The sequence below is a fragment of the Prionailurus viverrinus genome, chromosome A1 (genome assembly GCF_022837055.1).
Source record: "Prionailurus viverrinus isolate Anna chromosome A1, UM_Priviv_1.0, whole genome shotgun sequence".
In the NCBI taxonomy this organism is placed as follows: Eukaryota; Metazoa; Chordata; class Mammalia; order Carnivora; family Felidae; genus Prionailurus; species Prionailurus viverrinus.
This window is the reverse complement of record NC_062561.1, coordinates 94879579-95023757: the sequence shown is the minus strand read 5'-3', so window position 1 is coordinate 95023757 and position 144179 is coordinate 94879579. Positions and strand designations below refer to the sequence as shown.

The 144179-nt window shown below is 40.1% G+C and overlaps 3 protein-coding genes across 6 annotated transcripts in view; 2 read left to right on the top strand and 1 right to left on the bottom strand.

Annotated features, from left to right (window-relative positions):
- Positions 1 to 49179: 49179 nt before the first annotated feature.
- Positions 49180 to 121543, bottom strand: AP3S1 (adaptor related protein complex 3 subunit sigma 1). Its single transcript, XM_047858132.1, has 6 exons — positions 121327 to 121543; positions 96287 to 96378; positions 94300 to 94411; positions 72920 to 72991; positions 58668 to 58775; positions 49180 to 49807 (listed from the first exon to the last, which is right to left on the bottom strand). Exons 1-6 carry the CDS (start codon positions 121393 to 121395, stop codon positions 49679 to 49681), a joined length of 582 nt encoding a protein of 193 aa, XP_047714088.1. The 5' UTR covers positions 121396 to 121543; the 3' UTR covers positions 49180 to 49678.
- A 142-nt stretch (positions 121544 to 121685) lies between these two features.
- On the top strand, positions 121686 to 136108 carry ATG12 (autophagy related 12). Of its 2 annotated transcripts, XM_047858146.1 has the most exons (4): positions 121702 to 122044; positions 125748 to 125884; positions 131634 to 131696; positions 133020 to 136108. In XM_047858146.1, the coding sequence occupies exons 1-4, from the start codon at positions 121882 to 121884 to the stop codon at positions 133077 to 133079; spliced, it is 423 nt and encodes a 140-aa protein (XP_047714102.1). In that variant the 5' UTR covers positions 121702 to 121881; the 3' UTR covers positions 133080 to 136108. The 2 variants fall into 2 exon arrangements, with proteins under 2 accessions (XP_047714111.1, XP_047714102.1); XM_047858155.1 differs by lacking the exons at positions 125748 to 125884; positions 133020 to 136108 and having other exon boundaries at positions 121686 to 122044; positions 131634 to 131695.
- Positions 136109 to 141804: 5696 nt separating this feature from the next.
- The window catches only part of CDO1 (cysteine dioxygenase type 1), a 14031-nt gene continuing 11656 nt past the window's right edge, over positions 141805 to 144179 (top strand). The window contains exon 1 of one of the 3 annotated variants that reach the window (XM_047850674.1): positions 141805 to 142317. In XM_047850674.1, the coding sequence (XP_047706630.1) occupies positions 142148 to 142317 (170 nt within the window). In that variant the 5' untranslated portion in view covers positions 141805 to 142147. Of the gene's footprint in view, positions 142318 to 143168; positions 143358 to 144179 lie in introns of those variants that run through there. The other 2 variants (XM_047850744.1, XM_047850808.1) reach the window with 2 other exon arrangements.

The following is a 144179-nucleotide window of genomic DNA, read 5'->3' as shown; positions in this document are numbered from 1 at the left end:
TGGAGGGAAAGCATTACAGGCAGAAGGAAGAGTGAGGACCCTGGGGTGAGAGTGTGCTTACTAAATTTAGGAAACAGCAAGGAGGCGGATGGAGCAGAGCACTGCCAGAGCCTGGGCACCCAGTGCAAGGTAAGGATTTCCAAGTCTCTTCTCCTTGTGCTGGGAAGCCATTGAAAAGTTGTGAGCAGGGGAGGGATATAGTCAGGTTGTATTTCAAAAGGATCACTCCAGTTAAGAGACCGTCTCAAGGCAACATACAATGGTGTCTTGGACAAGTGTGGTATCAGTTGAAGGTATTGAGAAGGAGTTGGACTGAGGATACGTTTTGAAAGTAGAGGTAAGAACCAAAAGTCTGCTAGAACTGATACATGAATTCGGCAAAGTCGCAGGATACAAAATCAATGTACAGAAATCAGTTGCATTCTTATACACTAATAATGAAGCAACAGAAAGACAAATAAAGAAACTGATCCCATTCACAATTGCACCAAGAAGCATGAAATACCTGGGAATAAATCTAACCAAAGATGTACAAGATCTGTATGCTGAAAACTATAGAAATCTTATGAAGGAAATTGAAGAAGATATAAAGAAATGGAAAAACATTCTGTGCTCATGGGTTGGAAGAATAAATATTGTCAAAATGTCAATACTACTCAAAGCTATCTACACATTCAATGCAATCCCAATCAAAATTGCACCAGAATTCTTCTCAAAGCTAGAATAAGCAATCCTAAAATTCATATGGAACCAAAAAAGGCCCTAAATAGCCAAAGTAATTTTGAAGAAGAAGACCAAAGCAGGAGGCATCACAACCCTAGACTTTAGCCTCTACTACAAAGCTGTAATCATCAAGACAGCATGGTATTGGCACAAAAACAGACACAAAGACCAATGGGATAGAATATAAACCCCAGAACTAGACCCACAAAAGTATGGCCAACTAATCTTTGACAAAGCAGGAAAGAATATCCAATGGAAAAAAGACAGTCTCTTTAACAAATGGTGTTGGGAGAACTGGTCAGCAACATGCAGAAGATTGAAATTAGACCACTTTCTCACACCATTCACAAAAATAAACTCAAAATGGATAAAGGACCTGAATGTGAGACAGGAAACCATCAAAACCCTAGAGGAGAAAACAGGAAAAGACCTCTCTGTCCTCAGCCGTAGCAATTTCTTACTTGGCATATCCCCAGAGGCAAGGGAATTAAAAGCAAAAATGAACTATTGGGACCTCATGAAGATAAAAAGCTTCTGCACAGCAAAGGAAACAACCAACAAAACTAAAAGGCAACCAACAGAATGGGAAAAGATATTTGCAAATGACATATCGGACAAAGGGCTAGTATCCAAAATCTATAAAGAGCTCACCAAACTCCACACCCAAAAAACAAATAACCCAGTGAAGAAATGGGCAGAAAACATGAATAGACGCTTCTCTAAAGAAGACATCCGGATGGCCAACAGGCACATGAAAAGATGCTCAACGTCGCTCCTCATCAGGGAAATAAAATCAAAACCACACTCAGATATCACCTCACGCCAGTCAGAGTGGCCAAAATGAACAAATCAGGAGACTATAGATGCTGGCGAGGATGTGGAGAAACGGGAACCCTCTTGCACTGTTGGTGGGAATGCAAACTGGTGCAGCCACTCTGGAAAACAGTGTGGAGGTTCCTCAAAAAATTAAAAATAGACCTACCCTATGACCCAGCAATAGCACTGCTAGGAATGTACCCAAGGGATACAGGAGTACTGATGCATAGGGGCACTTGTACCCCAATGTTTATAGCAGCACTCTCAGCAATAGCCAAATTATGGAAAGAGCCTAAATGTCCATCAACTGATGAATGGATAAAGAAATTGTGGTTTATATACACAATGGAGTACTATGTGGCAATGAGAAAGAATGAAATACGGCCCTTTATAGCAACGTGGACAGAACTGGAGAGTGTTATACTGAGTGAAATAAGCCATACAGAGAAAGACAGATACCATATGTTTTCACTCTTATGTGGATCCTGAGAAACTTAACAGGAACCCATGGGGGAGGGGAAGGGGAAAAAAAAAAAAAAAGAGAGGTTAGAATGGGAGAGAGCCAAAGCATAAGAGACTGTTAAAAACTGAGAACAAACTGAGGGCTGATGGGGGGTGGGAGGGAGGGGAGGGTGGGTGATGGGTATTGAAGAGGGCATCTTTTGGGATGACCACTGGGTGTTGTATGGAAACCAATTTGACAATAAATTTATATATTTAAAAAAAAAAAGAAAGTGGAGGTAAGAGGATCTGCTAATACAAGACATATGGCATTTGAGTGAAAGGGAAGAGCCACGGGGCGCCTGGGTGGCTCAGTCAGTTGAGCATCTGACTCTTGATTTTAGCTCAGGTCATGATCCCATGTCATGGGATTGAGCCCTGCACCAGGCTCTGCACTGAGCATGAAGTGTGCTTAAGATTGTCTCTCTGTCTCTTTTTCTCAGGGTGTTTTGGTGCCTCAATCAGTTAAGGGCTCTGGTCATGATCTCACAGTTCATGGGTTCAAGCCCCCAGTCAGGGGTGGAAAGCCAGGGTGCTAATTTTATAGTACGGCTCCTTGTCACTTGGGTGGATCTGAGCACAGAATGACATTTCCTTTCAGCCAGTAAAATTGTATATAAAAAACGTTGGCTGGGGGCACCTGGGTGGCTCGGTTGAGCGTCTAACTTTTGCTCAGGTCATGATCTCATGGCTTATGAGTTCAAGCCTCGCATCAGGCTCTGTGCTGACAACTCAGAGCCTAGAGCCTGCTTCATTTTCTGTGTCTCCCTCTCTCTCTCTGCCCCTAACCCACTCACGCTCTGTCTCTCTCTCTCTCTCAGAAATAAATAAACATTACAAAAAAAAAATTTTTTTAAGATTCTTTCTTTCCCTCTGCCCCTCTACCCCATTCTTGCTCACTCTCTCTCTCTAAATAAGAATAAAAGTTAATTAATTAATTAATAATTAAAAAATAATAAAGAGAAGAGAAGAAGGGAAAAGAAAAGAGAAAAGAAAAGCAAAGAAAAGAGCCAAGACTGACTCCAAAGCTTTGACCTGCCAAACAGGGTACATGGAAGTGCCATTTACTGACATCTGGAATTCTTGGCAAGGATTAGGCACATGGAGGGAAATTAGGAGCTCTGTGTTAGATCACCGATTTTGATACACCTAGTAGGTACTCAAATGGAGACACTGAGTAGGTTTTCTGGAATTCGGGGGAGACATTGGGACTATACATATAAACCTGGGAGTTACTGTCAATAGTTGGGATATTTTATGGCTTTAGCCATAGAACTGGGTGAAATAATTTAGGAAAGATGCATGCATGGACAGGGGATGTTGCATTCCAACATTTAGACTTTAGGAAGATGAGGAGCATTCAACAATGAACACAGAAGAGGGGAGGCAAGTGAAGTAAGTGGAAAACAGATGAGTAGAGTCCTGGAACCCAAGGGGAGGTGCTGTTTTCAGGGGAGGGGATGATCAGTTGTGTTAAGTACTGCTCAGGGGTTAAGTAAGATAAAGACATGGCTTAGCTACAGCATATGGCTTCAGAGCATAATCCCGTAACTGATCTCGGAAGTAAAGAACTTCAATTCTTGAAGACACTTACAAATCAATCCCTAATTTTTTTAAATCTATTTTTAAAATTTTCTTTGAGAGAAAGAGCACGAGTGGGGGAGAAAGGCAGAGGGAGAGAGAGAATCTTAAGCAGGATCCACGCTCAGTGTGGAGCCCGACGTGGGGCTCAATCACACGACCGTGAGATCATGACCTGAGCTGAAATCAAGAGTTGGACACTTAACCAACTGAGCCACCCAGGCATCCCAACCCCTAATTTTAAATATGAGAACATCGAGATTCCAGATGAAGTGATTTGTCTAAGCCTTCATAGCTAATTAATTATAACTAGATCTCCTGATCCTATGCTTTTCCTGATGTATCACTGCTCTGTCTTCTAAATACGCAAAATCAAGACCATCTATCCTTATCTTCCAAGTCAAAGTCGACAAAGTTTGGTCATATGCTGTCCATTCTGCCTAAGGAGGCTGAAAATGTAACCAACATCCTCACAGAAATAGCTAAGTTTAAAAAAAAAAACTGTTTTGAGGCGCCTAGGTGGATCAGTCAGTTAAGCATCCAACTTCGGTTCAGGTTATGATCTTGCAGTTCGTGAGTTCGAGCCCCATGTCAGGCTCTGTGCTGACAGTTCAGAGCCTGGAGCCTGCTTCGGATTCTGTGTCTCCCTTTCTCTGCCCCTCCCCTGCTCCTTCTCTGTTGCTGTCTCTCAAAAATAAATAAACATTAAAAAAAATTTTTTTTTAACTGTTTTGGTTCTTGCATACAAAGTTTGTTTAGGCAGAGAGGCTCGTTGTCTGGAACTATGTGATAAATTACAAGTTAGTGTTTAAAGACAGTTGCAAATTTGATGAACAATCTTTAAAGTTCTGCTTTTTCCTCTCTGCTCCAACTCCATTTTCATGGAAGCTACGTCCACTAGCATAGTCAGCTTCCAAAAATGTTATTGCTAAGGCCAGGAGTCATTTCCTAAAACTAGGGGGCTGGGGAAGATGTAATTATTGCATATAATTTAAATGTTCAAATCCAAATAAAATCTGTCTTTCCAGATAAAAATCAAAGGTCTATGATTCTTGTGGGTTTTTTTTTTTTTTTTGGTTATGGGTATGTAACCAATTTTCCAGCTTTTATTCAGCAGCTTTATAACTCATTATAAGGCTGATCGTTGATTTCTATTGCGGGTTATTAAAGCTCTGTGGTGTAGATAGTGAGGTTCATTCTACCCTGACACTTTATTTCAGCACAATATAAATTCACCATTGCTTCAAACATTCTTTTTTCTTTCTGGGATTCAAGTTGGCTTTCCTGAGTGCTCAGATGGGCTTGAGTTAGCAAGCATTAACATTGTTAGAACTGTATTGAGGTCATAACGTACTTACAAACTGGGCAGCCTCCATTCGCCTTGAGGTACTTAACTTAGTCTGCAGCTCTATTTGAAGGTTGCAGCTACCTCCAATCTTACAAAAGAGACGCTCAGGTACTTTTGCAGTGCCGGGAACACTGTACATGAGAGAACTATACCATCTTAAAAGAAAAATGTTCTTTGTTGTAGAAGCCTTTCTACTGATTCTTTCAACTTCTTTCACTCTCTTTGTGAATGGGACAGAGTAACTCCATCACGTTCGTTTCAGCTATCGTGATGAAGAGGCTGGCGATTCGGCAGCACACTGGAGGTAGGAGGCCACATCTATTGCTAGCATATGTTGAGCGACTCCTATGAGCCACTCATGGGAGCAAGTACTTTATACACACACATCTCACCTACTCCTTAAGGCCCTGCAAGCAGTTGTTTTTATCTCCATTGTACAAACATGGAAACCCAGGCTCGGCGAGCTTCAGCCATTTGCTCAAGAACACAGAGCCGAGAAATGGAAGAGCCCAGGTTTAAATCTAGGTTCTGTGGGCCCGTGATATTTCCATCATACGGCATGGCTGTTTTAAGAGCCATTCTGCTTATTTATTAATGTTGGGGAGGAACATTTAAATGAAATATAAATAATGTATAGAATAAAATTAAATATAAGTAGTGTATAGAATATATTCACTTTTTGAAATGAGGCAAACTCCCTGCTAATCCTCAGTTCTTTCCTTCTCCATACTGATCTTCTGTAACTGTCCTCATATCTGCAGAATTTCACAAGGTTTTCTATCACATCGTTAATCGGACAGGGGCAGCTTAAAGCATGCTATGTTACTAAAGGGCACATGGAACATACAAATGTTTCAGAATACAAATTCTGAACCAGCACAACCTGCAGAGTAAATTGTAGTGGCTGGGGATATTTAAAAGGGAAATTTAGATTTTGCATCTTTTCTGTGAAAGTTTCAAAAACTTGCCTCGATTGGGCAACTCATATAGTCTGTGGGAACATGACAATGTTATTACTGACGTCATTTGTGCTGGCCTGTGCCACCCTGCTTAATTCTACTCGGGACCAGCTAGCCATTCTGGCATCAGTCCACCCCATCATGGCTGCTCCCCTCCCTCTGTCCTCACCCTTACCGATAGCCACTACTTGGGAAACTTTCTTCTCAAATTCCTTCCCAGATGTAATGTCAAGATTACAAGGAGACAGGCAACTGGTTCAGCTGTGCCATAATGAAAGTCTTAGAGAAGCAAGATGAAAAGAAAAAAAAAAAAAGTTAAAAGAACACAAAGGAGAAAATATATCAGCAAAGAGACCCTGGCAAAAGGCAGTTTGCTCCACTGGCCAATGATATAACTTGGGAGAAATTTTTCCACCAAGTATTGGCTAACTACTGAATTTAATTAAAGTAGCCTTGGTGACCGAAACCACAATCCACTATTAAAGGTTTGCGTGTAAAGCACTGGAAAGGAGATCAGTAGTTTGTAATAACATGACAGGCTTTGTAAAGAAGAAATTATAAATGTGTTCATGGGAAAAGGGTAGCTGCTGCCATCTTGCCAGGGTGAGGTCCCTCTATTGGCCTGATAGAATGGATCATTTCTTCAATTATGATTGAGAATTTTGGGGTGCCTGGGTGGCTAAGTCAGTTAAGTGTCCAACTCTCGATTCTGACTCAGGTCATGATCTCACGGTTGTGAGATCAAGCCCCGATTTGGACTCCATGCTGATCGTGGAGCCTGCTTGGGATGCTTTCTCTCTGTCTCTCATTCTTTCAAAATAAATAAACAAACATTAAAACAATATTTAGAAGAATTAAAAATTTCATTTGGTCTTCTTTAGAAGCAACTGTACATTTCCTTACCTACACATAAATATTTATTGGTTACTTTTTATATATACTAGATTCTGGGCTATGGAGGTTTAAGCATGTACACAAAGAGTTATAAGACAAGCAGAATGTGATTAAGTGCCATGAGAGAAACGTGACCTATCCTCAATACCAAAGAGTGTACAAGGCATCCAGGGGAGAAGAGCCCTCACTGGCTGCCAGACAGATGCCAGGGAGGCCTAGCTGCATATTAGCTAAGGGCACATACTCAGGAACCTAGCATCAACCTTGTGCCTCCATTAATCAGCTGTGTCACCCGGGACAGATTCTTGCCTCCTCAGAGATACAGTTTCCTCATGCATAAAGGAAAAAGAAAATGCTACTTACTTCACAGGGTGACCACAAAGATGAATTGAAATAATCTAGGTGGAAAGTTTTGCACAGTGCCTGAATCATTCATAATAGTATCGTCGTGCTGTTAGGATGATCAAGGTTAATCAGTAAAGGCTGACTTTCGCTAATACAGGCACATAAACAAATACAAAAGAATGTATTGGTAATTTAAGGGAACAGCTTACAGATTCAAGAAAAGAGTTAAAGAATCAGGTCATGGAAGAAACAGGAGTTCAAGGTCAAATCAGGGATCAGAATAATAGGAAAAAATGAAGAGTCTTTGGAGGAAACCACTGTCACTGCTTTTCAATCCTAATATCACTTGGCCCAGATTTGCATTCCAGGCAGAAAGTACAAGATTGGCAGACATCTTGGACACATGACTGGCCACACCCACTTTGTGGACAGAGGAAGGAAGGGATAAAGAGTCTGAGAAGTCTTCTTGGAAGCTCTGGTGTTTGTTGGTCCAGGGAAAGAGAAGAAGGGCCATTCACAGTAAGAGTCTGAAGACAATGGGCCACAACCAAGCAGCAGCAGCAGTTCTGATGGCAGGGTCAGGGCTGCCTGAATATCTGGTCAGGGAGGAGAAGGATTGTGGTGAGGCAGACGGGAAGAGGCTGGATTTTCCAGGGCTCCTAGTGTAATAGAAACAGAGAAGCCAACGGGGTGCCTGGGTGGCTCAGTCGGTTAAGCGTCCGACTTCGGCTTAGGTCATGATCTCGTGGTTCGTGAGTTCGAGCCCAGCGTCAGGCTCTGTGCTGATGCCTCGGAGCCTGGAGCCTGCTTCAGATTCTGTGTCTCCCTCTCTCTCTGCCCCTCCCCTGCTCATCATGCTCTCTCTGTCTCTAAAAAATAAATAAATGTTAAAAAAAAAAAAGAAAAAGAAACAGAGAAGCCACTGATGGGATCTGAGGAAGATGAAGCAGAGAAGAATGCACATTTCCTGTTTCATAGTTTTGCACACCTCATAAAGTTTGGCAGCAGTGGGCAGTGTGATTTGGAAAGGGGAGAAATTAAAAAAAAAAAAAAAGGCCTAGACTCCAGAACTCTGTATGGGGTGATGAAGTGCTAAAACAGGGTGGCAGCGCTGGGAAAAGACAAAAAGTTCTAGGTAAGGGAGATGTTGCTTTTTTTTTTTTTTTCAGAGATAAAGGATTTTTCTCAAGTCGACAAGATAGCTAGAATCAAAATGGGAGGCAATAACAACTGTGGGAGAGAATGTGGAGAAGTTGAAACCCTGTATGCTGCTGGTAGGAATGGCAAATGGTGCAGCCACTTTGGAAACCAGTCTGGCAGTTCCTCCAAAGGATTAAGCTTAGAGTTACCACGACCCAGAAATCCTACTCCCAGGTATATGCCTAAGGGAAAGAAAAATGTATGTTCACACAAAAAACTTGGACACAAAGGTAGCAGCATTATCTATGACAGCCAAAAAGTGGAAATGCACCAGAGGTCCATGAATGGAGAAACAAAATGTGATATGTCAGTATAATTAAATATTTGGCCATCGAGAGGAGTGATATACCGATGTAGGCAACAGCATGGATGAATCTTGAAAACATTAGGCTACGTGAAAGAAGCCAGTCACCAAAAAAAAAAATCTTGCAAGATTTTTATTCACGTGGAATTCCAGAACAGGCAAATCTATGGAGCCACAAGTAAAGCAGAGGTTGCTGAGGGCTGGCGTCAGGGGTGGACAATGGGAGGGCACAGGGGTGACAGCCAAAGGGGACAAAATTTGTTTTGGAGGTGATGAAAATGTTCTAAAATTGACTCTGATGATAGCTGCACATATCTGTGACTATCCTAGAAACCAGTGAATTGTACCCCTGGAATGGACAAAGTGTACAATGTGAATTATATGTCAATTAAAGTGTGTTTTTAATAAATTTTTTTAATGTTTATTTATTTTTGAGACAGAGACAGAGCATGAACGGGGGAGGGTCAGAGAGAGGGAGACACAGAATCTGAAACAGGCTCCAGGCTCTGAACTGTCAGCACAGAGCCCGACGCGGGGCTCGAACTCACGGACCGCAAGATCATGACCTGAGCCGAAGTCGGCCACCTAACCGACTGAGCCACCCAGGCACCCCAAAAGTGTGTTTTTAAAAAGCCGACAGGATGTGGTGATTTAGTAGAATGGGAGATGAAGTAGAAGACTGGGTCCAAGATAGTTCCAAGGCAACCTACTTGGTTCAACGGGAGAGGGTAGCATAACAACCAAGAGAAGGAAGACAGTAGAAGGAAGCTGGTTGGGAAGCCTAAAGAAGTGCATTGCCTGTTACACATGTCAAGTCTGCAGTGGCTGTTGAAAGAGCCACGTAGGTTATTAATGTAACCAAGAAAAAAAAAGGATGTGAGAATGCTCTTGCTCCAGCTATGTACGGTCCCTCTTCCCAGGGACCTGGGCTTCTTTAAGAATGACTCAGGAATACAGCGGGACCCGATTCCAAAAAGGCTGCCAACCCCACACAGGTTTAGAAGTAGAAGACGGATTTGCATTCGCAGGGTATCCATAATATAAGGTTGCTTGCTATTACAGTACTTTCTTGAATTCTGTCTGTCGATTACAGGCCTTGGCTAACTTATCCCCAAATCTGTATTCCCCACCCTAGCTAGCTCACTGTTCTGCACAATTATTGAAAGCTATTCAATAATTCTTATAGTAATTTCAAATTTCAAATTAGATTTTCATTTTCGCTAATATACCAAACATACGAAATACAAAGACAGTTCAGAGATGAATGTTTAATCAGATCTCTGACCAATCTCTACACATTGGGCAAAACTTGGAAACACATACCTGGGTCAGATTGGGTCTGATACAAGGCTGTAATCATTCTTCCTGCTGCAGTGACAAAAACGCATTCTTCTCCATCCTGAGAAGTCAAATAAATCTGCATAGTAATGAATCTTTTAGGGTCTGAACCTGGCATTTTATGTTCATTGTCTTATTTAATGCTCATACGGATGAGGACATAGACCCAGAAAAGCACAGGGATTTGCCCAAGGTCACTTACCTAGGATCTGAAACCAGACCGTTCTGTTTACAAAGACTGGACTCATAACTAATATATTGCAATGGCTTCAAGTGTATAAAACCCCCATTAGTGCTATGTCTTGCATTTATGAGCCATTTATTTATGAGTGTTAGTTAAATGCATTTGAGCAGTGAACCATCACTAAGTAATGTTTTTGGACAGTAGTGGTCTCTCAACCCAGGCCAGTGGTTGTGTTGCACCACAGGCCTCACAGCTGGGGAGTGGCCTCAACGGAACCGAGAATAGCAGCTCCCTGCCACTCAACGATGGGAAATCCTGGAAACAGGCCTCGTGCTCTGACTTACCTTTCACATACTTTAATATTGACCACCTCTAAACCGGATGTTGCCAAATAATTCATTGACTCTCTTCATTTTGAAGACCATGTTCATTTAAAAGGAAATGTAATCCATATGTTTCTGGTTCCTTTACACTTAAATCACCAACAATATGTTCTTCTGCAATAGCTACTAGATGTCAAATGTTTTTGGAGACAATTTTTTTTTCATGAGGGCAGGAAGCTGATTTGGACAAGAGTAATCACCAAAAGGTTTAAGTTCAAAACTTGAAAATGCAAACTCATAAGGTTTAAATTGTAAACTTGACCACTCCTTATTCTGTAAGGGCCCCAAAGAGCAGTAATAGCAAGGATCTGGTAAGAATTAATACATGAACATCTGGGAAAGGGGGACAGGGAGTGGATGAGAAAACAGGACAATAATTGGTAGGGATGCCATCAGGATGGCAGGCAGGGCAGAGTCTCCTGACAGGTCCAGAAGACACAGTGTCCTTGGAATCCTGATGTCCTGTTTGTGAAGTCAGCAATGGCAGTAACAGCCAGAAGAACACATAAGGAGCCATGAAGGAATTCACTGCTGAAAACAGAGCACAGACTTAGATCCATTTTTTATTTAAAACAAAATCTGTGGCTGGCCCACAGGCTTTTATTTGTTCAAATGTCTAGGAAAAGGTCTCTACTTCTGCCACGTTGTGGCAAAATCTCAATCTGGGATACAAGTAAAAGAGTAGGGAAAGTTAATTTTTCAGAGTCAGTGGATTAAGCAAAAACTTTCTTGACAAGGCCTATATATTTTTTTTTTCAACGTTTTTTATTTATTTTTGGGACAGAGAGAGACAGAGCATGAACGGGGAAGGGGCAGAGAGAGAGGGAGACACAGAATCGGAAACAGGCTCCAGGCTCCGAGCCATCAGCCCAGAGCCCGACGCGGGGCTCGAACTCACGGACCGCGAGATCGTGACCTGGCTGAAGTCGGACGCTTAACCGACTGCGCCACCCAGGCGCCCCTTGACAAGGCCTATATAATACAGTGCTTTATTATATGTTTACTTTGATCTTGATTTAGAAGGACTGAGTATTTTCTCAGTTGTAATAAATATTACAAAATGGAAATAAAATTTGGTTAGCTTAAAAAAAAGAGTAAATAAACGGTCCTGAAAATCGTTGAAATGTGAATATTTTCTATCATTAATTAGAGATAACAGAGAACCAATACTGAGTATGGTACAAAATCCAACCACATGGGCATTTTCCTGGAGAAAAATTAAAGTTACATGATTCCTAGTTCAAGGACTAGTTGTAGAATTAGCAATAAGAAAAGCATGATGGGTTTCCTCTTGTGCATCACGGGCCCCACAGAGACACACGCGACACTGGAGAACAGGAAATTATTGTCTCATAGACAAATTCCACAGCATGACCCTGAGCTTCATATTACTCACACGCATGTCTCTGTCAAGTGCTACTCCTAGCCTCCTTACCAGGGAAAGATGTAATTTGAGGAATGGGGGCAGGAGGGCAGGGAGAAGAGAAAGCCTGGGGAGGCTCTAGGAACCAAAGATTACAGGGAGAGAAAAGAGGCCTATTGTGGCTTATGTGGTCTTTATCCATTTCATTGCTTCACTGCTTGCAAGCTATGTTCTCCAAGTTCACTGGAGTAGGAGAAAGAGATTACAGTGGAGGCACACCAGCTGTTAAACGCCTCAGCATAGAAATGCCATGCATGACTTCTGCTGGGCTGTTGGCCAGGCCTAGACACATGCCTCAACTGCAAGGGACACCAGGAAATCTAGGAAGTCATGGATAGTTGGTGACCTTCAGCTGTTTCTGCCACAAGCACCTACCTGACCTGTACCTGTCCTTTGACTTCCTCTGGATCTCTTTAACCTAGTTTTTTGTTAATTCACTGAGTTAAGTTGGCAATCTCCCAATAATTCCCAGCTCCACAAAATGAATCAGTGGTTAGGACAGGACATGGAAAGAATTTCCAATACTGAGAGTAGACATACTACATCAGTCCTGAACTATAGCATGGAGCAAACGGAGCTTCCTATCAGTAACCATGCATCATTACGCTATGTCTGGACCAAATAACATGGAATTTGAGAGAAGATGGTTCCAACAGATGTTCAGTTCTCAATTACCTTTTCCATTTCTCTCTAAAGAAGTATATTTTGGGGCACCTGGGTGGCTCAGTCAGTTAAGCTCCAACTTTGGCTCAAGGCATGATCTCGCTGTCCATGAGTTCGAGCTCCACATCAGGCTCTCTGCTGTCAGGTTCAGAGCCTTAAGCCTGCTTCAGATTCTGTGTCTCCTTATATCTCTCTGCCCCTCCCCGCTCACACTCTGTCTCTCTTTTAAAAATAAATAAACATTAAAAAAGAACTGAAAAAAAAAAGAAGTATACATTATTTTCACTGGGAGAGAAGACTGCCAAAGAGATTCCAGGTACAACTTGATGGAAAGAGAGATGAGCCTTGTCTCGAGGGTGTGCTGGAGCGCATAGGTGTGAGACCACATAAGTACACACTACATGTTCTGTGAGTCTCATTCATGGAATAATGGAGGCTGTAATGCTGCACAAGGCATGCCCCCTATGATGTCACCCCATAGTTTATGACATGAGCAAACAGAATGCTATCGTGATGCTAGATGGGACCACCCTAGAAGACCGGTGGTGGGGGAGAAGCAGAAAAGAAGGATACAGGGCTCTCTGCTTCCCCCATGGACTAATAAATATGGAAACCAGGACAGTGGTAAGTAATCTAGAGAGCAAACACAAGGGTTCAGGTCGTCTATAGCCACCAAATATTGAACATAAATGTACCTATATGTCCTAGCCTTTGGATATATCATGAGGTCACATGTATGGTAATGTTCCCAATGCACTGCTTTGGGCACTTAGTAGCAGGAATTCCAAAGCTTTCTGTCCCTGGATTCTCTGGCCCGTAGGTCCCTTGAGGCTGGTGGGGGCCAGAGGTGGGAGGTAGAAGACAAACTGTACATTCTTGAATGACTTAACTTTTCCAATTCATTAAACATACTTGACACATGGTGGGCATGTGATAGTGTTGATATTGTCAGCTGGTTGTGGCAACGTGGGTTCTCCAGGGGCAGAAGCTGAGATGGCGTTTTGGGTATTAGGTAGATTTCTATTAGGTATCAACTCCTGTGACAGGATGGAAGGACTGACAGAGGGAGAAGTCAAACCGTGACATAGACCAACCCAGGGGGGACCTCTGGAGCTGACCCAAGACAAATGTGTAGGACTTTATCTCCTTGAAATAAATGGCCAGCCCATGTTCAGTCACCAAATGCAGACTGCCCCAGGCTGGGAGTGACCTCAGGCAAAGAAACTCTGCAACAGAGGCAGAGCCTAAACAAGAAGCTGGAGGCTGTCTGCTGATTGCACTTCCCAAGGCTGGTAAGCAAATCCTGCCTTGAAGAAGGATCTCTCCATCATGCACATCGGTGTCTACCATGCTGATGCATTAGTCCAAACCAAGGAGGAGGGTAAAGAGATGAGAAGATGCAAACATGTGAATGGGACACAGAGCCACCTGTTGTGTAAGGTCAAATCCCACTCTTGCTCTTGAGCCTAGAAGACACTGGAGCCAGAGGTCACTTGTTCCCATCCAACCTCCTCTGCAACAACCAGCTCCATGGAGCCTCCAACAGCCTGACAGTCCTCACCTCTTGCAACATGATCCCCTTGACCTGGGCCTCAACTTCCTCAAGGTTGGTGAGGCATGGGACCACTCAGTGCCCACAACTTGTACAATCCAGAATGGGGACAGAGGTGGGCAAGATCTTATTTGACAGCCCAAATATAAATTCTTCTACTCTTCTCTCAAAAGACACGTTGGCTCTCCCAACTCCCCATCTCCGCTCTTTCCCTGACTCCTTTGATTGCACTCTCTAATAAAGCCATAGCACATAACCTCCTGCCTCTTAAAGAACCCACGTAAGAAGCTTTATTTCTTAGTTTAGGACAAAATGTGTCAGGACCAAATTTTCCCATGCAGTAAAACAGCCAGGCATGTGCAAGAATAGCTATGGATAGTCCAAGACCTCAAGACTGTTGCTGTATAGAAAGCAAGTCCCATATGGGGAACATTTAGATTCTGATCTTGCCCCTTCCCTACTCCCCCTTGTAGTCAGGGTTTAATGAATGCAAATTTGCCTTAAAACCTTGCCTTTCACTATGACCAAACAATTAAAAATTCAAGAAAGTACTTATATCATTTTCTTCCCAAGTCAGAAGGCTGGAACTACTAAGCATGCCTGTGTTTCTTCTTTGAAGGTGAGGAACTCAAGAAGATAGAGATCAAAAACGTTTCTATGTCCCCAACTTTTTTCTGGTATCTGGTGTCCAATAGAGAGGTATTGCTCCCATTGGATTGCTCCCATGTCAGTCAGACATCCAACCTCCAACACACCTACAAGAGCACTTCCAGATGTGCCTTCCTGAGGAATTCTTTGCGGCTATGGTGGACTGGGCCAAATGAAAACTGAAGTCTATTATACCAAGCAGTACAGTTTACAATTCCAAATATTACCAGACCAATGCGATGTGCCCAATGGAGCTTCTTGGCAATGGGCTTATTGTCAAGCATCACTCATAGTTCAGGAGTTGATTTGCACCTACATACACAATAATGTAGCTGAATCACCAGCTAGAGATTAAGTGTGTCTGCTTCTCCCTCTTTAAGTCACGGAGAGCCTTTCCACCTAAAGGCAGAAGTGCTGGAGTAGCTGATGTTGGAATAGTGCTAGGGTTCTGTCAACCAAAAATTGTCAGGAGGCAAAGATTAGGCAAAAGCGTTTATTTGTGATCAGAGAATTGCAATTCAGTGTCCACAGATTTGGGCAGCAACCCAGACAATATCCCACTAGGGAGCAAAAATCAGGGGCTCTTAAAGACAAAAAAATTTTAAGTTGTTTACAAAACATTTTGATGGGTGTTGGCAGAAGAAAACAAATCAGAGCTAAACAGAACTGGTTGCTAAGGCTCTCTCTACGCAAAGGCCTGTTACTGTAGCAACTTGCAAGTCTTCAGAGTTCTTGGAGTATTTGTGGTTTGGCCTAGTTCAAAAATTCATGGTTCCACCTGGCGAGGACATATGGAAGGCCCAACTCCTTAGTAGCCTCCTGGCTCCATTTTAAACCCCCACCCCACCCCAGCATGAGCGACTCCATTTTATATCACCTTTCACAGTCTCACTGTTGGAAAAAAGAGCAGGATCATCAGCCTTTCGGTGTCCAAGATTGTTACACTACCAAATACCTCCAGGCTGCCCCCAGATACTATGGGGTGTTGATGCACCGGGACAATGGGGGTTGGTTAGAACCTGCAGCTACCCTCAGCCAGAAGGTGAGGAACCCATACTCTAGTGATGAGCTGGGACCCAAGAGAAGGATGGCACCATTCATTAGAATGGCCTAAAGCTACACCAGCCATAAGCTCTGTGATCTCTTTGTCTCCTTCTGCTCTCCCCTCCAAGCCTCCAACATGACAGAAACAGAAGCCTCACCACAGAATTCAGCATGAGGCTCAGAGGGCGTAATAAGAGATCAAGAGGGCTTGTCAAAACGTCAGGCTGCCATTGCACAGAGCCCGAGACAGCTGTCCAGATGTTTACACTCAGATGTCTCCTGACTTGGGACTCCCCGTGCTCTCTCCTCCTGTGGCCGTAGCTCCTTTCAGGATTCTGTGGTCAGAGACATTATTTTGAAAGGACATTTTGTCCCCCAATGGGCAGGAGAGAGAAAACAAGAGGAGGGCCAGCTTCATTTGAAGGTGGTGGGTGGGTGGGGGGGGGCAGGAGCAAGAGCCTGGGGCTGAGAAAGAGGCTGTCCTTGCCATGGGGAGACAACTGTGGGTGTCCAAGTAAGGCCCAAACTCCTTGGAACTGCAGAGTTCTCGGCTCTGAGAAGGAGAGTGTTTTCCTGTATCAGAAATTTTTAAAGTTGTTTATTTTATGGCATAGCACTCTTTATTCAAAATGGATTTTGAAAAAAAGAAGGAAGCTGCTATTGTTGAACTTGGAAAGGAGACCATTGAAAACTAATGGCTTAAAGAATTGCTCAAGTCCCTGACTGAAATGCCCAAGGGCGCCTCCGTCTTCTGCCCTGCACTCCCCACCCCAAAGGGTAGATGGTGTTCTATCCGCCATGTGGCCTAGATCCAACCTTATTCTGAAAGGAAATTTTCCCCCCAACAGGCAGGAGGGGGTGGCGGTGGTGAGTGTTAAAGTTGTGAAGTGATATTCAAACACTGGAACTGTTATTCTGTCCTGGAGGGAGAGAAGAAAGCTGAAACACGATCCGAGCCATGCTTTGTGACAATTAGTTGAAATGTGGCCATGGCTGGAAATCCCTTGACAAACAGGAGAAGAAAAAGTTCATGGGAGGAAATGAGAACCCTATGCATGGCTCTGTAGTTGAGATCCTCAGTTTGCTCGAGGTTATCAAGGACTCCTCTGTTCTGCAAGAAAGTTCTTCAGTCCCTTGAAGGTCTTCCTCCTATCATTGAAAGACACTTCATTCCACCTTGGCTCATCCCAACAGATCACGAATTCAGAGACCTTCATGGCTGGATGTCAAAGGCCTCCAGCCTCTAAGAACCTCCTTCAGCATTCTGCCAATAGCTTCTGAGGGTCTGGTTTTCCTTAGACACCAGGGGAGGGGAGCTAGGTAGATCCATTTGGTGCCTCCTGATTCACCAGCTTGTAAAACATAAAGGTGGAATTCTAAGCATGCAGCTGGCTCAGAATCACTAATATACAAATCTTTATATATACCTTGGGAAGTCAGTCAACCAATTAGCACTGAATGAACTTTATGGGAGTAACGTAATATTTAAAGTATTTCCCAAGTGCTACATCACATGAATGGACAAATCAGAACCGATGAGGGGCTGGAGTGAATCCTGGAGACCTCCTGTTTGCCCAAGTTGGTAGATGATGTTATGGGTAAAATTGTATGTTATGGGTAGAATTTCAACACATCAATTTGGGGAGGATGGGTCATATGTTGAAATCCTAACTCAGAACCTCAGAATGTGACCTTATTTGGAATAGGATCACTGTGGATGTATTAAGAGGACATCGTACTGGAGTAGGTGGACCCCTAATCCAAATGACTATTGTGCTTATAAAAAGGGGGAATTTGGACCCAGAGACTCACACGGGAAGAACACCATGTGAACATGGAGGTGGAGACCAAGGTGATTATCTCTGATCAGGTTACAAGCCCAACAAACACCAAAGACTGTCAGGAAACTACCAGAAGCTAGAGGAGAGGTCTGGAATAGATCCTTCCCTAAAAACAGCTTCAGAGGGAACACCTGCATTTCAGATGTCTACCCTCAGAATTGTAAGACCTCACATTTCTGTTGTATAAGCCTCCCAGTGTGTGGACTTGAGTTACAGCCATCCTAGCAAACTGGTACAGTTGGTGAGGAGGTCTGGGAGTCCCAGGGGTGGAGCACGGATGGCAGAGGGAGAACATTTGGTGGCTCAGAGCAGTGTCTGTTGACCAACAGGGATGAAAGCAGTTCAGTATTTTCCAATCAGTTTGACCATACCTTTGCACACAAGCTGATTGTCTGGACTGACTGGAAGATCACAGGGGTGGGGACGAGGTGCTCACAGTGTCTCACTTCCAGAGATGTGTAAGAAGGTGAGAGAGAAGTAGTTTTCTGGAGAGTTAAGGAGACAGAGCATGAGCAGCGGAGGTGGGCAGAGAGAGAGAGGGAGACACAGAATCTGAAGCAGGCTCTAGGCTCCCAGATGTCACCGCAAACCCCAGTGCGGGGCTCAAACCCACGAGCTGTGAGATCATGACCTGAGCTGAAGTCGGATGCTTAACCGACTGAGCCACCCAGGTGCCCCCCGGAATGCACCTGCTTTAACAGGGGGATTGCAGATTTTTACTGAGGGCGATGTTAGTTTTGTGAGGAACTCAAATTCCATTTCATATTGTGCACCTACTATTAGCTGCTTAGGTGCACTAGGCACTGACAGAAGAAGCAGAAGCCTGAGACTCAGCCTCTTGCAATTTCTTGCACGTTACTTGAAAAGACAAGATTATGTCATTTGAAAGAGAACTTTGCATTAAACAGTCAAAACTTAAAAATTTAAGTACAATATGATGCATATAAGTTGTTATTTTAAGAGCCAGCTCAGGTGACTAAACTTGGATTAAAGATTCTGATCAGTGGCACAAAAACAGACACTCAGATCAATGGAACAGAATAGAGAACCCAGAAATGAACCCACAAACATATGGCCAACTAATCTTTGACAAAGCAGGAAAGAATATCCAATGGAATCAAGACAGTCTCTTCAGCAAATGATGCTGGGAAAACTGGACAGCAACATGCAGAAGAATGAACCTGGACCACTTTCTTACACCATACACGAAAATAAACTCAAAATGGATGAAAGACCTAAACATAAGACAGGAAACCATCAAAAATCCTCAAGGAAAAAGCAGGCAAAAACCTCTTTGATCTTGGCTGCAGCAACTTCTTACTCAACACATCTCCAGAGGCAAGGGAAACCATAGCAAAAATGAACTATTGGGACCTCATCAAAATAAAAAGCTTCTGCACAGCAAAGGAAACAATCAGCAAAACTAAAAGACCACTGACAGGATGGGAGAGGATATTTGCAAACGACATATCAGATAAAGGGTTAGTATCCAAGATCTATAAAGAACTTATCAAACTCAACACACACAAAAAAACAAATAATCCAGTGAAGAAATGGGCAAAAGACATGAATAGACACTTCTCCAAAGAAGACATCTGGAGGGCCAACCAACACATGAAAAATGCTCAACATCACTCATCATCAGAGAAACACAAATCAAAGCCACATGGAGATACCACCTCACACCTGTCAGGATGGCTCACATTAACAACTCAGGCAACAGATGTTGGTGAGGATGTGGAGAAAGAGGATCTCTTTTGCATTGTTGGTGGAAATGCAAGCTGGTGCAGCCACTCTGGAAAACAGTATGAAGGTTCCTCAAAAAACTAAAATAGAACTACACTACAATCCAGCAATTGTACTACTAGGTATTTACCCAAGGGATACAGGTGTGCTGTGTCAAAGGGGCACATGCACCCCAATGTTTATAGCAGCACTATCCACAATAGCCAAAGTATGGAAAGAGCCCAAATGTCCATCAATGGATGAATGGATATAGAAGATGTGGTATATATATACAATGGAGTATTACTCAGCAATCAAAAAGAAGGAAATCTTGACATTTGCAACTACGTGGATAAAACTGGAGGGTATTATGCTAAGTGAAATTAGTCAGAGAAAGACAAAAATCATATGACTTCACTCATATGAGGACTTTAAGAGACAAAACAGATGAACATTAAGGGAAGGGAAGCAAAAACAATATAAAAACAGGGAAGGGGACAAAAACATAAGAGACTCTTAAATATAGAGAACAAACAGAGAGTTGCTGGAGGGGTTTTGGGAGGGGGGATGGGCTAAATGGGTAAGGGGCACTAAGGAATCTACTCCTGAAATCATTGTTGCACTATATGCTAACTAACTTGGATGTAAATTTAAAAAGTAAAGAAAAAAAAAAGAAAGGAGAGATTACCAAGGACTAAAGTCAGGGGTGGGGAAGGTGGAGTTATTCCTTCAAGAGTGCAGCGGACATTTTCAACCTGGATGTAACTCATACTCTTCATGAGTACAGAGGTTATTTTCAATTTGGGGTAACTCATAGTAATGGGTACAAAGAATTTTGAATGTAATTAATGCCACTGAGTATATGCTTACAAATATTACAAGGATAAATATTATGTATATTTCTTCACAATAAAATTGTAAAAAAAAAAAGAAAAAAGAAAAAAGATTCCTATCAGTCTTGGAAGCTCATTTGTGAGATGGACAGCCGTGAAATACTCAGGCTGATAGTTCACATCTTTTTCTGCCCCTCCTTCCCCGGCTCTAGTTTGCAAGTTGCTCAGAATATTTGGCTATGAGGGACACCTGGGTGGCTCAGTCGGTTGAGCATCCAACTCTTGATTTCAGCTCAAGTCATGATCCCACAGTTGGTGAGATCGAGCCCCGCGTTGGGTTCTGCGCTGACAGTGCAGAGACTGCTTGGGATTCTCTCTCTCTGCCTCTTGCCCACTCATGCTCATGCCCTCTCTCTCTCAAAACAAATAAGCATTAAAAAAAAAAAAAGAATATTTGGATGTGAGCATCCCTCTCAGATTGCGGGCTCTTTCTAAAAGAACCGGAACAGACGTGTGGGCTTTCCACTTGTGTTGTCAATGTTATTCTCCCAATTTCTTTTTTTAAGTCTCCATGTGGACATTTTTAATTCAGTTTAACATTTTAATTTTGTTTTCTGTGAGCCCTTCCTTGTTGTGAAATGTTAGGGTGGTTAGTGTGTGTTCCATTAACTTCCGCTCAAGCCTATGGAGGTTTCCAGTTTGCTGAGGGCACATGGATATGGGCCAGACCCATAACTGTTGGCTGGGCGCTGACCCTTTCTAGCAACCGCCGATGGGGTGTTCTCTGCGTGCTGAGGAAACTGGGTCTGACTGGCAGGAAGGGGAGGGAATGGGTGAGGCTGAAACGCAGGCAGCAACGGGTCTTCCCAGAAGAGGCAGAATTTGCCAAGGGACATATGGGGACATGGGGCCTGCCAGGGACACGGGGCCCCAGTCACACCAGGGTGGAGCAGACTCAGCATTACTTCCTCCAAATGCAAGTGTATTTAAACGAGGAGGACAGGGACAAGTTCCCGTCCCTCCCAGGGAACTCTTGACTCGCTTTAATCAGATGTTTGTGGGCTCTTGGCCTGGCACACAGAAGAGCAATGATGGAGAGAGAACTGAAGAGGAGGAGGAGGGCATCAGGAAATGGGTGTGACCATGGTTTTTGTTCCTTGTAGTTGGACTCTGAAGATTTCTGAAAATGGTCACAACCTGTTTTGTATGTTTCCAGGATAAATGAAGTTTTCTTCAAGGTCATGTAACACTTCACAGTGAGGCGGGGGTGTCTCTCTCAATGATGCCCATGGTGCCCCGTAAAAAGCCTTGCACACATTAGACATTCTGGGAATGTGTATCTGCTAAATTTAGATGAATTCCTAAAGGTCATGTGTGTGCGTGTGGATTCCATTTTTATAAGCTGGATTGCACTTTAAAAGCATATGGGGAGCACATTGAAAGGAATACTGCATTGCCTCATTTTGTGAAATTAGTATCCACTTCCTGATTTATTTGTTTTATAAGCAGAAGTAGGCTTGTATGGTTTCCTTAAAAACCAAGCACACAGATGCTCCGTTCCCCATCTGCAAGGTGATGGGACAGGACTCGGCAATTTTGGATATTCCTTCCAATGCTACAATTATAAAGCCTTAGAAACTACTTCCAGTTAACATGAAGATTAGAAATTGAGAGATCTGGTTGCCTTTTCTGCTTTGAGCGACAGGGGAAAATAAGTAGAGTGGTTCTTCTCAAGTTTTGCCATCTTTCCATTTACTCATCACATACTGCAGTTACGTTTACCTGAAATAGCAATTATTTGTAGTAAGCCATACTCACCTCTCACATGATGCCCATCTCTACTCTGGATTAGTTTCATCGCTTGCTTTTTGATATGCTTTCTTGGCTACAAAGAACTGAGCTCTGGGGCTCCTGGGTGGCTCAGTCGATTAAGCGCCCAACTTCAGATCAGGTCATGATCTCACTGTCCATGAGTTCCAGTCCCGTGTGTCGGGCTCAGTGCTGAGTGTGGAACCCATTTCAGATTCTTTCTCTCTCTCCCTCTCTCCCTCCGCCACCTCCTCCACTTGTGCTCTCTCTCTCTCTCAAATAAATTTTTAAAAAAGACAAAGAGCTCAATTAAAAAATAAAATTTAAAGTAGTTTTAGATTTACAGAAAAGTTGTAAGAGTACTACAGAGGGTGGGTTTTTTAAAGTGAGAATGAGAGTGTGTGTGTGAGTTGGGGAGGGGCAGAGGGAAGGGGATAAAGAGAATGCCCAGCCTGGTGCCCGATGCAGGGGCTCAATCTCACAACCCTGGGATCATGACTGAGCTGAAATCAAGAGTCGGACAGTCAACTGACTGAGCCACCCAGGCAACCCAGTACAGAGGGTTCTATACCCAGTGTCAAGTTGTCCCCAGTGTCAATATCTTACATTAGTATGCACAATTGCCAAAACTAGTGAGTCAATACATTATTATTAACTAAAGTACATACTTTATTTGAATTTTCTTAGTTTTTACCTGATATCCTCTTCTGTCCCAGGACCTCATCCAGGATATATTATATTGAAACATCCTTTCTCTTTAGGCTCCTCTGGACCAGGACAGGTCCTCATATTTTTCTTGTTTTTGACCTTGGCAGTTCGAAGGAGTATGGGTCAGGCTACTTTCTAGACTGGCCCTCGGTTTGGGTTTGTCTGATGTTTTCCTCATGGTCAGGTTCAGGGTTCTTGAGAGGGACACCACCAGGGCTAAGTCCCATCCTCACCACAGCACATACAAGTTTCATGCTGTCCACTGACATCAAGCTTGATTACATAGCAGTGGCAGTGTTTATTGGGAGGTCTCCAACCGTGCCCCTCTTTCCATGCTGTACTCTGGACGGAGGTTGCTATGCACAGCCCACGCTGAAGGGATAGGACATTTTGAGAGTATTGATTCAAGAGCAGAGGACCCTACATGAATTGTGTGAATTTCTTTTGTACAGCAGATTTCTCTACTCTTATTTCTTTATTTACCCACTCATTGCATCAGGGTGGACTCAGATATTTATTTTCTTTTTTTTTTAATTTTTTTAACGCTTTTATTTATTTTTGAGACAGAGAGAGACAGAGCATGAACGGGGGAGGGGCAGAGAGAGAGGGAGACACAGAATCGGAAGCAGGCTCCAGGCTCTAAGCCATCAGCCCAGAGCCCGATGCGGGGCTCGAACTCACAGACTGTGAGATCGTGACCTGAGCTGAAGTCGGATGCTTAACTGACTGAGCCACCCAGGCGCCCCTCAGATATTTATTTTCTACTTTGGGTTATAATCCAATACTCAGTTATTTATTTCGTTGCTCAGATTGTTTCAGGTTTGGCCACTGTGAGTTCTTTCAGTCAGCTCTTTCTTTTTTAAGTTTTTCTATTTTATTTATTTTGAGAGCGAGAGAGTGGGGCTTAATCTCTATCCTGGAATCATGACCTGAGCCAATATCAAGAGTCAAATGCTTAAATGACTGAGCCACGCAGGCACCCCTTTAAGTTGGCTCTTGAGTCCCCTTGACATGCACCCACCATTTTTTTTGAGCCCTTCCTTACTTCCTGGCACCACAACATGTTCCAGGCTCATTTTGTATATTCCCAACCCCAGCCCTAAGACCAGCCCTTTCTCCAGTGAGCCCTGTTCCCTTTTATTGAAGAATGGTGTTTAGAATCCAAGATCTGGGTGCTGGGTATATTCACTGCCACCAGGGTGTGGCACTTCTTTCCTTTTGCTTCTTCTGGACCCTCTTAGCAGACAGACTAAAGAAGTATGTGGGCATGCCAACTAATGTATATACGCATCTAGAAATAGTACTATACATGTCCATCTGTATCTATAGGAAACTAAATGTTCATACTAATGTCTCCAATTCTAATCCATTGCCACACATTTTTAGACATTGCAACTGTGGAGAAATATAAAGCCAACCTGACTTCCGCCCTTCTACATAATTCACGTTTCCTAACAGTTTTGCTTATCTTTGAAATTCAGCAAATTCACCAGGCCATATATTGGAATTCATCATTATCACTGGACCCTGACTCCATGAGATGGACAGATGTGTTTAGAGGGCAAGCCCAGGAGGCCACCTTCTCTATGATTCCCAGCTGAGCCCCACGGTGGTGGCTGAAATCTTGGGACAAGGAATTCTTAACTTCAGCCTTTCTTACTGCCCAGCTGAGGGAAAACCTTAGGGTAAGGAATTCCAAGTAAGGAATCTGTAATTCTTTCAAAGTCACTCAATTTTAAAATTTATGTTTAAATTTGTGCAAAGGAAAAGTCACTATCTGTGTGGTATACGGTTCCATGGCCTTTGACAAACATATAGAGAAGTGTACCTTTGACCACAGTCACAATAGGGAACAGTCCACGTGCCGCCCAGATGCCGTCCTGTTGCCCTTTGTAGTCAACACCCCCCCCCCCAACCTTTGTTAACCACTGACCTGTTCTTCATCCCTATAGTTTTGTCATCTCCAAGATGTCACATAAATGGAATCTTATAGTATGCAGCCTTTTGGATGTGGTTTATGTCACTTAGCAAAAATACTTAGAGATTTCTCCATGTTATTGCATAAAATCACTTGGTTTTGTTTTTTTTTTTTTTTTAAGTTTATTTATTCTGAGAGAGAGACAGAGATCACAAACGGGATGAACAGAGAGAGAGGGAGAAAAATCTCAAGCAGGCTCCACACTGACGGCACAAAGCCCGATGTGGGGCTCAAACCCATAAGCTGTGAGATCATGACCTGAGTCGAAGTCGGACACTCAACCGACTGAGCCACCCAGATGCCCCGTAAAATCACTTACTTTTAATATTGCTATCCAGGTACTACATCAGCATAGTTTAGATTTTTGCACTAGTGATTCCCTTGAATGTCTGTATTAGTTTCCTGAGGCTACATAACAAATGACCACAATCTTGGGGACTTAAAACACCAATTTATTAACTCACAGTTTCTAAGGGTCTGGACTCCAGGCACATCTTGACTAAGTCTTCTTACTGTTGAGAGTCTCACAAGGCTGCAAACAACATCTCATCTGCTACCTCCTCTGAGGCTTACAAACCTCCTGTAAGCTCACTGGTTATGGGTAGAATTCAGTTCCTTGCAGCTAGCTATCAGATTGGGGTCCTTGCCCTGTCAGCACATTGACTGTAGGGCAGTGAAACTGATTTCAGATTTCTGACCTCCATAACTGTAAAAGAAGAAAGTGGTCTGTTTTAAGTCACTAAGTTTGTGGTAATTTGTTAGAGCAGCAATGAAAAATGAATAAATACATTGCACATTAGAAGTGAAGTAAATTGGGGGGCGCCTGGGTGGCGCAGTCGGTTAAGCGTCCGACTTCAGCCAGGTCACGATCTCGCGGTCCGTGAGTTCGAGCCCCGCGTCAGGCTCTGGGCTGATGGCTCAGAGCCTGGAGCCTGTTTTTGATTCTGTGTCTCCCTCTCTCTCTGCCCCACCCCCGTTCATGCTCTGTCTCTCTCTGTCCCAAAAATAAATAAACGTTGAAAAAAAAAATTAAAAAAAAAAAAAAGTGAAGTAAATTGGGGCACCTGGGTGGCTCAGTCAGTTAAGCATCCGACTTTGGCTCAGGTCATGATCTCACAGTTTGTGAGTTTAAGCCCCGCATCAGGCTCTGCTGACAGCTCGGAGCCTGGAGCCTGCTTCAGATTCTGTGTCTCCCTCTCTCTCTGCCCCTCCCCTGCTCGTACTCTGTATCTCTCTATCAAAAATAAATAAACATTAAAAAAAAAAAGAAGTGAAGTAAATGTGCATAGGATATGTTAAAATAGAATAGAGATTCTCAAACTCTTTTAATTGCCAACTCTTGGTAAGAAAACCATTTGCTGGGGCACCTGAGTGGCTCAGTCAGTTAAGTATCTGACTTCGGCTCAGGTCATGACCTCACATTTGGTGAGTTCGAGCCCTACATCAGGCTCATGGCTGTCAGCGCACAGCCAGCTTCAGATCCTCTGTCTCCCTCTCTCTCTCTGTCCCTCCCTCACTGGTGTTCTCTCAAAAATAAAATAAACATTAAAAAAGAAAAAGGAAAAATATCTCATATCAATATCCAATATGAGCAAGCAAACACAGTGGTACACACAGGAAAACATAATTGAAAGTTTTACAAATCATTTATTTTTACAAAGTATACTCTGATATTTTCTGTAATGTTTTATTCTCTTTCTTTCCCTTTCTTTCTTTCTTTCTTTCTTTCTTTCTTTCTCCATTCCTTTTTAATGCTAGTTAGGATTCCATAATCTCCTGATGAGTATCTTGAAAAATGCTGGAGCTCAGGGCCTTACAGTGGATAGACGGGATCAAGTTGAGATGGGTTTAAGAAAAAAATTTTTTTTTAATGTTTTATTTATTTTGAGACAGAGAGAGATAGAGCATGAACAGGGGAGGGGCAGAGAAAGAGGCAGACACAGAATCCAAAGCAGGGTCCAGGCTCTGAGCTGTCAGCACAGCGGGGGTCGAACCCACAAACCGGGAGGTCATGACCTGAGCCGAAGTCAGACGCTTGATTGACTGAGCCACCCAGGCGCCCCAAGTTGAGATGGGTTTTAAGTGTCAAACTCTTGGGGCACCTGGATGTCTCAGTCAGTTAAACGTCCGACTTTGGCTCAGGTCATGATCTCTTGGTTTGTGGGTTTAAGCCCTGTGTTGGGCTCTGTGCTGACAGCTTGGAGCCTGGGGCCTCCTTGGGATCCTCTGTCTCCCTTTCTCTCTGCCCCTCCCCCGTTCATGCTCTGTCTTTCTCAAAAATAAATAAGCATTAAAAAAAAATAAAGTCAAACTCTTGACAGAACATGACAAATGCTTCATAGTAGCTCATAGTTGGTGGCACTGCCATCAGGGGCCTAAACAGATAACAGTGCAAAGTTTTCCTCTGAAACTCTGAATCCTCTACTTCAATGGTTCTCAGCTGAGGGTGACTTTGCAGCCCAGGGGATGTTAGGCGATGTCTGGAGACATTCTCTGTTACAAGTGGGACACAGGCTACTTACTAGCACCAAATGTGCAGAGGCTGGGGATACTATGGCTAACGATTCTACAAGGCAAAGGACAGGCCGTACAACACTAAATTATCCAGCCCCAATGTCAGCAGTGCCAAGGTGGAGAAACCAAGTTCTAGTTGCATCTTCTCTTGGTCAGCTGTGTCCAGACTGACTTTTTCCATCTCTCTGGCTTCCCCAGGTTTGTCCTCCCTTACTATGTCCTGTGGTCCACAATTATGCCTTTCCTACCTAGCATAAAACATTCACAAGCTCTTGGGAACTAGGTTTGTGTTTTAGTCCGTTTGGACTGCTGTAACAAATACCACAGACTCGGTCGCTTATAAACAACAGAAATTTATTTCTCACAGTTCTCACAGTTCTGGAGGCTGGAGGTCCAAGAACCGGGTGCCGGAGTGGGCAAGCGAGGGCCCTCTTCTGGGTCACAGACTTCTTGTGGCTTCCCATGGCGGAAGAGGCTAGCAAGCTGTCTGGGGTCTCTTATACAAAGGCACTAATCCCATTCATGAAGGTTCTACCCTTGTGACCTCATCACTTCTTTTCATGACATCACCATGGGGATTAGATTTCAACATATGAATTTGGGGAGGACACAAACGTTCAGACCACAGCAGCTTGTGATAGGTGACAGCTGTATTTTTTAAAAGTTTATTAATGAATCTGAGGGGTGCCTGTGTGGCTCAGTTGGTTGAGCGTCCAACTCTTGATTTCTGCTCAAGGTCATGATCCCCGGGTCATGGGATCTAGCTCTGTGTCGGGCTCCACACTGAGCATGGAGCCTGCTTAAGATTCCTCTCTCTCACCCTCTCTGCCCCTCTCCTCTGCTTTCGCGCACGCACTCTCTCTAAAATAAAAAATACATATGTTAAAAAAAAGTTTATTAATGAATCGGAGAGCAGTGATTGGTGAGGCGTTCAAGGGATACTGTCGACACACAGTGGCTTATTTCAGGCTGCTACTTTCGGTGAACTACATACCCTGACCTGCAGACTCTTTGTTTCAAACTTCCAAAAGTACTGGGGCACTTGGGTGGCTCAGCTGGTTGAGCATCTGACTCTGGATTTCGGACTCAGGTAACCATCTCACAGTTTGTGAGTTCAAGCCCCACATCAGGCTCTGCGCTGACTGAATGGAGCCTGCTTGGGATTCTCTCCCTACCTCCCGCCCTTCCCCCACTAACTCTCGCATGCACGCACTCTCTCTCTCTCAAAAATAAATAAATTGGGGCACCTGCTGGCTGGCTCAATTGGTTAAGACTCCAACTTCAGCTCAGGTCATGATCTCACAGTCTGTGGGTTTAAGCCCCGCGTTGGGCTCTGTGCTGACAGCTCAGAGCCTGGAGCCTGCTTCGGATTCTGTGTTTCCCTCTCTCTCTCTGCCTCTCCCCCACTCACGCTCTGCCTGTCTCAAAAAAAAATAAGTAAACATTTTTTAAAAATGTAAAAAAAATAAAATCTACTGGTTTAGGTTATTAGATTTTCCTTCAGTCAGATGTGAAGTACATTTGGAATTCATTCAAATAGGACACAGGTAGCACTGGTCCCTTTGACAACTGAGAAGATGATGACTTTCTGCATTATCAGGCCATTTAGGAGCTTCCTTCACCCTAAAAATAATTTTTCCCAGCATCCCTGATTCTGTATGTTCTCTCGCAGGGCACTAAGAAGGCAGCTTAAGGGTAGAAGGCATAGTCAGTAACCAGCTTCTGCTGTTTCCACAAATAACTGGTATAAAAAATACCATATATTTAGGAAATAACATCTAATTAAAGCCAACACAGGACAATTCTCTGAGGGAGGCCCAGGCCACATGCATGGGGCCAGCTCACTGGGGTATGGGTGGTGCTTAGTGTCAAAGGGTGGAGTGTGAAAATAATCCATTTTAGCCTTCATATTTGGTGGTGATGGGGTGGGGGTGCCTTTGGAAAAGAAGAGTCACATGCATTGTTAATTCCAGAATGAATGGTTTTGTGGTTTGGGTATTATTGTCTCTTGTAGTTTCACAGGAACATGAAAGCACCTATAAATAAACTGCAGGAAGTGGGAGATACATTTACAAAGAGGGTTTTAAACATAATAATTAGAATTCCTGACTTCTGAAACTAAGATAGCTTTACAGTGGAAAGCACTCTGATTTCTGTGTTGCAATATGTAGCCCCTCTCCCACCCCAGGGTAGGGGTTGGGGGCTGGGTTGGAGCAGTGGTGAGGAGCTCGAATGGTGAAGGAAGGTTGACTGAGAGACAGGGTTCCAGAAGGGCAATGTGCCAAGCAGAGCAAACCACTGCAAGTGAAAAATACTCTTTACTAACCAGTCTATATTTGTATATAGTTCCCTCTGGAGCAAAGGCAAATAAATTTAATAATTAAAAAAAAAAAGCAACGATTTCATTATGCACTGATGTGACCTGGGCATGACACACGGATTAGTTCATGTAGCCATCATAGTAATTCAATGAGGTAAGTACCATCGGCGTTCCCACTTACACACGAGAAAATTGAGGCTCACAGGGACTGAGGGTTTGGATTAACAAGGGGCCATGCGAGGATTAGAAATGGGACAATTTGACTCTAGAGGCCATGCAGGTAATCAGTCCTGGAGCATGCAGTGCGTGGGCTCAAGGTGAAAGCAATGGCTGGTTGAAATATGGACAGCTGAAATAGAGACGTCTGTGAGTTTCTTTTTCCTTTTCCCAGTCCTATCAATTTTTTTAACCGAAATATATTTCACATATACCGTTGTGTAAATTTAAGGTGTACATGTTGATTTTATACATGTACATAATGCAGGATGATTGTCAATGTTGTTAGCACCTCTACCATATCACATATCATTTGTTTTCTGTGGTGGAAATAACTAAAATCTGGGCTCTTGGCAAGTTTGATTTTTTTCTGATTTTTTTAAATGTTTACTTATTTTTGAGAGAGAGAGAGCAAGACAGTAAGGGGCAGAGAGAGAAGGAGACACAGAATCTGAAGCAGGCTCCAGGCTCCAAGCTGTCAGCACAGAGCCTGACGTGGGGCTTGAACTCACAAACCGCAAGATCATGACCTGAGCCAAAGTTGGACACTTAACCAACCGAGCCACGCAGGTGCCCCAAGTTTGATTTTTGTAATACAATCTTGTTATCTGTAATCACCATACTATACATAGATTTCCAGGATTCTTTTTCTTTTTTCTCCACCACCCAAGTGTCCTTTTTTAAAAAAATTTTTATTTAAGCATATTTGATACAGTGTTACGTTAGTTTCAGGTATACAACAGTGATTCAACTTCTCTGTATATGGTGTGTTCACCCCAAGTGTAGCCCCCATTTGTCACCATACAATGCTATTACAATATCATTGACCATCATTCCCACGCTGTTCCTTTTATTCCCATGACTTATTCATTCCATAAATGGAAACCTGTATCTCCCACTCTTCACCCATTTTGTCCATCCTCCAACCCCTCCCCCCTCCACTGACCTCCCCTCTGGCAACCATCAGTTTGATCTCTGTATTTATAGACTTGATTCTGCTTTTTGTTTGTTTATTCATTTGTTTTGCTTTCTAGAGTTCACATATGAGTGGAATCATATGGTATTTGTCTTTCCTACTCTGACTTATTTACTTAGCATAATACACTCTAAGTCCATCCATCTTGTCCCAAGTGGCAAAAATATAATTCTTTTTATGGCTGTGTAGTATTCCATTGTATATTTAAACTACAACTTCTCCATTTACTTATCTATTGATGGACACTTGGGTTGGTTCCATATCTTAGCTACTGTAAATAATGCTATAATAAACAGGGGTGTGTATATCTTTACAAATTAGTGTTTCATTTCTTTGGGTAAATATCCAGTAGTAGAATTGTTGGATCTTATGGTATTACTATTTTTAATTTTTTGAGGAACTCTATATTGCTTTCCACAGCTGTGCCAGTTTACATTCCCACCAACAGATTCCTTTTTCTCCACATCTTTGTCAACACTTATGATTATCTTTTTTTATTTTAGCCATTCTGACAAGTGTGAGGTAATACTTCATTGTGGTTTTACTTTGCATCTACCCCTGATGATGAGTAATGTTGAGCATCTTTTCATGTGTATATTGGCCATCTGTATGTCTTCTTTGGAAAAATGTCTATTCAGGTCCTCTGCCCATTTTTTAAGCGGACTATTTGGTTTTCTTTGTGTTGAGTTGTAGAAGTTCTTTATATATTCTGGGTATCAATCCCTTATTGGACAGATTATTAGCAAATATCTTCTCTCATTCAGTAGGTTGCTTTTTAGTTTTGTTGATGGTTTCCTTCACTGTGCAAAACTTTTAATTTTGATGTAGTCCTAATGGTTTATTTTTGTTTTGCTTCCTTGCCTGAGGAGACATTTCTGGACAAATGTTGCCAATGCCAAAGAAATTACTGCCTGTGTTCTCCTCTACAATTTTTATGGTTTCAGATCTCACATTTAAATCTTCAATCTATTTTGAGTTTATTTTTGTGTATGGTGTTAGAAACTGGTCCAGTTTTATTCTTTTGCAGGTAGCTGTCCAGTTTTTTCCAGCACCATTTTTTGAAAATACTGTATTTTCCCCATTGTATATTCTTGACTCCTTTGCCATAGATTAATTGACCATATAAGCATGCGTTTATTTCTGGGCTGTATTCTGTTCCATTGATTTATGTGTCTATTTTTGTGCCAGTATTGTACTGTCTTCATGATTACAGCTTTGTAATACAGCTTTGAAGTCTGGAATTGTGATACACAGCATTGTTCTTCTTTCTCAAGATTGCTTTGGCTATTTTGGGTCTTTGTAGTTTGTACAAATTTTAGTATTGTTTGCTCTAATTCTGTTAAGAATGCTATTGGCATTTTCATAGGGATATTGTTGAATTTGTAGGTTGCTTTAGGTACTGTGGATATTTTAACGATATGAATTCCTCCAATCCATGATCATGGACTATCTTTCCATTTGTTTGTGTTGTCTTCAATTTCTTTCATCAGTGTTTTATAGTTTTCAGAGTACAAGTCTTTCACTTCTTTGGTTAAGTATATTCTTAGGTATTTTGTTATTTTTGGTGCAATTGTAAATGGAATTTTTTTCTTAATTTCTCTTTCTGCTACTTCATTATTAGTGTATAGAAACACCACTGATTTAGGGGCACCTGGGTGGCTCAGTCAGTTAAGCATCTGACTTCAGCTCAGTTTATGATTTCACAGTTTGTGGGTTTGAGTCCTGTGTCGGGCTCTGTGCTGACAGATCAGAGCCTGGAGCCTGCTTCGGATTCTGTGTCTCCCTCTCTCTCTGCCCCTGTCCGGCTTGTACTCAGTCTCTCTCTGTCTCTCAGAAATAAATAAATGTTAAAAAATTAAAAAAAAAACACCACTTATATCTGGGTATTAATTTTGTACAGAACTTATTTTATACTAGTTTCAAGTCTGTACCATTAAACATCTCTCCCATTCCCTTATCCACCAGCCCCTTGTAACCACCATTCTACTCTGTTTTCATGAGTTCAGCTTTTTTTAGATTCCATATATAAGTGATAACATACAGAATTCTTTCCCTGTCTGACTTATCACACTTAGCATGATGCTCTCAAGGTCCATTCATATTGTCACAAATATTTCATGACATATATCTATATACATCTTCTTATCCATTCTTCCCTTATGGGCATTTAAATTGTTTCTATATCTTGACTGTTGACTGTTGTGCAAAAGACTGCAATAAACATAATACTGCTTATGTTTCTTAAATATTGTGTTTTTATTTTATTAAGGTATATATCCAGATGTGGAATTATTGGATCATATGATAGATTTGTTCTTATTTTTTTGAGGAACCACCCTATTGTTTTCTGTGGTGGTGTAAAAAAATGTGTGTTCCTTCCAACAGTGCACAGAGTACCCTTTTCTCTACATCCTCGGCAGTTCTTGTTATCTTCTGTCTTCTTGATTACAGCCATTTTAACAGGTGTAATGTGATATCTTATTGCGGCTTTGATTTGCATTTGATTTGCATTTGATGATTAGTAATGTTGAGCCTCTTTTCATGTACCTGTTGGCCATCTGGATGTCTTCTTTAGAAAAATATCTATTTAGTTCCAATGTCCATTTTTAAATCAGGTGTTTTTTTTGTTATTGAGTTGTGAATTCTTTATATATATTGGATATTAACCCCTTGTCTCATATATGGTTTGCAAATATTTTCTCTCACTCTGTAGGTTGCCTTTTTCATTTTGTTGATTGTTTCTTTTGCTGTGGAGAAGCATTAGTCCTACTTGTTGATTTTTACTTTTGGTTGTTTGCGCTCTTGGTATCAATCCAAAAAATAATTGCCAAGAGCAATGTCAAGGAGCTTTGTTCCTGTGTTTTTCTCTAGGAGTTTTATGGTATCAGGTCATATCTTTAAGTCTTTGATCTACTTCAGGTTAATTTTTTTTTAAGTTTTTATTTAAATTCCAGTTAGTTAACATACAGCATAGTTTCAGGTGTACAAAATAATGATTCAACACTTCCATACATGTGCTCATCACCAGTGCCCTCCTTAATCCCTATCACCTATTTAACCTATCTCCCTATCCACCTCTCCATGGGTAACCATCAATTTGTTCTCTATAGTTAAGAGTCTTTTTCTTGGTCTGCCTCTGCCTCTTCTTCCCCTTTTCTCATTTGTTTTATTTCTTAAATTCCTCATATGAATGAAATCATATGGTATTAGTCTTACCCTGACTGACTTATTTAGCTTAGCATATCATTCCCTAGCTCCATCCATTTTTTGAAAATGACAAGATTTCATTCGTTTCTTATGGCTGAGTAATATCCCATTGTATACATGTATACCACATCTGCTTTATCCATTCATCAGTTGATGGACACTTGGGCTGTCTCCATATAATTGGCTATTGTAAATAATGCTGCTGTAAACATCATGGTGCATGTATCTCTTTGAAATAGTATTTTTGTATTCTTTGGGTAAATACCTAGTAGTGCAGTTGCTGGATCATAGGTAGTTCTAGTTTTAACTTTTTGGGGAAATTCCTTATTGTTTTCCAGAGTCACTTCAAGTTGATTTTTGTGAGTGGTGTAAGATAGGGGTTCAATTTCATTTTTCTGCATGTGTCTACCCAGTTTTCCCAGCACCATTTGTTGAAAAGACAATTCTTTCCCCATTAGGCATTCTTGGTTCCTAGTCAATTATTAGTTGAGGATATATGCAGGGGGTTAATTCTGAGCTTTCTATTCTGTTCCATTGGTCTATGTGTCTATTTTTATGCGAGTACCATACTGTTTTAATGACTATAGCTTTGTAGTATAGTTTGAAACCTAAAAGTGCAGTGCCTCTGGCTTTGTTTTCTTTTTCATGATTGCTTTGGACAGCTGGGGTCTTTTGTGGTTCTGTACAAATTTTAAGTTTTTTTTCTATTTCTGTGAAAAATGCCATTGGAATTTTGGTAGGGATTGCGTTGACCCTATAGATGGCTTTGGGTAGGATGATGTCAGCATCATGGCAGCATAAGTTATACCTTTTTCCTTTTTCCTTTTATTTGCAACTAATTTGTCATTCATAATGAAACAGAAGTACCTCTGGACATTACACCAGAGTACACAGGAGATTTCTACCAACTGTGATTCAGAAAGTTAGTAGGCCTGAACTCTGAAGGGGGCTGTGGATTCAAGGGAGTCACTGAGTCTCTGCACCCTCACTTGACACAATAAGGGCGAATGGCGGAAGCAAAAGTGGAGAATACAAAACAGAGCAGACATGCAAGGGATGTAGAAAATTCGTGGAGTTCTAGCAGCCTGATGGAGAAGCAGGCACGCCATCGGAGCAGGACAGAGATGAGTATGGAGACAGAGGGGAAGGAGGATATTAAGGAGTCAGTCCCATTCCCCAGGGTGGCGCTGCAGTGCCCTGGGGTTTTGCCAGCAGCAGCGACGGTGACCTCCCACACAGAAGAAGTAGAAAGCAAAAGATGTGTGACTAACTGACCACCCGGCTGAGCAGGTCTCAGACAGAGGGACCAGTTTTCTTCCAGGAGTATGGTTTCTGAGGAGGGACCTCCATTACTAGGGGGTGGCGAGTGGGGGGTGGAGAGAAGGAGAGAAAAGGAAAGAGGCAGACTAGAATAACCAAGGCTTTGAAGGTAGGAGTTTCATGCTGTCTGCTTTAAGATCTCAGTGGAAGGTCTGCCCATAAAACTCTGGGAGTACCCCCACTCAAGGATCCCTCTTTCAGGCAGTGGGCACCCACAAATACCCAGGTGCTAAGTTCACACCCTTTCCCCCCCACCCAACCACCTTTCTTTATACCAGCTTTTTAAAGTGTGCCCTCCCCAGTGCTGCCCCAGAGCCAGTTCAGGGGAAGAGAAACCAAAAATTTGAGATATACTGCCACCTTGTGGAAAACCAAGTTTCTAACTGCTAGTCTGTAGAACTGTCAAAAAGAACAAGACAAGTGTGTGCTACTTCAGATGCAACAACAGAGGCACGTTTCATCAAACACTATGAAACATCATGGTAATATGGTATCACAAAAAGAAAGTGATAATTCTCCGGCAATCAAACCCAAAGACATTGAACAGTGATCTAAGTGATAAAGAATTCAAAATAGCTGTTACGAAGAGATTCAACAGATTACAAGAAAACTCAGAAAGGCAGTTCAAGAAACTCAGGAATAAAATTAAGGAGTTCTTCAGAGGAGTTCTGCACCAAAGAAATGGAAAAATTTAAAAAGAACCAGACAGAAATTCTGGAGCTACAGAATTCAGTGAATCCAATGAAGAATGCATTAGAGCCTAGGAAATAGTACAGATTAGACTGAAGAAAGAATTAATGATCTGGAGGATAAATATTTAGAAATAATCCAGTTAGAAGAAGAGAGAGAACTAAGATTTTTAAAAAGTGAAGGCATCCTATGAGAGCTATTGGATAAGATAAGAAGTACATATATAACAATAACTGGTCTACCTGAAAGAGAAGAGAGGGTAAAGGGAGCAGAGAGTATATTTAGAGAAATACTAGCTGAGAATTTCCCAACCCTGGGGAAGGAACGGGAAATACAAGTCCAAGAACCCTATAGAACAAACTTATCTCAGTGCAAAAAATCTTCTCCAAGACACATTACAATGAAACTGTCAAAAATCAAAGATAAAGAATCATAAAGGCAGCCAGGGGAAAAAAGAACACAACTGACAAAGAAACCCCCATTAGAGTATCAGATTTCTCAGCAGAAACGCTACAAGCCGGGAGAGAATAGAATGACATTTTTACGTGCTAAAAAATAAAAACTGCCAGCCCACAATACTTTTATGGCCATGTTATCCTTCAAATATGAAGGAGAAACAAAGGTTTTCTCAGACAAAACTTTCGGAGTTCACCACCACTAGACCTGCCTTGCAAGAAATGCTCAAAGAAGTTCCTCAAGCTGAAATGAAAAGATGCTAATTACTTACATAAAAGTAAATGAAAGTGCACAATACTCTAGCAAAGGTAAAAATAAACAATAAGGTAGTATGGGTAATGGGGCTTTGGGTAGTTTGGACATTGTAACTATATTAATTCTTCCCATCGATGAACACACAATGACTTTCCATTTGTGCCTTCTTTGATTTCTTTCAGCGAAGTCCTACAGTTTTCATTGTATAGATCTTTCACTTCCCTAGTTAAATTTATTCTTATTTTGTTGGTTTTGAGGTTACTGTGACTAGGATATTTTTCTTTGTTGCTTTTTTAAGCATTTCAATTGTTAGTGTGTAGAGATGCAACTGATTTCTGTATGTTGATTTTATATCCTTCAATCTTACTAAATTTGCTGATTAGTGCCAGTAGTTTTTGGTTGAGTCTTTGGGATTTCCCTTTGTAAAATCATATCATCTGCAAATAATATCAATTTTACTTCCTCCTTTCCCAATTGGATGCCTTTTATTTAAATTTTTGTCTTGTCTAATTACTCTGGCAAGGACTTGCGGTACTATGTTGAGTAAGAATGATGACAATGGGCATATTTGTCTAGTTTTTGATCTTAGAGGAAACAGCTTTCAATTTTCCTCCATTGAGTATAATGTTAGTTGTGAGTCTGTCATACATGGCCTTTATGTATGTTACTTCTATACCCCATCTATTGAGGATATTTATCATGAAAGAATATTGTAATTTGTCAAATGTTTCTTCTGTGTCTATTGTGAGATGACATGATTTTCATCTTTCATTCTATTAATGTGGTGTAAAACACTTATTGATTTGCATATGTTGAACCCTCCTCACATCCTAGGGACACATATCACTTGATCATGATGCATAATGTTCTTGCATTCAGTTTGCTAATATTTTCTGAGAATTTTTGCGTCTATATTTATCAGGGATACTGATCTACAGTTTTCTTTCCTTTGTAGTGTCCTTATCTGACTTTGATATCAGGGTAATATTGGGCTTGCCTAACAGGTTTAGTTCCCTCCTCTTCAGTTTTTTGGAAGATTTTGCAAAAGATTGCCATTAATTCTTTAAATGTTTGGTGTTATTCACCAGTAAAGCCGTCCAGCCCTCTGTGTTGGAAAGTTTTTGATTATTGATTCAATCTCTTTACTTACTATTGGTCTATTCATATTTTCTATTTTGTCCCAATTCAGTGTTCCATGTTTCTAGGAACTTATCTAGGTTGTCTAATTTGTTGGCATATAATTGTTCATAGTAGTCTCATGATCCTATGTATTTCTGCAGTTATAATGTCTCCTCTTTTGTTTCTGATTTGAATGTTCTATTTTTCCTTGGTTAGTCTAACTAAAGGTTTGTCCGTTTTGTCTTTTTGAAAAGCCAACCCAGTTTTGTTGGGTTTTTTAATTGTTTTTCTTATCTTTCACTTATTCACCAGTCTTTATTATTTCCTTCTTTCTACTAATTTTGGGCTTCTCTTTTTCTAATTCCTTCAGATGTAAATTAGGTTGTTTGATATCTTTCTAAATTTTTTTAAGTTTATTTGTTTATTTTTTGGGGGGAGGGGTAGAAAGAGAGAGGGAGAAAGAGAGAATCCCAAGCAGGGTCTGAGACAGCATGGAACCTGATGCAGGGCTCAAACTCACAAATCCTGAGATTGTGACCCGAGCTGAAACCAAGAGTTGGATGCTTAACTGACCGAACCACCTAGATGCCCCAAAACTCTTTCTAACATTTTTAATGGATGCATTTATTGCTGTGAACTTCCCTCTCAGAACTTTCGCAACATCCCATAAATTTTAGTCTGTTGTGTTTCCATTTTCATTTCTTTCTTTGTTTTTCTTTATTTTTTTTTTTAACGTTTATTTATTATTGAGAGACAGAGAGACACAGAACATGAGCAGGGGAGGGGTAGAGAGAGGGGGAAACACAGAATCCGAAGTAAGCTCCAGGCTCTGAGCTGTCAGCACAGAGCCCGACGCGGGGATCGATTGCAAGATCATGACCCAAGCCAAAGTCGGTCGCTTAACCAACTGAGCCACCCAGGCGCCCCTCCATTTTCATTTATTTCAAGATATTTATTTATTTCCTTTTTGATTTCTCCTTTGACCCACTGGTTGTTCAGAAGTGTGTTACTTACACATATTTGTAGATTTTCCAGCTTTCTTCTTGTTATTTACTGGTATCTAGTTTCACACCATTGTGGTTGGAAGAGATAGCTAGTATTATTTCAATCTCCTTAAATTTGCTAAGATTTGTCTTTTATCTTATATGATCTATCCTGGAGAATGTTCCACGTTCACGTGAGAAGAATGTGTATTCTGCTGTTATTGGATAGCATGTTCTACATAGGTCTGTTAAATCCATTTGGTCTAAAGTATGATCCAATTCCAATGTTTCCTTGTTGATTTTCTATCTGAATGATCTATCCTTTGCTGAAAGTGGGGTATTGAAGTCCCCTACTATTATTTTTTTTAATGTTTATTTAGTTTTGAGAGAGAGAGAGAGATGGAGCACGAGCAGGGGAGGGGCAGAGAGAGAGGGAGTCACAGAATCTGAAGCAGGCTCCAGGCTCTGAGCTGTTAGCACAAGCCCGACACATGAGATCATGATCTGAGTCAAAGTTGGATGCTCAAGCGACTGAGCCACCCAGGCGCCCCATGAAGTCCCCTACTATTATTATATTGTTGTCTCTTTCTCCCTTCAGATCTATTAGTAATTGCTTAAAGTAGTTAGGTGCACCAATATTGGATGAGTACATATTTACGACTGCTCTATCTTCTTGGTGTGTTGACACCTTTATCATTATATAATGAATGACCTCTGTTTCCTGTTTCCATGTTTGGTTTAAAGTCTATTTTTTCTGACATTAGGATAGCTATCCTGCTTTCTTTTGGTTTCTACATGCATGGGATATCTTTTTCCATCCCTTCACTTTGAGTCTGTGTCCTTAGAGCTGAAGTGAATCTCTTATAGGCATCACATTGTTGGGTCCTGTTTTTTTTAATCCATCCATTCATTCTGTGCCTGGATGTGATTGTGTGAATTCAATCCATTTAAATTTAGAGTAATTATTGATTTGTAAGGACTTACTATGGTCATCTTATCTATTGCTTTCTGGTTGTTTTGTACATCCCATTGTTTATTTTTCCTTCTGTTTATGTCTACCTTTCGTTCACGGATGGATGTCTAATTAGTTGTTGATTGTTATGTAAATTGGTGATCTATTTTCTCATGAACTTGGATGTCCAAGTGTTTCCTCAGGTTTAGGAAGTTTTCAGCTATTATTTCTTTAAATAAACTCTTTGTCTCCTTCTCCCTCTCTTCGCCTTCTGGAATCCCAATTATTCTAATGATTGCCCTTGTGAATGAGTCCCATAGGTCACTCAGGCTTTGCTCTTTTTTATTCCTTTTTCTTTGTTCACTTCTGAATTATTTCTAAATTTCAGTCCTCTAAGTCACTAATTCTATCTTCCATTTGTGTGATTCTGCTACAAATGCTCTCTATTCTTCACCTCACTCACTGAATTAATCTAGCCTCAGAATTTGTTTGGTTCTCTTCTAGAATTTCCATATCTTTAGTAAAGAATTCATTTTTGTTGTTCATGTATGGTTTTCCCCTAATATCACTGAATATCTTCAAAATAGCTATCCTGAATTGTTTCTTTACCAGTCAGATCACAGTATTCTGTTGAGTTGTTGGAAATTATAACAACTGGGTTATTGGGAAATTATATCTTTTGGGGGGTGACCTATTTTCTTTATTTTTCACATTCCTTATATTTTTGCGTTGCTGTCTTCCCATTCATCTTCTTAAATCTTTATTGATTGCTTCAGATGGGGGTAGTGATCACTGGAGTTACTAAATCTGGGGTTTCCTCAGCCTTTGAATGGGTAGACCTGGCTCCACTATCCTCACTCCTTCTTGTGGCAGAGTTCTTAAGCTTTTCCATCTTTTCCTAGGCTTGTAACTCACGAGGCTGCTGCTCGAACCCTCTCTCGTTTTCCATAAAGTGACTCTTACAGTTGCCGTTTGTGGTTTCTCCTTTGCCCACAGACCCGTTTTTCTGAGAGTTCTCCAATAACCGGACCTGCTCTCACCCGTGCACTTGGGACCACTCACAAAGTGGGGGGCCACAGGGTGGGGGAGGTGCAGGTCTAGCACTCAAGGTGAGGGGGTTGGGGTTCTCAAGTGGGATGTTCCTGAAGGCTTGGGGGCCAACTTCCTGGTGAAGTCCTGAAGCAGTCAGAAGGAACCACGTTCCTTTAATGCCCTTTGATATTCTTGTCTGTTTCCTACCCTTTCCCCTCCTTCCCCCAGTCATGGATGTCCTACCCTGGGTGCTGCTGGAGGGAAATGGGTTTCTTGAGCCATGACCCACAGAACTGGATTAATTGGGGTAGTCAGGCACTCACTCACAGCTCTCTGCCTCCTCCACAGGAGTGGTTGCCCACATCTGACAGTTTAGCCCCATGGAGTGTTGCCCTGGATGGAAGGGCTCTAGCAAGAGCTTCTCTCTTTCCACTGAGTACAAACTCATCCTTCTCGTTCCAAAGGTGTGTTGGCATCTCCCCACAAGCAGGCTGGATTTCTACAAATTCTTTCTTGCCCATGTGTATCTGAATAGGCCAGTGCTCTTCAGGTTTTTTTTCCCTTACTGGGGCAAGCAGAGGTCTGCAGGACTACCTTGGGTCCACAGCCTTTACCCGGTGTTTACTTTTGAAAGCACAGGTAGGTAAGAGTCCTCTCAGGTTCCTTGGTGTAGGGTGCTGGGTCCATTAGCTCCCAGGGAGCCCCTCTTGTTCATGCATAAATTTCCAATTAGTAGTTTTAAAAGGGGGGGGGGGGAAGGAGGAGAATCCTACACCTCCATGATGCTGACATCACTCCTTATCAATTCTTAGGGACCAATCCACTAAAAGAAGGGAATTTGGACACAGAAATAATATTATCCCAATTCTGTGATACTGCATGGGTGGGAGCCTACTAGGTACCCTCACCTCTGCTTCACCTGCAATAACCAGTTTCCCTCTCTTCAATTTGAGATCTCCCTCTCTCTCTCTCTCTCTCTCTCTCTCCACACTCCTCCCCCAACATATTTTAATATCTGATTTCAGAGTTGCATCGAGTAAGCTGTGTTGTCAGCCGCTGGGAACCCAGCAGCAGGGTCCTAATGAAATCTATCTCCACAGGATAGCTGTGATTTTCACTGGATGAAGTTCCTTTTGGTGCTGTGAAGGACTTTTTTTGGTCAGATGTCAAGGAGCCATGGAGGAGTGGTGGACAGAGGCTCTTTTCTTTGTCAACTGGTCTTTTGATAGGAGGAGCCTGAAATGAATGGAAGGCAGCTATAACGTTTAAAACTCTTGTTGTGCCGCTGGCGGGAACCAAGGCCTCTGTATCCACAGATCCTAGAGTCGCGATAACAGGAAACAGATTCCCCTGGTGGGTCACTGGGAGTGCTATGCTTACTTCTATCCCTTGGTACCTGGACCCATGTATTATACCTACTGACAACACAACACCACATAATGATTGTTGGTTCAGAGTATATGTCACACCCTGGAGAATGCGGTGCCATCTTTTCAGGGTGTCCTCTCCTGCCTGTTGCTTCAGGTGTGCCTTTTAAAGAGGATATTCCAAAACTAAAAAATAAAAAGAAAAAGGATATTCCATCACTCTATGAACCCAGCAGCTTCTGAGTTTGGCAGCCAATGACAGGATCAGTCAATCTCATTGTTCTGTGTTTATTGCTGTGTCTCCTTTGTTGTAAAGGGGATTCTTTGGTTCTTTATGATGGTATGTAGGATCCTATGTAGGTCTGTCAAATGCTCTGCAAATCCTTGCATTGTGATGTTGGTAGAGATGATGCAGCCAGAAAAGGTAAACTCAGAACCAGAATATGTGTCAGTTCTAGTCAGGATAACTCACACCCTTTTCTAAGATGGAAGGGGTCCAAAGTTACTTGTCACTGAGTGGCTGCTTGGTTTCCACAAAGGAAGGTGCTGTTATCAGGGGCTAAGTGTTGGTCTGTTACTGGCAGACAGAACATTCGACACAAGCTGGAGCTAAATCAGCCTTGGTGAGAAGGAGCTCACACTGTTGGACCCATGTGTAACCACCACCTTTCGCTACTCTGTTCAAGCTCCCACTGTATCCACACTGCAGTGGCCTATTACAGAAGCACACGGACACTTTCCTGAGTCATTCTGTTTGGTAGTATAGTGTCTCTTCTGCGATACATAGAACACGTGATTCAACAATCTTCGTATTTTCATGCTCATTCCTATGGGTCTATTCACATGCCTCTCCCCACATCTCCTTACCCCTGATCTTCCAATCTCTCTCTTTCCAGGCCTTTGCCTAACCGGCCATACCATCAGCTATTACCTTTGAGTCTTGGGCCACTTTGCACACAGTACGTGTCCGGGTATACCACTCAAAGCTCTGCACCAGGGAAGGATTTCTCCTCACCATGATCCTTCCCCAGAGCCAAAGGAGAGGCACTGGTCAACAGCAGAAAGGGAAACAGGTGTCAGGATTTGTGCAGCTGATCTGTGCCCTCTGATCCCATTCTTTCACATGTATCACTTGCACCTTCCTACACACTGTTGCTGGGTCCACCGAACCTTCTGGTTCTGCGCCTGGCAGATCCCAGCTCCGTTCGGGATGCGTGATCATTTCCAAGATCACGTGCTTGTCTCAACCAGAGCCCAGGGGCATCCAAGGAATTGGGTTTCAATGATGTATAATTTCACACTGCAGGTGGCAAGGGATAGTTGCAGACTCATAGGAAGTTTATGTTGTCAACTCTCCAACTGGGCCGTGCCATAGACACTGCATGACATCTTTTTCCATTGCTGACAGCTCAAATATCACTGGGTATGTCAGGCAGCATGGTCCAAGAGGCAAGATCACTTGCGTTGCAACCTGGACCCAGATCCCTCTTGTGTTCTGGGCCGCTCTCAAAACTAGATGAGATGCTATTTGTGTAAATGAACCAGAACAGTGTTCCCAGTCTGGAATATGCCACCTCTAGAGTCTGAAGATGCCTACCAACGACTGTGCTTGCCACGGAGTAAGAGTTGTGAAATACTGTTTTTTACTTTGAAAGGGACACCCTGGAATACCCTAGATCACTGGCTCCCTAAAAATGTTACGGTAGGCTTATCTCCTACCGTGGAGGGCATGTGTCTTAACAAGGCCTTCACCATGCTTTCAACTCCTCATTCATCCAACTCACGTAACCGAGTGTTATCCATGAACCAATGTGATCCTATGTCACATAGTCCAGACCCCTTGGGACTGTATTATTATTATTATTAAAATTTTTAATGTTTATTTACTTTTGAGAGGGGGCAGGGGCAGAGAGGGAGACACAGAAGCCGAAGCAGGCTCCAGGCTCCGAGCTGTCAGCACAGAGCCCGACGCGGGGCTCAAACTCATGGACCATGAGATCATGACCTGAGCCAAAGTTGGATGCCCAACTGACTGAGCCACCCAGGGGCCCCGGGACTGTATTATCATTGAGGGCAGGCGAGTTAAATATTTAGAGCACACTGTGTTGTGTAGCCATAACATCAACTTTCTGTCCCTCTGAACAGGGACAAAAAAGAAGGCGTTTACCAGATCACTGGCCGCACTCCATCCATGTGAGCCCTTGCTCACCTCCCTTAACAAAGATGCCGTGTCTGGTGCAGCAGCTACAGCTGGACCTACAACTCGATCAAGTTTGCAGGGGCTCTCTGTCATCCTCCAAGACCCACCTGCAGGGAACACACTAGACAATTAAGTGGGTATGCAGAGGCCACCGTTCTTGCATCATTTAGGTCTTCAAGTGTGGCACTTAATCCCTCGCTTCTACCCAAGATGCGATATCACTATTTACTGACTATCTTGGCTGAGAGTATGGGGGCAATTGCAAAGTGCCCACTTAAGTCTTCCTTTCTACCATAGCTCTTACTCTATGGACTGAGGATGGTGTCCCTTTACACAGCACACTCCTTACTGCTTTGGTAAATGGAGGAACCTCTGTGCTGTCTCACATTACACAGTATTTTCAGTCTAACACACACACACACTTCTCTGAGCTTTTTTTTTTTTTTTTAATGTTTGAGACAGAGAGAGACCACAAGGAAGGGGAGGGGCAGAGAGAGAGGGAAACACAGAATCCAAAACGGCGCTCAAACTCATGAACCATGGGATCATGACCTGAGCCCAAGTCAGATGCTTAAGTGACCAAGCCACCCAGGCGCCCCTTCTCTGAGCTTTCTGATCCCTTCTTCTCCTTGTTCGCCTTGGAAGTTCTGTGATACTTAGCTGGGCCCAGCTAGGTGGCTAAGGCTTTCTCCAAGCTTCCAAGAACTACCCTAGCCATGTACTGGCACGGTCTCCTCAGGTCTCTGCCAGAGCTAAATCTTTTTATCATTGGCAAGTGCCTATATATAAATAAACTCTCTCACCCAACTTTATGTTCCTTCCTCCCTTGACCCAGAATCCTCAGGATCCTGGCTTGTATATACTCTTCCTGGCTCCTCCGAGTTTATTTGGGCAAGGTTCTGCAGCAACTTTGGCAGGCCGGCACTTGATCCTGTGTTGTGTCTTCTCCTTACCTCCTGGCTTAGTGTCAGAGCAGGGGAGGCAATCCCGAGGAGGGTACATGTTATCCTGCGAGGCAGGAGTTAACACATCCTCTTTCAGCACGGAACAGGAAGGCAGTGAATGGTAGCGTAACGGAAGAAGCGGGCTGCTTCCGCAGGCCCATATCCAAGATTTTCATGGGTGTTAAGCCCAGATGTCCTCATCCCAGGTTTCAGGTCCTCCTTCTTTCCGATCATCTCCCTGACCTTGGCTTAGCAGACACGATGCTGCTTGAATCCAATCTTCTCTTGAGTTCTGCCAACCCTAGGGTCACGTCCTGGCCCTGATCCTTGGCATCTTCCACCCTCCCACTCTTTTTATATAAATGCTATCAAGAAGGCCCTGTGGCTTTCATACACAGCCTCTAATTGGTGACTAATCACCCTCAGGTTTCTCTAACGCACGGACTGCCCCCAGCAGCCACCCTCCAATTCCGTACTCTTTGTAATTACTACTTCTCTTGAACTTCTTAAATGCCTAAGACATTGTCCCTACCAGAGCATTTCTAGTATCCACTCATTCCAGTGGAAGTTTCAACGATTACCTTGCTACAGCATGCTGGTGGTGATCCACGTTCCATGTGCCCCCAATAATAGGGTCCTCCGTTGCCAGCCTGTCAGTGGGTGATCCAGCTCCAAACCGTTATTTTAGGATCTGCCTCCTGAGACCATTCTTGGCCTATACAACTGCCTTGGATGGGCTTCCCTGAATAAGTCTCAGATGGAGATCTGTATCCAAGACATTCACTGTGGTACGCCACTGGAATCAAAGCCTGTAAGCGTCTGTAGGAAGGAGGATGAGGCAGAGAAACGTAGTTAAACAAGCAAGGCACTCACAACAAAGGCCTCAACTGATGTCATGGGTAGCCCTGGGGCTGGGATGGCCTTCCAAAGTTGTCCTGCCTTAGCCAAGGGGGCTGGACTTTGATAACCTTAATGTAGGTCTTTGGAGAGAAGTCATTACTTAAGTGAGTTAACTCTCTTCGGCTGGTGGCAGTTCTCAAACAGCAACTCTGCTCAATGTGCTCAGCCACCAACACTGCCAGCAGAGGAGGGAATGAGTACTTCGCCCCCAAAAATGTACCCTAGAACATCATGAGAAGTCCAGCTTCTAGCCCCCAACTTCTGCTCTGTGTCCTCCCTCTCACTACAGACAGATTTAAAAAACTATAGAGTGTATCCTTCCATTTAAAAATGTAAATACAGGAGCAGGGCACCTGGGTGGCTCAGTTGGTTAAACGTCCGACTTCGGCTCAGGTCATGATCTCGCCGTTTGTGAGTTCGAGCCCTGTGTTGGGCTCTGTGCTGACAGCTCAGAGCCTGGAGGTTGCTTCAGATTCTGTGTCTCTCTCTCTCTGCCTCTCCCATGCTCATGCTCTGTCTCTCTCTGTCTCTCAATAATAAACAAACGTTAAAAAAAAGTTTTTTTTAACTATAAATACAGGAGCGCGTGGGTGGCTCATTTGGTTGAGTGTCCAATTTCGGCTCCGGTCACCATCTCACAGCTTGTGGGCTCCAGGGCGTTGAGCTCTGTACTGACACCTCAGAACCTGGAGCCCGCTTCAACTGTGTCTCCCTTTGTCTCTGCCACTCCCCGACTCACACTCTGCCTCTCTCTCTCTCTCAAAAAAAAAAAAAAAAAAAGAGAAATAAAAAATACATAAACACATGCACACACACACACACACACACTCATTCTCTTTTTCTTAGATAATTGGTAGCCTACTGTGATGGTTGGCTGGGCCACAGGGGTACCCAGACATTTGCTTAAACATTGAGAATGTTTCTGAGGGTTTTTGCATGAAATTAACATTAAAATCAGTATACTGAGTGAAGCAGACAGGTCTCCCTAATGAGGGTGGGCCTCACCCAATCAGTCAAAGACATGAATCAAATAAAAAGGCTGACCCTTATCCAAGTATGAGAAAATTTCTCCTGCCTGTCTTCAAACTGGGACATTGGCTTTTTCCTGCCTTCAGAATTGAACTGAGTTTTATAATAAATCTCTTACGTTATTTAAAAAATATCACCAACACCATGACTTTATTTAAGTAAAGAGATTTAGTACAAAGGATTAGCCCACGTGATTATGAAGGCTGGCAAGTCCCAAGATCTACAGAGTGAGTCAGCAATCTGGAGACTTAAGAGAGCCGAAGGTGAAGTTCCAGTCCGAATCTGAATGCCCGAGAACCAGGAGGGCCAATGCTGTAATTCTGGTCTGAAGGCTTGCAGACTTGAGACCCAGGATAAGCTGGTGTTTCAGTTTGTCTGAAGGCAGGAGAAAGCTGAGATTCCAATTTGAAAGCAGTCAGGTAGAAGGAAATCTCTCTTATTTGGATGAGAATGAGCCCTTTTAGTCTACTCAGACCTTCAACTGATTGGGTAAGGCCCACCCACATTTGGAAGGCCAAATCTGCTTTACTCAGCCTACTGATTCAAATGTTAAACTCATTATACAGGGAGTCTCCAACTTACAATGGTGCAAACTTAACAACCGTTTGACTTCATGATGGTGCAAAAGCAATATGCATGCAGTAGAAACTGTACTTCACATTTTGAATATTTACCTTTCCCCAGGCTAGGGATATGTGGCACAAAACTCTCTCCCGATGCTGGGCGGCTCCAGTCAGCCACGCAATCACAAAGGTAAACAAGCAAAAAAACACCCATATGACGGTTGTTTTTCACACTCAATACAGTATCAATAAGCTACACAAGACATCCAACCGTTTATTATAAAATTAGCCTTGTGTCACCTGGTTTTGCCCAACTGTTGACTAATATGTTTTTCCATCTTGCTTTTCTCACTTAACAGTATATTCTAGGGATCAATTTGCAGCAACATTACAGATGGTTCTCATTTTGACAGTTCCGTCAAAAAAAAAATGACTTTTCTTACATCCCAGAGCTCGTGGGATAAAATTCACACGTGCCACAAATCTAAGGAAATGTGTCGAAGAGAACATCTGAGAAGGACTAGAATTGTAAAAATCACGAAAACAAAAAACAAGAAAAACAAACTTTGGCCTAACTGGAAGAGGAACCCAATTCATGGTCCAGAAGAGAAGAGCAAATAAGAAAGTGTGGACCAATAGTGAGAAATCAGAACATGAGTGATGAAACTTAAGAAAACAATGAGCTTAGGGCGCCTGGGTGGCTCAGTCGGTTGAGCGTCCGACTTCGGCTCAGGTCATGATCTCACGGTCTGTGAGTTCGAGCCCCGCCTCGGGCTCTGGGCTCTGTGCTGACAGCTGGGAGCCTGGAGGCTGCTTTGGATTCTGTGTCTCCCTCTCTCTCTGCCCCTCCCCGGCTTGTGCTCTGTCTCTCTCGCTCTCAAAAATGAATAAACATTAAAAAAAAAAAAAAAGAAAAGAAAACAGCTTGACTTTGGGGTGCAACAGTCAAGTGGAGCCCCGCAGGGGTTTGTGTTCAAAAGCAACGAGGTTTTTGCCACAACTGTTTTTTGTCATCTGAGCAAGAAGGGAGAAGGGACCGGATGAAAGACTTAAACCTATCTGTATAAAACCAGATGTTGCAATTTCTCAGTACGGATTTTGAAAAAAATCTGTCATCTCCCACCTCAGTTCTCTACACAGTGTGTGACCTCATACACTTGGCTTCTGAAATAATGGAGTTTTAGAATGATTTCACCAGTTTTTGAATATTTATTCAATTAAGTAAATCAACATCAACAGCTGCTTAACAGTGATAAAATATACTTTTATTTACTTTGTTGAGTCAGAGGGTCGTAAAAAAATTATTGCTAAAGTAGATATCAGGCAAACAGAAAGGTGCTTTAGAAGTCCAGTTACCTTGGAGTTTATTTAAACTAAGAGAAAACGATCATAATGTTTTCATGCAATACATACTTGGTTCTTTAAATAACAAGTGTGACAAATAACAGAAAGAACTATGGAATGCTGCACTTGTGATCCATACAAAACACCAACAGTTTGGATTGTACATAGTTGAAAGAAATGTCTCACACACCTTTTGAAATACTGTAGTAGCCAATACATAGAGGCATGCCTTAGGTGGGCACGGGAATGCAGTTTAGAAAAGAAAGTGAAGTATCACACTGGAACTACCTCATTTCTTCAAAATCACTGAGCAGGAAAAGCAACATTGAACTTCCGTACGGGTTTTACACAACTTCTCTACAGTACCTTGACTTCAATCCAAGAGCAAAAGTTAAGACTCTCCTCCTCTATTTTTGGTAAACAACTGCATGGTAAACTTAGATGACTTTTCCCCCTGGATTTTACCTGGGAGTGGCCTTTTTAATTTTTTTTTATTTAAAAGAGGGCAGGTTTGGCACTTTTATACTGATGTCACCAATGTTAATATTTCTTGGGATCTCAGGAAGATTCATATTCTTTACAGCTGATACAGCACGGGCTGGAGCTCCCGCTAAGCCAGCCTGTATACAGAAGCAAATAAAAGAAAAAGAAAATGTACAACTCAGGTGTAGCTCATCAAAAAACACTAAAAATGGAGGACAATGATAAAAGATTTTCATATAACAAGCTTAGAGACCAGATGGTAGTTGGAATTGGTATGGGATGGTTACTTTGAAATTCTAATCTATAAAGAGAAAACAGTTGACACATTAAAAAGTACAGCGAATACATGCAATGATAACAACGGAAAGATTTACATACAAATAAATTAACCTGTGCTTAGATACCACATACAATATGCAGATGACAAAAACTACATCTTCACCTATATCCTGACTTACTGACTTATAATAGAAGCATGAGGCATATTTTACATTAGTTCCTTTTTAAACATCTCTTGCAACAACATGATGGATTTGGGTTTGTTTTTTTTTGTTGTTGTTGTTGTTATTGGTTTTTGTTTTCTTTTTGCTTTTGAAATAGCATTTATTATCAAACTGTGCTATGAAATAAAAACTGAAATAGATCATGCTTGCTTAGTTTCTTTACTTAGAGCCAACTCCTTAAAACATTTCAAAACGACAAATTTTTTTTAAAAAAAATTCTTGTAATTGTGGAGGCTCTTCTAAACTTTTCTAGGAAAGTTCTAAAACATTGAAAAAAAAATCAGGCTTTTCAAGTAAAGCCTCAGTCCAAAGAGAACAGTTCTGCCTGAAAATGAAACTGCAACAAAGAGGATCTTTCCAACCCTTCGATGCATTAGAGACAATATAATGATTAAAAATACTTTGTCATATAAAGTAGATTCAATGACATATGTTCAGTTTACAATATACAAATTTAGAGACAGAATAGCATAAATACAAAAGGCAGTATTTCTATAAATAACTGAATTTTAAAGCTTCTAGTAGCATTAGTGTACGATATTTGGCTTTATTCTTAATAGGGAAATTTATAATCTGTGAAATAATTTGGAAAGAAAGTATGCTTAAAATTTAAAAGAAAAATGCAAATGTATCATCTTTCTCAAATAGCTACAAGAGTCTTCATACTTTGGGGATTTAATTTATATTTAGATTTCATCCATTTTTATTCAGGTGACATAAGAAAGCCAACAAACACGTCTGAATTCAGTGGCACACATCATCTTGCACAAAAGCAGACAATTAGGTAACAGAAACAAATCTTCCACTTTGCTTCAATTACACATAGGAGACAATGTCTGTGTAATTAGAAACACTAGTTTTAAGTCCCTTTTTGAACTTTTAGGTCTTTTTCTCATATGTAATCCTACCTCTTTTGTTAATTAAAATAAGAGTAATAATAAAGCTGTTACCTGAGAAAAATCTTGACTGATACAAAATAGGCCAGTGTAAACTATTTGCTGAATAAAGGATACAAACATTGTTAAGCAATGAAATAAAAGCCATGGATTATCAAGTCAGAATTGGAAATAATAGAAAAATCAGTAAAATAATATTAATAATAGCTATGGTCCACACAGGCAATGATAAGGGTGATAGGGTGATATAAATGAAACACTCCATATCCAATTAAAAATGAATAGGGCTGGAGTATTCAATTTTTGTAAGTGAATAGAGGTTAGTTGTTTTTCATTGACCTCTACATTTATACCTACCTGAAGCAATGCAGTTAATTTGTGTACCCCCAAAAGATGTTGGCGATATGAATAAATATTGCATATTTATTCAAAAGGGTCTTTAACCTGATTATCTCAAGTTCAACGTCTAGCTACCAAAATTTAGAATGGTTTAGGACCAAAGAAGGATCCATCTTATAGGCGCTCTTCCTTTCGCCCAAAATCTGTTGTCTGCCAAGGAACAAAAATTATTTTACAGAATTACAGCCATCCTGGAGCTCGTATCTTTCTAATTAAAAACCACTTGCCACCATTTTTACTTAGATGTGTCTATACAGGGTACAAATGATGAGTAGATTATGAAAAAGTATTGATAAGATATTTGAATACAAATATTTTAAAAGGCAGGAATTATTAGAGGACTTTATTACTGAGACAGAGAGAGAAAGTAGATATGTGTGTGTGTGTTTTACTGGATGCTATGGTTTTAACTTTTATAAAGAGTGAAAATAATTTTTGTCAGTATTAAATGTCATTGTCAGAAAGCCTTCTTTTCCATACCACCCTGTACCATGAACAGCTCTAGACTGAACCTGAGCAAAGAAAATGAGAATAAAAATGTGTCCTGTTAAATTTCTTTAGATTAAGTCGTTTCTTTGTGACCAAAGATGGTGTCGACTGTTAGCTGCTAATGAGAATACATAAAGTCAATATAGCAATTGATTTAAATAGCATATATGTGCCAAGTTCTTATATGTAAAACCAAAAGAAGTTTCTAAGTACAACAAACTACAATTCCTCTAAACATAAGCAGCAAGCCGTAGACATGCAAAGGATGGTAACTATTCAGAACACGCAAATGAATTAAGAGAATCAAATTATTTCTCAAGCATGTTCAACACTTTTGTGTAGTACGTCATGAATTTAAATGGTAGGAAATAATAAAAAAAATCTGTAATGTGTACTTCAATTAAGTTTTAATTAAACTAACATTTTAAGAAATCAGATTCTGCAGAATATGAAATATAAGAAAAATGTAGGTAGGACTGCTGATCAGTAAACAGATGCTTAAATGAGCTTTCAATATCTCTATATAAAAATGAAGGGCTTTAAAAAAAAAAAAAGACTATTCAGGTGGTCAATACCAGAAGTGCTGTAAAACAAATTTCTTTTTCAGACTTCCACGACAGTGAAGTCTGAAACATTTTTATTAAAGAAAAAAATATAAATGAGGTAATTTGCCATCAGGAGATTAGTTTGCCAACAGAGAGGTATAAAGTAAATTTTATCTTAGTTAAGATTATTTTTCCTTCAGTAACATACATTCAAAGCAACAAGATAATGTGTACTAGTTTGTTTGGTTTTTTTTGGACACTAAAATTTACAGAAATTAGGCTTACCTGACTTGTTAGTAGTGTGTACAATGTAAAATGTAAAATTAAGATACTCTGACAGCACAACATAGCTCTCTTAAAGATCTGAGATTACGCAGCTGACACAAAGCAGAAATAAAAAGAATGAAACCCTACTGGAGAAATAACTTGTTTCTGTCTATGTTATTGTACTCGAGCACCACCATGGCAGGCCGACTGCAGCGACTCCACTAACAAAAATAAATATGTGACTCCAAAGCAGTTAAGAGTATGAATTGGATGAGAGAATGAAGTACAGTATATAAAAGGATGGTCATGTTTTCTCTCCCATGGGATTAAATAAATTAACAGAATTAAGAGAAAGAAAACAAAATGAAGTCTGCAAGTATACCAAAATGAGGCCAAACAGATAGAAGACTTATACAGACATACTCTCGAAAATTTCAAGCACTTGAATCACAAAGATAGTAATGGATGGATATGATTTGTTTTTGATTTTGTTTTTAAATTGCCAGACCCAAAAATAAACAAAATATGTGCAAGCAAAAGTGAAAAAGCAGCATTGCTAAAATATATTTCAAAGGCTCCCTTCTCCTCATGCAATAAAGCAATTGACTTTCTCGAAGGGAAAAGGAAAGAATCTAGATATTTATTTCATCGAAGACATAAAATACTATCCTACCATCTTGAAATATTTTTCCCAGCTTGAAATGCCAAGTAAGATGGTAGGGGGATTAATTTGTACCTACTGAAACCTTTACCCACCCTTCCTGCTGGCAGCTGCTATATGCACATTCATAATTTTGACCTAACAGCAAAGTGAAAGAACATCAACATTAATAAACACAGTATTAAATGGTTTCAGACTCAAAATCATTAACAAAATAATGGCAGTTCTTGAATGCACGTTTTGAGCAAAATAGGAAATGTCAGTATTTTACTTTCTGAACGTAAGGTAGAATAACTTAATCTGGGATCTTGTAACAGGCTTGTTCTTTGCTTTAAAGGCAGTGCTTTAATATTACAATTAGAAACAAACAGGTTAGAAATGCTGCTAATGACAGTCCTTTAGGGAGCAAGAACTGGAACATTTTATCAAAAAGTTTTATCATAATTAGAATATTTAAAAATTTATAAACCTTCCCAATCATATAATCCGTTTTATATAATCTTCAGGTATATTTTCATTTCAAGCACAGGATTTGCCTGTGTGAAATAAATATAGCAGATTCGTGCCCAATTCGCAGATTTAACAGAACTAGTTCTGACTGTGCCAATGACCTCAGGGGGTCCTCACTGTAATTTTGTAGAAGAATAGAATAACTGCATGTCAAGGTAAGAAGCAGGAACCAACTCACAACCTGACCTTCCAACATCACTGTGTCTCAGGGCCACTTTTCTTACTCTCTGCTCTTTGAAAATAGAAACTTGATTTCAAAAGAGAAGAAATCTAATTACTAGTTCTCGTGATGGAAGTTAACAGACCCAAGCAGTTCTTGGCTAGAAAATAACAATCTGACATACATTAAAGACTAGAACGTAGAAATTGGCAGTGACGTGGATCAGTGGAGTAAATGAGACCATTATGGATTTTCTATTCCAGGGATAAAGTAATACAGATCTAAGGACCAAACGTCGTACTCCTAGCTTCATGACACAACCCGCAATCTTGGGATAAGATAAGCCACCTGTATGCTGCAGCTTCTCAAACCCATCCAGAAAGTAATAAATTCACGGCTGAAAAACAATGCCAAATTCTCAGTAGCATTTTGTGAATTCAAATTTTTTTTTCCCTCTATGGGACTCAATATAGTATTTTCACTTTGAAATTTTTTAATGGAGGCCTATAAGCATTTTGATTTTTGTACAGAAAAAGCTGTTCATCATCATTTAGATTGAAATTTCTAAAAAATTCTTTACACAGTTAATTTAGGGTGTGAAAAAATGCACAGGAAATGTCAGAGAATATAGAGTTTTATGAAGCTAGGAGTCTACTGAGTCTTATTCTAATATGTTTGGGATGTCAGAAGGTTGCTATGCTGGAAAGCCATTTTATTTTGGTCAAAATATTTAATTCCAATTTTTAGAACATTTAGTGCAATTTTAGGAGACTTGTTATCTGATACTTTTTGTTGGCCACTTTTAATATGTACTTGTTAGTCAAAAACATAAAAGCAATTCTGTTAAGACTTTGGAACTGAAAACCATTATGGGGAGAGAGAAAGTACTATTTAAGTCACTATTCTAAGCCTTCACTGCTTCTCACTTTGTATGCAAAACTTTAAAGGTTCATGAAGCCTTTAGTTTTCAAAGCACAGCTTCCAAAATTCAGCAGGCAATTTTATGTTAGAATTCTAATTTGAAAGATGGAGAAAAAACTAGCTGTGAGAGTTAAATTAAGATTGATTCTACCATATGATTCTCGAAATAAACTCTAAATTTTTATATAAAAGTAAACTGTCATTTCTACAAATGTAATTTGTCAGTTAAATGACGATGTTAAAAAAAAAAAAGAACAAAAAATTTACTTTCCTTTCACAATGCAGGCAGACAAAACACAACAAACATGACATCGATGAGATACTAGTAAAATACAGTAAGTCCAATAAAAGATGAAGAAACTACAAGGAGAAACTAGAATGGAAAATTGGCTACAGGGACTACATGGGTTCATTAACACAAAGAATTTTTGAGTCTGGCCTAAATAATTAATTGCCTTTGACATCATTTTGCTTTCCCTTTGTTAAAGTACATTTTTCTCAAAGTCAGCAATACCTTGTCTACCTGTCCTGTCTGGGAGATTGAAAGATAAAGGTCTGTAAGAGAGAAGAATGGAAAGAGCTAGAAAGATCAGGATGTTCGGAAAAAAAAGAAGACTGACTTTAAAAAAGTAGTGACTATATTCAGACCCATTTATCCCATTTATTCATCTTAAAAATAACATGAAATACGTAAAAGCTAACAAGTCTCCCCGACTCCACCCCTCTACCCCCACCCCCAGGGAGTCCTGTATTCCTCAGGCAGATTCCTGAGTGCCTCTGACACCTTCTCCCAAACCCATCAACCTCCCAGCTTAAACCTTTTCCCAGACCCCATTGTTAGTAAACCATTTTTCTGTCAAATCAGGATAGATGAAAATACATTCAGAGCATATGGTTGTTTCTACTGTCCTTAAAGATCTGGCTGATCTTCGCTTACACTGGGAACTGAGGTGGTTCACTTCCAACTGTCACTGGGAATATACTACCTTTAAGCCAAAATAATAAACTCTTCAATTTCTGACAAGGTAAAGGCACCTAGATATACCCATGTTGCATCTCAAGAGGTTTAACCTTAAATATACCTAGGCTGATTTCTAAAAGATAAATGATATTCTAAATATCACTTAAATTAATCTTAAAAATGATACCCCCCAGGTCTTTTCATCAACCATGATATTCTGGAATTTGATTCTTTCTTGGCAAGTGTTTGCTTGCATTTTAACTAAAAGTTAGTAAGAATCAGATAAAAAAAAGCTTATAGTGTGTCCTCAAATAATTCTGGATGATTCTATAATCATTCATATATTTGGTATAAATGCCCAGTTAAGAGAAACAGGGAAATGGAACCCATATGAAAACTTCCTACATTTCAATGTGTCTGGAATAAAGGTGGTAGTCTTCAAAACATACGTATGAAAACTACGGAAAAATTACACCAAGTCAACTTTATTTTTCTGAAAATATGATCAGGACTAAATGGCCTCACTTGAATTCAAAATCCTACTTTAAAACATTAGCAGACATCACATCTAGAGATATACTTGATAAAAAACAATGTTGTGGTTTATTCCCAGATTTTCTTTTTCTCCTAATTTGTACCAGATAATAGCAGACTGTGCGAGTTAAAAGATGATCAGTGGATGAAAAATATCAGTACTTTTTTCACCAGTACTTAAAACCATTTTAAATAGAAATGGTTCTGTGAAAAGACTTTTTTGTAAGTTACAGTATTCTTATAATGATTTCCATTGAAAATGTAAATTTTGTATTTTACTGCTTTTCACAGATAAGAAAAACTGCCTCATTAACAAAGGTGTACTGGACAATCAGAAAACAAATATCCATTATGCAATTATAACAGGTCCTTCATGACTTCTGTCAGTATTACAAACAGCAAACCAAGGCCAAAAAAAAAAAAAAAAAAAAAAAAGGAGGACACCATCCATGAAAAGAAGTTAAAGAAATACCTGGAATGTGAATATTCCAGACAAAAGGTCAATATATTTTTACAGATAATCACACAGAAATCATCAATTACCACATTTCCATTCATTTCTGACAGATTATTAATGGATTGTGTCACTGTCTCTTGGCATTTAAAATCTATATCCATACATTTTTGTAAAGCAAGTTTTAACAGATTACATAAATTTCAAGTTATCACTTAAGACTTTACAGCTCAGAGGTTATAGTAAATCTCTTACTATACTAAACAATAAGACAAACCAACTATAGTCAATAATATTCTGGCTCTTTACCTTGTCCTAAAACAAAGCTTTCTGTATTAATCTAGTTTGTTTTCCCTTTTCAAAAACCAGTATTTTAAAAATGGCCGTAAAACACACAGCCTATACATAGTCATTGAAAAGAATCATAATTTTAAGCTCTTCACCATTACAAGTATCTCTTTTGGGCAATCATAGGGATGGTAAATTGAGATAAAGAGAAATCCAGAGCTATTGGAAAACACTGGAAAATGTTCAACAAAGCTTCAACGATTTCTAATTCTCAGATGCTGGATTTATCCATCATCCTATGTTTCATTCTATTCCAATGAGCATAGCATTATTATGTTAAACTGATCCTTTAAAGTACCAACAAGATAAAAACTCTTTAGAACTCACCTGATGTAAATTAATGCTAGCATATTTTTAATACCTTGCTGCTTTTATAGTAATATTTACTTTAAATCAACCAAACACCTGAACTTGAACTAATAATTATAAATATACAATTTGTTTTTCTAACCTGAGTTATGACTATAAATATCAAAGGTAGCAAATACAGTGTTGAATGAGATATCAAGACTATTCATCTTTCTAAACTTCCACTATTATAACAAGAAACAACCAAAATCGTGTGAACTTGAGTGGCTCAGCTACAGTACCTGTTATTGATATTCAGTACTTGAGGAAAGAATCACTAAACTTCTCAAGCAGGACTGTATACAATGCTAAAGTGCTGGTTGATTCTCATGCACCTAATCTAATAGAACAAAGTTAGGCATGTATGACTAACCAAATCTTTCTCATCTAGAATGCAGTAAAAGCCATGAATGCATGTATCAGTGTACAAAATATGTGCCTTAGCCAACTTGTAAGTGACCTCTGAGAAGGATCCAGAATTAAACAATTAAGGCAATGAATTTTTTTCAGTGTTCACTCAGGCTTGCTAAGCCCCAACTGAAACCATAACAAATGAAATGCTCTATTCCTCATGAGAATCCCATTTCCTCTCCTCTCCTGTCCCAGAAATAGTTCTGTGACACTAAATTTATAAGTCTTTAAAAATATCAGTTCTTGGATTTCCTTGATAATTACTGAATTAGGTTTTGTAGGGCAAATTCTGATTTCATTATTTGAATATCTAATCTCTTTAATTTTCAAGCAACAAGAATCTGAACTGTTTATTACCCAAGGCAGTTACAACTGTGACTAAAAGAGAATAGACAACACTATCAGGTGGATAATAGTCACAGAACATTGAACATACCAAGATATGTATATTCCATTTTTTATAACCTGAAGAAGCCTCTCAGCTGTCCTTAAAGGGTGATACTGAAGGACAAACGGTGAAAGCTACACATCATGCATAATTCGTGATCATGCTTTCTACCTTCATTACCTAGAGCACTTTCCATTCTTACCTCAGACTTCTCCAGTTTATTCTGGGCGTCAATTTGTGTAACGATCTCATTCATGTTGGTCTCCAACACCATCCCCCCCATCACCATTTCTGCAAGAATATTGTGAACCTAAAGGAAAAAATAATACATGACCGTAAGGAAAACTCACTACAAAAATGTTTCATGATTCCAGTACTTTTTGTTTCAAAACTGCTGTGGCTATTTTATAAGTATGAAATGTGAACAACAACAACAACAACAAATAATAACTTGGGGGTGCCTGGGTGGCTCAGTCGGTTAAGCATCCAACTCTTGATTTGATTTAAAAAAAAAAGAAACAAGGGGCGCCTGGGTGGTTCAGTCGGTTAAGCATCCGACTTCGGCTCAGGTCATGATCTCACCGTCCGCGAGTTTGAGCCCCGCGTTGGGCTCTGTGCTGACAGCTCAGAGCCTGGAGCCCGTTTCAGATTCTGTGTCTCCCTCTCTCTCTGCCCCTCCCCTGTTCATGCTCTGTGTCTCTCTGTCTCAAAAATAAATAAACATTAAAAAAAAATTTTTTAATAAAAAATTAAAAAAAGAAATAAATAAAATTGAATAATATATATTTAACCAAAAGAAGTTTTTTTTTTTAAATAAAATTACTTTATAATACCTTTTAGGTCCTATGCTACATACTCTGCCTGAATTATTCTTACGATAACCCTATGAGGTGTCTATACTGTTTTTATCTCTATTTTACAGATAAGGTAGTAGTTACACATGTATGAAAGGGCATACAAGTAATAAGTGGTAGAGTCAGTATTTATACCAGTCTAATTTCAGAGTCTCCATTCTTCTTTTTTTTTTTTTTTTAAGTTTATTTTTGAGAGAGAGAGAGAGAGAGAGCAGGGGAGGGGCAGAGAGAGCGGGAGATACAGAATCTGGAGCAGGGTCCAGCCTCCGAGCTGTCAGCATGCAGTTCAACACGGGGCTTGAACCCACAGACCATGAGCTGAAGTCGGATGCTTAACCAACTCAGTCACCCAGACACCCCTATATTATTTCTCATTCTTTTATAAGACTGTATACAAATGTATTCATGATTTTTAAATCCTATCATTATTTACTAATTTTCCATTTTGGAAAGATGGACACCTGATGTACAATTCTTGAAGAAAGAATTAGAGAAATCACTTTTCCTACAAACAAAACAAAACCAGAAGTCACAACTGTTTTAACTACTAGGGCTAACTATCATTACTTCTGACTGCTACCTCTTCTGCAACTAGATACCATTTATTAAAACTATGTTTTGGTGTTGCACTTAACAGTATCTAATTTAATTCTCATATTAACCTTTGTTACAGTTGAGAGAATAAACCAGCTTCCTCAAGACACGTAAACTAATACGTAGCAAACAAACAATTCAAACCTAAGTCCCAATCCTTGCTTTCTTCTGTTAACAAGAATACATGAAACTGATACACCAAATTAATTTTTAGCCATATTCTATGAAGATTCAATTAAGGCCAAGAAGGTGATTAGGTGATAAAATATAATGTCCTCACAATAGCTAACAGGTACTATCCAGAGGAAAAGTATTCAGAAAGAAAGGCCATGGCCAACAAAAGATTCATTAAAACTTCTGTTTTAACAGTAGAATTTCCCCTTTTCTTTTTATTATTATTTTTTTTAAGTTTATTTATTTTGAGAGACAGAACACAAGCAGGGGAAGGGCAGGGAGAGAGAGGGCAGAGAGAGAATCCCAAGTGGCTCCATGCTGTCAGTGCAGAGCCCGACATGGGGCTCGAACTCACCAACCGTAAGATTGTGACCTGAGCCAAAATCAAGAGTCATATGTTTAACCAAGTGAGCCACCCGGGTGCCCCTCCCTCTTCTTTTTAAAACAAATTCTCATGAGAAAGCACAAACTGTAGTGCTGATAAAAGTGTAGCAACTCCACCAACCTGACTTTGCTCAGGCTTTCTGGGGGGGCTCACCCCTACATACACTTACTCCTGCCTTTCCAGAAACATCTCAGAAGCACAAGCAGATTAGTAGAAATTGTCGATTTCGGTATTATAGAAATGTCTACCAAGTTTAAAGGTATCAAAATATGAGAAGCCCGCAAATGTGGGTCATACCCAAGAAATTCTAAGAATGTATGATAATTTAATAAGGTCTAGGATGTAAATCTGTCCTCAAAGTAAAAATAACTCCTATGAAAGCAAATTCAGAAATCCAGAGAAAATAAAATAAATAAACAAGAGCCTGTGAGCTAAATCCTTAAACACAATGTCACTTATTAGAAATATAGTAAGTGCCTAAAGAATGTACTCTAGGTAAGGAGGTACTATGTGTATAAGTCCCAGGAGATTAACCATATGGGAATGAGAAGTATTAATTGGGAGGCCAGTTCAGTATTTTCAAGGTTATGGTTTTCAAGTAAGGTATGGAGGGATCACTTAGAAACTGTCCAGTGACTGAAAACTTCCACATTTCAAGAATTGATTGGGAGGAATTTCTGGCAGACTTAGTAAGAGAAAGAAGAATGATAAAAGCTTTAGCTTAGCTTTAACACATACGGATGACAGATTCCAGTATTTTGTCTTTAAATTTTACTTGAAACAGACTTAATGGAAATAAAAGGGTGACAATATGCTTGAAACATAGCTCATCTACTGAAATCCTTTGATGTTCACCTATAATAAGAGTTTGATAGGTTTTTAGCCCCTTTTCCTGAATATTTATAGGTATTTAAGTGTTTTTAAAAGTAGCAAATACCACATTAATGATGTATTTTTGCTTTTTTGTTTGGATTTAACTATATATACCCTATCTATCCAACCGCATAGCTTCTTATGGACATAAACCAGAATTTCTAATTTCATTTTAATTTTTTTTAAATCACAATATAAGGAAATTGTTAAAAGTTCAAGCTATACCGAAACTTAAGTATGAACAGTAACAGTCTCCACCACCCTCAACCTCTGTAGGTCCCTCTATCCAAAGATAGTCACAGTTAATTGCATCTTATACAGGTTTCTCCCACTTCCCGCAAAGTTTCCTTTGAGTCCCTTCACTTTTACAAAAGACCTATGCTCATATCTGTTTTTGTTAACTGCAAGAAATCCAAAGAGAATTTTCAACTTCTATGAAATGGTACTGCTTCAGTGCTTTAAGCCACTTCGGCTTATGAAGTGGTTTATAGGAACACTCTACTTTTTGGATAGCAAGGGAAAACCTGTACACCCTTCTTGAAAACTTTTTATGCATATACTTGTTATGTGTGTGTAAATCTAAATCTAATTTATACAATCATATAATATACATTATAGTCACAGTTCTGCAAGAGAATAAGGAATGGACTTAAGGATGTGAGTTAAGGATGTGAGTTAAGAAAATAATAAAAGATAATAATAAAAGATACAGATATATGTGCAAGAATGATCAAGCAACTTTGTTGGTAACAGTAAAAAGACAAAAAACCAAAACTGTAAAATGGTAAATCTATACCATTTTTTTAAAAATTGTATTCAAATTCCAGTTAGTGTAATATTAATTCCAGGTGTATAATATAGTGATTCAACACTTCCAGACGTCACCAGGTGCTCATCACAACACATACACTGCTTAATTCCAGTCCCCTATTTAACCCATCCCCCCACCCCCGCCCCTCTGGTAACCATCAGTTTGTTCTCTAGAGTTAAGAGTCTGTTTCTTGGAAATCTACCCTGTTAATGAGAGACATCTACAGATTCCTTAGTAATACAGATTATTAAATGAAAAGATGGATGGGATAGAATAATACCTATAATATGATCCCACTGAGGTATACAAGAAAATTACATGTACACACCTACTTGGATATACCCAGAAAATGCCTGGAAAGACATGCAAATACTTTTTATCCATTTACCTACTGAAGGACATCTTGGTTGCTTCCAAGTTTTGGCAATTATGAAATAAGCTGCTATACGCATATGTGTTCGGGTTTTTTTGTGGACTTAAGTTTGCAACCCCTTTGGGTAAACACCAAGGGGCATGATTGCTGGATTGTATGGTATGAACATGTTTAGTTTTCTCAGAAACCACCATGCTGTCTTCCAAAGTGGCTTTCCCATTTTGCATTCCCACCAGCAATAAATGAGAGAGTTCTTTATCACCACTAGGTGCTGTCAGTGTTCAGGATTTGGGCCATTCTAATAACAGGTATATAGTGGTATTTCACTGTGGTTTTAATTTTCCGCAAATATTTTTAAAGGATAGTAGTTACCTACAGAATGGAAATGGAGGACTGAGGAAGAATAGAGACTTGTCTTTCGCTTTATAGTTTTTGTTTATTTGTTCTGAAAACTTTTAGCATGTGCATATACTAAAACAAAAACGAACAAACAAAAGCTTGCTAAAAATAAAAGAGTGTCACATAGTAATTCAGAGAAATAATATTAAAGGTTATAGCCATGCACATATTTAGGTCAATTTAAGAGGCAGCCCAAAGGTGTTGGATATTTGTAAGTGATAAGAGAAGCGTGTCACTTTTTCCATGCGTTTAAATAGTAAAAATTCTATCTCATTGTAAGTGTCAGTGCAGAACTTGGAGACTTTTGCTTAAAACTACTTTAACTTACTTAAGATTAAATGTTCTCTAGGGGCGCCTGGGTGGCTCAGTGGGTTAAGTGTCTGACGTTGGCTCAGGTCATGATCTCACGGTTCATGCGTTAGAGCCCCGTATCGGGCTCTCTGCTGTCAGTGCAGAGGCCGCTTCAGATCCTCTGTCCCCTCTTCCTCTATCCCTCCCCCAATCATACTCTCTCAAAAATAAACAAAACTAAAAAATACATAAACAGTCTCTATATTATTCTATTATTATTTATAAAATATAATGTACATTGTGGGTATCTAATGAATGTTACACACAAATTTTCTTCAAAATTATTTATCTCAATTATCTTAAAATTCAAAAGTTGAAGAACAAGCCATGTGTTTTTCTTTAGCAATTTTTACCACTCCATCAGTAAACCATGTTTATTAAATATTTTCTTAAGTGTTGATTTAAATCCCAGTTAATATACAGTGTAATATTAATTTCAGGTGTACAAGTTAGTGATTCAGCACTTCCACACATCACCCGGTGCTTCTCACACATTTATTAAATATTTATGTAAAGAGTTCACTGACAGCAGCATCCTGGTTTGAGGAAAGTGCACGTAATCACTGGAGACTAAAATGAAGATTAAATCAAACACATTTCACTTGTAACAGTTCCCAGCCCTTCACCGGATGGAATGAAGCATATAACAAATGATGACAAAAGGAAAGGAGGTCCAGTTATACAGATTCCTTTCTACAGACTGTCACTTGTTTGCAGAGTATCAAAGTTACTTGCTCTAACTTCTGTTAGAAATGAAGTCCTCTGCACCAAGTATTTTTCACTTTGCATTAACATTTGATGATAGGGGTGGTCAAGTAAAATACGGCAGGTCATTCTGTTTAATTCTTCACCTAAGAATAAAGCGGGTATGTACGTATTGACGGGAGACTCTAAAGACACATGAAGTTAATAAAGCAAGGCACAGAAACACTGTGTAAAATAAAAACCAACCTGATCACTCACTAGACCAAGAGAACTATGCCTATCTTTGAAAATAGATAGGAAAAAAGTCTGGAAGCCTACCTAGCCAAACTAGGAAGAGAAATGACTGTAGGGAAACAGCGTGGGATGAGGTTGAGTGGATACGAGGAAGGGGACAAGAAAAGAAGAACTTTAATGTTTAAGCATATAGTCTTTAGTATTGTTGGGCTTCTTTGTTTCTAAAGAAAGGTAAGTATTATTCATGTAATTTTAAAATAATAAAATCGTTTGCTATACATAACACTGTAATGTTCTTTAATGGTTTTATGTCTGTCAGAGAAACAGAGACACAGACAGGTGTCTGCTCGAAAACGACAAGCTACAGGAAGACAAGGATAAGAGCACCGTCTTCTCATCACCCTGCAGAGGGTTAAGGGCTCAAAAAATATATATATTTTTAATGTGTTTTGCAAGGAACACCTCCTCCTTCTCTTGCTTGAGGCAAAAGGAAACTGAACAGGAGTTTTAAAAGTATGGATGGAGGGGGAGTAAAGCAGAGTTACTGGTCTACTCTAAAAACTGTAATACTGTAAGTCATGACTTTTTAACTATTATGACAGAATAGCCAATTATGATGAAATGACCGATTTTAAATTGTTAGAAAATTTCAATTTATGTACTTCTGTGGGTCATACTGTTGTTACTGATTTGATAATAAAACTTAAATACATACATTTGCTAATAAAAATTTTAAACACTAAAGTAATCTATTAACACCTATATTTGTAATTCTAACTGTTGTAAATAGATCACTCTTCATATTTTGGTATTTCTTCAAATCTAAGCTACAACTGATTATTTAAAAAACCATTATGTTACATACTACTGAAAAGGAAAAACACTGCCAATTAAATTATGACAAGCTGTAGAATATAACATGCATCCCAATCTCAAAAGTGTTAAAATGTGAGAGAAATCTGCAATTTTAGAGGCAACGAAATATGGTATTTTCTCAATTTTAGCCCCATGAGGGTTGCTAAATAAAATAAAAGCTACAACGAAAAAATTTAAGTAAAAAAATGAATGTTTTGGGGGTTTACTGGTGTACTGTCAACATTAGAAAAACGTTTAATTCTGGATGTATTTTGAAAGTAAATGCATTAGGATTTCCTGATTAACTGGATCTATGATAAAGAGATTCATTAGAAATGATTCTAAGAGAAAAAAAAAGCTTAGCTTCAGAGATATACCCTCTCAAAATGGATTTATCACAATTTAATTAAATCTAAAAATATTTTTTTAAGTTTTTATTTATTTTGAGAAAGAGGGAGGGAGAGAGAGAGCAAGTGGGAGAGGGGCAGAGAAAGAAAGAGAGAGAGAATCCCAAGCAGGCTCCATGCTGTTAGCGCAGAGCCCAATGTGGGGGTTCGATCCCACGACCATGCGATCATGACCTCAGTCCAAGTCAAGAATCAGATGCTCAACCAACTGCGTCTCTCAGGCACCCCAATTTAAAAGTTATTTTAAGGGGCTCCTGGATGGCTCAGTTGGCTAAGCGTCTGACTTCAGCTCAGGTCATGACCTTGTGGTCCATGAGTTTGAGGCCCCCATTGGGCTCTGTGCTGACAGCTCAGAGCCAGGAGCCTGCTTCGGATTCTGTGTCTCCCCCTCTCTCTGCCCCTCCCCCACTCATGCTCTGTCTCTCCCTCTCTCCTTCAAAAAATAAATAAACATTAAAAAAAAAAAAATGAAAGAAGTGACTGGGGGAGCCTGGGTAGCTCAGTTGGTTAAGTGTCTGACTTTGGCTCAGGTCATGATCTGACTGTTCCTGAGTTTGAGTTCCGAGTCAGGCTCTGTGCTAATAGCTCAGAGCCTGGAGCCTGCTTCAGCCTCTCTACCCCTCCCCCGTTCTGTCTGTTTCTCTCAAAAATAAACATTAAGAAAATAAATAAATAAAAATAAAAGTATTTTTAAATCTTGCTATAATTATTCTCCAACAGGCTATCTGACATACCAAAGTGTTATACAAATCAAAACTTACAGTTGATGTTATTAACCTTACGAAAGTATTTGCTGGGGCACCCGGGGGGGTTCAGTAGGTTGAGTGTCCGACTCTTGATTTCAGCTCAGGTAGTGAGATTGAGTGCCACACTGGGCTCTGTGCTGAGCATGGAGCCTGCTTGGTATTGTCTCTTTCCCTCATCTTCTACGCCTCCCCTGCTCACATGCATGCTCTCTCTCTCTCTCTCTCTCTCACACACACACACACACACACACACACACACACACAGAATAAACATTTAAAAAAAAAATAAAGTATTTGCTAAGAAAATAATCAGTTTTATAGTCATCTGGTTAATATTATCCTGAGACTGAGTCAGTTAAGCAGATGCTGTTGCTAAACAATACTATCCTCCCCCAAACTACTGATGTCTTTCATACTCTGTTATCATAATGACTTATCATTATAATGTATCAATCTAACATATATCATGTTATAAAAGAACATTCTAAAGTATGACAACTTGGGAAATAATTCTGAAAGGAATTAGGAGTATATTTTGTTAGCTTATCAAAATTTTGGTACAATTTTCAAGACAAAAGTAGAAATGAAAAGCATGTAACTTATTAATAATAATGAAGACATTTGTTAACTGCTGACCAATTAACAAATGGAAAGCAACAGGGATATAGTAATTCAAAGTAACGGATAAGAGTAAACCTATTTTGGTACATGATGCATGTTATACTAACACTGAATATTTCAAAATCTGAAAATTCAAAATATTCAAGTCTGAAAAACTGGAAAGCTGTTCTACTTTCTGTTCTATATTCTGGTCTGAATATCAAGATATCCTTTTTAAAAACTGCTTATTATAAAAGTCAGAGCTGCTCATTAAAAGATCTTAAACTATTCCAACTCCCTTTTCCCCCCTTCCTGGCTTATGTTTTCTTGGCGACTTGTATTTTAATGCTACAAACTCTTTTCATATTAATTCCACAAGTACTTTAACAGTGTTCTTTTACCCTCACCCACACATTTGCAACTTTCTTTGTTCTTCTTCCTTCTATAACTCACTCCTGGTATCTGACACTTCCTTCTGTGTCAAGTACCTTCTTTTAGAATTTCTTTTGAGAAAGGCTTGAAGCAAACTCCCTCATTAGTTTTCTTTGACAAAGTCTTTATTTTATTTTCTTGTAAGATATTTTTGCCAGCTTTAGAATTACAGTTGGACAGCTATTTTCTCAATACATCTCCTTCTAACTTCTGTGACTGCCGTTGAGAAGTCATTTCCCAATTTAACTGCTGCTCTTGTGAAGGTAATGTTTATTTCTGGATGATTTTAAGAGCTCTTTCTCTGTTCTTCAACTGTAGTATAATTAGTCTAAATGTAGATTTATTTTTATTTATTCTACTTGTGATTCTTTAACGTGTGGATTGGTATCTTTCCTCAATTCTGGCAAATTCCCATAATTTCAGATGCTATGAAATAAATAAGAATTTATTCTTCTGAAACTGAGAATAAATGTCCATTAGACCTTTCTTGTTCTATCTTCCCTGACCTATAAACTGTCTTCCATATTTTCACTCTTTCTTAAGAAGTTTTTTATGCTGCATTTTGGACAACGTGTTCTATTTTTCCATTTACTCAGATATGTGTAATCTACCTTTATATACCCATCCACTGAAATTTTTAATTTTGACAGTTCTGCCTCTTCTAGAAATTCTATGGAGTTGTTTTCCAATCATCTAGACTCTTTTTTATAATACTTTATTCATTACAAATTTTATCAGAATTGACTTTCTAACAACTCGCTCAGTTGATGGGATAGGAGAGGAGGGAACAGCAAAAGGACCCAGAAGACGACCTGAAGAGGCTCCCATGGGTCAAGAAAGGTCAATCTGAGCATCCAAAAAAGTAATATCTCCAGTGGATTAAAACAAATCAATTCTGGGGCGCCTGGGTGGCTCAGTCGGTTAAGCGTCCAACTTTGGCTCAGGTCGTGATCTCGCAAGCTGTGAGTTTGAGCCCTGCGTCGGGCTCTGTGCGGACAGCTCAGAGCCTGGAGCCTGTTTCAGATTCTGTGTCTCCCTCTCTCTGCCCCTCCTCAAAAATAAATAAACGTTAGAAAAAAATAAATAAATAAATAAAACAAATTCTGTTCAAAGTCCTACGTTACAGGGTACTTAAAAGAAAAAGAAAGAAAGAAAGAAAGAAAGAGAGAGAGAGAGAAAGAAAGAAAGAAAGAAAGAAAGAAAGAAAGAAAGAAAGAAAAACAATCATTTTTGGTGGGTATTAGGGACCCAAATGGTTATGAAAACTGGTCAAGAATTTACCTGCCTTTCCTATACAAACTGTACATTTTAAACCCATCATCTCTGTCTTTTAATTCATTTAGTTCACACTTAGTGTACTAAATACCTACTTTAAAATTTCATTTAAGTTACTTTTATTTTTCATCACAAAGTTGGTTGGTTTGATCAAATTTTACTTATATTCTCCCCCTCCTCTTTTAAACAAAAGATTCTACTGTTTATAATAATGATTATGATTTCTTTCTATTTTCTCTTAATCAAATAAATGACTTTACTATTACTTGTAAAACCTTCCTATGTGAGCGAGAAACTGTTTCAGATCAGAAAGTCTTGGTGGGTGTGTGTGTGCCATCTTTAGTCTTCACATCCAGACCAATTCTGGGTAGCGGGGGGCTATCTCTACCTCAGGGTGTCTACAATGTTAGTTTATGTGGCTGATACAGAAATAAGTACTTAAAGATTCATAATAAGATACAATAAAGACAGTAAAGGAAAAGACACTAGCTTAAGGGCTGGGCATTGGGCCACATGGAAAGTGGTATACTGAGGCTAGAAAATGAGTGATCGATGTATGCAGTAGCAAAACATTTGGTAAAGCTATCACCTGTGACACTTTGAAAAGCAGATAAATTTGCCCACGAAAGCTCTTCTCTCTGACATAGAAACTGACGATGCTCCAGACAGTGACAGCTTTGTTACTGTGGATCCCAGAATTAAGGTATATGGAACAAGATAAACATACTGCATGAATGAGAGGTATTCTGCTATTTCTTAAACTGTAGCATAAACTAGCCCATCCCGATTGAAAACAGAAGGGGTAATCTTTACAACTTCCCCCTTTCACTGAACCAGCTGTGGTCCAAAAGGAGGCTGAGGGCTGCGTGCAAAATTTCGTACCTGCCCCTAAGAAAAAATGAGCTGAGCTGGTTAGGAGATCCCTGGCTGGGGAAGGTCCAGGGCTGCTTAAGAGTTGAAAACAATCCTACTTTCATAGAAGGGCTCAAAACAAGACCAGCATTGTTTTAGACAGAGAAGGGAGGGATAGGAAAGGTCCTGCTATCCTGAAGCTTTTATCTCATTGCACTGAAAAAAATTAAAACAAGAGCTTAGCCCAGAAAGAACAGATCTAGTTAATTTTGGCAGGTTCTAAAATAGTGATACACTGTTGTACGAAGGTATAGGCTACACATACTATATACTGCAGGATTCCATTTTTGTTGGTCTTAAAGACGTATTTGTTGGAGCGCCTGGGTGGCTTAGTCGGTTAAGCGGCCGACTTCGGCTCAGGTCATGATCTCGCGGTTTGTGAGTTCAAGCCCCGCGTCAGGCTCTGTGCTGATGGCTCAGAGCCTGGAGCCTGTTTCGGATTCTGTGTCTCCCTCTCTCTGACCCTCCCCGTTCATGCTCTGTCTCTCTCTGTCTCAAAAATAAATAAACGTTAAAAAATAAATTAAAAAAAAAAAAGACGTATTTGTTTCTGTACTTGCTTGTACAAAACAATCTAGAACTCTAACACTCTAAAATGTTAACACTAATGTTCATTAAACAATTAGAGTGAGGTGGTTCTAATATCTAACAGCCTAAGTAAGCAAACTAAAACCTAAGCCTGTAAATGTCTCAAGGTTAAGAAATCAAAGCCTAAAGACAACCCATCACAGCAAACTCGACTTTCTCAAATAATACAACTGCTTGAGTTATAATCAGTCAGTTAATTCCCTTGCTTTGCTTCTGCCTTTTCTCTATAGAAGCCTCTCCCCTCGTTCCTGTTGGAATACTCCTAAACATTCCTGGTTTGGCACCGCCCAATTTGAATCAGTATTGTTCAAATAAACTGATAAAACTTTTTTTTTTAATTTTTTTTAACGTTTATTCATTTTTGAGACAGAGAGAGACAGAGCATGAATGGGGGAAGGTCAGAGAGAGAGGGAGACACAGAATCTGAAACAGGCTCCAGGCTCTGAGCTGTCAACACAGAGCCCGACGCGGGGCTCGAACTCACGGACCACGAGATCATGACCTGAGCCGGAGTCGGACGCCCAACCGACTGAGCCACCCAGGTGCCCCTGATAAAACTCTTAATATGCCTCAGCTTTTCTTTTAACATAAGGCAACCTCTGAAGTTGAATGGCTTCTACTTATTTTCCACTAATCTGTATTTTCTGATTTTTCTTAAGTGAATGTATATCAATCAATGTAAATTAGAAGTTTTAAGGGGCGCCTGGGTGGCTCAGTTGGTTGATCATCGACTTTGGCTCAGGTCATGATCTCACGATTCGTGAATTCAAGCCCCAAGATGGACTCTGGGCTGACAGCTCGGAGCCTGGAGCCTGCTTCGGATTCTGTGTCTCCCTCTCTCTCTGCCCCTCCCCCCCTTGCGCTCTGTTTCTCTCTCTCAAAAATAAACATTAAAAAAAAAGAGGAAATTTTAAAAAACATTATGTACCATGTACGGAATCTGTAGATAAGTGGGGCTTAATTTCCCTCTTACAGATCTCTTTTATTCTCTAGTACAAACGTGAGAACTTTTACTACAATGTTTCTAAGAGATTCCTCAATTTTCTTAAACTGCTAGATGTATTACACAAACTAATGATTTTGAACAGTCTTTTTTAAGCATTTTAATCATATTTAAGCATTTTAATCATGTACCAAAACATAATTTTGAATATTGCAAACCCTAATGCCTAAAAATAACAGAAGCCTTTGTAATTGTGAAAAAGTGCAAGGTACCGTAATTAGAGAAAAACTAAAAACTGACTCTTAAAAATATCAAGTTTAAGTCTTCTGCCCAAAATCAAGTCATTTAGTAAATAAGAAATATGACCTAGAAAACTGGCTAATAATAAAAGTATTCTTTAATTATTCAGAAATAATAAAATGCATTCCTTCGTTGTGCTATATCGTGAATGTGGTAGCAGTCACGTAACTATATACATCTTCTGGGACTAACTAAATGTATGCTTAAAACTGCCGAATTTTGGGGGCACCTGGATGGCCCAGTTGGTTGAGTATTCGACTTTGGCTCAGGTCACAATCTTGCAGTTTGTCGGTTTGAGCCCCACTTCTGGCTCTGTGCTGTCAGCATGGAACCTGGAGCCTGTTTCAGATTCGGTGTCTCCCTCTCTCTCTGCCCCTCCCCAGCTCGTGCTCTGTCTCTCTCTCTCAAAAATAAATAAATGTTAAAAAGAATAAATAAAAAAAAATTTTTAAAACTGAATTTTGGTGTGTGTAAATTATACCTCGATAAAGCTGATTTTTAAAAATCACCTTTTCTGCTAAAATTTTCAGCATATTATTTCAGACTATTTTATTTAATGGATTAATTATTCAAAACAACTTGTTACTGACGCCTGTGTGGCTCAGTCGGTGAGCTTTGGATTCTGTTTCCCCTCTCTCTGCCCCTCCCCCACTTGCAATCTGTCTCTTTCAAAAAGAAACAAACACTAAAACCAAACCAAAACAAAACAAAAAACCTTGCTACATTATATAAGCTTAATAAAGAAAAAAACCTGTGTGTGGTAAAAGTGTATTCTCTTCCTCCCAAATTCCCTATCACCAGCACCAGGTAATAAATACTGGCTACAAAGTTCAGCAATCCTTCCCTCCTCTCATGTATGGAATCTGTAGGTAAGTGGAGCTTTTTAGCAGACCATCATGTCTTATCCATTCACCCTCCTGCATCCCTACTGTACTGTCTTACTTCTTTCTGGAACTCCTCAAAAAGATTTCTAGCGGATTTCCCTGCCTTTAATCTCCCATCTACCACCAATCTGATCCAATCCAATCTTCATAATGTAGAAAAAACTGATCTTGCCAAAACAAAACAAAACAAAACAAAAACCAATGTACAAACAAGGCAACAATAAATGCCAATACATATTTTTATTAAAAAAATTAAAGTGCGTCAGAACAAAGTCCAAAATCCGTGCACTGAAGACACTTAAATTGGGCCTCTCAATCAATACCACCCCACCCCCACCCCCCTCAACACACACACCAAAGGCCTGATTTTATATCTCTGCCTCTAGAGCCATCCTCTCTACTTCGGTCAGTGAAATATCTACTAATCCTTAAAAATCCAACTTTAATGTAATCTCCTCCACTCACATCCCCCTGGGCAGGGGCAGGTGGGACAGCTGTATTCCCATTAACACTCAACACACTGCTACTTAATGAATGCCACGGTCTCCTCCTCTAGATGTGGATTCCTCTGGCCAGGGTCTGAATCTTCGGCACCAAGCGCAGTGCCTGGTTCATAGTAAACATAATTTATTAGTTATACTAAATAAATAAGGAATAAAAATAGTATTATTCACTAAATCCATTTTTACTTTGACAAATACAAAATAACATTTTTCTTAGATACAGAGCTCAGAAGATTTAACAATACAGAAAGAGTACCTTGTCTACATGGAAAATTAAATCCAGTTCACAGACATTTTCAAAACACTTGTCTAACGTTTCCACAAACACCTGAAGAAAAAGAAAAGAAAAAAAGGTTAAGAGCTCTTGAGAACTGTATAAATTCATTCAAACCTATCATCTACAAAGGAGACAATTCTTAACTGTGAACAAACACTTTTCTAAACTCCGCTATCACATTTGTTTTAAATACTGCATTAAGTGCAACAGGAATAATTATACACTATTGCTCATAACTATGTTTCAATACATTAACATACAAAACAAAATAAACTTTGCTGAAAATAACTAAAACTAGAAATTCTTAGCACCATTACTTTAAAAAGTGCTGAAAAAAAAAAAAATCAAATCAGGCTCCCTATCTTCATGTGAGGAAAAAAGAAAGCTTACTGGAAAGATTTATCACGATAGATGGACATAGTCCAAGTATCTACCACATCTAATGCATCCAGTTTGTAATAAGCAATTAATTCAGGATAAAAGATCACTCAAAATTATCTATGGAAAAAGCAAAAAAGACTTTGGAATCAGACTTACCTGAGTTCAAGCTCTGGTTTGAATACCTTGTAGGGCCTTCCAGGGGAGATGGGTTAACGCAGCAGGCCTGTGAGGCTCAAAACCTACACATCCCCCAAAATGGCCTGTTTACCAGACTAGCCCTTGACTAGCTCCTGGGAACTGAGCTCTGAGCCCCTGTACAGTTCTGATAAGTATGTTCTGGCATGCCTGAGTCCTTGGGCTGCACTGTATACCAGTCTGAACAAACAGTTTATGCTAACAATGTGATTTATGATGAACAACTCCTTACCTCTGAGGTTCTAGAGTTTAAGTAAGCAAGGTCAAGTCACGATGGTGCCACATGCCTATGTGACTGACCCTCAACAAAAATCCTGACACACAGGCTAGGAGTGACTGTCCCTGATTGCAAACACATTACACATACCGTTTCTGGGGGAATTAAAACATATCCTGTGTGACTCCAGTGGGAAGGGACACATCGAAGCTTGCGCCTGGTTTTCTCCAGACATCCCCTCATGTGCTTTTCCTGTTTCTTACCACTGTACTAAACCCTAACCATGAGCACAGCAACTTTGGAGTCCTGTGAATCCTAGCAAATCAATGAGATGGTCTTGAAGACCTTTGACACAAACTTTCAAAAATTAATTTCTTAAATTCCCTTGGATAGGTTGCCACTCTGTTTCTATCTCTATTCCCACCACCCTTCTCAAAGGTTACTGTCACAGACAGGATGACCACAAAATTTATCATACAAACTGGGTGCATGAGGAGTAAAAAGGAGCAGCTAAAATTTTATGATTATTAAGCTATAATAGTATGCAATGTTATCATAATTTCTTAACAGCCTGGAACAAAAGATATAAAGAAGGACTTACAAACGGAAACATATGGTTACTTTATTCACAGGTGATCCTATAGGACAAGGAGTAAAATGCAAACAGCAAGCGTCTTGCTAAACTACTCATATCTCAGGCCAATTTATACAGATCTCTAACCCAAGGTTCCTTCCATCCATGCAGATGGTAAGATAGGTGAAACATTACAAACAAGGAACTGTAGGACTATAATCAATATCTCTCAGACCAAGAGTTGGCAAACTTTCTCCACAAAGGACCATAGAGTGAATATTTTAGCTTTGTGGGCCATATGGTGCAACAAAAAGCAACTATACAGATATATAAACAATGAGCATGGGGGTGCCTGGCTGGCTCAGTTGGTTAAGTGACAGACTTCGGCTCAGGTCATGATCTCATGGCTCATGAGTTCGAGCCCCCTGTAGGGCTCTGTGCTAACAAAAGTCTGCTTCAGATTCTGTGTCTCCCTCTCTCTCTGCCCCCCCCCCCCCCCCGCTCATACTCTTGTCTCTCAAAATAAATAAACATTAAAAAAAAAAACAAAACTGTTTTAATGAGCATGGCTCTGCTCCAACAAAACTTTACAAAAAGGTGCAGCAAGCTGGACTTGACCTGCTATAGTTTATTGGCCCCTGGCTTAGACCAAAGTCACTAGAAGTAAGAGGTCTATAAGTAACAAAGAATATGCAGTTTTACTCGACAATTTCATTTGTGAGAAGGCAAATTATTCAGATGACCAAGTGTGGGGGCATACAGGGGTCAGCCTCAAAGTTTCCAGTTAATTTCAATTTTTTTGAGGTAGCTAGGAAACAAAGAATATCCACTCAAACTCCCAACTTTATCTTAATTTCTCCTCAAGGTCTGAGTGACATGGTACCTGGAATGACTTTATTCACTCTACTTGAAACTAATTCAGATTCATTTTCCTTCTTTTTATAGCAGATTCTCGCTTATAAGCACTGAATGGGATAATGCTGCTTGAACAAAGAGTTGAACAAGCTTAACAAACTTGAACTTCTTTTTTATTTATTTTTAATTTTTTTTTTCAACGTTTATTTATTTTTGGGACAGAGAGAGACAGAGCATGAACGGGGGAGGGGCAGAGAGAGAGGGAGACACAGAATCGGAAACAGGCTCCAGGCTCTGAGCCATCAGCCCAGAGCCTGATGCGGGGCTCGAACTCACAGACCGCGAGATCGTGACCTGGCTGAAGTCGGACGCTTAACCGACTGCGCCACACAGGCGCCCCAACAAACTTGAACTTCTTAGAAGAATGTGAGAAGAAAAAAACTTTTCCCATTGATAAAGTAGAAAATATTACTTCTGAAACCGTACCTTTAAGTTGGAAATGGTCTGAATTCCAATTTATAACATCATATTTAAATAAGTTATAGTAAGTAAAGCCATTTCACTTCTGCTCCCCGGCTCCAGGAAATTTTTCCTGAAGCATAACATACATACACAGAAGTACACAAATCACAGCAATGTATATAACCTGATGAATTTTCACAAAGTAAACATACCTGTGTAACCAACACCCAAATCAGGTGTTGAAATATTACCTGCACTGCAGAAGCCTCTCATACTTCAGTAAAGTCATCATCACCATCAAAGGTAACCACTTTCTTTCTAATACGACAGATCCGTTTTGCCTATTTCTGAACTATATGAGATCATACAGTATGCAATCTTTTGTGAGTGGTGCCTTTTATTCATCAATATTTTTGTGAGATTCAACTATTACCTAATAGCTCATTCATTCTCATCTACTGTATGCCATTGTATGAATATACCACAACGTATTTATCCATTTCGCTGTTGACAGTTTGGGTTGTTTCCAGTATGGAGCCATTACAGTTAGCACTGCTAGGAATATTCTTATTCGTGTCTATTACTGAATGGATGCACACATACCCACTGAGGGCACACACAGAGGAGAACTGTGGGGTCACAGGGTAGCAGACGGCTTCAAACAGACTTCCAAAGCAATTCTAAAGATGGATACCCCAAAGAGCAGTATATGAGAGTTCCCACAATCACACACCCTTGTCAGAGCGTTATGTTGTCCATCTCTTAATTTTAACCAATCTCATGGGTATGTGGCAGTAAGTCATTGTAACATCAATTTGTATTTCCCTGATAGCTGTAATGACACTGAGCGTTGTTTCATATTTATCAGCCATTTAGATATCTTTCTTTGTGATGTCTGTTCAAGATTTCTTTTTTTTTTTTTTAATTTTTTTTCAACGTTTTTATTTATTTTTGGGACAGAGAGAGACAGAGCATGAACGGGGGAGGGGCAGAGAGAGAGGGAGACACAGAATCGGAAACAGACTCCAGGCTCCGAGCCATCAGCCCAGAGCCTGACGCGGGGCTCGAACTCATGGACCGCGAGATCGTGACCTGGCTGAAGTCGGACGCTTAACCGACTGCGCCACCCAGGCGCCCCTGTTCAAGATTTCTGCTCATTTTTGTATTGGTCTTTCTTGCTAGTGTCTAAAAATTCTTAAATTATCCTAGATACAGTCTTGTCATCTATACATATTACAGATATCTTCTCCTACTCTGTGGCTTGCCTTTTTATTCTACCAACGTTCTTGGAAGTTTTCACTTTCAATATTTTCCAATTTATCATCGTCTCTAAGGTTAATCTTTTTTTTATGTCCAATTTAAGAAATCTTAGCCTATAGTAACATCAAGAAGATACTCTCCCAGAAGAAAACAAAAACTTCACTGTTTTATCTTTCATGTTTCAACTAAATCTAGTGGAACAGATTTTTGTGTATGGTGTGGTTTAATTTAATCTTCTTTAATTTAAAATCATTATTAGGGATACCTGGCTCAGTTGGTAAAGCATGCGACTCTTCATCTCAGGGTCATGAGTTCAAGCCCCAAGTGGGGGTGGAACCTACTAAAAATTTAAAAAATAATAAATAAAATCATTATTAGACCTACCTATCAGAGTCAAAAGTTTCTAATATGTCTTTATTTTTCCATGCTTACTTTTTCCAAATCACCTGGTTTCATTACCCATATACTATAAGCCATTGGTTTTTAGCCATCAGAAGATGACTATCCTGGTGAAAATGCTGGCTAAATACTTCCCCTCCATTTATGTACACTTATAAAAGATCAGTGGAACCCACTGAATCAATGTGCAGACTATGTTGGGCAAAGTGAAAAACAATTTTCCTGGTAGCTTTAAGTGAGCCACTGGCAAACCATGGAGTAGCAAAAAACTATGGGCTGTCAAAGAGACAGTAGGGTCTAGTGGTGAGGAAACCACCTCTGTTGCTACCTTGCTATGTGAGCTTCAGCATCACTTACTCCCCCAAACCTCAGAACTAGAAAACAGTGATAAAACTACCTACCTTTTTGGATTACCTCACAGATCTAGTTCGATAATTTTGATAAAGTGCGTAACACATCTAATAAAAGGAAACCAGTACTGTTCATCTGGCTGTTCAAAACATGCAAGGATTATAAAATTGAAATAGAAATAGAAAAGTCTAATTCTGCAGGTGAACACTGATATAAAAGCAAGGTGACTACCTGCTGAGGCTGACAGGCCTTTGTGATATGCTTATTAATATAGAAAGAAAAATGTTGCCTATATTTAAACCAGAACAATACCACCTTTGAAAAATATAAATACAAAAAAAAAGTGTCCTGCAGTAAAATGTCATTATAACTACAGGTTCTTAATTTAGGAAAAGAATTCTTAAGATTTAAGACATTTAAATGCTAAGTCTGGTCTAAACAAATCAAAAACCCTCTTCAAAAAAACCCTCTTCCACTGGGTGCCTGGCTGGTTCAGTCATAGAGCACGCGACTCTTCGGGGTTGTGAGTCTGAGCACCATGTTGTGTGTAGAGATTACTTAAAAAATAAATCTTAAAAAAAAGTTTCCATTAATCTTATTTTGATTTAGCAGAAATTCTTAATGTAGTTAGAAATCTGGAGCTTTGTATGTAGATACACACACTGATGTGTCATATGGACAAGGCCAAGACAAAACTAATAATCTACAAAATGAAGTAAAGAAATTAAGAACAACAAATTAATGGGCCTTTGGGGTTCTAGCCAGAATAAAAAATAGTAACAAAGTTGCGATTGCATTATATTTCACAAGGAGATAGATAAAAAGAACCAAGTACTAAAAGTGACATGGTAAATACCACTCTCTTACGTTTCTTTTTTTTTTTTTTTTTTAAGTTTATTTGAGATAGAGGAAGAGGGAGAAAGTGAGCACAAGTGGGGGAAGGGCAGAGAGAGGAGCCCAAGCAGGTTCTGCACTGTCAGCGCAGAGCCCAATGCAGGGCTGGACCTCTCAAACCGTGAGATCATGATCTGAGCTGAAATCAAGCCACACACTTAACCAACTGAGCCCAGACACCACTTTTATGTTTCATTTTCAAAATGATAAAAATTCTGGGGTGCCTAGGTGGTTCAGTCATTTGTGTCTGACTCTCGATTTTGGCTCAGGTCATGATCTCATGGTTCAAGAGATCGAGCCCCACGTCAGGCTCCGTGCTGCCATGGTGGAATCTGCTTGGGATTCTTTCTCCCTCTCTCTCTGTCCCTCTCCCACTTCCTTCTCTCTCTCTTTCTCTCTCAAAATAAATAAGCTTAACAAAAATAATACAAATAAAAAAAATAAAAATGATACAAGTTTTAAGGTCAATTTAAATAGAACAGTTATCTACTAAGCAGCAACTCAATAATCTCTGCCCTACAAAAATTCAAAGGTTAATGGGGAAAATATTAATTTACTAAGAGAATCATATTTTAAGTTTTCCTTCATTTTAATTATCTAATTTTCCAAAAAGAAACAAAAAAAACAGATTCACATCCACACAGAAATACTCTCCCTTCCCAGTGCCCTTGTAACAAAATTTTCTTGTGTTTCCTTTATCTTTAATTACAAACCTGGGTCTCGGCCACAAAGGTAACCGGAATCTGTTATGAGGCAGCTAAGTATTTAACAGTGCTTAGAACGTAAGAGCATAAGCTTTGGCAAGCATGTCTCTATTAAAATTCCAGCTTAGCCTCTATGAAATCTAGGGCAAGTTATTTAGCTCTAAATCTTGGTTTCTTCATCTGGACATAATAATGGTACTTATGCCATACAGTCGTTTTAGTGATGAATATATATAGGGGTGCCTGGGGGGCTCAGGAGGTTAAGCATCCAACTTTGGCTCAGGTCATGATATCACAGTCTGTGAATTTGAGCCCCCTATCGGCTCAGTGCTGACAGCTCAGAGCCTGGAGCCTGCTTAAGATTCTGTCTCCCTCTCTCTCTCTGCCCCTCCCCCACTCATGCTGTCTCTGTCTCTCCCTCTCTCAAAAATAAACATTAAAAAAAAAATTAAACATATATTGATGAAAATAAAGCCACACTCAATGACAAGAAAATGAACTCTTGGAGGACAAAGGCCAAAGAAATCAAATTGAAGCTATCTTGGGAATAGATAAGCAGAGTATTAAGTTGAGACTCTCATGAGAGAATTCAAGCACATAAAACAATAAAAAATCGAGGCACCTGGGTGGCTCAGTCAGTTGAGCGTCCAACTTTGGCTCAGGTCATGATCTCACAGCTCATGAGTTCGAGCCCCGCATTAGGCTCTGTGCTGATAGCTCAGAGCCTGGAGCCTGCTTCAAATTCTGTGTCTCCCTCTCTCTCTGCCGCTACCCCACTTGTGTTGTCTCTCTCTCAAAAATAAAATAAAACATCAAAAAAAATGAATACACATAAAGGGCTTAGAACAATGTCTCCCTTCAAGAATATGTATGTTGGCTAGTATTATAATATACACATATGGAGAAATAAAAATATGCCTTAGGTAAAACAGAAGCCACAAAATATCCTTAAGCAGTATCACTTACATGGCAGACCCACCCCCCACTTTATTTAAAAAAATATATATTTTTTAAGAGACACAGCATGTGTGGGGGAGAGGCAGAGAGAGAAGGAGTCACAGAATCCAAAGCAGGCTCCAGGCTCTGAGCTGTCAGCACAGAGCCTGACGAGGGGCTCAAACTCATAGACCATAAGATCATGACCTGAGCTGAAGTCAGACACTTAACTAATTGAGTCACCCAGGAGCCCCCCACCCTCCCTTTAGAGTTTTGTTTCTAGGTAAAATATAATTATTTTTTTCTGAGTTTGAGGACTTCTATCAGATTTCAGCAGGAAATCTATAACATTAAATGAAATATGTAAATGTTAAGTTGACATATCATAAGATAGAAAAAGTCTTAAACCCCAAAATAGGAGGCACAAATTTAAGAATACTAATAATATGGCAAGAGATCTAAAAAGAAAAAATTGTTTTTAGTCAGCAGCAAGATGTTCTAGAGAGATACTGGTTTAGCTCAAGCCAAGAATCCAAAAAACGCCACTAAAAATGTACCAGAAGAGGGGCGCCTGGGTGGCTCAGTTGGCTGAGCATCCAACTTCAGCTCAGGTCATGATCTCACACTCCATGAGTTTGAGCCCCGCGTCGGGCTCTGTGCTGACAGCTTAGAGCCTGGAGCCTGCTTTGGATTCTGTGTCTCCCTCTCTCTCTGCCCCTCCCCTGCTCATGCTCTTTCTCTGTCTCAATAATAAATAAATAAAAACATTAAAAAAAAATGTACCAGAAGAGCTGGGGAAGGCAAACTGAACTTAAAACCAGATCAACGGCCTTTGAAGAACACGATGAATACAGCTTAGGGACACTCTCCAGTACGTACTACTGCATGGAGATTCAGGATCTTCAAAATACGGTGCTTAAGGTGTGTAAATGGCACTCGACTTGGAATATGACTGGGTTCTGGACCAAATTTCCACCAAACCTGACCCGGACGCTAACATGCCGATGAGGACAGTCTTAGTAAACACAGAGCCATTTATTGTGCATTTACCTCGTACCAGTACTTTACACAGATTAAACTCTCAAACGCAGCATGTAAAAATTAAAAGTTGATGAGAGGGCAAGCTGTCTTCTACTCTCACATCAAAATGATTCTAAAAGAGTTCACATCAAGGATTCTTTCTATGTGACTTATTTCTGTTTTTCTTAAAAAAAAAAAAAAAAGATTAATGATAATAGCCAAAATCTATTGAGTACATGTTATTATGTCATTGCTATGGTTCTAGGCGCTTTAAATATATTATTTTATTTACTCCTTCATGGTAAGTCATAAGGCAGATACTTTTATTATCGGCCACTTACAGCAAGAAAGGTTCTAAATTAGCAAAAAGTCAACTAACTACTAACACGGGTAAGTAGAAGAAAGTCTCACTGCAGAACCCAAATTCTTATTCACTAGGCATACTGCCTCCAACAATAGGAAATAGTACTTGATTTTAATGTATTAAGTAGTTACTTAGAAAATTTAGAAAATACAGAATAGTATAAAGCAAAAACTAACTTTCAATACTTCTACCACCCACATGAACACAGAATTGTGCAAAGCGGACTTCTTGTACCATAGGAAACTTAATTATATTGGAGCCCCTCCATTAAAATGACTTAATATGATTTGTATGTTGGATTTAGAAGTCTAAGGAAGAATCAGGGTTTTCAACCAAATATTAATTTTGTTTTTTTTAATGTTTATTTTTAAGAGAAAGAGAGCGTATACGCACACAAGCAGGGGAGGGGCAGAGACAGAGGGACAGAGGATTCTAAGCAGGCTCCGTGCTGACAGCAGAAAGCCTGATGCAGGGCTCAAATTCACAAACTGTGAGCCAACCTCACAAACTCATAGACCTGAGCCAAAGTTGGACAATCAACCAACTGAGCCACCCAGGTGCCCAAAATACTAATTTTGAAAATGAAAATAGCCTCTGAATCATTTCCTTCTGTGCACAAAAGCGACTCGTGAGAGATTATTAAAATTATATTTAAACTTACAAGCAAAAGCTGATCTAAAAATCATATCTGATCTTGAAAAATATTCTCCCACATATAATTAAAAAATGTTCTTCCATGTATATGGTACAATTGATATGACTTAGAACAAAATAAAATAAATGCAAAACCTAGAAAGATTTTCCTTATATAATTTTAACTAGTCAATACAGAGGGCATACTGGAAAATCACCATTTGGAAAACGCCACAACACTAATTCTTCAGGCAAGAATCACTGAAACAAACTGAAATTAATGACCAAAAAGATGATTAGATAAAGGATATTTACATCATCTCAAAATTATTCCCCATAAGATACTTTCAAGCACAAAGAGATAACAGAAGTTTACAGTAGACGAACCTGGCAGGCACGGTCTTAACCAAGGGGTCGGAATAAATATTATAGTGAGACAAAATGAGATTGTGTCCCTCTTGATACGATGCACTGCAAAGGATGTTAACAGCGCTTCTGTGGTATACTCAAACTGAGGAATATTCTATAAAATAATGGGCTTGTACTCTTCAAAGGCTCCAGATATGAAAGACATGGAATGCATGAAAGACAAAGATGAACTATTACAGAGTCAGGGAGACTCAGGAGACGTGAAAACTAAATGCAGTACGTGACTTGAATTAAACTCTGAATGAGAAAAATGACAATACACGGGACAACTGGCAAGTTTTGAATGAGGTCTGCAGATTAAATAATAGTATTATATCGATGTTGATTTCCCGATTTTAGTCATTATACTGTGGTTATAGAAGATGTTAAATTTAGAGAATCTGGGTGAAGGTATGATATGCAAGAATTCTTTGCATTGTATTTGTCACTCTTTTGTAAGTATGAAATAATTTCAACATATGTTTTTGAAAACTTTAAAGAAGAAGAAAATTTGAAAACCCAAGCTTAATGAGTCTCCTCCTGTATTACCAATTCCTCCCTGAAAACCAACCATCCTACCCTGGCAAATTAGGAATTCACCTTAAGTCAAAGAAAAACACCAAGATAAGTTGAGTTTTTCTCTCTCTCTCAAACCTACTTTAAAAGGAGAAAAAAATAAATTTTATTTTTTTCTAGTTCCAAAATTCTGACTTTAAGTACCTGAGTTCCAAAATACTTTCTTTACAGGTGTGCCTGAGTGGCTCAGTTCGCTGAGCATCTGACGTCAGCTCAGGTCATGATCTCATGGTGAGTTTGAGCCCCACTTCGGGCTCGCGGCTGTCAGCAGGGAGCCCACATCAGGGAGCCCACATCAGATCTTCTGTCGCCCTCTCTCTCTGCCCCTCCCCCACTCACACTTTCTCTCTCAAAAATAAACAAACATTAAAAAAAATTTTTTAAATACTTTCTTCACCACTAGAAATTACATAATAACATATCTACCATGTTCTAGGCCCTATGCCAACTATAAACATTAGCTCTCATTCTTACAACAATGTTGATAAGGTAGGTATGCCTATCAGCACCTACAGACGAGAGAATTGGGAATGGATAAGTGGATACGGTTAAGTAATTTGCTCAAAGTTATATAACTGTTAGATGGCAAGAGGCAATATTCAAATCCATGCCATTTGACTCCAAACACCAACCTGACTCTATGATGCCTCCCTAGAGGGTGGCTGAAAAGTTAACAGGTAAATTAGAAAAGAATCTTCAAATTCAATACCAAGATTTATCACGAAGCAGCAGTGTAAATAAGTGAAAAGTGAATATATTTCCAATTATTGGAAAATAGACTTCTCAGTAAAAATAAGATAGAAAACGAATTGTTTATAGAAACATTTTTTGGTTTCTTACATGTATATGAGAAATGAATCATACTGAAAACAGAAACTTTTAATACTCAGGTTAAAGTATGATGTAGCAAGTGTAAATTTTCCTGAAATGATCCCAAGTAATCACTCTGGATTGCTGGCAAAATAAGCCAACTGGGCCAGGGCTCCCTCTTTCGTCAGAAGAGGAACTGCACCAGAACTCATCCTCCCATGGACCACAGGTTTATCTCCCGGCACCCGCCGCCCAGGGGAGCTGCAACTTCCCATAGTCCCTAAGTACTGGTCAGCTGATCTTCCTAGATAATTCTTAAAAATAACCTAGAGAGCCCAAAGTTGATGCAGTATGCTACTTAACAAGGTGCTTTCAAGCATAGCCTTATAATAAAAGAGAACAATGACATGGGGTGGTAGGCAGTGAGGCTTCCACTGGCACACCATTCTATGTCCAGCAGCACCCACCTAGCACAATTTCCTATGTGATAAAGGGAAGATCACAGGATCTTTCTTCACTTAAGTATTCTTGACTTACAAGTTCCTCCAATTAGGTCAATTTCTTAGTGGCTAACTCTATCACCATAATAAAATTCATTCTAAGCACACAACATAGAGGATAAAAAGATTAACAAATTCTCATAAAAATAAGATAAAATAGAACTTCCTTATCCAATTCAATTTGCATACTAATGGAATAATACTTTGTATGCCTTCCTTATAAATATATGCTTTAATGGTAAAGTTAGCTAAAAACCACTGTCTACTACACGTCAGTCATTTAGCCATAAGCTTCATGTATCTTTTTTGATGCTTATACCTACTCTATAGGTTGGCATTATTATTATCACTCCATTTTGTAGATGAGGTCAATGAAGGTCAAAGAGGTTAAGTAACTTGAACAAAGTTATACAGCCAGTACAGGGGCAGAGGCTGAATGATGTTAACCATAACTAGCTTGCTTTAATTCACTGATCTTTCTAACAACCTCATGAAGTTTATAGGCAGCAAATTAAAATAGGCACCCTTGGGGCACCTGGGTGGCTCAGTTGGTTGAGCATCTGACTCGATTTCAGCTCAGGTCATGATCCTAGCATTGTGGGATCAAGCCCTACATCTGGCTCCATGCTGAGCGTGGAGCCTGCTTAATACTTTCTCTCTCTCTCTCTCTCTCTCTCTCTCTCTCTCTCTCTCTGCCCCTCCTCCAACTTGTGTGCACACACACTTTCTCCCTCTCTAAAATATAAATGGATGAAGGAAGGAAGGAAGGAAGGAAGGAAGGAAGGAAGGAAGGAATAAGTAAATTAAATAGGCATGGTTTATACAGGTGAAAAAATTCAAGGTCTATTAAAATCAAATGACAAGCTCAATATTTGGTTCAATCAGCATCAGCAGCCATAAGTAAAATAATTTCACAAACGTCGGTCTAACGTTCAGTACCATAGCAACAACAAATGCTACACATGGAGCTCTGGTTTATATACATATTATAACACTATGTATGATCAAACATCTTTTTTAACCTAAAGAAAAGTTCAGCTGTTAGTGTAATAGGGAAGGACAGGATAAAATAGGCAGAGAGGGAAAGGTTAGGACCTGAGGTCCCTGGGTGGGGAAAAACACGTATTTTGTAACAGTACTAGGAGTGTCTAACCACAGCAAACCCCCTTGGGTGTAAGGTTCCTCTTAAGAATGTAACAGAGCCCACCTACTCCCCACCTCAGGTTCCCCTCAGGAATTTGACAATCAAGGTACCTAACTAAAAAAAGTAAACCATGAAACTTATGTTATACGAGGGACAGTACGACCAGTCTGACCCCTCACACAATGGAGTTGAGCCAATCAGGAATGGACAACCCAGCACCTAGAGCTATCAAGCCAATAAGGGTAGAACCTGAGAAAGAACTAGGGGGAAGGCACGAAGGGGGGCTGATCAGAACCTTATAAAACAAGGACCCTGGCCTTATGTTCCAGGTATTCATTTTCTAATGCCCCCCTCTCTGTAAAGAGAGCTCTCCTAATACTCTTCTTTTCTTGCACTCTAATAACTTTTGCCTGCTCCTCAATTTTTGTCCACCTCTTTCATCCTGCAAAGTGGCAAGACAACGAATCCCGAGTGTTGAGGTAGAAAATCCTACAACATTAGTACTCAATTTTGTCCTGACTACAACCAAACAAGACCTGATGCTGATGTAATTGCTACATGCGGTACAGAAAACTGTAACAGAATTTGGAATTATCTAGTGAACTTTTATGCCTCCATTTATTATCAGCTTGGCATAATAAATTAATTGAGGACAATATGGCTGCTTATAAATAACTCAACCAACCACTGTCAATATTTAATGAACCTCTCATTCTCACTCTGTAAATATTTTAACACTGCCAATGAAGACATGCTACAACAGAAAGACTAAAAAAATCCAGGTATCAAGTCTGAAATTTGCTTATATGGCAGTCAATATCACACTCAAATAGTATGTATCAGAAACAAAAAAGGATCACCATTTCCCCAACTTACTTACAAAGAATTAAAAAAAGAAACAAAAGAAAACAGAGGCTGATGGTACTCAATTTGGTGATACAGTGGCCTAAATTCCACAGGGAATTTAGTGATGATGCCTTCTCTCAGATTTCACAAAAGATAAAAAGTCAAATCTGGGACAGCATATGCATACCTCAGAAACACAAAACCTCTGCATAAAAATACATGCTCCCAATGATCATTTGAATGGTATCATTTTCAACATAGAAAAAAAAGCAAGATTTAGCATGTTTCTGAATTATATGATGACGTTTGGGACATCTGGGGGGCTCAGTCAGTTAAGCTTCCGATTTCAGCTCAGGTCATGGTCTCACGGTTCATGAGTTCGAGCCCCACATTGGGCTGTCTGCTATCAGCACAGAGCCTGCTTGGGATCCTCTGTCCCCCATCCCTCTCTGCCCCTCCCCTGCTTGGGCTCTCTCTCTCAAAATAAATCAATAAACTTATTTAAAATAGATAGATAGATAGATAGACAGACAGATAGATAGATATTTTGTTTTCCTGATCAATTCTTTAAAGAATATACAAGACCGAGAAGTTTTGATCTAAACTCTCTTGATTTATAATTTTCCATTTCTACTTTTGACATTACACTTGACTTTCTTGAAGCTAGAGAGAGGATGGACGAAGCAAGAAAATCAGCTCTAACTAAGCTTCTGATAAGCTGTTTCATGAAACAGAAGAAGCTATAAGCTATTCCCTTCCACCTTTGTTCATTCAACCAACATTTTTAAAGTGACTGCCTTGTGCATGCTCAGCACTCCCTCTGAAGTATTTAACGATCCCTGGTAATCGCAGGGGAAAGACAGCAACCACAGAACCTCCAACATGTTGGTGGTAAGCGGTAAATTTAATTGTGCCTGTAAGGGAAGTTACAGAACTTTTTTTATGACATGACAGATCAACATTTGATAACTCAATTGGACTCTCTTAGAATAACAGCTCTAACCTACATTAGTAATAGGAAAGTGACACAATACTCCTGAAATCTTCTTTTCTGTGTCTTACCTAGTATCAAGACAAATTATCAACATTTGAACAGTAATGGCTAAAATATCTTACAAAACACAGACCCAATTTCCACTTTCCAGAAAGGTGTGATAGAATTTACTTCAGATTTGATGCAGGATATTTGTTCTTTGACAACTCCCCGTATAATTCTCTTCTGAAATATAACCACTAAACTATCGTAACCATTAAGATCAGTCACAGAAACAAAGAAATAATGATGATGGCTTAAATCCCAGGACACAAATATAAAATACTTCTGATTGGTCTCTAGGAAAATTCATATTTGTTTTAGTCTTTCTCAACTGCAATCTTTCTCTTACAGAGTAAATTTGAAACAGATTGCTTTTCTCCTTTTTTTCCTCTTGTAACATTAGCTAGCTCAAGGAAATAAAAAAGTGTTTTGGAATGTAGTGTGTATGTCTACCACTCCCTTCAGTTGTGGACAAGTGAGAGAGAAATAGAAAACACAGTTTCATGTTAACAAATCATTTTCTAAAAAAACACAAAGTTTCTATGAAATAATAGTGCAATGAATTAACTACTACCTATATGGGATAAACCAAGAAATGTGTTAATGAACAAAGTTAAAAGTCAATGCAATACTGGGTTCTGATTAACCCTTAACTGTTACCTAATTCATACATAAGTAAGTTTGCTTCTCTTTCTTTACTAGAAAAGCCTCTGGGAAAACAAAACACAATAAAACTTAGCAGTGTTTCTCACGGAGGCCCCAGGAGGAAATTAAGTATCTATCTAAGGGCTCGTGAGGCATATTCACCTCAAACTCAAAATTTCTTTGAAGTTTCCTCTTACAGCTTTAAATATTATAAAAATTTCTATTCTACCTCATATTACAAACATATATATCTTAAAGGCATCATTTCCTCACCACCAATTAAAAAACAAAAGAGCAGGGGCTACTGAGTGGCTCAGTCAGTTGACCGTCAGACTTCAGCTCAGGTCATGATCTCACAGTTCGTGGGTTCGAGCCCCACATAGGGCTCTGTGCTGACAGCCGAGTCTACTTTGGATTCTGTGTCTCCCCCTCTTTCTGTCCCACCCCTGCTTGTGCTCTCTCTCTCTCAAAAACAAATTTTTAAAAAATGGAAAAAAAAAAAAAAAGAGCAAGAATGTCTGCTATGATCACTTTGTGGCTTCATGGAACTCAGACACCCACCTCTTTCTCAAAACCTAGTTTAAAATTATGGATCAAGAGTAATTTGGCATATGAAATGCTCCATTTATCACTTGTCCTTTTTTTTCTTCCATTATTAACAATATTTGATACCAAAAGCCTTAATCTGGCCACTTTTACTGTTCTTAAACTTTGGAACTCAGAATTATTGCCAAAGTTTTCTGCTTTGGTTAATTTCTCATTACCCTATCATACTAACTAGATCTCTAAGCATGCCCCCTTTGTGCTGACTGCAAAACCATGAAACTTATTTGGCACAAAAAAACTTCTTTTTTACATGCAGCTTTCTCCAATTGACTACCATGTGCCTACACCATGCCCCTATGTTTTTGCCCTGTCTGGGGCCAAGAAAGAGAAAGAAAATGTATGTTCAGAGCACTCCTTCATGATAATCTTACTCCAGCACAATTATTTGTAGCAGTTACATTTGTTTATTGTGCCAGAGTTAGTTTTAACTATCACAAACAAAAGGTACGAAAATCTCAAGTGTATACACAGCTTCATGACTTTCACCAATGGAATCAGTGCTCAGATAAAAAAAAATAAATAAACAAAATAAAATATCACTAGCACGTAGCAACTAAATTTCATTTTTCTAGCAAACTCCTTGTGCCCCTCCCCTGCTCATGCTCTGCCCCAAAATAAGTAAGCAAACATTTTTTAAAAATTAAAAAGAAAAAAAAAAAGAACAAACACAAAGGCTCTGAGGTGGAGGCACGGCTGGTGTTATTTGAGAAACAGCAAGCTGGCCACAGGGGCTGGAGCAAAAGGGAGAAAGAGAGAAGATGAAGTAAGAGAAGCAGAAGGGTACGGGGAGAGGAGTCAGAGCCTGTGGGGCCTCATGGGTCAATCGTAAGGAATCTGGATTTTACTCGAAGCTAGAAGGAAAGCCACCGGAGAATTCAGAATGTAAGAGGTGACCTATTTCAACAGTATCGCCAGCTGTTTTGCTAAGAAAAGATGAAACAGAAAAGACAGTGGAAGCAGGAAGAACATCAGGAACCTATGTTAACAGTCTAGGCAAGAGCCAACGGAGGCCTGGACCGGCATGGTGGCCGTGCAGATAGTGTGTGGTCACATTCTCTGTCTCCTACGGGACTTGCCAAAGAAGAGGTCAGAGAGACCAGGCGAATGAAATGAAGCACATCTAGGGGCAGGTGAAAAGCAGGCGAGTGCAGTGTCCCAGAAGGCAGGTTAGCAAGTAAAGAATCTTAATCAAATAAAGGAGGACTGATGAGAACCTCTGGATTTAGCAACAACAGAGCTGAAAACCTGAATGGAGTATGTTTAAAAAGAGTGAAGAAGAGAAGAAAAATCTGAAACCGTGTGTGCTGACACCTTGTTTAAGGCATTCTGACAGAAAGGGAGGGAAAGACAGGGGGCAGTGGCTGAAGGGGGAAGTAGGGGTAGGACTTCTTTCAAGATGGGAGAACGTACTAGAGCTGGTGGGAATGACTGGGGAGAGAGAGGGAAAAGGATTCAGGAGAGAGAGGGAGAAGTGCTAGAGCCATGGGGAGGAGACTGCTTCGTAAGTGGGTGAGCTGGTCTTAGGCAGGAGCATGGGGAGTTCCTCCCTCACAGGAGAGAAAGCAGAGTGCATGGACCCAGATGTGGAGTCTATGGAAGTTCTCTTCTTATGGCTTCAGTTCTCTCAGTGAAGGAGGAAGCAAGATGCCAGAAGTGCCAGAGCTTTGACAAAGGAGAACCTACCAGTTGACCAGGAGTCTGGGAGATGGAGGGATCAGGGAAATATGATTACTGGGTAGCATTAAGGACTCACCGAGGTTGGAGATCATAAATTTAAAGTGAGACCTGTAGCTTCACAGAGCTAGAACAAACAATCCTAAAATTTGTATGGAACCAGAAAAGACCCCGAATAGCCACAGCAATCTTGAAAAAGAAAAACAAAGCTGGAGGCATCACAATCCCGGACTTCAAGCTGCCCTTCAAAACTGTAATCATCAAGACAGTATGGTACTGGCACAACAACAGACACTCAGATCAGTGGAACAGAATAGAGAACCCAGAAATGGACCCACAAACATATGGCCAACTAATCTTTGACAAAGCAGGAAAGAATATCCAATGGAATCAAGACAGTCACTTCAGCAAGTGATGCTGGGAAAACTGGACAGCAACATGCAGAAAAATGAACCTGGACCACTTTCTTACACCATGCACAAAAATAAACTCAAAATGGACGAAAGACCTAAATATAAGACAGGAAGCCATCAAAATCCTCAAGGAGAAAGCAGGCAAAAACCTCTTTGATCTTGGCTGCAGCAACTTCTTACTCAACATGTCTCCAGAGGCAAGGGAAACCAAAGCAAACATGAACTATTGGGACCTCACCAAAATAAAAAGCTTCTGCACAACGAAGGAAACAATCAGCAAAACTAAAAGGCAACTGACGGAATGGGAACAGATATTTGCAAACGACATATCAAAGGAGTAGTATCCAAAATCTATAAAGAACTCATCAAACTCAACACCCAAAAAAACAAATAATCCAGCGAAGAAATGGGCAAAAGACATGAATAGACACTTCTCCAAAGAAGACAACATCCAGATGGCCAACCGACACATAAAAAATGCTCAACATCACTCATCATCAGGGAAACAGAAATCAAAACCACAATGAGATACCACCTCACATCTGTCAGAATGGCTACCATTAACAACTCAGGCAACAACAGATGTTGATGAGGATGTGGACAAAGAGGAACCCTTTTGCACTACTGGTGGGAATGCAAACTGGTGCAAGCCACTCTGGAAAACAGCATGGAGGTTCCTCAAAAAATTAAAATTAGAACTACCCTACAATCCAGCAATTGCACTACTAGGTATTTATCCAAGGGATACAGGTGTGCTGTTTCAAAGGGGCACATGCACCCCAATGTTTATAGCAGCACTATCAACAATAGCCAAAGTATGGAAAGAGCCCAAATGTCCATCGATGGATGAATGGATAAAGAAGATGTGGTACATAGATACAATGGAGTATTACTCGGTGATCAAAAAGAATGAAATCTTGCCACTTGCAACTACGTGGATGGAACTGGAGGGTATTAGGCTAAGTGAAATTAGTCAGTCAGAGAAAGACAATTATCATATGACTTTGCTTATGAGGACTTTAAGACACAGAACAGATGAACGTAAGGGAAGGGAAACAAAAATAATATAAAAACAGGGAGGGGGTACGACACATAAGAGACTCATAAATATTGAGAACAAACTGAGTGTTGCTGGAGGGGATGTGGGAGAGGGAGGGTGGGCTAAATGGGTAAGGGGCACTAAGGAATCTACTCCTGAAATCATTGTCACACTATATGCTAACTAACTTGGATGTAAATTAAAAAAATGAAATGAAATGAAAGTAAGAGCAGCTGTGGGGTCTAGCCCCCACTCCAGCACTGACTTCTGCTTTCAGTGGGGATACAGGTGAGGAGCCACCATTCTTTTTAAAAAAAAATTTTTTTTTAATGTTTATTTATTTTTGAGAGGGAGAGAGACACAGAGTGCAAGCAGGGGAAGGGGAGACAGAGAGAGAAAGAGAGACAGAGAGACAGAGACAGAGACAGAGACAGAGACAGAGAGGGAGGGAGGGAGGGAGGGAGGGAGAAGAGAGAGGGAGAGACAGAATCTGAAGCAGGCTCCAGGCTCCAAGCTGTCAGCACAGAGCCCAAAGCAGGGCTGGAATTCATGAACCGTGAGATCATGCCCTAGCCGGAGACAGACACTTAACTGACGGAGACACCCAGGTGCCCCAGGGATCCACCATTCTGAACTTTATTGTACTAGGCACCTGATGGGTACTTTCAGTGGGGAATAAACCACTTTTTACTCTTTTAGATCTTTCTTCTCATATATATACCTCTGTATTTCTAAAAACTATACCCATATTCTGTTCTTTCTCGAAAAAAAAAAGTGAGACCTGTGGAATGACTATGTTTGTTTTTTTTCTACAAGTACATTCAGACATTTGTATACAAAGAAGGAGCTAAGTGTATACCAGACTATGATTTATCATGACTGACCATGGAATTGAAGCGGGGTAAGGAATATAAGACATCAGGAAGATGGACAGTAAAAAAAAAAAAAAAAAAAGCTAAGATTCAAAAGACTGAAGGTCCCAACAGGCTCAAGGAATTATTGCATTAATAGAAACTGCGATATGGAGAAAGGTGGTAGACAGAGGGGAAACTGAAATGGAGATTATGGAGAATGGCAGTTTGGACAAAACCAAGGTCTAGAAATGAACACCAGGTGCAGCAGAGGGCAAAAGTTCAATGAACGGGAATACTAGTCTGAAGACACCAGGGTACTGGGAAAATTATCCACATGAATACTGACTACTGAAATCACCAAGAATTAGAACACAAGTAGTACCAGTGACTGCCAGTGAGCTAAGAGTAAAATTTTTAGGAGACCCCATGGGTCTGCCATTTCTGCATATAATACAAGCAGAGGTACAGACTGCTATTTTTGCGGACTATCTTTTTAAGCAAGCCTGTATAAGAAAACAGCCCCAGAAAATAGAGAGTATTTCTCTCCAAAGCAACAGGTAGGTTTATCTATACCCATGGAAGATATTCTTTTCCGCCAGGACATGGGCCGACATGATTAGTGTCCAGTATAAAAGATTCCAGTTCCTCTTCTATAACTCAATCCACTGTTCGTACAGGTATCATCTGGCCCTCTTAACGTCACCCTTTGGCAACTCTGGAGATTGGCGTGGGGATCCAGTGTAAGCAAATGCTGTTACTATGTCTACTGTTTGTGCTGTTCGGAATAAGTCCTTTGTTTCTAATCCAGAAGTCTCCTGTCCTCTGCCGGCATCCACGACACTGTGGTAGTGAACTTGTTAGCTTGCAAGTAGGGTAGAATCTCAGACCTTTGAAAGTTTTTGATAAAATCCCCAACAAATAGGAGGTGGGGATGAGAGGTTACTCAAGCAGGATGGGCAGAGAAGGTGGTATAGTTTACAAACAAGAAATAAAGTTTGGAGGCATTTTAAACAAGAGAATGGTCTGGAAAAAGCAACAAGAAGCAAAGAAAACACTAGCAGGCTCAGCAGTATGAAGAGAAGAGAGCAGGACTGTTATTACTTGAGATGGTTACAGGTAGTGTCAGCAGGGAAGCCAGATGTAATTTATTACAGGAAAAAAGTGAAGGCAACATTAACAAAGAGGTTGAAGATATAGGGGAATGTGCTTATGACTGACCTTGAGTTCCAGGGACATTAAGAAAGATTTTCAGGAGGCAGGGAGGGGTGGGTTTGGGGATCAGATCTGGATACACATGGTAAGAGATCTGGAATCGTGGGCTTCTTGCATGACTTACGTTAATAGGAAAAAAGGGCATGATTAAATTAATTGTGATTAGTCTTAATCTGATTAAATTTACCCATGTGTTTTAGCACCCTTAGTCCCCATTTCACTCATCTAATATCTACTATGCAACAATTTATTTCTTACCAAACAGAACATCATTTTAGAAAATTTAGAGCATACAAGTTTTAAAATATATAAATGCCAAAAATGGTATTAAGACAATAAGTGTTAACTTACTTGAATTAGATCTAAAATGCCAAGTTCACTTTCTGAAGAATCCACACAGAAGACAAAGTATAATGTTGCATAATGTCTATAAATCAGTTTGTTGTCAGATCCTCCAATTAACCTAAATGACAAAACAAAACCAAAAAATGGAATGGTATAGGGATAAAATGAAACACATTTTCATTAGCTCAAGCAAACTGACAATGTGTTTAAAACCCTTTATAAAATGTCTGGGCATAGCATTCAAGTGAACTTGGGAGACTAAGTAAATTATCGTGGCTGTTTTCTTCAGAGAAAATAAGTAAAAGAAGCTGGTGCTTAATTTTAGTTCATTAATTCATTAAGCTATCTACTGAGTACCTACCATTTGCCAGGTACTGAGGGGGTAAGAAACAATAAACAAATAAGAAAAAATGATCAGAGTAGAAAACACTACAAAGAGATTCAAAATAGGGGGATACCATATTGATGGATTTGCTACTTAAGATGGATTCTTAAGAGTGACATTAAGAGGCTGAGAGGGGCTGCTGGGTAGCTCAGCTGGTTAAGCTGAGTGATACATTGAGTGTCTGACTCTTGATTTTGGCTCGGGTCATGGTCTCATGCCTCCTGGGATCCAGCCCCATGCTGGGCTCTACGTTGACAGACGGAGCCTGCTTGGGATGCTCCCTCTCCCTCTCTCTCTGCCCCTCCCCTGCTCAAGCTCCCTCACTCTCTCGGGGGGGGGGGGGGGGGGGGGGAAAGTAAGTTTATAAATTGTAAATGTGTATTTTCAAAATTTAACTGGAGCATGATATACCCTTTTAAGAAATTCAAGTAAACTTTCTACATGATTAAAAAATAATTTATGATCAACAAAGAATGAATTTTTTATTATCCAAACTCTTTTTCATAATATAAATCATACACATTAAAATACAGAAAAGTGTGGGTTTCTCTGACTAATCTCTGATTATTCATAATGGGGCTCAGCTAGTTTAGTGTTTGAATTGTCAATGAGGAAATATTAAGAAATTGATTATACAGACACCAGAGGGAACATTTATAAAGCTATTTTGAGAACACACTGCTTTCATGGAATTTATTAATTTAAAAGTATTTATAATAGTTGGCAAGATAATTATAACTGATTTTTATTTATTCATTTTAAAAAACAGAAAACTGTATTAGCTGAATTCTATCTATATACATATGCCTATACATAGATACATATACATTCACACTGATATATATGCAAAAAGCAGACTTCAGGCTTGTTTACAATAATAAGATAAAGAATGTAATCTAAATTTCTATGAATAGGTCCATTTACCTAGGCTGTTCTAAATGTGCTTATATGCTTTTCAAAATATTAAGTGAAAACAAGTAACATGCAAACAAGCATACCTAGTGTGATCCCATAAGTAAAAGTTTTGGGGGGTTTTTTTTGTTTGTTTTTTAATGTTTCTTTATTTTTGAGAGAGAGAGACAGAGTGTGAGCAGGGGAGGGGCAGAGAGAGAGGGAGACACAGAATCTAAAGCAGGCTCCAGGCTCTGAGCTGTCAGCACAGAGCCCAAAGTGGGCTCGAATTCACGGACCACAAGATCATGACCTGAACAGAAGCTGGATGCTTAACCAACTGAGCCACACACACATCCCATAAGATTTTACTTTTATATGTTAGTCATAAAAAACTTAATTTTCTAGAAGGATACACAAGAAATCGAGAAAGACTAAAGTCAGGAAAGGGAAACTTAGTTTATAATTTTACATGTCCCTGCAATGTGTGAATTGTTGCCATGACCTTTATATAAAATGACTCCACAAAAATTTTTAAAAAAACAACAAAGACTGCATATCTTCAAAAAATTCAAGTTAGATTTACAGCTAACATAGGTGGTAATCTCCTAATCCAATTCATAAAAAGTAGGAAATTTTTACCATTAACCAATTAAACAGCATATATTTTAATCATATAGCCAAAGATTACAAATGTTCATGAAATGCTTTACTTACAATCCTCCTTCTAGGAAATTACAAACATTTTCATCTCTCTTAGATACCAAATGGAATGTCTCCCTGATGATTTGCTGTTGTGTATCTTCACTCTGAGAAAGAATAATTCATACATGTTAGGATTAAATTTCTAGGTTTAACAGCATTTTAAGAATTAAAAAAAAAAAGTAAAAGGCAGTAATATCTCTCAGGGACATTAACCTAAGGAGCGGTCCTTGGAGAGCTAACATCACATCTCACAGAAACAAAATCCACCATTTTCTGATGAAAAACAAAAAGGAAAAAACAAAACAAAACCAACATTTTACAGTTTGGTACTATAATAAAACTAACATTTCTAAGTTTCAAAAACCAAGAAGAAAAATATTAGATGAATTAAAGACACTAGTAAAAGGGATACTAGGTATTAACCAGTCAAAGCCCATTGTTTAACAAATGAGTAAACTGAAACAGAGAGGGAAAATTATAAATAATTCATGTACCTGATCTATATTTTATTGGAAGAAAAACAGTAGTTTAGAGCTTCCAATTGTTTAAATGCAAACTGAGATGAATTCATCCATATTAGTCATGTAAGCACAGCCTAAAACCAAGATTTGGCTCAAAAGATTTTAAATTCACCAAGCAATTCACATCCCAGTAAAAAAGAGCCAGCTCTCAAACACTGCAATAGAAAACGGGGGAAAATCACAAATAGGAACTTCACAGGAAAGGAAATATGATGGTCCATAAATAAATGAAGTTAAAATGTAACAAAGTGAAATACAAATTAAAGTACAAAGAAATAACTCCACATGCACCACAGTAGCCAAGCATAAAAGTCTGTCAGTACCAAATGTGGGACCAAAGAAACTCATCACACCAAGTGGGAGGGTAAATGGCATAATCACTTGAGAAAACAGTTTTATAGTCCAGCATTTCCACTCCTAGATACTATACTAAACCATATGAAATCATTGTTTTTGAAGATCAAAAACAAAGCAGTGTTGGCAATTACATATACACAATAAACTCTTAACCTGTGTAGCAAAAGACATGTAGATGTTCATCAAAGCACTGTAATGACCAAAAAAAACCCTGAAATTACCCAAATGTCCACCAATTCCAGAATGGATAAATTATGGTACGTTCACACAATGGAATCCCGTAACAAGAACACTTCTTTTTTTATTTAAAAAAAATTTTTTTTTTTAATGTTTATTTATTTTTGAGAAACAGAGAGAAAGGCAGAGTGCGAGTAGGCGAGGAGCAGAGAGAGAGAGGGAAACACAGAATCCGAAGCAGGCTCCAGGCTCCGAGCTGTCAGCACAGAGTCTGACGTGGGGCTCGGACCCAGGAACCATGAGATCATGACCTGAGCCGAAGTCGGCACTTAACCAACAAAGACCCCCAGGCGCCCCAAGAAGCAAAACGTAAAGAAATAAATTATACCCATCATATGAAAGATTGTGAAAAACTTAATGTGGAAAAGAGCCTTCCCTTTATCTGAGCTCGGGTTACCATAACAAAATACCACAGACTCAGTGGCTTTAACAGAAATTTATTTTTTCATTATTGTGGAAACTAGTGATTCAAGATCAAAGTGCCAGCATTAAAACAAACAAAAAATGCTGGCATAGTTGATTTCTGGTGAGTGCTCTCTTCCTGGCTTGAAGACAGTTTCTTTTCATAGGGGCCTCACATGATAGGGAAAGAGAACAGGAACGAGCTCTCTGGGGTCTCATAAGCGCACTAGTATCACGAGGGCCCCACCTCATGACTTAATCTAGACCTAAGTATCTCCCAAAGACCCAATACCAAATACCATCAAATTGGGGGTTAGGGCTTCAACATATGAATTTGGGAGGTGGGGGGACAGAATTCAGTCTATAGCAGGGGGAAGAAAGCAAATACCAGAATGACATGTAATCATTCCACTAATATAAATTCCAAAAAAATGCAAAACTAAATAATAATATTTTATTTAGTGACCCACATATAGGTAATAAAAATAAAACTATAAAGAAAATCAAGTGAATGATTATCATGTTTCAAAGGATTGGTTTTATAAAGACTGTATTCTTTAGCCACATTGCAATTGGATAATATAATCAATAACTAAAATGATGTTTTAGGGCGCCTGGCTGGCTCAGTAAGAAGAGCATATGATTTTTTACAATTCTTTTTTAACATTTATTCATTTCTGAGAGACAGAGCATGAGCAGGGGAGGGGCAGAGAGAGAGAGGGAGACACAGAATCCGAAGCAGGTTCCAGGCTCTGAGCTGTCAGCACAGAGCCCGACGGGGGGCAGAAGAGCACGTGACTATTGATCTTGGGGTCGTGAGTTTGAGCCCCACATTGGGTGTAGAGATTACTTAAATAAATTTTTAAAAAAATATTAAAAGAATGGTTTTTTTTTTGTTATTTTTTTAACATTTATTTATTTCTGAGACAGAGAGAGACAGAGCATGAACAGGGGAGGGGCAGAGAGAGAGGGAGACACAGAATCTGAAACAGGCTCCAGGCTCCAAGCTGTCAGCACGGAGCCCGACGCGGGGCTCAAACTCACAGACCGCGAGATCGTGACCTGAGCCGAAGTCGGACGCTCAACTGACCGAGCCACCCAGGCGCCCCAAAAGAATGTTTTTTAAAAATCACAAACAGGCGTTCAAATTGGAAAGAAGTAGAATTTCTATTCACAGATGACATCTGTGATAGACTTATCATATGTCTACAAAACTCAAAAGAATCTATAAAAAACTATTAAAGTTAATAAACAAATCTACCAAAGTTCAAGATACAAAATTAACACTCAAAAATCAGCTGTATTTCTATACACTAGCAAAATATAATCCAAAAGGGAGACCTAGTTATAGATGCTGCAGAAATTTAATAGATAATAAATTAGTATGATGAAGATCTTAAGCCAATAAATTTAAAAATGTAAGATGAAGTGGCAAAAAATGCCTTCAAAAAATTAGTAAAACACTCCAAAGGAGAAATAGAAAAACTTTATTAGTCCTATTATCATAAAGAGAATAAACAGTAATTTAAAAGATCTCTACCAAAAATAAATCAAGCCCTGATGACTTTAACATCAAGTTTGACCAATGATTCAAGAGACAGATCATCCCAATTTAACACAACTCTCCAGAGCACAAAGAATTAACATCCTCAATTCATTTTTATGAGGTTAACATGACACAAAATGAGACAAGGAATGTATGAGAAATGAACACTGCAGGCCAATCTCACTGAAGACCAGAGATACAAAAATTAATATTTAAAAAAACTAACATAACATGACCCAAATAAACGTGTTTATCCTGGTGATGCAAGGTTGATTTAATATTAGAAAACATATTGATGTAATTTTCTATATTAACAGATTTAGGGAGAAAAAATAGGTCATTTCAATGGGTGAAGAAAAAGCATCTGATAAAATAACATCAACTCTTGAATTAAAAAGAAAACTCTTAGTAAATTAAAAAAAAAAGAGAGAGAACTTCCTCTAATTAAGACTATCCTATCAAACACCTTTTGCAAACATAGTCACGAAGAAAATGTTTACAGAGTCTCTCTTTTAAGATCAGAAGCAAGATAACTAACAATGGTTTTCCTATTCAGCACCATACCAGCTGTCATCAGTATCAGAAAAACATGAAAAATAAAAGATAAAAGAATTTGAAAGAAAGAAAGAAAACTGTCATTCAAAGACCACAAGATTTTCCATGTAGAAAATCTAACGCAGCTTACACAAAAGTGTTGAAACTAATAGATATAACAAGACATAGCCAGCACATAAAATTCTATTGCAATTCTAAATTTCTCCAACTATCAGTTGGAAAGTATAATTAAAAAAGATACCACATACAATACCATCAAAAAAATATGCTGTGTGTAGGAATAAATGAAACAAAACATGCAAGACTACTATGGAGAAAATATAAAACTTTACTGAAAAAAATTAAAAAGGAGCCAAATAAATGGAGAAATGTACAGTGATTACAGAATGAATGATTCAACATTAAGAAGATGTTCTAGGGGCGCCTGGGTGGCGCAGTCGGTTAAGCGTCCGACTTCAGCCAGGTCAGGATCTCTCGGTCTGTGAGTTCGAGCCCCACGTCAGGCTCTGGGCTGATGGCTCAGAGCCTGGAGCCTGTTTCCGATTCTGTGTCTCCCTCTCTCTCTGCCCCTCCCCTGTTCATGCTCTGTCTCTCTCTGTCCCAAAAATAAATAAAAACGTTGAAAAAAAAAAAAAAAAAAAAAAAAAAGAAGATGTTCTATATCTCCAAAATGCTCCAAAGGGTCAAGGTAATTCTAATGAAAATCCCGAGAGAGACAAAGACGGGGGGGGGGGGGGGGGGGGGAGAGACTGAGGGAAACTTGAAAACCTGAATCTGATTCCAAAACATATATATTAGATCAGAAGACAAGAATGACAAGACACTCTCAAGTAGAATGTTAAGAGGACATGCTGAGCAGGTAAGAATTATTATAAAACCACAATAATTTGTTAAGAGGACCTGCTGAGCAGGTAAGAATTATTATAAAGCCACAGTAATTAAGATAACATGATATTGGTACAGAAATAGGGAAAGTGACTAATGGAACTGAACCTTAAACACACCCACGCAAATATAAGGTAATTTAATTTAAAACAAAGTAGGCACTGTAGATCAACAGAGAAAGACATTTCCATGAATTGTGCCAGAGTCAGTTGTTGTTTTCATTGTTTTATTATAATAAACTTTGACCTCTTACATTACGCTAAAAAGAATCACTCCCAGCTTGGTTAAAAATGAATGTCAATGCTCAAGCTACAAAAGCTTTGAAGACGTAATCAGAAAATACCTATATGACTTTGTAATAGTGCCGAACTTTTAAGTAAGACGCAAATTAAGGCTAACCATAAGAAAAAGACCGGTCAGGGAAGGGAAGAGGGGGGGTAACAAGAAAGAAAAAAAAAAAAAAAAAAAAGACTGACAAATTTGATATTTGATATCAAAAGCAAGCATGCCTAATGTTCAGAAGACACCAGAAAAAGAAAGGAGAGCTACAAACACAAAGAACATAGCCACAATACATAAAAACGGCAAAGGAATAATACCCAGTATATATAAAAAACACTTAGATGTCAATAAGAAAAACATCTCAACATAAAAATGACTTAGCAAAACAGAAGACTTAGGAAACCATCAAAAAAAAGGAAACTAAAATGGTAAATAAACTATGAAAGATGTTCAACTTCATACAGGGGAAAAAGGAAAAAAAAACTTATAATTAAACCTATAATGACAACATTAAGTACTCATGCTGTCAGGGAAGATATATAAATATGTCTAACAATATGAAGTGTGGGCAAGAATACGGAGCAACAAAGCACCAATACTGCTAAAAGAACTGTAAGCTGATACAACCACTTCTGGAAACAGACCAGCACTACCTCGTAAAGTTGAACATGAACAGACCCAACTCCTAGTTATACCCTAAGGAGTTTCAAAAAGACATCTATAAGAACGCTTAGAGCAGCAGCACTGTTTGTAATAGCAAAAACAATTACAAAGTAAAATGTCCATCAGTGCAAAATGTAGAAATAAACTGTGTTTTAGTCTTGCACAGAATACTACACAGCAATGAAAATGAATGACCAAACACCAGTAATGATGTTAGAAATGTTGAATTAAAAAAAAAAAAAAAAAAATTTCGGGGCGCCTGGGTGGCGCAGTCGGTTAAGCGTTCGACTTCAGCCAGGTCACGATCTCGCGGTCCGGGAGTTCGAGCCCCGCGTCGGGCTCTGGGCTGATGGCTCGGAGCCTGGAGCCTGTTTCCGATTCTGTGTCTCCCTCTCTCTCTGCCCCTCCCCCGTTCATGCTCTGTCTCTCTCTGTCCCAAAAATAAATAAAAATGTTGAAAAAAAAAATTAAAAAAAAAAAAATTCAAGTCACAGAAGACTATGAATACTATGATTCTGTTTTTTAAAAGTTCAAAAACACGTAAAACTAACCAGTGAACTGTTTGAGGGCAAAAACGTGGTAAAACAAAAATAGGAGAATGATTTTAAAAATTCAAGGTGGTGGTTATCTAAGTACAGGGGTAACAGGATAGAATGGGAGAGGTGCAGAAAGACTTCAAGGATACTGGTAATTTTTCTTGAAAGAGGATAGTGAACACACAGCAATTAGAGTAGCATTTCTTGTACCCTGTGGATATTTAATAGGCACATTTATGTTTCATCTATTCAATATTTCAGAAAAATATCGAAAAGAGTGAGGGAGGAAGAAAAACCACTGTAGAAGACTGCTACCCTCTTCCTTTATCATCTCCATCACCTCCTCCTACTCTTCATGTAGAGCTAAACGGTGTTCCTTGAATGACTTGACTTATTCATGTAGCTTCAACCTTGTTAATCTCCCCAATCTTTTTTTGCTTGACAAACGTCTTTTTTTAATTTTTTTTTTTGAGATCTCCCTAATCTTTAATTCTCCTACATCCCCAGTGCTTAAAAGAAGCCTATCTTCTTTTCTGAGTTGGTGACAGACAGATGTTTCCAGCTTGCAAACAGACATCTCCATTTATATTCCATAAAGTGATATTAAAACTTGTGAAAGACTTTCACAACTAACATACATTGTTATATTAGTTTCAGACGGAGGACATAGTGATTCGACAGGTCTATGCACTGCTTAATGTTCACACTTAAGTGCAATCTCCATCTGTCACCATTCAACATCCTTACGATGTTATTGCCTATATTCCCTCAGCTGTATTTTTCAACTCATTTTTCTCATCATTTTTCACAATGCATTTATTTTACCTAGAAGTCTGTACCTCTTAACAAAACCCATTTTAATTCCTATATTTCTTTTTTTTATTAACTTATTTAAAATTTTTTTTATGTTTATTTATTTTGGAGAGAGAAAGAGACAGACAGAGTGTGAGGCAGAGACAGAGGGAGACACAAAATCCAAAGCAGGCCCCAGGCTCTGAGCTATCAGCACAGATCCCAACATGGGGCTCGAACTCATGAACCACAAGATCATGACCTGAGCCGAAGTCGCAGGCTTAACCAACTGAGCCACCCAGGCGCCCCTCCAATATTTCTAATTTCAGTTAATAGCATTACCATTCATTTAGTCTCTTAAGTCAAAAATCTTGATGATTCCTTTTCTTTCACCTCCCAAGTCTTTCAGTCACTAAATCCTGTTAATTCAACCACAGAAACAACAGTAAACCTGGATTCAAAGATATTGTCTCAACTCACATTCTTCTTACCCAGGATACTCTAAGAACCACCTAGAAGCACCTGGGTGGCTCAATTGGTCAAGTGTCCTACTCTTGGTTTTGGCTCACATCATGATTTTACACTTCCTGAGATCCAGCCCCATGTCGGCTCTGCGCTGATGATGTGGAGCCTGTTTGGGATTCTCTCTCTCCCTCTCTCTCAAAATAAAATTAAAAAACAAAAACAAAAAAAAACCTTAAACATTCGCTCTGCCACCTGCCTCTCCACTCCAAACCACCCCACATATGCCACTAGAATTGCTTCCTAATAAACAGTATTTGTTCCATCCTTTTCTTAAAGTTGGCCAGTTTCCATCTGACCTAACATACAAACTCCCTACCACGCCATACACAAAGCCTTCCAAAATCGAATCCAGATCTACTCTGAGCTTTCATCATCTATTTCTCCTCCCTACACAACCCACCTTCAACCACACTGAACTTCTCACCATTCACTCCCTTCCATTTTCCTACTCTCTCCCATTCTCTAACAACACCGTTTGAAGACTCAGATCAAATGTGATAACTTCTGTGAAGTCTTTTCTTACTTTCCCAAGAAAAATTAGTTCCTTATTCCCCAGTGCTTCCTTTGTACTGTTTCTATTCCTATGATATACTTTTTAATAAGTTTACCTATTTATTTTGAGAGAGAGAGAGAATGAGAACGAGAATCCCAAGCAGGTTCCACTCTGTCAGTGCAGAGCCCAACACTGAGCGTGATCTCTCAAACCATGAGAACATGACCTGAGCCAAAATGACCTGAGCCAAAATCAGAGTCCGACGCTTAACTGACTGAGCCACCCAGATGACCCCTACAGCATACTTTTAATGGTGTGCTCAAATTTCCTTTGCAGCTGAGTTCTATTAGACTCTGACCCCTACAAATCTCTTTAAATCTGAAATGCTTAAGAGTGGCTGGCACAGAGTCACCAGTAAGAGTACACTGAATAAATGAATATCTAATGTAGAAGATGGGATCCACATCCATTTATATTATCAGATACATGGGTTACGTTACATACTCAAAAAAAGGTGGGGGGAATAAAGTAAATGCAGGATGGTATAGTAGTTAAAGGTATGAGCTCTGTTCTAATTAAGAGACTAAATGCACAAAAACATCTATTTTGTTGCCTTGCCAAATCTCAGCTCAAACAATATCAAAATCTCCCCCCCCCCCCCCCCGACACCTTTTTTTAAAGGCATAAATCACAAGGATGAGGAAAATAGGAAAGGAAGGCAAGGGCAACAAAATTTAGCAAGGGGCTAAATGAGTGGTCAAGCATTAAGTAAACCTCAGAAAACTTAATCCCAAATTGGTTACAGAGAAACCCAAGAGGTAACCCAATATGTATCACAAAATTAGCCAAAGCCTCAAGAATTGGTGCTTTTAGGTACTTCTGAAAGGGAAGATGAAAAGAGGAGTGTAAAATAATGAGCTTAAGAAGTAGAAGGACCCTAAATTCCCTTTTTCATCCTGAAGAAAAGTCTGTAAACTTATTTCAAGGAGCAGATAAAGCAAAGGGTCTTTGGAGAACAAGTGGTACTATGGTAGGCAGAATAATGCATTGCTCACCAAAGATGACAACTTCCTAATCCCTGGAAACTATGAATACATCCCCTTACATGACAAAGAGGACTTTACAGGTTTGATTAAAGTACAGACCTTGAGTTGGGGAGAATATCCAGATTATCTCATTACCTAATCTAATCACATGGCTCCTTAAAATCAGAGAACCGTTTTCCTGCGCTGTGGTCAGAGGGAGATGTGACTAGAGAGTAGTCAAAGAGATGCTATTCAGTTGGCTATGATGATGGAGGAAGGGGGTCATGAGCTGAGGAACAGAGGCAGCCTCTGGGGGCTGGGAAAGGCAAAGAAATGGATTCTCCTCTAGTCTTCAGAAGGGGATGCAGTTCTGACGATACCCTGATTTTAGCCCAGTAAATCCCACGTCAGACTTATAGCTCACCGAACTGCATGGTAAGAAGTTTGTATTGTTTTAAGCCACTAAGTTTGTGGTCATTTGTTAGAGCAGCAGTAAAAAGCAAATACAGGCATCATACTGAAAACAGGGAGTTGAGGAAGATGTACACATACCTGATGCTAGCCCTTTTTTCAATCAGGTCCCAGAATACCTGGGCCAGGCCTTCTTCACCCTCTAGGCAGGAGCCTGGCCCAAACTTCTCCAGAAACTCTACCTAAATCTAAAGAGAATGACACTGGAAGCTCTAACAATGGCGGAAACAGTTACCTGTTCACCAAAATATAGCTCCTTTACTTCCCAGACACACAAGTCAACAATGATTTTCATACTCTCTTGAATTAAGGTTGACCCACACAAACTGGTTCTGGCCAGTGAAATGTGGCTGCCAGTGGTTTGCCAGAGCTGCCACAAGCGAAACACAACTGTCCCGTCTCTTCCCAACTCTGCATTATGTGACACCATGTTGACAGCCTGAAACCTGGCCCTTATGGGAGTACTGACCCCACGCAGCAAATGCTACCACTTTTTCCTCCCAGGTGAGCTGGTTGTTAAAAATATGCTGTCCAAGCTTCACCCATAAAATTCCTGCACAATCTCCCATGTTAACTAGAAGCAGAGTTTCCTTTGATAAGCCCTTCCTCAAAAACAAAGAACAAACACAGAAGTTTCTAGCTGATCAGGTTCACCAATACTGGACTTTATGTGAAAAATGCACTTTTATTGTGTTAAAGCCACTAAGATTTGGGGAATTGTTACAGCAACTGTCATTTTTAAACCAACTAAACTGCCAACTCAGATCAACTCAAGAACAGCTCATATGGGCAACCTCTGATCATGAATTCAGAGCTTCTAAATTATAGCTTTCAGTATGCCACCCTTAGACAGGGTCAGTCTACCAAGCATTACTGGACATCGGAAGACAGTTCTAACATAAAAACTAAGGACAAAATAGTGAGTGAAAGCAACTCAGAGAAAACACACCACATAGGGCAAAGAAAATTGTAAAATACTTATAATTAATATCAGAGAAGTAAAAAAAACGCACCTGTGAAACAAGAACAGCATACTATAAGATGCCAACATTCAGAAATTTTAGAAGAAGCTCATGGAAATTAAAAATATAAGGATAAATCTTTTAATTCAGGGGAAAGACTGGAAAATAAAGCTGAGAAAAAAAAGAATCAACCAGAAAATAGAGCCAAAGGACAAAATGATAGAAAACAGAAGAGAAGAATAAGAAAAACAGAACAGTCCAGAGGGATGCTGAATAAAAGCAGATTCAAAAAGAGAACAGAGAAAACAGAGAAATTTTTCAAGCAGAGAGAAAAAGAATTTCCAAAATAAAAGGCTCATCAAGTACTCAGCACAGCTGGTAAAAACAGCCTCAGACAAAAGGTCTGTGACACTTTAGAAAATGCAGAAAAACGAGAGTGTACATACTTTCTGGACAGTAAAAATCGACCATACACAAAGAAAAAGTAATCAAAATTGCTTTAAGCTTTTTGATAGCAATACTGGAAACTAAAAGGTAATGGAGTGATGCCATCAAAATACCGGGGAAAAGTTATTTCCAACCTAGAATTCTGTAGGCAGACAATGTGAAGTTAGGAGTAAGACTCTTTGCAGACAAGCAAGGTCTCAAAAAATCTCCGTATGGCCTTTCTCAACAAGCTGCTGGAAGACATGTTTCACCGTGGTAAGGTACTAAACCATGCCATCAAGCAACAGGAGGTCCAATGTAAAAACAGGCAAAAGATAACAGACACATCTGCCATCCAACAGGTCTAAACTGGGTCTAGTTTGCAAAAGGCTCCAGAAGCTATTTCTCCAGGAACGTGAAACCAATAGAAGCATATGACTGACACAACTGACAAAGACGTGAATTAGTGGTAAGTAAAAAAAAAAAAAAAAAAAAAACCCATCAAAGGAAAAGGCAATTGTTTATTTACAAGGAAAATAAACTGTCAGGAGAGAAAAAAACAAGCACAATCTACCACACGGTTCAGGTGAGAAAAGCATTTTACACAGTAAATTAAAGAAAACACGGAATACTGCTCTAAGCAATATTATGAAATAACACTGAGAAGACTGGCAAGGATACAGACACTGGGCAGGACGGGTGGGGAGCTAAATAAGCATTTTCAATAGCAGAAGTCAATAGATTATGCCGACAACTGAAAAATCAGGCAGGAAAACAAGCGTGTTATTTAGAGACATGCACATAAATACTGAGTAAGCAGCTCAAAGTACTTACCTGTAGGAAGGGGGAAATCAAAGAATATTACTTTTTATAATAAACCTTATAGAAGAACCATTAGATTCTTTAACCCATGTGTATGTATAACTTTGTTAAACAAAGTAAAAATAAAGAAGGAAGGAAGGAGAGTATGAAGTCTGCAGGCAGACTACATGGGTTTATTCCTGGACACGCTCTTTATTAACTGTGTGACTTTGAACAAGTTACTTAACCTCTCTGAGCCTGAATAAGGCAACATTTGTAGCATGAATAACAAACAATATCCACCTCATAGAGTTGTTGGGAGGATTGAGTTAATACACATAAAGCTCTTAAAAACAATGCCTGGCACATAAGTATTGATTAACAATGACTTATTTTAAAATATCTGTGTCTGGGATTGTCTGTGAAATAAGCTCTTGAATTCTAATGATGGGTGTAAAGACCTTATAGGAGTTTTCTTTTTGAAAAGAACACGAAAATTATCTTTTTGCATTATGTTTTGTTTATAAACAAATTACAGATTACATAAGCTAAACCTTAAGGATGTTTTATTATTTTATCAGTGAAAAAAATTCCTCATATAAACTTTAAGAATGCCACTCGTAATTACCTTTCTTAAAATGCCAGCAATACTCATCTGAGAAAATCAATACTGGAAAGAATGCCTTAAAATTTTAATCAAACATCCAAAGTCTAAGATTAAACAAATCAAGTCTCTGCTGACATAAGATAATTTCCCTTTCTTTAATAATCAATTTAATTTAATGGCTTTCATAAAGAAGCCTGGAGCTTGCTTCAGGCTGATCAGATTTCCTAACACTGTAGCTCCATCACAGAAGTCAACAGATACATTTTAGTTGGTCACAACGCCTAGATTACATCAGTCTAAAGATAATAAGAGTTGCATAAAGGCAACAACTTTTATTAAATACTTCTTAATGAATTAATCAAAACTAAATTTTAAAGATTCAGTAACCTACTAATAAAACATTCTCTTTCTCAACGCTCCTTTCCTGTTCCTGTGATTTTGTCATAATGGCAATTTTAAAACCAAAACATGCCTCTAATCAAACAGTAAATATGTCATAATCCTCATCCCTCCCTCCTACACACACTCGGAGAACTTTTTCTTAAAACGCATTCACTCACTCTGCTAGATGCTAGAATATCAAAGATTACCAAGAAACAGATCTTTTTCTCAGAGAGCTTAAAACAAGAAATAAAATGAATATAACCATCTAAAATTTTTATTTAGTGTTCTGTATCTTATTTTTTTTAACATTCCCCAAAAGAAATAGACGTCTTTATAATAAAAGTTAGAGATCATTTCCTGACATAAGAACAGTACACACAACAAGCTACAAGAGGTGAAGGGGAACAATGATTTTCGGTAGCAAGATCATCATCTTCAAAAAAAAAAAAAAGAGACAGGTATCTACAAAAAAACTTAGTAAGTAAAATTTAGAAATTCAGAGAATAGAGAATGTGAAGTTGCAAGACATTCAAAGCAGAAAAAAAAAATGGACAAACACTGGGGATCAGGAAAACAAGGAGCATATATAAGGAATCATAATTAGTTCACTGTTCATTAAAGGCAAGAGAGGTATTGGGGCACCTGGGTGGCTCAGTGGGTTAAGCTTCAGCTCAGGTCATGACATCACAGTTTGTGGGTTTGAACCCCGCATAGGGCTCTGTGCTGACAGCTCAGAGCCTGGAGCCTGCTTCAGATTTTATGTGTCTCTGTCTCTGTCTCTGTCTCTGTCTCTGTCTCTCTCTCTCCCCCTTCCCAACTTGAGCTCTGTCTCTCTCTCAAAAATAAAAAAATAATAAAGAAATAATTTTAAAAGTAAGGGAGGTCGGAAGACTAAGCCTCAGAGCAGCCCAACATTTAGAAACCATGAAAAAGAAAAGATCCCAGCAAAGAAAATTCAGGGAGTGTGGTTTTTCTGCCAGGCCTCTCCCAAATAGGAAGTCTGGCTGGAGACTTGGTGTATGTGAGCAGGCCTTACGTTAGCCCGAGTGCATAAAGAATGAGCCATTGGGATGGTACAACACTTAAATCCCAAACAAGGAGGGAGGAGTATTAGTTCTTGCCCAAAAACCCTCTGGCATCTTCCCTCACGACGTATAAAAATGTATGAAAACCACTTAGCACAACAAGGAAAGTGCTCAATAAATGGCAGCTGTTAATTGACACTCTGAAACTTCCCTTCCACTATAGTAAGACATTACCCAGTTTTGGTGGCAGAGATCCTAGTTCTTTGTGGGTTTTTTTGTTGTTGTTTTTTTTTTAATTTAAATAACACATAGCTGAGAAGGTGACAGACTCAGTTTAAAATATTTACAGAGAGAGTCTGAATCTTGGTGGCTGCTAAAAGGTCGGAGAACTCAAGAACAAGGCAAAATTGGCCAGGGTTGGGGGGAGGGGGAGTTGGAGTCAGAGACCAAGACACTTCAATGAGTAAAGAACAGTCTTTTCAACAAATGATACTGAGAAAACTAGATAGTCATGTGCAAAAAGAATGAAGTTAGATCCCCACCTCATGTCATATATAAAACTAACTCAAAATGGATCCGAGACCTAAATGTAAAAACTAAAACTACAGAACTCTTGGAAGAAAACCCAGGTATTAATCTTCATGATCTTGGATTAGACAAATCTTTCTTAAATGTAACACCAAAAGCACAAGCAAAGAAAATAGGTAAACTGGACATTGAAATTAAAAATCTTTGAGCTACAAACGGTATCAGCAGGAAAACGACAACAACCAGAAGAGAAGCTATTATCTGCAAATCATATATCTGATATGGCACTTGCATTCAGAATATATAAAGGACTCTTACAACTCAGTGATAAAAACACAACCCAACTTACAAATGGGCAAACAATTTTAAAAGACTTTTTTTCAAAGAAGATATGCAAATAGTAATCACATGAAAAGATGCTCAACATCATTTGTCATTAGAAAATACAAATCAAAATCACAATAGATGCACTGGACATCCACCAGGATGGCCACAATCAAAAAGGGACAATAACAAGAATTAGTTAATGAGGATATGGAAAAATTGGAACCATTTGTACACTTCTGATGAGAATGTAAAATGGAACAGAAAATTTGGAAAACACTCTGGCAGTTCTCCAAACAATTAAAAATAGAGTTATCATATGACCTAGCAATTCCACATCTAGATATATGCCAAGAGAAATGAAAACAAATGGCCATGCAAAAATTTGTACATGAATGTTCATAGCATTATTCATAGTAGTCAAAGTGGAAACAACCTAGACACCCATCACCTGATAAAGAGATAAACAAAGGTGGTACGGCAATACAATGGGGTATTATTTGGCCATTAAAAGGAATGCAGTACTAACACATGCCATAACAGTGAATCTTAAAAGCATCATGGTAAGTGAAAAAAGCCAGTCACAAAAGACTACGTATTTCACAATTTCATTAAATGAGAAATCTAGAAATGACAAACTTGTAGACACAGAAAATGGATTAGTGGTTGCCAGGGACTGGGGGGTAGAAGGGAGTGGGAAGGAACTGTCAACGGGTACTAGGTTTCATCTGGTTTGATGGAAATGTTCCAAATTTAGATTATGGTGCCAGTCATACACACAACTGTGAATACTATAAATTGTGTTGAACTGTACACTTTCAATGGTGAGTTTTACAGCATGTGAATTTTATATTTTAAAGATTAGGACATTCTTTAAAAAAAATTAAAAATTAAAAATTAAAAATTAAAAGCTGGGGCAAGTTTTATAACTAACTTTCTCCTAAAAAGTCTTCTTACACAACTGCTCTCTGGAATAATTTTGGAGGACTCTGTAATAAGAAAGAAGTTCATTCTAAAACAAAGCCTACAAAAAGACAATTCATTCTGCGGAAATGCAAAAAAATATCTCAGAACAATCTCTGGAATATTCTACAGTTCTTTAGCTATATAATCTTCCAACCAATGGTAGGAAGTAGCAAGTACTAGTAATAATAAAAATAATGTTAGTACTAACTTTGTTGTTATTTATTACTTTTCTGTATTATGTGTCAGCCTTTATAAGTACAGTATTTCCTTATTTAATCTTAAAAAAATAAAATAAAATAAAACCTTATTCAAAACAAAAGTCCACAGTAGTAGGCTGTGGTAGATAAATTATGATACATTATACAATGAACTATTATGAAGTCATTACAAATCATTTTCTGGATATGACACTAAAAGCACAGGAGACCAAATAAAAGATAAGTTGGACCTTACCAAATTAATAGCGTTTGTGCATCAAAGGACATTATCCCTTTGAAAAAAGATACTGCAGTTTGGGTGAAAAGGCTGTGCATGGATTGGGAGATAATATGTGCAAATTATGTATCTGATAAGGGACTGATATCCGGAATACATAAAGAACTCCTCAAACTCAACAACAAGAAAACAACCAACCAGGTTAAAAAAATGGGAAAAGGACTTGATACACATTTCTCCAAAGATATATAAATAGTCAGTGAGCACATGATAAACATGCTTAACATCGCTGTAATTACACAAATGTAAAACAAAACCACAAGGAGATACCACTTCATAGCTATATGGATAAATGTAATGAAAAAACAGAAAATAACAAGCATCAGCAAGGATGCAGACAAATTAGAACTCTTGTGCACTGCTGATGGGAATGTAAAATGGTACAGCTACCGTGGAAAATGGTACAGCAAATCTTCAAAAACATGAAACACAGAATTGTCACATGATCCAGTCACATGATTCCACTGGGTAGAAAAAGAAGTAAAAGAAGTATAATGGATTATCTAGTTTTAAAAAATAAGGAAATTTTGGCACAGGCTACAACACAGGTGAACCTTGAAGACATTATACTAGTGAAATAAGCCAGTCCAAAAGGACAAATATTACATGATTCCTCTTTCATGAGGTTCTTAGAGTAGTCAAATTCAGAGACAAAAAACAGAATGGTGGTTGTCAGTGGCTGGGAAAAGAGGAGAATGAGGAGTTAGAGTTTAACGTGTACGAAGTTTCAATTCCTAAAGATGAAGAAGTTCCAGGGATGGATGGTGGTGTCCATTCTACAACAATGTGAATGGACATAATGTCACAAAACTGTATGCTTAAAATGGTGAATTTTGGGGCGCCTGGGTGGCGCAGTCGGTTAAGCGTCCGACTTCAGCCAGGTCACGATCTCGCCGTCCGTGAGTTCGAGCCCCGCGTCAGGCTCTGGGCTGATGGCTCAGAGCCTGGAGCCTGTTTCCGATTCTGTGTCTCCCTCTCTCTCTGCCCCACCCCCGTTCATGCTCTGTCTCTCTCTGTCCCAAAAATAAATAAACGTTGAAAAAAAAAAATTTAAAAAAAAAAAAAAAATGGTGAATTTTATGTATATTTTTCAATCTTTTTTTTTAATTGGGGGGGTGGCACACAGGGGAGAGGGCAGAGGGACAGACAGAATCTTAAGCAGGCTCCGTGCTCAGTATGGAGCCCAACACAGGGCTCAGTCCCATGACCCTGGAATAATGACCTGAGCCAAAATCAAGAGTTTGGGTGCTCAACCAACTGAGCCATCCAGGCGCCCCCGTATATTTTTCCATCTTAAAAAACTTATAACCATCACACTAAGATATATTAATGACAGGAAATAGAATATATTTGCGGTGGGACGAACTGGCAATCTTCCCCGCTTAGTTAGCATACAGAAATCAAAACAATTCAATGGGTCTGGCACATTGAAAAAGAGCCCTTTTCGCCTGGGTAACAAAGACAACAATGACTGACAGCTAGTGACTCTTGAATTACACCAGGCTTCAAACAAGGCAGGAAAGATGTAAATGCTTCTCAGAACAATAATAGAGGTGGTCTACTGGGCTTCACCTAAACTTTGCTCACCTATAATTAAAGTTGTGAGATGTCTGAGAAAAATAAATGCTTTTTTGAGTTCACAGGTGACTTAGGAAATGGAGCCAGCTTGATCACAGATCTCAGCAGTATAGAGGCTGCACAGAATTGGGGCACTCATTGGGTTGGCACTCCCACCTCTCTGGAGCCTATTGTAGACTGGGTAGAGAAAAGAACAATTGAGCAGAAGAAAGCATCACTGCCTATCCTGTAGAGGCCAGAGGCACTGCTCAATCGTGCAAACTACAAGTAGGATTCAAGGAGAAATATCTCTTCTTGTGGACAGCGTGTTGGGGGTGACGTCATGAGACTAAAAGAGTTTGGGGGGAAAGGGGCTGTAGGATTTGGTATACAGGCATGATCTGCCCCTGCCTTTGTCTCAGCCTCATCTCCTGCCACTCTTCCCTGGGATCACTCAGCTCTCCTTCTTGCTATTTATTCCTCGGCACCAACTTTGGTCCCATGTGAGAGATCCTGCACCATTTTCTGCCTGAAACAGTCTTTCCTCAGCTGTTCTCATATACTCCCTTACCTCATTCGGTTCTCTTCTCAAATGTCACGTCGGTGAAAGAGGCTTTCCTTGATGATCTTATCTAATAATCTCTCCCCCATCACTCTTTCTCCCTTTTCATTGTTTGATTTTTCTTCACAGACTGATCACAATCCCACATGATTTGTTTATTGTCTATTCCCTATCACTAGAACGTAAATCTCATAGCACAAGGATGGTATCTGTCTTAGTCATGACAACGTTACCTGCTGTTTAGGACAGGGCTATACAAACAAAAAGCAGATACTTGTGGAAGGAACATGGGCTGGGAAAGAGAAAGCAGAGTGCAATGGACAGGTCAGGTAGTCTCCAAAAAGACCATTCCTCCTCTCAAAGCACTGTCACGAAGTGCCTCCCCTCAGGGTCTTAAGAATTTCACACCCATTAGCTAGAATGCAGGCCTTTATTCCTCCTACACTGCAATATCCTTCTACCTTGCCTGATCTTTCTGTGAAAAAACGTGCATGCATATCTGTACTTCAGTTCAAAGGATGTGGTAAGGGAAGGCTGATAAGGCAGAATGGGCAAGGAAAGCCCATGTATAATTTATCCCAATGTAAGAGTTTTATGTGACCAGAGGCTGGAAGAAGACTGGCTCATCTGGGTAGACGACAACCCAGAATCACCTTGCTCAGCAGCAGCAGTGAAGAAATCCATAACCCACAAGTACAAAGACAATTCCAAGTGCTAACGACACAAAAGAATTCTTGGACTTTCTAAAAAAATTAGCAAAGATTTCCCTTTGGGATAAGAAATGGAAGGGATAAGTTCAATTTGTGAAAAAAGATATACACGGAGGAAAAAAATGCACGCAAATTATTAAAGTGCGATTTACATTAATGTTATTTTTAAACATTTTAACGACAGCCAGACATTAATATATTTGGTTATCTTAAGGCCACAAACATTCGACAAATCCACCAATAGCTTCAATGCATTCATTTTATGTTATTAATGTCTAAAAGGTACATATTTTTCGCTATTACGTTATGGGAGGAAATACAATAAACGTTAACAGTTAACTATGAATGGTGAAATCAAGGATGACCTCAGTGATCTTAACACTTAAATATTTTCCATGGAATCACAAAAAGGAGATATATTTAAAAATCAAAATAAGTAATTTAATAATCAACAACTTTACTAAAGAAACAATACAACCACCCTATACAGAGCATTCCACTTTTCTGACAGGCAGAGGAATGCCCTATAATATTGTTTACAACCTTCTCATGAAAACTGAAAACCACTGTATTTTTTTAAATTTTTTTTAAAGTTTTTATTTTATTTTTTGAGAGACAGAGACAGAGCACTAGTTGGGGAGGGGCAGAGAGAGAGGGATACACAGTATTTGAAGCAGGCTCCAGGCTCTGAGCTGTCACCACAGAGCCCGATATAGGGCTTGAACCTATGAACTGTGAGATCATGACCTGAGCTGAATTCGGACACTTAACTGACTGAGCCACCCAGGCTCCCCTGAAAAATCACTGTAATTTTGAGCATTTTATTTCCTTCTTCTGAATTTTCAACAGATTTAATATTAATTTTTTAAAGGAAGATTTCAAGGATACTACCTACAAAAACGATGATATTAGAATTTGAATTTTTCAATGATACTTTGATATAAGGAATACCTTGAACTCAGATCTTTTATGGTACAGTGTTCAGAATCACATATTATCAATATGTGTTTCCCGATATTAACAACCTCAGAAGCAATGTAAAATTACAGGGAAAGAAATAATAGTATTTATTCAAAAGAAATAACGTCCACTAATCAAGTGGGAATAGTGACACTTGTTTGCCTACCCAACATCCACTCTTCTCTTACACGTTTCCAACAGAATACTCATTTCATTCATGTTTCTACCCTTATCCTCAGCTCCAAGGGTGGATCTTGATAGTATGAGCTGTTACTTATCTTGGGTGGAACTAACCAGACTGAAGGGGAAGACATACTCTAAGACTGCAGGAATAGATCACACTGTCCTTGTGGACTACACTGATTACCACTGATTTCAATGAGGAAACCAACCTTTGGGTATCAATTTTGTGAAGAGCCAAGACAGACAAAGAGAGAGAAACTGGATCTATGATGAAGTCATCAATTTGCCGAAACAAATAACTTTGGAATCTGTCTACTATTTTGCGCTTCCTATTATGTAACCTAACATGATTCTTTACAAGCAAATTTAAGTCAGGCTACATAAAACCCTAATTATATAGCCAAAGCATCCCAATTAATATGGAAAGAAATCAAGTCATTTGGAATTCTTTTCCGAATAAAAAGAGCTCCAATGGTATACATTATGTATTAACACCTTAATCCTTACAACCATTGAAAATTATATTTTGATCATAAAAAGAAGTTTAACTATCCCATCTGCCACACTGTCTTAAGAGTCACTAAGAAAAGGTATCGGTAAACATTGATGCATCTTTCTAAAAATTTAAAAAGGAGGGAGCGCCTGTGTGACTCAGTCCGGTTAAGCGTCTGACTCTTGATTTCAGCTCAGGTCACAATCTCACAAACCGCGAGATGCAGGCCTGCATCGGAATCCACACAACAGTGCAGAGCCTGCTTGGGATTCTCTCCCTCTCTCTCTCTCTCTCTCTCTCTCTCTCTGCCTGTACCGCACTCGTGCACGTGTGCTGGCACACACCCTTGTGTGCTCTCAAAAATAAATAAATATTTTCTAAAAAATTTAAACAGAAAAATTTACACATACTTATAATTTTTACTTTTCATGTAAACCAATTCAACAAAGGAAAGAACAATCTTAGGTTCCTTCTAGGGCCTGCATTTAGTTGACAAACAATAATAATCAGATTTAGTTCATATGACAATTAAGGCAACTCACCTACACAACGGTTTGTAACTCAGTATGAACAGTGCATGCTCTACATGCACAATCTTTTGTATCTGCGGAAACAACCACTATAATTCATACAAAAAAAACCCCACTTTTACCTTACTTAAAGCGATATGTCAGGGTTTATTAATAACACAGGAATGAAAACCCAAGGGTTTTATTTGTTTGATGGCTATGTAAAAATATATCTGGCTTATGAACTATACATCCCATTAGTCATTTATAGTAATACACAAATACCGCCAGGCAAATATTAAAAGACTAAAGTTTATTGTTGCCAAGTTGCTGGGGCTAAACATCAATTAAAGAAACAATTAAACCAAGGAAAACGTTTGAACTTCTGCAGTCATAGCTCAAGGATACAGAGGGCAAAAACAAGAAATGATGACATTCTGAGTCCACCCTTGAATTCTTAATATGTGATTCCAGCAGAATGAATCAAAAACTTCAGTTTAGCAAAACAGGTGTGTGACTTCATATATATCAAACCTCACAGCACTGTGAAGGAACAATCAAATCTAAAAATCTACTACAGCAGGAAACGGAAGTCTGCACTACTAAAGGGTAAAGATGAACAAATAAATTGTTGTATCATGAGGAACGATAAACAGGGAATGGAAATTCAGTGCAGTAAGGGAAACTGGTTGGCAAATGGTTCAACAGTTTTCAAACTGCTCACTGCTAAACCCCTTTACTGTTGGACTCAAATCTCTGCATCTTATCAGGACCACACTCGTAGGTACTGCTTAATAAATTAAACTCAAAACTGTCAATCTTATTGAATATACACAGCTCAGAAACTTCTTCAACTTAAAACAGAAATAGTTGAAGTAACAGCTATTCCACCATTGCTTTTATCCTGAAGGCATGAATTCTTTTCGTTTGTTTTTTTTTTTTAATGTTTATTTATTTTTGAGAGAGAGATACAGAGCGTGAGTGGGGAAGGGACAGGGAGAGAGGGAGACACAGAATCCAAAGCAGGCTCCGGACTCTGAGCTGTCAACACAGAGTCCAACATAGGGCTCAAACTCCCGAACTGTGAGATCATGACCAGAGCCAAAGTCAGAGGCTTAAACGAGTCACCCAGGTGGCCCTGAAGGCATGAATTCTTAAAACCTCTAGTTAATGAAGGACAAAATGTTAAAAGTTGGAAGGAGCCCTAGGAAGTCACTTCTAATCCAGACTCCATATTAAGCTAGGAGAATCTAATGAATCCGTTAAACAAAGATTTTTGAGAACTTTCTATATTCAAAATTCAATGGTGATTGCTGGGGGGTGACACAAATATATCTCAAACCTGATCCCTTCGCTCAAGGAACCTATAGGATGCCCCCAAGGAATTACAGTCTGTGAAACTAAATATTATACCATTAAGATAAAAATAAAATCCTAAAAACCACGCGGAGTCATCCAGCAAGATAAAAAAGGTTCAGGAAATGTTTAAGTGATGTTTGACTTAAATGGGGAACAAGAGATCAAGTCTGGACATCTGGCAATAGAAGAGAAGGACATTCCAGGCAGTGAGAAAAGAATAAACTCGGAAGCCCTACAAAAATACACCTTGTTTCCAAGGACTCTTTCCTTGCACAGTCTGCTTGGGCCACACCAGTTTTCCTGGTGTTCTGGATCTTCAAATAGGCATTCCATCCTCAGGGCCTTTGCATCTGCTGCTTCCTCTGCCAGGAATGATCTTTCCTCAGATACCCACAAGGCTGGCCTTCTTAACTCCTTCAAGGCTTTGCTCAAACATCACCCTCTCAGTGAGAAGTTCCACAACTACCCTATTTTAAACAGTCATCCTTGTGTTCCCTATCACCCCTATCACCCTTCCCTGCTTGATTTTTTCCACAGCACTTACTACCATCTGACACAGTATGTACTCTATGTATTGGCTTTGTCCGCCCCCTGCCAAAAGAGAAGTTGTTCATTTCCAGATTTTAAAACACCACCTGGACATGGTAGGCATGAAATGAATATATGCTGACAAACTGGCTAATGGAATAAACGCATAAAAAAGATGTCTGCCCTCAAACAGGTTATGATCTAGTAGAAGCAAATAATTATGTTACATCATTCTTTTCTTTTTTAATGTTTATTTTTGAGAGAGAGAGAGAGAGAGAGAGAGAGAGAGAGCGCACACAAGTGGGGGAGGGATAGAGACGGAGACACAGAATCCAAAGCAGGCTCCATCCAGGCTCTGAGCTGCCAGCACAGAGCCTGACACGGGCTCGAATCTGCTGACCGCGAGATCATGACCTGGGCTGAAGCCACACGCTTAACTGACTGAGCTGCCCAGGTGCCCCCATGCTACATTATTCTTGAAAGACAAAAACATAGTTGGCAGAACCCAATTTCTAAAAGACTGATGCACAGAAGCAGCTCCTGGCATCCCCACTTCTACATGTCCAGCGAGCGCTAGGCCCTTCTGTGCACACCTCTTAGCTCCCTTCCCCCAGTAACACTGTCACTAATGCAATGGCCAAAAATGGCACCAGAGTTGCCACTGCTGCCAGAAGTGTCTCTTCCCACATTAACCTTCACTGTTACCCCTAAGCAAAAGCAAAAAGTATTTCTGATCCATTTTTGGATCAGAGAAACATGTATTCTTGGATTTCCAAATTAAATACATTTTTCTGCAGATGCTTAAATACTGCACCACATGAGTGGTTACACTGACATTACGGATTTGCAAGAAACCTAACTGTTTTGAATAATGATTATTAAGTGTAAGTATGAAAAAACACATCTTTGATTTCTGTTTCTCTATTGCAACGTAGCTTTTCTATGCTGCAAATGGACAGCCAACGCAATATGGTTAAGAAAAAGATGGGTAACAATGTAAAGTTAAGGACATTTTTTTTCCCCCCAGTCAGAAGGATCGACTACCACTTTATTCTGGGTTAACAAACAATGTTGAGTTCGCGACTAGAGCACGAGTATTTGAATTATACTACACTAAAACCAAACAGGAAAAGGAGAAAATATTCTTTCTCGCTAGCAAAAGCAAAACCACTTAAGAAAATGAGGAATAAGCTCAAGATTTCTCACTTCGACTAACACCTCCACAGACTGCATTATCATTTTCAGCAAAGTGACATTTTCACATTTAATTTTTAACGGCAGCAATCCTTTCCATCTGAGCTTTATCTGCAGAGAAGTGTTAGCCTTGGCACAAGTTCAATCTTTAGTTGAAAGTCCATTTCTGACTATAAGCAAAGCGCCCCAATAGTTGTACCCCTACATTAATCCTTACCCTGACAGCTCAATGTTATGTTTTACCTGGGGGTGAATTTTGCCCCCAGATGGGCACATACGTCTGTAACCCTTCCTCAATCATTGATAAATTACTTATCCTTACTCCTTTAAAACCTCCTGCGTTTTCTTCAACAACATTTACACTTGTCAAAGAGTTTCAGGAATATGACTATTCCTCCTAAATGGGAGAAAAACTACAAACGAGGGCAAATTCCCTTCGGCCGGGAACTGCCAGACCAGCAGGCTGACATCGTAACTTTCAGGTAGAGAGAGTCAACCGTTCTCAGCGGCCAAACGTCGCCGGTTATTGCAGGACCTAATTTACAGCCACTAGGGGAGAAGCCCGAGCGAAAGGTTAGGTCCTCACTTCTCTTCTCTTCTTTAATAAGGAGACACCTGAAAGTCACACCGGGCGGCCGTTGGCTGTATGGCAACACAAGGGAGAGACCGCACAGAGCGAGCGCCCGGCTGATCGCAGGAAGCCCAAGTTCCTGCGCGACCAGAGGATTACGGGGGGAAAACAGAAGCCTCTCTGTGCACAGGAGGAGAGAAAAGAAGTCGACCAGGAAAGGCTGCGAGTCGGGGAGGTGGGGCTCGGCGCGCACAGAAGCCGCGGGCGGCAGGAAGGCCGGGGCTCCGCCGGGTGGGCTCGAGGGCACAGGTGGGCTGCGGCCGCCCCACCGCCGAGGGCCCGGCGCCGGGCAGTCCCCCGGGCCTCGCCCGCGCCGCCGGGGAGACACCCAGCCCACAGACGGGCGGAGGAGCCGCCTGGGCAGAGCCCCGTCGGAGCACGGGACCGCGGAGGGAGGTGAGCACCTAGCTCACGCCCGGCGGGAAGCTGACAGCCCGGGAAGCGCGAGGCGGCCAGGGCGCGCGACGGGCCGAGGCGCGCCTGAGGGGGTCGCCCTGAGGGCGCTGCCAGCCGCCAACGACTCCCCCTCTCGCGGATCGGCGGCGGCGGGATACTCACGTAGGGCTGGTAGAACTTGGAGAGCCGCGGCTTCCCGTGGTTGTTGAAGATGAGGATCGCCTTGATCATGGCTGAGCCGGGCCGACCGGGTGGGCGCTGGGGGCCAGGGCGGGGGCGGGCGCGCGAGCCTCGCCTCGGGATCTCGCCGGCGATCCTTCCCCACCCGCCCCCTCCCGCACGCGCGCGCGCGCACTCCCGAGCCGCGGGGCGGGGTCTGGGCGGGGCCGGGGCGGGGCCGGCGTGAAGGGAAGCGGAAACATCTCCAGCCCCGAGCCCGCTTGTCGGACAGGCGCTTGCGCGCTTGGCGGGGCGCGGGTACGTGGTTCAGTGACTCCTTCCGGGGGCTGTTGCTGTGAGAAAACCGTAGTTGCGGTATTAAGAGTCAGGGCTCTGCGACAGTTTCCACACAGAGGACCAACCGGCAACTCCAACTAGCCCCGTTGGGTTGGGTCGTCCCCGCCTACTCTGGCGTCTCCGTAGCGACGCCCTCGGCGTAAAGCCCGCCCACTGCACGCGCTGAGCCACCACTTCCGCCCTCGCCTTCCACTGAGCAAGATGGCTGAGGAGTCCGAGTCTGCGCTGCAGCTCCCTCCTTCAAGTACTACTGATGGCGAAGGACCTACGGAGGTCTCCCCAGAAACAGCCACTCCGGAGCCTCCTTCTTCCGCTGCAGTCTCCCCGGGAACAGAGGAACCTGCCGGCGACACCAAGAAAAAAAGTAATTTTGAGAGCAGTTTCTTTCTAGGCAGTGGCGGGAGGCTTAGAGTGCGTCCGACTAGGTCCCTGGCGGCCAATAAAGAAGCAAAATTTAAAGGAGGGCTGGTCCCAGGCGTGGCTTTTGACCTGTCAGGAGAGAGGAAGTGTAGTTTTCGGCTTTCGAGACCTTTGAGTCGAGTCCTTCTCTAGAAAGCCATGTCTGGACGCACCTTAGCAGTGTGGTACCGGTTCTTGGCTGCCACGGTACTTACTACACTGCCTTCGACTCTTCCTTTCAGTTGTCCAGACTGCGAGGTCGTTGAAGATGGGAGCCGAGTGGGATCTCGGTGGCTCCAGGCTTTTAGTATGTATGGGACCTAATTATTTGATTAACGACTTATGGTGATAGGAATGGACGGTGATAGGGATGGTCGGTAGCAAGCCTGGATTCGAATCCACGCCTTCCGGCCGGTTCGCTATTTTTTGTACCAACGGCGCGCGAATTCACTCCTTGTACCAAAAAACTAAAATTTGATCAAGGATAAAGAATGTTCAAAGAAAATCAAAGGCATAAGCATCGCCTCCCCCGCCTCCCCCCCCCCCCTCCAGCCCATTTTGGAACCTTTATAAGCGAGTCATTTCATTGCTTGAACCCTCAACCCTTCATTGCTTGAGAATTGGCTTGTCATTGTAAAATACGGAAAATCCTAACGAAATCACTTGTCCTCGAGCACTGTATGTAGAATTGCAGATGAAAAAGGACTTAAATCAGCAATTACGATTCGGATCGTTTGACCCTGGGCCTTAGACCGTTTTTCTCACTCCAGAATTTTAAATATGGGTATGGTATGTTTTCTACTTCCTGATCTCACAGCCTCTCAATAGAACTTCATTCAGTTGCTGTTGCTTTTGGAGAATTGACTCTCCCAGCACTGTCTCCCTTTTAAGTCAGATCGCCGTTACATTTGTGGAAAACTTGTTCTGTTATTTCCGCATGATACATTAGCAGAGAAACAGAAACCTAAGATTATTTGTGTAGATTACTGGTAGAATCTTTATTTCTAAAGAATTCCGTGGTTTTTATGGATTCTTGCTATTTTTTTTCCTTCATTTTTACTGTAAGCAGGAACAGACTTTTCAAAGGTTCTTTTGTTTTTTGGCTTTAACAACCTTAGTCAAAAGCTTACTACTTGATCCTGAAGATAGCTGAGTAAAACAGAGGCGAAAAAAAGCAATGGCTCACAACCCAGATATGGACTCGGGGTTATATGGCATGTTTTCTTTGGTCTACGTAGTTGGGTGGGTGGTTTTTGTTTTGTTTTGTTTTTCTTTAAACCACCTTTGGAAGATCCTGTTTTCATTTTCTGGCTCTTGGAAACATTGGAGTTTGCCTCTGTGATGTAAAACTTAGCTGCTAGCTGTTGAATTTCTACCCTGAAGTTGTCCTTTTTTTGAGGATCTCTTCTGGTGAAAGAAGCTTCAGTATTTCATATGATCCACTTTGTTTTAGTCTACAGAAGAATAAAGATTCTTGAAGCTCACCAAGGTTGTTTGTCCTTAGGAACTCATTAGGATGTCCTGGGAGAGCTTTTGAACATACCAATGTCCTGCTTTCAAAAGATTCTCATTTAATTGATATTAGATACCTGTATTCTTGTAAATGTTCTCCTAGTTGATTCTAATATATAGCTAGGGTTGAGAACTCTAGGCAAATCACATTTAGAATTTTAAAAAAGAAAAAGTTAAGGTATAACTACAATAAGTAACTTTCCCTTCTCTAGCTTCTTGCCCTCCCACTCTTGTTCCTTCAGCAGCATATGTAACTCACAATATTTTCTGCTTCACTTTACTGAAATTCCCAATTACAACTGAGTTATTGATAGTCCCCACGGAATTAGGGGAGGTGTGGAAGGTGAATCCACCAAAATCTTCTGTTACCTCCCAATTCATCCCTATTTAGGTAACTGAAGCCATAATTATTATATGGAAAAAGGAAGATAAACTTTATCAGGAAGATAAGTTGTATGTGTTCTATGTTCTAGGTGTCTTCATTCCAGGGGTAAGCTTGAGAAATTGATTTCAGTGACCTGGTGGAAATCTCCATCCATTTTTAATACCAAAGAATGAGACAAGAAGGATGTAATAGAAGAGAGCTAACTTTAGGGGGCAGCAGTACACTACTTTGCTCCCAGTGTTACTTTTGATTGTAGATGTCTGGGTTTTGTTTGTGTTTTGTTTTTTTGTTGTAAGCAAAGTAACTTTAGGAAAAAGGTTCATAGTCTTTGCATTATTAGCACTGTTGTGTTTTGGATTATTGAAACGATTTCTCTCTCTGAAATTATCTAGTACCTTTGTTTTAATACTATTACTTTCCTTTATTAAGTTTATTGTGGAAAAGTTGGTGGTTACAAAAAGCACAAATCAAATCAAATGATCATCTATAATGTCACTACTGAGAAGTAGCATTTTGGTGCATATTTCACATTTACGTGAATATGTGTGATGGTTTTAATGAAATCAATATCCTGTTATACATGCTGTTTTATATTTAGTGCATTTTGATAAGTCATACTGTTAAATAAGCTTTTATGATATGTTTCTCTAATGGCTGCTTAATCCTAAGATTCAGTAAGTATGAGCTGATATTGCTCTGAGTACTTTACACATATTAACTCATTTAATCCTGCCAACCTTATGAGGTAGATGATGATATCGTTTTACAAATGGAGAAACTGTGGCACAGAGAGATTAAAAAGCTTATCCATGGGGCGCCTGAGTGACTCAGTAGATTGAGCGTCTGACTCTTGATCTCAGCTCAGGTAATGATCTCACAGTTTGTGGGTTCAAGCCCTGTGTCAGGCTCTGTGTTGACAGTGTGGTGCCTGCCTTGGATTCTCTCTCTCCCTCTCAGTCTCTGCCCCTTCCCTGTGTGTTCTCTCTCTCTCACCTTCTCTCTCTCAAAATAAATAAATAAATAAAAGCTTATCCAGATATATATACCTAGCAAGTAGCAGAGCCAGGATTTTGAATCCAAGGAGTTGACAATGTGTATACTTTACTATATTATTTAAATTTTATCAGAGAGTGTAATATCCTTTATTTAGCCAATCTCTTCTAAATATCCTTGCTACATATTTAGGTTTACCAGGTTTTTTTGTTTGTTTCTATAAAAATGAATTCTTCAGCAAAGGTGAAATCCTTCTAAGTGACTCTTTTCACATCTTATATTTTCTTAGATTAGATTCCTAGAAGTGTTGCTGAGTCAAAACATATCTTAAGCACTTTGATTTGTACTACCATAATACTTTCCAGAAAAGGTATACGTACCATTTTGTTTTCCCAACAGTAAGAATGTCTACACAGTTACTGTAATTTTACTAGTTTGGTCGATGAAAAAGGCCGTGACATTATCATAAAGATTTTTTCATATCTTTATTGACCAAATATTTACATTTATTCTCTTTGGAATTGGCCGTCATGTCCAAATACATTTTAAAGGTCAGTTTCATGGGGAAACCTTTGTGGGACTGTAGAATCACGGGAAAGAATCCACAAAAGTATGATGAAAAAGAATATCGCCTAACATTTCTATGTCTTGGACATCCCTCCAGTATCATAAATACACAAATGTGTGTAGATTAAAGGTTTAAGTTTTCTGAAGTCTTTTATATCACATTCTCTTTGGATGCTCAGTATAATTGCCAGTATTTTTTTTTCTTTGACAGTTGATGTCCTCTTGAAGGCTGTGGGAGACACCCCTATAATGAAAACAAAGAAGTGGGCTGTAGAGCGAACCCGAACCATTCAAGGACTCATTGACTTCATCAAAAAATTCCTTAAGCTTGTGGCCTCTGAACAGTTGGTATGAAAGCAACAGTGATCATTTGCCTACATAAATTCACATTAGTTCCTAGGCAACCACAAATAATTGTTGTATACTAAGATGTTGGTGGAATTTCTGTACTTTATTAAATTCTCTGGGGAACCCCAAAATGAAATGAATTTTAGATTTGCTTTTACATTGTGAACCACTTTTGTACCTACTATATTGGTGGGTTTTCTCAGTCACTGAATGCCCATGCAGAAAGATCTCTCATAGAACATTAGTACAGAAAAATTCTGGGTTTGTTTTTTTTTAATTTGTTATCAATGTTCCTTTCTTCCCAGTATTCTTGAGGTAAGCAATATATTTTTGCCACATATCATCGAAGAACTAAGAGAGATACCTATTTCATAATACAGTACTTTGTGGTAGCATTTGTAAGGGTTAATATTTTAAATGCCACTGGTTTTTAACTTAGTATTTGACTACAGAAATTTAAATGTCTCCAGGCATCTGGTATTTTTTTGTCACATAGTAGTGTATAAGATCCCTTTATCTGCATATCACAATCTTAGTATTAATACAGATAGTGTATGAGTGGATAGGTAATTGAAGAATCACTAAGTATTTTTAAAATACAAATTAAGAGTTTGTATGTATTAGTGTTGGGGAGGGATAGAGTTGCTTGTAAACTTAGGAGTGAGAATGCGTAAGATGAGTGAATTAATTTACTAAAGTGGAATGTGTTGGAATATATTTCTGCCATTAAAGAGGAAGAAACAGATCTAAGAGTTTGGCTAGAAGTGCCTCTCATGAAAGGTTTATAGGCACAAAAGTAAGTGCAAGGTAGGTCAATCACTAGAAGTTATTTGAGACAGGAATAGCATAAAACCAAGGATTCTTCCAGAGGAAGTTGCCTTTGTGACCAATGAGAGTGCATAAAGCATCTGTTTTATAAGAACGCCATATAGAATTTAATTAAATAAGTGCCAGAGATGGGCACAAGATTATAGTGTCATCCACATGCATATGGTAGCAGAGGACCTTGCCTAGACTCCAAGTCTAAATGGAAAAATTAGGGGAATGAGGACCTAATACATAAAAGAAATGAGCAGAGGCTGTCTCTACTAAGGGTGCAGCCTGAAGGGATGGTGAAATAGAAACCCAGAGGAGTACCAAATAAGGCATTACTATTAGAAATTAATGAATACAAAATGAAATGGTGCTGTGTTCTATGTTAATGTTAGACTCTTGACTCTTTGTATTGCCTATATCCAGTAATCTGAAAGGACCTGATAGATATCAGTATGTATTAGGTTGAACCACATAAAATTGTCATCAGTCAACCACTGTAACATGTAAAAATAGCAGTTTCATATGGTTCAACTTTAAACCTTTGTAGTGAATCTGATTAGTTCTTCCCATTTCAGCAGTAGAAAAAAAAAAAGTAGAATCATTTTGTCACTTTCCTCAATTAAAGTAGAACTCACATCTGACTTTCATCCGGGTGTACCCCACATTATTTTAAGTAAAATGGATGTTATTTTAAGCAAAGTGGTGTCAGAGGTGTCATCAAGTTTCCGAATTCCCACAAAAACAGAGTCGACCAGATACCAAAACCAAAAAACGTTGATCAGTATTTATAACAAAATTGGATGACGCACCTGGGTGGCTTTGTCGGTTAAGCTTCCAACTTCAGCTCAGGTCTGTCCCTCCCTGACTCATGCTCTGCCTGCCTCTCTCTCTCAAAAATAAACAAACAGTAAAAAAAAAAAAAAAAAAAAAATGGGGACGCTTAGGTGGCTTAGTTGGTTGAGCATCTGACTTTGGCTCAGGTCTTGATCTCACGGTTCGTGAGTTCGAACCCCATGTCAGGCTCCGTGCTGACAGCTTAGAGCCTAGACCCTGCTTCGGATTCTGTGTCTCCCTCTCTTTCTGCCCTTCCCCCATTCATGCTCGCTCGCTCTCTCAAAAATAAATAAAAACATTTTTAAACATTAAAAAAAAAAACAGGATGACAGAGTATCCTTATGAACCCTAAAATGCATGGTATCAGCAAATATGCCGGGAGAAGCATGGAAGCAACAGATTGGTATCTGACAGCACTGGGAAAAGGAGAACCTGAAAATAGCCAACAAGTATTCCCTGGAAAGTGGAGCAGGTCAGTTTAAGAATGGTAGCTGAACCTGAGAGGGTCCTCTCCAGTAGCAGGTGATTACATATGTATCAGTGCTAAGGAGGACTGAAGAGGCTGGAACAGTCTAGCTCCAAAGAGCTGTCAAAACAGACTCAGTGGGGCTCCTCTACTGAGAAAGAGCTTCTGGAAGTGAAACAAAATTGAGCAGGGTAACAACCTGAGAGAAGAGAGAAAGACCAGATCAAAGTGGAGAGGAACAGTGGAAAGCTCAAAGTTGAAGAAAACAAATTATATATAAAAGTAAGCAATAGAGAAGTACAAAGCTCAAGTCCCATACAATGTTACAAGAAAATAATGACATTCCTGAAGACCAAGGCTTGCCAGAAAGATGTGCCTGTGATAGAAGTCAATAACTAACTTATTTCAAAACGAGCTAAAAGACATTAAGAAAACCATAATCAGCATCAGTAAAACTCAAGTGAAGTGACAGAGCTAAGGAAAAGATTTATAAAGAAAAGTTATTTCAGAAATGGAGATTTAAGTAGAAGAAACATAAAAGCAAATAACAGATAATGCTTTAGGAAAAGTAGAAGGCAAAAACCAATTTTTTAAACAAAGAAAAAAAATGGAAGGTAGAAAAGATTTCAGAAAAGGTGGCAAGGGCGCCTAGGTGGTTCAGTCAGTTGAGGGTCTCGTGGTTCATGAGTTTGAGCCCCGCATCAGGCTCTGTGCTGACAGCTCAGAGCCTGAGGCCTGCTTCAGATTTTGTGTCTCCCTCTCTCCCCCTCCCCTAATTGCGTTCTCTCTCTCTCTCTTTCTCTCTCTCTCTCTCTCTCTCTCTCTCAAACATAAAAAAAAATTAAATAAGAAAAGGTGGCAAATGGTGAGTATGAGCAAAGGAGAGTGAACATATGGTTAACAGGGGTCCCTGAGAAAGCAAAGCAAAGGAACAAAACAAATAATTTAAAACTATAAATCAAAACAATAATTTGAAACCATAAATTTTTTTATTAATGTTTTTACTTATTTTTGAGAGAGAGAGAGCACGAGCAAGGTAGGGACAGAGAGAGAGGGAGAAACAGAATCCAAAGCAGCCTTCAGGCTTGAACTGTTGGCACAGAGCCTGACACTGGGCCTGAACCCATGAGACCATGACCTGAGCCGAAGTCAGACACTTAATTGAGTGAGCCACCCAGGTGCCCCAAGGAAAATGTCTTAAAAAGATTTGAGGGGCGCCTGGGTGGCACAGTCGGTTAAGCGTCCGACTTCAGCCAGGTCACGATCTCGCTGTCTGTGAGTTCGAGCCCCGCGTCAGGCTCTGGGCTGATGGCTCAGAGCCTGGAGCCTGTTTCCGATTCTGTGTCTCCCTCTCTCTCTGCCCCTCCCCCATTCATGCTCTGTCTCTCTCTGTCCCAAAAATAAATAAACATTGAAAAAAAAAATTAAAAAAAAAAAAGATTTGAAACTACATAGTGAAAAAGTGCCTGAGAATATCAACAAAGAATAACAAGTACCCAAGAAACATTCTGGTAAGATTGTACTACACTTGAAACTAAAAGAAAAAACTCCTTTGCACATACAGGGGAGAAAAAGAGGACATGACTTTGAAAGAAAGTTAGTTTATCATCAAGCTTTGACAGCAAAGTTACAAAGAAAGAAAATGGGAGATGAGGATTTTATATGCAACAAAACTGACTTTTAATAGGCACAAACTATTAGCAATGTGCAAGAATTTGGAATTGTCCCCATGAACCCTTCCTGCGGAAGCTACTAGAAAAAAAACTTCATAACCATGAAAGACTAGTGATTTAAAAACAAAATCAATTTTTAACCTTCCCAGGGCATCTGGCCAGCTTAGTCAGTTGAGCATCTGATTCTTGATTTCAGCTCAGGTCATGACCCCAGGCCCTGCATCACACTCTGTGCTGGGTATGGAGCCTGCTTGGGATTCTCTCTCTCTGTCCCTCTGCCCCCCTCCTCTGTGTGCTCACGTGCACACTCTCTCTCTCTCTCTCTCTCTCTCTCAAATAAAATAAATACAATCTTAAATGTTTCTTGAAAAAAAATGTATCTTCTGAAGATGTAGCATTTAACAAAAGATTGCATTTTAAGTTTTGTGTTTTTTTTTAATGTTTATTTATTTTTGAGAGAGAGACAGAGACAGAGTGCAAGCAGGGGAGGAGCAGAGAGAGAGGGAGACACAGAATCCAAAGCAGGCTCCAGGCTCCAAGCTGTGAGCACGGAGCCTGATGCAGAGCTCTAACTCATGAACTGCGAGATCATGACCGGAGCCAAAGTCGGATGCTTAACCAACTGAGCCACCCAGGTGCCCCCAGAAGATTGCATTTTTCACATTTTACTTCTGTGGAATTTTTTTTAAGTTTATTTATTTTGAGAGAGAGAGTGCACAAGCCAGGGTTAGGGGTAGAGAGAGAAGGAGAGAGAGAGAATCCCAAGCAGGCTCTGTGCTGTCAGCACAGTATGTGTATGTGTATGTGTATATGTATATGTATATGTACCAGGCACTGATAGGTGATGTGTCTTATCTCATTTTATCTTTTCCAACAGTCCCATGAAGCACAAGTACTGTTATTTTCCACATTTGCAGATAAAGGTTGTCTCACAGGGTGAGAAAGGTTATTTGTATTTGGAGCCAAGATTCAAACCTAGATCCATCTCTGTAGAGCCTCTGTTCTTAGTTACCACACTGTATTGCCTAAGGGAGAAATGGAAGGAACATTTATTCTTGCTATAGCTGGTGATTCACATAGGATCTGATGTTTGGTTGTCTTTTTTTTTTCCAGTTAAGACTATGCTAAGCCCAGGAAATTTTAGTCTTCAAGTTTGATTACAAAGGAAAATTGAATATGTTACCTGCAAATAATGTTGTTTGTTTTCTAAAAAGAAAATTATCAAAACCCACTTTGACACCGAGGCCTTTTGTTTCAGTTATCTTCAGAAATGTTTTAAGTACTAGAAATGTTTTAGTAAGAACAGACCACTGAAGCATTGAACAGTGAATCCTTTAAAGAACAGGCTGTAAGGATACTAGGTTTCAGTTACGTTACTTTTTTTTAATCTCATATGGCTGGAAGTGTGACTTAACAGTAGTGGTACTCCACTGATGTTCAGTACTTTTGAGGGTCTTCAAAGGTGATAAAGGTAAAAAAAAAAAAAATGTTTTTAAGTCCAAACATGTGTGGCATTTATACTCCCATCCCAAAATGCACAAAGTAGCTCAAATACTAGATTTCTTCATTTGGGGCTGTATCTGTGTGGAATTTCCTTAGGAGAAAGCCTGTCTTTAATTATGAGTAAATGGGAAAATTTATATTTCCAGCAATTCCTTGAATAAACCTTCAAATGCTATTTGTAAAGACAGTATTTAAAAGTTTCTCAGTTATAAAAAGTTGGGAGCCACTGTTGTAGGACCAGAAAATTTGTTATGTGTGTTCACCCAGAGGAAAGAGGTGATTGATCTTTATAAAGCTTTCATTGGGTTGACTAACTTATTAGTATTAGAAGGAGTTTAAGGAAGCTTTTTTCACTTGTGAAGACACCTTGAAATAGCTGATTGATTGGAGCACAGAAAAGTATAGATTAATCAGGATACCACTGAACATGAGTCACCTTTTTTCTTCTCTCTTGCAGTTTATTTATGTGAATCAGTCCTTTGCTCCCTCCCCAGACCAGGAGGTTGGAACCCTCTATGAGGTAAAACATCAGTGCTTTGTTTTCTTTCTTTCTTTTTTCTTTAATAATTTTTTAATCCTTTTTTTAAAGCATGGCATATATATTTTTTAATTTTTTGCATGTCTTTATTTATTTTTGAGAGAAAGAGAGAGACAGAGACAGAGTACTAGCAAGGGAGGGGCAGAGAGAGGGGGAGACACAGACTCTGAAGCAGACTCCAGGCTCTGAGCTGTCAGCACAGAGCCCGACGTGGGGCTTGAACTCATGAACTCCGAGATCATGACCTGAGCTGAAGTCAGGTTTAACCGACTGAGCCACCCAGGCACCCCTTAATTTTTTTTTTAATGTTTATTTATTTTTGAGACAGAGAGAGACAGAGCATGAACGGGGGAGGGTCAGAGAGAGGAAGACACAGAATCCGAAACAGGCTCCAGGCTCTGAGCTGTCAGCACAGAGCCCGACGCGGGGCTCGAACTCACGGACCCGCGAGATCATGACCTGAGCCGAAGTCGGACGCTTAACTGACTGAGCCACTCAGGCGCCCCTGATAATTTTTTTTTAAGCTTGTTTATTTTTAAGAGGGAGCACACGTGGGCCTGTGCGCTTGTGCACGGGGACAGGGGCAAAGAGCGAGGGGGACAGAGGATCTGAAGCAGGCTCTGCACTGACAGCACGGAGCCTGAGAACTCAGCACTGTGAGATCATGACCTGAGCTGAAGGCAGATACCTAACCGACTGGGCCTACCAGGCGCCCCAGCGCTTTGTTTTCTTGATGGAGTCTGTACATCTGTATATATTATGTGATCATTAACTGACAACATTTGAAGAGATGATAGGCCATTCTTAGTCGGCGTGAAAGGAGAGATTACTTTGAACATAGTTGGATCTCAAATTATAGTGATGGGGGAATTAGGAAACGCATAATACAAACAGAAGATGACTGTGAAGTACAGTAAATCCAGATCTGCCTCCCGAGACACTAAAAAGGAAGACAACCCAAGAATGACTTTCTTATCCCGCATTCTTACGGGGGTTACTGGTCCTAATCACTCAAGTGTGCATACTAACACCACTACTGGAAAACAGTACGTACCTTATAGTCAGAGATGGGACAAGGTACTATGCAAGCCCAGCCATGCCTAAAATACTAGGTTTTATTAAATATTTATGATTACTGATATGTGTCTGAGAGTAACCTGGACCTATGGAAAGAAATAGTCTTATAGATAACTTACGTGTATGAGGAGATTTATAATACATGTAACTTTTTTCTTAGTTTTATCCAGGAATATCAAAAATGAGTTTAATTTACTGCCTTGTTTTTTTTTTTCTTTTTTTTTGTAGTGTTTTGGCAGTGATGGTAAACTGGTCCTACATTACTGCAAATCTCAGGCCTGGGGATGAAGTACAGAGAAAAAGATCTTGCTACCCAAATGAATCTTCACAAAGGAAACAGCCTTGGAAAAAGTTTTGATACTTGTGACAAGAGACTTGTGTATGTGATCTAGTTAGCATGTATCTACCATGACTTCTGTTTATGCCTAAGGAAATCCATAGAGTAGATGGGCTCACAAAAATGTGATTTGTATTAATACACAAATCATCATAGGAGATTGACTTTAGAGTATACCCATTACTACAGCTCTTGCTCCAAATCTGCCTCCAGTGTGTTGAAAAGGAGACTTAAGACTGTAGAAAGCTTCTTCGTTACCAGTTCTCAGTGACTGAAATTGTTTACTTGTCGAATGAACACTCTGCTGATTTTTTCCACTGTAAAAGGCAGTTTACTAAGGGATTCTTTTTGTGTGCATTCAGGGAAGTTCAGTTTGAGGTATGGGTTATGCCTTTTCTCATGTGCATTTAGACCTACCGTGTTAGGAAGTAGGAACAGAGACTGGCTGGCTTTATATCTCACATGGTCCAGTAGGTGGCAGCCTAGCTGGCAGAAAGATTTCAGCAGTTTGGTTTTACATTTTTTCCGGATGATAATGGAGGGAAAAAGCGTCTCCTGCTACTTTGTAGCAAACATCTAGCCAAGAGAGCAGGCATGTTGACACACTGGAAGGCTGCTTTAGAGAATGTGCGTGGTTTACAATTATTTTAGTGGGAAACGGAAGGAATTTTACAAATTCTGGACAACTGAGTCATACAGCACTTCAGTCCTATCATTTAAGGAGTGTGAGTCCTAATGGTTGTAACTGTGGTTGTCATTTTGTGTCTTATTTTTACAATGTCAAAAGCATTTAATGAGTAAAGCCAGGAACATCTTTGAGTTTTTTATAATCCATTTTCTACCCTGAAAATGCTCAAAGAATAATGGATAGCCTTAGGTTTTTTGTGTATTTCATTCTATGACTAAAAGTACCATTTTTCCTGATGCTGTAAGACTGGTAATTCTTACAGGTGAGATTCTGTATTTTATCATTCTGTACTATAATGGTAATGCAGCATTTCAAAAAAGCATTCCAATAAATGGATTGGAATGTTCAAACAGGAGCTAATACATGGATGAGAATTCTGAGTGTTTATTTTCAAAAGTAATTATGATTTTGTCAAAAGACTTTGAACTACACTTCTGTCCCTTAAATCCCACAATGTACTTTATGGTTAATGATCTGCCATATGTTAGCATCAGGGTATGCTAAGGAACAATTCAGTTTACAGTGATGCAATCACTCTTCGGTACTCATTTTTCTGCCCAAGAATGAATTCTTAAGTCTCCTTATACTGATGTCCCTGTGTACTAAATTAATATAGCTAGGAGTTAGCTCTGGAATAATACAGGGTGAATTATGCAAATTTATCTTGTAAGACTGGGGAAGAAATTTATATATATGTTGAAAGCTGGGAAGGGTATCATTTTTGAGTCAAATAAGTTGGATATGGAAAAGATCTATTCTCTAGCTTTATCCACTTATAGTTACTGAAGGGTGTGGATATATTTATTTATATGCGTGTATGTAGCAAAAATGTGTTTAAATTACATTAAATTTGCCATTGAGGTTTCGATAGAATATTTACTACCTCAGCATTGAAAACTGCTTGAGTTTGACTTTGTGACATCAACTTAATTATTCTTTTTTGATCTAAATAACAATTAAATCTAAGGTTAGCTAAATATACATACCTTATTTGTTTTCATCCCTAATAACCTTGAAAGTATATGGGGCTTTACATATTTTTCAAACCATATTTACATTATTATCTCTTAAATCCTTGCCCAAAGGATTTAGTCATTCTTTGCTAACTTTGCAACAGTTAACCTTTAAGCCTGGATCTCATAAGCTATTGAGTGGCTAGAAACTAAAACACACTTCACAAGTATTTTTACAATTATCTAGTTTAAACTGCCTTAATTGTAACTGAGTCTGGGGCGGGGAGCACCAAACCTTCCAGTTGTACTTTAAGTTTTGCATCTTTATGAGAAAAGCAGTGTCAGTAACTTCATGCCTTACCTTGCTGTGCGAAGATGACCCACAGCACACACAACATATATAGTAATGGAATATTGTGCTTCCGTCTTTGAAGGTCCCAGTGCCAAGGATTTCATAATGAGCCCCCCCACATTTAGGGTATAAGGTATGCTGAGAATTTTATCTGTAGTCAAAATAAGATTTGCTACATCGTGGAATCTATGATTTTGTAGAAGTTTTAAGCCTCAAGGGACCTTAAACATCTACTCTAATCAGATTAGAAAACCAAGTGCAAACTGCTCCTTAGATTGTATGGCGCTAGTCAGCTGGATTCATTTGTGCTCAACCTAGAGCCCAAGGGGTCTCGGTGTTGAAGGACTATGGAGATGAAAATCCCCTTTCCTGCACCTTCTTCATTTTCCAAAGATCATAATACAATGGGTAAGCATCTGGCAGTAGGGAAGTCACTTACAGACCTCATGGTGGAAGAAAAGTATTCAAAATAGTTCAGCAGGTGTCTTGCTCTTTCCCTACATTATCCAACCCATACTGGATTACTCACTGTTTCCTGAACAGGCCTTGTGCTTTGTTTCCTACATCTACTTATGCAGTCCACTTCTAGAAGTATACTGACACCTTCCCCTCTGAAAATCCTACGTCTCTGCCTAATTCAGATTTTAACTTTTCCTCAAAGCCTGCCTAAATCATTCAGGATACTCTCCCTCATAAGAACACTCACAGCGAACTCCCACTCTTTCAGCACTTACTGTATGCTATATTATAAGCACCTTTCAACTTATAAGCTATATTATAACACCTTTCATGATTGTCATGTCTCTGAAAACAGGGATGCTTTTTGGCGTTTTATTTGGTCTCCATGCATAATATTCATTATGTTTCCTTATACATATATAATCAGTAATTGATTATACAATACAATTTTGGATTGCGAGTCACTTGTTCTGCGAGTGTTCCGCAAGACAGGCAGACGTCTCTAATAAATTTTAACTTGATAAATGAGTGATGTCTTGTGATACGTAGTACGCAACACTAAATGTCACATGTTCACAACTGAGCCAATGGTTCTTGAAATTCGCTTTGATAGACAAGTGGTTAGGATTATAAGCATGTTTCTGGAACAAATTATGCTTGCAAACCAAGGCTTTACTGTATATTGAATGAATGAATTTTTTTGAGAGAGGGAGAGAGAGCCCGTGCATGCACACAAGTGGGGGAGTGGCAGGGGGAGAGAGAATCTTAAGCAGGCTCTATGGACAGCCCAGCGCAGAGCCTGATGCAGGGCTCTATCCCACAAAACCTGATATCATGACCTGAGTCAAAATCAAGAATCGGGCACTTAACTGACTGAGCCACCCAAGTGGCCTGAGTGAACGAACTTTTTAAATGTGGCTTTAAAATATTCAATTTAGCAAAGCAACATTAAAGGAAATATATTTTACATTTTTGTATGGGGGGAGGTAAAGGAAATTATTTGCAACGTGTAGGGTTTTAATACTCAGTATGCATAAAGAACTGATTTCAATTGATGAGAATAAAAGAACCACCTGGAAAATGGGCAAAAAAAACTTAAAATGCAATTAAAAAGAAAGAATACAACGTGGAGGAGTGGATAAAATAGATGATGGGGATTAAGGAGGACACTTGTGATAAGCATCCAGTGATGTATGGAAGAGTTGAATCACTACGTTGTACACCTGAAACTAATATTACACTGTATGTTAACTATACTGGAGTTAAAATTTTTCAAACATTAAAAATATAGATGCTTAAGTGCAAAACTCTATTTTGCAAATAAAAACTATGAGATGCCACTTGTCACCTATCATAGTGGCCATCACAGAAAGCACTGTAGTTGTCAGTACTGGCAAAGTTGTGGGGAAATAAATCCTGTCCTATTCTTGGTGCACAGAATATGAATGGACACTACATTTTCAAGGGGCAGTTAAGCAAAACCTATCAAAAGCCTAGCCTAAACTCTTATTTGTACCTTCCCTTGGTTCATTCACATACCAAGTGCCTATTAAGCCCTCAGCTCTAGAGTAAGACAGGATCTATATTCTCAGCACTTTTGTTCTAATTAGGCAGGTTTTAGGGCGCCTGGGTGGCGCAGTCGGTTAAGCGTCCGACTTCAGCCAGGTCACGATCTCGCGGTCCGTGAGTTCGAGCCCCGCGTCAGGCTCTGGGCTGATGGCTTGGAGCCTGGAGCCTGTTTCCGATTCTGTGTCTCCCTCTCTCTCTCTGCCCCTCCCCCGTTCATGCTCTGTCTCTCTCTGTCCCAAAAATAAATAAACGTTGAAAAAAAAAATTAGGCAGGTTTTTAGATGGAAACTGAAATCTTGAAAATTTTTACACTGAATTTTTAGAAATGATGGAAAGCAAAAAGAATTTATACCAGATACTAGATTTACCTCTGTTTTCTTTCATAATAATGAAAAGTAAACCATGTATGCTTATGAGTGGGTAAAATCTCAGGTTATAAATCCACAGTTCCTTCTGTGTCCTCCTAGCAGATACACTGGAAGCTTAAGTTGATCACCTGTCGTGGTTGCCACAAAGAAGGCCCTATTCATTTTGACAATGCTCAGTTCCTTAGAAACCTGTCTTCTGTGGTCCTCCCTGCCTCCTCCAACTGTTTGTTCCCAGTTTTAGTATCTAGATCTCTGAAGATTATCTTTTTCCACATCCTCACCCCCAGTCCTCCTAAATCTTCTCTTAGTCAATAGCACATCTATTCCTTCCAGTGAGACTCATTCTCGGTCCCTCTTGAACAACCCACTTCCAAATCTCTGCAAATCCTGACAGCTTTACCTTCAAAACATGTCATTGGTGCAACCATTTCTCCACTTCTGCCCCTGCTCTGGCCACAGCCCACAGTTATCTCTCACTCCCATTGCTGTTAATAGCCAGCTAATTGGCTTCCCTTGATTTGCTTGCTCTCTGGCCAAAATCCCTGAATGGCTTCCATTGTTCTCCCTACTTCCACACCCTGCCACCCACATCCATGTTCTTCAAACACTTAGTGTTTCCTCCCAGGGCTTGTGCACTTAACTGTTTCCTCTACCTGGAAACTTCCCCCAGACACCTGCAGTCTGACTTCCTTCAGTCCCGGCTGACATACCACTTCATCAAGAAGTGTTCCCCTAAACTCCCCTAAAATGACAATTCCTCAGCACATCCCACCCCGCTTCTGCCTTATTTTTCTCCATTATATATCTGTGTACATTATGTATCCATTTCTCCGTATATACTATATTTGTTGGCAGTGTCTACCTCCCCCCCCCCCCAACCTTATTAGAGCATAAGCCCTGTGAGGGCAAAGACTTAGTTTTGTGAAGAGTGCCTGGTATATAGCACATGCTTTTAAAAATGTGTTCAATGGATGGATAGACCATTATTTCCAGACCTGTAGTAATTCGCATTCCTTTCTCTGGATATCTACCCTATGTCGATGTCTGAAAATGTGATCCTTGCCCTTCGCGATGCAAAGTGCAAGTGAACCTACATCCCTGGACCTGGGTATTCTACTTATGTTAACAGAGCCTGTAATGGCAATCACTTTCTCCTCCTTCCCCTCCTCCTCCTGTCCTCCTCCTCCCCCTCTTCCTCTTTTTTCCTTCTCCTTCTTTCCTCCTTCTCCACCCCCTTGAAGAATTCAGGTGTCCTTTGCAAAGAATCCAAAAATACTTGAAAGAAACAAGTCTCTTGGATTTGAATTCACTACCCCAGGATCCCTAAAGAAAAACTAGAAATGCAATTGCCCTAGCCAATTACCTATGCTTTTCCTAACTTTGCCATTCCTGCATACACAATGCAATGTGTGCTGGGCAGTGAGGGGGATATGAAAATAAAACGTAAACAGAGTCTGTCCTAAAGGTTCTCCCTGTTAAGATGATGCACATAGCAACTGGGATACATGCTCTGATGTAGTTAAGTGCCCTAAAAAAGATACTGATTATTGTACCAGTTCAGGGAGAAATACTACAGCTTATTTGAAGGAAGGCATTTGAGCTAAGTCCTTAAGATTTGGACATAGAAACAGCCTTCCAGAATCTAGTCAAAAGGAAAAGCTAAAGCAAAAGAATGGATTGGGTAAGCACCAGAAATAGTCACTAATCCCATTTCACTGGAAGATATATTGGGGGGGCGGGGGGAAGAATGGCAAAAGGTGAAAGATGAAAAATGTTATTTAGAACCAAAGGTGTAGAACTTTGAATGCCAGCCTGACAAACCATATGTGTTGGAAATAAGAGTTACTGAAAGTATCTGGGAAACAACATCCTTAAGTTGTTGCCTTAGGATAATGAATCTGGTGGCTGTGAAGAAAAGCTTTGACAAGGCATGAGGGGTGGGGGTGGAGCTGGAACTAAGGAATACAGTTTAGGAGGTCAGTACAATTATCCAGCCAAAATTATTCAGCTTGAGCAAGTGCAGTAGCAGTTAAGAATAGAAAAGCAGGAAATCACAAAAGATATGGAGGTACAAAATTTGGCATTGGGTTGAAGGATTTCAGAATGAAGCAAAGAAAAGGTAGGCAGTGGTGGATGTGGCTTTTGAGTCAAGGTAGCCTCACTGCAGAAATAGAAACTCCAGGGGCACCTATGTGGCTCAGTCGGTTAAGCATCTGACTCTTGGTTTCGGCTCAGGTTAGGTCTTATGGCTTGAGCCCCACATAGGGCTCTGTGCTGGCAGTGCTGAGCCTGCTTGGGATTCTCTCTCTCCTTCTCTCTCTGCCCCTCCATCACTCTCTATCTCAAAATAAATAAATAAAAACTTAAAAAAAAAAAAAAAGAAGAAGAAGAAGAAAAGAAATAGAAACTCCAGGAGTTGAAAAGCTTGCTTGGAAGGAGTTCCAAATATCTTGCATTTTAGATGCCAAAAGGTGTTAAATAGAGATTGCTCTCAGTATGTAAAATTAGGGAGACGTGGGAGGCATCCGCACAGAAGTGACCAATGAAATTGTGAGTTTGCGGGAAGGTTTAGAGAAGAGAGGCAATGAATATGAATGTGTGAATATGGGTATATTAGGTAGATTCTAGAAGTCTTTGAAAGTCCAGAAGAAGAGCCAGTGAACGTAGATTAGGATAGCTGAAATGAAGCAATTAAGAGATCCAATAGAAAACACTGACAAGAATAAAAAAAATAATTTTGAGTAAACAATAAAAACTGTACCACGTACTCTGTCCCCAGCTAACCACCTCTCAGCAACATATATCACCAAAGGTTGGGTTCTGGAGTGCCTTCTACCTTTTTTTGAACAATGGGGATTGAACTGTCATTTTTATTTCCTAACAACATTGTTAGAATACTTGCAGTATAATCAGTTTAACCAGGGATGTTTAAAATAAGACCTTATGGGGCACCTCAGTGGCTCTGAAGGTGAAGCTTCAGACTTCCGATCTTTGAGCTGATAGCATAGAGTCTGCTTGGGATTCTCTCTCTCTCTCTCTCTCTCTCTCTCTCTCTCTCTCTCTCTCTCCCCCTTACCATCTGGTGCTATCTCTCTCCCTCTCTCTCTCAAAAAATAAACTTAAAAAAACAAAATTAGACCTTATGGGGCACCTCAGTGGCTCTGAAGGTTAAGCTTCAGACTCCTGATCTCTGAGCTGTTGACATGGAGTCTGCTTGGGATTCTCCCTCTCCCTCTGTCTCTCTTTGTGCCCCTCCCCAACTGGTGCTGTCTCTCTCTCTCTCTCTCTTTCTCGAAAAACTTACAAAGTGAGACCTTAGGCGGCACAAGTAAATTTAAAATAGACACACATACATTGATGCAAAGAGCAGTCTTTCATAAATTTACGCCTTTAATAACACTGAATTTGAACTCTTCCCTGGGTCCATTTATAATGAGAATGAATCTAGACTTGCATTTCTCCCGTCCCTCACATTTATTTTCATTCCTACTCAATTTGTGTTGTTCACAAAGCATGCCAAGTGCCCTGCACAGCACAGAAAATGTTTCCCTAACCAGTAGGCTCATTCATGCGCACGCCTAGATTTGAGTTTAATAGTATAATTAGAACCCTATAAATTATTGCATTAGGAGCCCGGAAGAGCATTTCTTTTCACCATTAATTGACACATCAGGTCTTTGCACTGAATATATATTATCTGAAAGGAAATGTTTGATTTTAAAATCAGACAGGGTTACCTGGCCTTCCTTCGTTTCACTAGTCTTGCTAGAGTCCCGAGTGTCCTTTGTGAAAAATGTACTTTCAGTATAGTACATTTAATTTTTTTTTTTTTTTTCCAAGAAAGACTTCCATTTTTCCCCCCACCTAGCCTGGAGCATATTATGGACAGTGTCAATCGACAAAACAGTAGCTCTCCAGCTAGAGAGTGCACTCCATCGTCAACCTTCGCAAGCTCTTCATAACCTCAGCTCCGTTTGGAAGCGAGGATCGCTTTCCTTCGCCCTCCGCCGGGTCCCCCCAGCGTCCTCCCGATCCCTTCTGTCTACGTCCCAGTGTCGCCAACCACAGCGGCGGAGGGGAGCCTCCCAGAGTAGCTGGGGGCGGAGGGAGGGGGCGCGGGCAGAGGGGATGGGATGGGCGGACACAATGCGCCGCGCGGAGGTGGCGGACACCCCGCGCGAAGCTCACCGTGAGCGCGCGGACGCCGAGACGGGGGCTCCCAAGAGCGCTGCGTTGTCGGGGGGCGCGGGGCCGCCTGCGTGGACCTTGTCCGCACGCTCTCGCCGCCTCCGCCCGGCTGCCCAGCTCGCTCCCCGCCTCTCCCCACCCTCCGAGAGCCGTTGGTACAGTCCCGCTGACTCCGAGAGCTTAAAAAGGGCCGGGGCCGCCCAAGCCAGCCGATTTGGTCCTGATTTGTGTGCGCGGCGCGTCCCCTGCGAGCCCGGATCCGCCACGCCGCTGGAGGACGTCGGGAGGGGTCTCTTGCCGTCTTGGTGGGGGGCGTTCCTTCGGCTGCGGCGCTCGAGCGTGTGTAGCCGTCCAGCCAGCAGCTAAGGCCCCTCGCCGCCGGCTCCTCGGTTTGCTCAGCTCCCGCACCGGAGAGCCGCGCGCGCCGCCAGCTCGGCGAGGGATGGAGCAGACCGAGGTGCTAAAGCCGCGGACCCTGGCGGATCTGATCCGCATCTTGCACCAGCTTTTCGCCGGCGAGGAGGTCAACGTGGAGGAGGTGCAGGCCGTCATGGAAGCCTACGAGAGCGACCCCACCGAGTGGGCAGTGTACGCCAAGTTCGACCAGTACAGGTGAGCGCGCCCTAGCCCTGGCCGCGGGAGCCCCGGCGCGGGATCCGGGTCCGAAGAGGGATCCGAGGGCGCGGCGGAGGAGGGGTCTGGCCGCTCCGGGCCCGCCGCTCGTCAGCCTTTCCCGCACCCCCCGCGCTACGCCTGCTCGCCCGCGGCTCGGCGCTTTGGGCCAAACGTGGATCATCCCCGCCTGGCCGGAGACTGCGGCAGGCTCCGGGTGCGGAGGCCATCGCGCGGCCGCAGAGGGTTTTGTCCTCTTCGTGCCGGTGCACCGCCTTCTCCGGGCCCTGGGAGCACTGCCCTGCCCTCCGGCGCAGTCGCTCGCCCTGGCCGCCGCGGCGCGGGGTGGGGGGACCCCCGGTGGCCCCAAGCACTCATTCTCCGCCGGGCCCGCCGCCCGGGGGGGACCGACTGGCCGGAATGTCGGAGCGTGCCCCCGGGAGACGGGGTGGCGGCTGGAGGACTCGATTCCCCCCCGCCAGTTCTCCATCACTGGATCGCCTGCAGCCAGGCACCTGCCAACGCGCATTTTATTTATTTATTTATTTATTTATTTATTTGCCGATAGAAAATAGCGTCGTGGGGTTCCCTGCAGCCAGGCACCTGCCAACGCGCATTTTATTTATTTATTTATTTATTTATTTATTTGCCGATAGAAAATAGCGTCGTGGGGTTCCCAGCTGCTGCTGTTTTTCAACTTGTGCCGCCCCTCCCAAACCCATTTAACTTCCCGGACTGCGGGTTTGTTTCAACCCACGATCAGGGGTGTGCGTTGAAGGGCTGCTTCTCTTTGAGCCCCCCCCCCCCCCCAAGCAGTTGTGCTTTCTCGAATCCTCAGTTCTGAGGCCCTCCGGAATGTCAGTTGAAGACCGCTGCCTTTGCCACATGTGATGGAGCGAGGGGGCCCGTGGCAGCCCTCGCTCGGTGGTACCAATACAAATGAATCTCCCTACCAGTCGTCCGGGGCCAGAAGTAAACCTGAATCACCCTGAGGGTGAGGGCTTCTTTGCCGAAGGGCAGCTCGCGATTCAGTCTTTCTGGTTAGTCGGGCTGAGGGTAGGGAGAGGAGGATCCCTGAAAGATCAGAATAAACCGAGATTGTGTTCCTTGGGAACAGCTTTTGTTAGTCCCCTCACCTAAACATAGCGTGTTTGTCAGCAAGGGCAGTTTCCTCTGCATTTTAGGGCTTGAAATAAAAATGTGAAGCCTTTGTAAGATCCCATTCGCTGCTTGCAGTGGCTCCAGGAAATTCCTTCGGTTCCTATCCTGAAGTGGTTGCCGGTAAAGCTACCGGAGGCCACTTTTTAATTTTGCCATTAGCTCCAAGTAAGCAAGGGCTTATTATGGCCCAGATACTCCTTACCTTATGCTTGTATTAACTCATGTACCTCATGACAGCCCTGTGAGATAGGTACAATTTCTTACCCTTTTTTTTTTTTTTTTTTTTTTTTTTTTTTTTTTTTTTTTTTTTTTTTTTTGCAGATGATGGGTGGTAGGCATTAATAAAAAGGTTGGATTACCTGAGTCAGGTCATACTTCTATCAGGTAGCAGCTCCAGGATTCAAATGGGCGTTGTTGTCCCACAGCCCAGAGCCCTCCCTCCAAACAACTAGTAAACTTACTGCAGACAGATGATGTGATAATAGTTTGCTTTCAGGGTAGATTATTGATCAAGTGAAATTCATCAACCAGGGTAGGCTGAGGGCTCTTTATCTATAGAACAATGCCATTTCCCCAAGCTTTGAGTTCATCTTGACCGACAAGCTCTAATTAAATCACTTGAGATGCAAGCATTTGGATTGATCTATTGCATGGGTATGCGGGGCGCAACTAATGAAGATAAATGGGTGGGCATTTGGAGA

Excerpts from the sequence above, each read along its gene's own strand:
- AP3S1 (XM_047858132.1), bottom strand. The coding sequence starts at position 121,395 with ATGATCAAGGCGATCCTCATCTTCAACAACCACGGGAAGCCGCGGCTC. Across the intron at positions 94,412-96,286 it reads AATTTCCTAGAAGGAGGATT|GTTAATTGGAGGATCTGACA; the intron begins GTAAGTAAAGCA and ends TTTGTCATTTAG. Across the intron at positions 72,992-94,299 it reads GCATTTTAGATCTAATTCAA|GTGTTTGTGGAAACGTTAGA; the intron begins GTAAGTTAACAC and ends CTTTTTCTTCAG.
- ATG12 (XM_047858146.1), top strand. The coding sequence starts at position 121,882 with ATGGCTGAGGAGTCCGAGTCTGCGCTGCAGCTCCCTCCTTCAAGTACT. Across the intron at positions 125,885-131,633 it reads TTGTGGCCTCTGAACAGTTG|TTTATTTATGTGAATCAGTC; the intron begins GTATGAAAGCAA and ends TCTCTCTTGCAG. Across the intron at positions 131,697-133,019 it reads AGGTTGGAACCCTCTATGAG|TGTTTTGGCAGTGATGGTAA; the intron begins GTAAAACATCAG and ends TTTTTTTTGTAG.